Source organism: Eurosta solidaginis, chromosome 5, assembly GCF_040869045.1.
Source record: "Eurosta solidaginis isolate ZX-2024a chromosome 5, ASM4086904v1, whole genome shotgun sequence".
Classification (NCBI taxonomy): domain Eukaryota; kingdom Metazoa; phylum Arthropoda; class Insecta; order Diptera; family Tephritidae; genus Eurosta; species Eurosta solidaginis.
Genome location: NC_090323.1, coordinates 161,610,372 through 161,754,550, shown reverse-complemented (window position 1 = coordinate 161,754,550; position 144,179 = coordinate 161,610,372).

The window sequence follows — 144,179 nt, the reverse complement described above, 5'->3', positions numbered from 1 at the left end:
CTGTTGCCCATAGCAAGGCACTTGTCCGACTCCGTCCAGTCATCCCTGCTGGGTATGTTTATCTTAAAGTTTGTTTCCGCAACTGTTGTGGTCGCACAGCGATCCGTGCTAGGAGGGAGAAAACTGTATTTGTTTAGTATACTTGAGTGTCCTGTGGTCCTGTTGTTCCAGCACGACAACTCCCTTAGACGCAGGGCTGACGTTGCCGCTGCTCGATGACCAGCCAGATCCAGTGGAAAGATTTCAACAATGACCTGAAGAGGTTCGCTAGGCGTTGTTCTTAGAGCCCCGCTTATGCTTATCATGCTGGATCTGTGGACTTTACCCAACAAGTTTAGGTTTGACGCCTTGCTCAAGGCTGGCCACCATACGACTACCCCATACAGCAGTATGGGTCTGATAATCGCGGTATAAATCCATCTGCATATGTTGGGGGTGAGTCCCCATTTTTTGCCAATGGCTCTTTTACACGTATATAATGCAATGTACGCTTTCTTTTGTCGCTGGATAACGTTGTCCTTCCAGTTCAGCTTTTTGTCTAAAACTACGCCTAAAAATTTGGCTTTATCTGCCAGGCTTAGGCGCACCCCATTTAGTTCAGGTAGGTTCAACGATGGTATTTTGTATCGTTTGGTATATAAGACAAGCTCTACTTTATCGGAGTTGACGCTGAGCCCACATCGGGAAGCCCACAAGGAAACCTCTCGCAATGCTACCTGCATCAAGTCGCACAAAGTTTGAGGAAACTTGCCTCTGTAGATAATCGCTAGGTCATCAGCATATGCCACGACCTTCCCGCTCCCCCAACTAGTATCTCTTAATAGCGAGTTTACCGTTAGGTTCCATAGTAAGGGGGAAAGGACACCACCCTGGGGCGTGCCCCTTGCGACAAATCGTGTTACCTCAACCTTCCCCAGTGAGGAGAGCACTTTCCTTCCCCTGAGCAGTTGATCAATTAGTCCCACTAGGGGTCTATTTACGTCCAGATCAGTTAAAGCAATGTTAACGGCGTCTGGACTTATGTTGTTGAATGCTCCTTCAATGTCTAGGAAGGCCACAAGACAATAATCCTTTTCGAACAAGGATGTTTCTATAGTAGAGACTAGGCTGTGTAGCGCAGTCTCCGTAGATTTACCTTTGGTGTACGCGTGTTGATAGTCCGAAATGAGATTCCTATCAATGCTTGTAGTGAGAAAATCGCTAACTATTCTCTCTAGGGTCTTGAGTACGAAGGATGAAAGACTGATAGGTCTATAGTCCTTCGGCTCGTAATGAGAGGCTTTGCCTGCTTTAGGAATGAATATGACCGTGGCGCTCCTCCATGCACACGGAATATAGTTCATAGCCAAACAAGTGATATATCTGGAAATCTAATAGCTGTTTGCGTCTTAGAAAGCACGCACCGTAGCCTGGATGTGTCCACGACACTTTCGACTCCAGTGCAGAAGTTTCTCCATGAAGTTCTCTTCGCTTGTCTCAGGACTTTTTTGTAGGTTCTTAGTTTGTCCTTGTATTCTAGCCATTGTGACCCGTTATCAAAGAATTTGGCTTTGTTAAACTGTTCTCTACAGGATTTACGAAGTAGGTCCAGATCATGGGACCACCAGTGAGGTTTACGCTTACCGCGCGGTTTTGGCAATGGACAGGCCTGTTCTAAGGCTTTTGAGAAAGCCGATGTGAAGGTTTCTACCAGACCCTCTAGCTCCATCGTTGATGAGAGGCTTTGTGGGGGCAGTTCTGGTAGTTCTCTTGCTAACAGCTCATTATGTAGTTCCCAGTTTGTATTACGTGGGTTACGTCTCGCAATGGGCTGATCGACGAAGAACTCTAACATTACTTCAATATAGCGGTGGTCTGAAAAGGAATGTTCCTCAAGAACACGCCATTTTTTAACCCACCCATAAGCGCTTTCGCTACAAATAGTGAGGTCAATAACCTCTCTACGGTTTTTAGTAATAAAAGTTGGTTCATTACCTACATTGCAAACTACAAGGTTAGTTGTTAAAAGGTACTCAAAAAGTGACTCACCCCGAGTGTTTATGTCGGAACTACCCCACTGCACGTGGTGGGCGTTTGCGTCTGTCCCAATTAACAGATGGCCTTTGCTTGAGTCGGCCACCAGATCCTTTACCGTCTTTTGCGGAGGAGGTTCCTCTGCATCGTACGGCATATAAACGGAGGCTAGCGTTAATTGGGTGCCTCCGCTTGACAAACTGGCCGCTGTGACGTCACCATTGCTATAATTAGGCAAGAGAAAGATATTTAGCTCAGACTTTACTAAAATGCATGTTCTCACTTTACCTTCATCTGCAGCTCGGATGAGCTTAAACCCAGTGGCCCCCAATCCGCAAATCCTTGAGTTGTTCACCCAGGGTTCTTGGATAAGGACCACTTCGACGTCGCCTTTAGAAAGGCGACTGATGAGAGCAGCCGAGGCTGCCTTACTTTTGTGCAGGTTTATCTGGAGCAACCTCAGCATGAGCTTGCTCAGACTCCCCTGCCTACATCACCGTGATGTTGGGATCCTCTCCGTCGCTATCCAGCAGAGCATCCTCCATCGACAAATTGCCCAGAGCCCCTGCGCAATTTGACGTGGCGGAAACCAGGCTTTCGGCGTCGGAGATTTCCGCTTCCACTTCAGGTGCCTCAATGTCCGTGTCCAAAGAGGCACTCGAAAGGGATGCGCGCTGTGCGTCCCCACGGTATACGTGAATTACGACCTCCCCGAGGCCGTAAAACACTCTTCCTTTGCTCCGTCTAAGGGGCTCGAGAGCTTCCTTATTCAGGGCTAACACGACCTGTCTCCTAGGTCCGACAGCGTCCTCGACTTGGATAACACTCCAGTCCTGCGTTGGGAGAGCCGGGTTCATGTTGCAGCGTCCTGAGAATTCTCTCAGGTTCTGCTGGAACCGCTGGAAACCATGCCCTGGCCCTTGGCCGAGCCGGAATGTCCTTCCAGTCAACGACCTCGATAATCGCCCCGGGATAGACTTGTCCCAGCATTGCGGCTGCTGCCTTGTACAGCGCAACAGACCTTGCGTCCTCGCAAGCGAGTACCTTGATTTGGCCCTGGTACCATCCTGCATCAGAGCCTCGCGGCGGACTACCCGGAGACTCCATAAGCACGTCGAGAACGGCGTTGCCGATTTCATTCCGGACGTACGGCCACTGGTCTTTAGGGATTGCACCACGGTCATTCCCTCGGTCCAGGATTCCTATAAGGATCCGGCCCTTGGCTACCTCGGCAAAGCTGGGTTTGGCTACCGCGGGGTGATTCTGGTGCCTTTTCGGCGGTGGTTTGATATCCTCATCGGACCTTTGACGTTTATATGGGGTTGCGCTTGTTGGCAGAGAACCCCGAAAATTCGGCAGTAGAGCTCGCGCCCTTTCCACCGAATTCCTGGCGTTCTCTGACAGCGTTTCCAGCGGAACACCCTCATACCTTGACAGGACTTTTGCAGCCCTTCTTTTGTTCCTGTGGAACGATCCCTTGTGGGAATCTTCTTGAGAAGGGGTCCGACCCGTAGTTGCCCTCGCGGTCGTACCCCCGGATGATGTCTTCATTATGGCTCCTTTCTCCTTTGGCTCAGTGTGACCAGATCGTGGGACCCCTGTCACAGCCGTGGGGAGAACAGTCGCCATACCGGCGTCAGACGGGCGCCCAGCATCAGCAGGCGCGTCAGTGTTCGCCGTTGCCAGCGCAACTACCTTCGCCGCCATACTGGTGCTTGCCCCCGTCCGATCACCTAAGACTGTGTTGACTGAGGTTGCCCTCTTGTCGTCCATGGGGAGCCGAACCCGTCGTTTCCAACGCAGTCGCTCCCCCGGTTAAAGTAGCTGTTGCGGCCCCGTTTTCCCTTGGCTCGGAGTGGCCAGGTCCAGAGACCCCTGCCACAGCCGTGGGAAAAAAGGTTGCCGTTCCGGCGCTTGGTCGGTGTCCGACAACAGCAGGCGCGTCAGGGTTCGCCGTTACCAGCGCAACTCCCTTCGCCGCCATACTATTGCCGCCCCCCCACCAAGTCGCTCTTCACTTTAGCGTTGGTAGCATTGGTAGCCCTCCCTCGTTCACTAGGGCGTATGGATGCCAATGCTGTTGTCCTTCTCCCTGTGGAGGAGAACGGATTATCATTTGCTTGTTTTTTTTATTTTTGTTGTTCATCTTGTTCGTACGACCCCTTGCTAGACGAGGCCAGCTTAGGGTCACCTTATTGAAAGGGGGAAAAGTGTCGTCCGCCGCGGCAGAGCCCCTTACCGCGGTAAGACCATTTTTACTATCTGAGGCGGCCCGGTGTCAGAGAGGCTCCGTACAAATACAGCCAGATTAACCTCCCGGCTGCAAACCATCCAATGGGCACGGTGCCGCATAACACCCTGGATTGGGAGGGGACAGATCTTGGTCATCGCTCATCCCAGGACTAGGCCACCGCAGCCATGGAGATCCATGTGAACCTGCATCCTACTGGGTGGCATAGTCCCGTGGTCAGCGACTAAGCCCTCGCATCGCGGCAAGATGTCTGCCCTTCGCGAGGGAACGCAAGTGTAAGTCAACGGAAAATCTTTTAATCTGGGGCCACCGTGACATACATCAATGAAGCCGTGAGAAGGCATCTGGAACGACGAAAGATTCCACCGTTATCCAATCGTCGCAACGTGCAACTCGCCGACCAATCATGCATTGCGAGCACCCACTCCTTCCCGTTCAAGGTCAAATACAATGGTAAAACAGCCAGTACGTTGGTGTCTGTTATCCCTAATTTGGCCGAGAGTGTTATCCTGGGTATGGACTTTTTGGCAAAGTGCAACGTTACCGTCTCACTGGATGGAAAGCCCCTTACCACAGCCGGTACAACGAAGGCAAACGCACCCGTAACCCTGCATTACATAAGAGAAGCGGAACACCTCAACGAAGAGCGAAAGAGAGAACATCTAGAGCTCATAGAAACACATCAAAAAGCACCCAAACACCTAAAAGGGCCAAACACTGCCGCAGAACACAGACACAACACAACACTAAAATAACGTAATTACCCGGCCATCCTCCTCAGCGATAATGACAAGCAATTCGTCACTAACGCGCAGGCAACGATCCTGAGGGATCGTGACATCACCCACCGATTTACCGTAGCGTATGCCTCCCACAAAAATCCTACCGAACGGGTTATCAAAACAAGGGTGGCACAACGTACGAAACAAGACCATCGGAACTGGCACCAAGAACTACCAGAATCAACACACACATCAACCGCCAAAATACATTTTAACCGCAACGTCGTCGGACCGAGAGAAGCACGAACAAAAGATGCCATGCGCGAAGAACCGCCTCCATTCGACGCAGTACCGTGGCCGCTAAATAAGCCACGAATACTGGACGTTAAGACATTCCGGGGCCCGCCATTAATAGCCGGCCATCTAAACGCCATCGTATGCGACAAAGCAACCACTGGTAACACTATACCGTATGCACCAACCCGAGAGCCACACGATACTACTAATGGAAACCACGCCCCAGACTTCTTCGCCCGGACTATGGCTAAATCGCAAAGGGGTGTAACACGGCGCGTAGGGTGGACGAAGATCACGCCATAATCAAGCTGAAAGAACACCCCAAGATGGTACGATTCGCTGGCTGAGGACAAGCAAGATCCGACCTAGTTTGATAAGTTTTCTATACATGAAATGTAAATACCTTAATTTTGAATTTCCTCGAGAACCTGGAAGTAGCGTCAAGGGACGAGGGAACAGCCGTAGGGGCGGATATGTTGGAAGTCGACAAACAGCTGAATGATGCTGGGAGTCTTGCAAATAAGCATACAATTCTACGATAAGGAGAGGTTAAAGTTAAACGGACCTCCACAACCTGAAATAAGCGAGAAAAATCTATAGCGTGAGCGCAGTGGCGGAGAGTTTGGAGAGGAACAAACAGCTCAATGGCGCTGCGAGTCTTACAGATAAACCATCAACATAGCCGATCGAACTCCCCCTAACCCTTGAGGAGGGTCATATTTATATATAGGATATAGGAGCCATGACTCTCATCTGAAGAAAAGGTTTCTGGACTCAGCGCGCGCAGGTTCAGCGTTTATTACGCAAAGACGGAAAGCAGGGTTAGAATCAAGGTAAGAAAATAACTGTACTCATGTATGCTCTCTAGCTTCAGCACTGGAGACCTAGTGATGGTCGCAATAGAGGGGGAACAGAACCGTACTTATCCTAGCCTTCTGGATATATTTGATGGAGATGTCTCTCCTTGCACACACCGGTGTCATCCCAAAACGTCGACTCGTAGGTGCTTGCACACTCCCCCTACATTGGGGTGGAGCCTCCTCGCGGTGACACCTGGTAACGCTTCGGCGGCGAATGCGAGCGGCGACCCGTTTCTGCTCCCTTAAACCAGATTTCCCTTCTTCTCCCATCTCCCATCCGCACTCCGTTTCCCCTGGGCCAAGTTTTCCTATAAACAGGTGCTATTTTTTTGACGAAGAGTCACACCCTGAATAAGGTGCCCAACCTTTGCTAACAAATATGGCGGATCTAGAGAGGACAACTCGACAAAACCCGTAATTCCGAGTGTCATCCGAACCGTGCTCATGGGATGAATGGCACTACGATAGTGTGTCTTATAATGGTCGCCTCCAGATACCTGACGCCCTCTGGTTGTAATTAGTCTTGCTGGGATATTGGGGGCTATGTCCCAGCTGACCTACCTTCCCCCATACTCGTGGGTATTTTTATGGATAAAAAAAATATAAAAAAAAACCAAAATGGAGCTGAACAGCTCCCAATAGATCAGGTCGAATGCGACCTTTCGGTGCAAGCCGAATCAACTGTCACCACAGACTTGCCGGGGCCGAATACTCCCCAGCATGACGTGGAGATGGCAGATGTGAGGACCTTGGAGGATGCAAATCGGGTAGAGTCACAATCCACAGTCTCGCCGGAGGATGAAGAGAGGCTCTTTGCCTCTCCGGCGAAAAGCGATCAGCCTGGCCGGAATGCAGAGCGAGATCGGCTAAGTGGTGCCGCTCGAAAACGTCTCAAGCGATTATTGGCCAGGGGGATTAGCTACAATGAAGCCAGTGGACTTGCCAAAGAACCCTTGGGATCGGTCCGTGGTGAGCGGTCAGCCAAGAGAGGCCGCTCAAATAGCTCGACTCCACCAGAGAGAGATCCCAAAAAGATGTCGCTGCCCACAGCTGGCAATACAAAAATATTGGCAAAACCTGTGGAAGGCTGTGCATCAAATAACGAGGCAACCATGCCTCCCCATCGTGGTGCAACAGCCAAGCAGTCGGCAACTTTCAGGGATGTCCTCAATGGGGTAAGGCTGGGCATTTTACCTCCCGAACTGAAGGCCATACAGAAAAAGATGGTGCTATTAAGCCCACCTTCAGCGGTTGCACACCCCGCCCAGGCTGGCTTTCTATCACCTGTATGGATGCAATCACCGCGGAGTGGCTAAGGGCTCCAAAGCTCACTCCATGGCAAGGTGCCAAGCTAAGGGTGGTATCTGATGCGGATATACCACGTCGCATCATTCTCGTGGGATACTTTAAAGAAGAGGAATGCCCGTCCAACGACGACATCTTGAGATTAGCTGAGGCCCAAAATGTCGGCTTGAGTACCAGGAACTAGAGAATCCTCAAACGGATTCGAAAGTCTACGGTGGCGGAAGTTACTATAGCCGTCGATCCGTTGTCTGCGGAGCTATTAAAGCAATGCAACTACTTGATTTTCTGTGGTTTTAACACGGTCAAGTTAAGGCCCAAAAACAAGCCATCCCTGCCCCTGGTAATACGGTTGACGATGACAAATCGTGCTGTTCCAAGAACCAGAATCTATCTAGTAGGCATTTACCTACTGAACAGCAGGATTTGCCGAGTCAATCGGACACCCTCCAAATACCTTCTCAAGAAGAGCCCAGGCCTTCTTGGTCTAGTGTTGGCCCACAGAGGCCAAACGGGGCAGCGACAGTCCGCCAGCCTGTCCCCCAAAACCCGGCAACAAGGCAACCACCTCGTGGGAGCCCCAATGTCAGGAAAGGGAACAAAAAAGGACGAGGACGAACGGCTGAAGAAGCCGTAACGTCGCTTAACAATAGGGCAAGGAAGGTGGCTACACGTGGCCGCAAAGACCATAAATAGTGTCTCCCCTCCCTATCAAAGCCCAAAAGCAAAGACATCAGAAATGCCTTCAGGTGAATCTTCACCTTACCAAGGCAGCCTCAGCCGTCCTAATTAAAAAATTTGCAGAAGAAGGTCTGGGAATAGCCTTCATCCAGGAGCCCTGGCCTCAACACGGTGCCGTAAAAGGCCTGAACAGTTCTGATGGTAAGTTAATTTATGCCACCAGTTCTCGCCCAAGAGCGGCCATGCTTTTAAGCAACAAACTAATGTTTCTTCCACTTTTACAGTTTATGACGGCTTATCTCGTTTGGGCTAAAATTCCAACCCCAAGATGCGAACAAGAGGCAATCTTGGCCTCTGCCTACTTTCCGGGGGAGGAAGAAACGGCCCCAACAACCGAAACAAGAGCCCTCATCAAATACTGTCAGCAGAGTGGCACACCATGGATCCTCTGCTGTGACGCAAATTCCCATCATACAACATGGGGTAGAACGAACATCAACAACAGGGGTGAGTACCTCCTTGAGTTTATCAGTAGTAATAATATAAGCATTATCAATCGGGGAAATGTACCCACCTTTGTAAATGCTATTAGAGGGGAAGTTTTAGAACTTACTCTGTGCAGCCATAATATGGCCAGCACCGTCACTAACTGGCATGTTTCAGGAGAGGAATCAATGTCGGACCACAAACACATTGCGTTCGACATTGGTCACTTTCCGGAACACATGCCAGCTTTTACAAATTCCAGGAAAACGAACTGGGAGCTTTTCCATTTTATTATTGAGGAAGCTGGTAACAGCTTACAGCGACCTATAACCACACCCCAGCGGGTTAGGGGATCAGAATATACCCGCGGTAGGTATGCCTGTCGTAAGAGGCGACTAAAATACCAGATTCAAGGGGCTGTGTAGCGCAACCCTTCAGGTTGCCAGCGCAATATATAGCTTCTCCAAACCCAATTGTCAACCTCACCTATCTGCGGCGAATCCTGTTTCACTAACAGACGAGGCTCTGGCGACCCCAAGCTCCTCATGGAACTTGATGGTAGGGAGGGAGGGAATGGCCTGAAGGTTTAATGTGGCCTCATAAATCGTTCCCGAGATGGTCGGGCTAGCACCTTAATGGTGCTATGGTACCGGAGCGTACCGGATTTGTATCCGGCAAAGGACCATCACATCGATAACACTCCCCAAAGCCTTCGGGTAGCAACCTTATCGCTACAACAACAACAACCTATAACCACCGTGCAGGAGCTTGAGAAGGAAGCTGAACAGCTCCACTCAGACATTAAAACAGCTTTCAATGAGAGTTGCCCCCAAGGAAAGATACGTACACAACGTGATGTGCCTTGGTGGAACAAAAATCTTGGGCCGCTAAGATGCCAGGCTAGGAAGCTGTTCAATAAAGCGAGAGCTACGGGCGACTGGGATTCATACAAAGTCGCTCTAACATCTTACAATAAAGAACTTAGGAAATCTAAAAGGGCTACCTGTAGAGAACACTGTGAAAAGATTAATGATCTTCCAGCAGCGGTTCGACTACAAAAAGCCCTTTATAGAGATCACAGATATGTAATTGGCACGTTGAAAAAAACAGATGGGAGCTACACCATGCCGCCGGAAGACGAGCAAACTATTACTCGAAACACACTTTCCTGACTGCACAGCAGGGTATCAATCACCACTTACAATGGCAGATTTGCCAACCATCAGTGGTAACGAAAAAAGCCTAGCAACAAAGCTCACCACTGTGAAACGAGTGCAGTGGGCTCTGTCTAATTTCAGCGCATTCAAGTCACCAGGACCGGATGGGGTCTACCCTTGTCTGTTGCAGCAAGGGATAAAGCATATAGCCCCAGTCTTTCCACTTTATATATGGCATCACTACTGCTCGGCCATATACCAAACAGGTGGGCAGAGGTTAAGGTAGTATTCTTACCAAAGCCAGGAAAACCCGAGCAACTACCCTCGTCGTATCGACCAATAAGCCTGAGCTCGTTTCTCCTAAAAGGTATGGAGAAAATCTTAGATCAGCATATCAGGGAGGTCAATCTAAATAAACTCCCTCTGTGTAGGAATCAGTTCGCCTGCCAGTCAGGGAAATCCACGGAGACGGCTATTCATAGTCTCACGGTAAAAATAGAAAAAGCTCTAGGGTCAAAAAATATAGCCTTCTACGCTTTTATTAATATATCAGGGGCTTTCGATAACACAACACATCAAGCTATCGAACAGGCTATGATTGACAAGGACATAAGCCCTTTAATAATACGATGGGTGCTGTCTATGTTAAAGAGTAGAAAAATCCATTTTGAACTGGGAGGAACAACTGAATCAATTGCGGGCCACAAGAGGCTGCCCACAAGGAGGTGTGCTCTCCCCTCTCCTGTGGACCCTGGTCATTGATGACCTCCTTCAGTTAATGAAAACCAAGGGATTTGATAAACAAGGATATGCAGATGACCTAGTTATTTGCATCACAGGGATGCAAGAAGATAAAATATCAGATCGCATGCAACAAGCCCTTTGCATCATAGAGACGTGCTGCGATACCAAAGGATTGTCTATAAATCCTAACAAAACTGTTATAGTGCCTTTCACCCGGAGAAGGAAAGTATCCATCAAAGAACCATCCCTGGGTGGTACAAAAATACAATTCTCAATGGAGGCTAAATATCTAGGGGTCACACTGGATAGAACCCTTTTTTTTTTTTGCGGGGAGGCTGAAAAATGCCTTATGCACCATACTTGCTGCCGTCGCAGCCACCGTGTGTCCGTAGACTAAAAAACAGCCCCGTTCTGGAACCGTCGCCCACCTCCGCACCACTTTCGCATTACTTCAGGGTGGCGTTCCATATTTCTCATTTTTTAAGAGCCTACTGTTGTCCCTGCGTCCAGGTTTCCTCTCAGAGTCCATTTAATCGCCACTGTTTCGCATGCGCATTTCTCTGCGCTCCTTCTCAGCATCAATCAGGCGTGTCATTACTATAAATGCCATTTTGCTCACTGCAGTCCAGCACTCTTTCCTGTGGCACATATGTGATACTAAATTTCTCGTGGTAGGTTCCTCCCCAAAGACTACATGCAAGGTGAGTCTTTCTTCGTGGAAACGGGGGCAGTGGAACATGACGTGTTCTGCGTTTTCTAACTCCGTGGTACACATTGGGCAATGAGGATCTTCCTCTATCCTACGCTTCCATAAATACTCTTTGAAACCGCCATGTCCACTCATTATCTGCGTGAGATGGTAGTTCATTTCGCCGTGCTTCCGCTCATTCCATTGAGCTACGTTCCAAACTAGTGTGAAAGTCCAACGCCCTTTACTCGAGGCCTCCCACCGTTCTTGCCACTTAGCTATTGTTTGTGTCCTTGCTCTTTTCTTGTCTTCTTCGGATGGTCGCTCGATATTAGTGTTATACAAATCGGTCATTTCGCTTGCCAGTAAGTCCACTGAGATTTTCCGGGTTAGAACCAGGATCGCGTCGTCGGACACAATATGGATAGAATCCTCACGTGAAATGCTCATTTGGATGCTATCCTAAACAAAGCAACAAGAGCTTTCTTCGCCTGTACTCGTCTCTACGGCAAAACATGGGGGATTTGTCCAAAAATGGTAAATTGGACATTTAGTACGGTCGTAAGGCCAATAGTCAACTATGCTTCTCTAGTTTGGTGGCAGAAGGCCACGCAAAGAAAGGCAACGGCTAAACTAAGCAAACCACATCGATTAGTTTGCGTTGGCATAACGGGTGCGATGAGAACCGCCCCTGCTGACGGACTTAGTGCTTTAGTGGGAATACCTCCCTTCCCTATTCTGATATAGAAAGAGGCCACACTAGGTGCACTAAGACTTCCAAATATTTCTGAGTTGAAGGAAGGAAATATGATAGGGCATATGAAAGTAATAAGAAAATTCATAGGAAATCCCTCATTACAATTGCGTGACGTAATGTCCCCTAAGCTCACAATCTCACGCAACATTGAAGTGTCCATTGTGGACAGGACCCAATGGGAAATAGGGACTCCTTATAACGACCCTGACTCAGAGGTCTGGTACACGGATGGATTGAAATTCGATGACGGAAGAACGGGAGCTGGCATCTATGTGCCAAACTTCAAAAAATCGATACCAATGGGATGTTACCCCACTATATTTCAGGCAGAAATTTATGCAATAGAGGTCTGTGGTAGAGAATGTCTGCGGAGAGGCTCAACATCGAAGAGCATGTACATTATGTCGGACAGCCAGGCGACACTGCGTGCCTTGCAATCCTACACAGTTACATCTAAGCTAGTGGATGAATGCACTGAAATCTTAATGCCCTTGGAGCCAAAAACAAGGTTTTGTTGGGATGGGTTCCCGGACATCAGGGACATGAAGGTAATGAACATGCAGATTACCTAGCAAAGCAGGGTGCTACATCAGCATTCTATGGTCCAGAGCCCTTTTGTGGACTCAAAAAAGCACACACCAGGGAAACTATAAGTAACTGGGAAACTAAACAATTCAGACGTCACTGGATTGATTGCCCAGGGCAAAGGCAGGCCAAACTGGTCATACTTCCGGGAACGAAAGCAAGCAGGGAGGACCTAAGAACTCTTACTGGGTACTACACGGGACACTGCGCTCTACGATATCATCTAAGTAAATTAAATCTATTTGATACACAAATTTGTCGATCTGTGAGCTGGAGATGAAACGCCGGTTCACATTCTCTGCAAATGCGTCGCTCTAGCTAGGCAGAGGCTATCCCATCTAGGTGGTGGGACTCTTAATCCCTATGTGATATGGAGTAAAAAGCCTGAATAGGTACTTAGATACATCAAGAGCCTCCAGATACAAAATTAAGCTGAAAGGTCTTGCACAATAGATCTGCACAAAGGTCGCAGTGCTTCCAGACCTATCCATAATAATAATAATAATCCTAGCATCCCGCTATACAGCCCACAACGTAGATGCCCCACCAGAGGAGTTCAAAGGGCTTGTTGATCAAGAAGGTGCAGAGGACATCATCAAATCGTATGGGGTGGGAACGACATCAATGAAAAAGTCGAGTACCTGTTTTTGTTATATACTACAGAGTACAGGGGTAGCGTTCCTACATTTGTTGAGCCAACATCACATTGAGCTCTCATATATATATTTGGCTTTTAACAGAGGGTCTTTGATAGACCATTCTTCTCAGACCATGCATATATTAGCTTCAGCATTCCGCTAAAGAGGGTATCCAAGGGAAAACCCTTTAGTGGCCTCAGGACAACAGACTGGTACTAATTCAATAAATATGTGGCAGAAAGACTTGGGCATCTTAAAGAGGTAACCACTGGCTTATCCAAGGGAAATACAATCCAGGGACTGATAAAAAAGGAGGACGTGGAATGGTTACACAGTAGTGAGGAGGCGCTACTCAGCACAGGAGATGATGTGCAAGAGTTGCGTAACAACACATACACTCAAAGTACTGAGCGATCAGGAGCAGGGTCGGTGAAAAATACGAAAATTGAGTGGGTGATAAAAACGTTCGCCAAGTTCAAATAGCCGGGTTTAGATGGAATATTCCTGCTATGTTACCGCCACAGGACGATTTTAGAATGGTTTAGGATAATCTTGAAAGGTTTCATAAAACCGAATCACGCCCTGCAATCTTAGGGAACGGTTCGCGTGGTCTTCATTCTAAAAACGGAAGTAACCAGTCATCTGTACCCGAAAGACTACCGGCCTATTAGTTTGACATATTTTCTGCTCAAAACCTATGAGAGATTAATAGATGTGTACATAAGTCAAACATGAGTGAAGCATCATTCTCTGGACTACAACATGCTTATACCAAAGGCAAGTCAGTCAATACTGCATTGCATAGGGTTGTCATGAATATAGGGAAAGCCCTGGAGCCCCAGGAATATGGACTATGTCGGGGCTTTCAACAATATATGGAAACGAGCAATCATGGGCGATCTCAACTAGATTGAAGTACATCCGGCCTTAACTAATTGGAGTGGTGCCTTGTTAAGCTGCTGATAGATCACGTCGCAATGGGGTCTGTGCGAGGCCAAAAAATCTGTAAACAGAGGAACGCCGCAGAGTGGGGTATTATCACCAATGCTGTGGATGTTGGTCACCAACCCAAAATCAGCTCAATGATAGATCAGGATCTCCGGGATGTACATACCTGGGCGTCTGGAGTCGGGTAAACCGCCAACGTGCAAAAACCGATCTGGAATTATTTAGTAGGAAGTATAAGGTTGCTAATTGGACTAAGCCCAAGCTTGGAGGGATGACCTTACAAGAAAAATATAACGCAAGATATCTAAGAATTATACTAAAAAGTAATCGTGGAAAGTCCGTGCTCAAGAGAGAGCGAAGAAACCCACCATACCACTGTATGTATACAAGAGGATGCTAAGATCCACGTAGCCCCCACGTCCCATGACCCAAAGCTCTCATTGAGTATTTACGACATTTGTCAAGCCAGTACTTTACTATTGGGTTCTAGGACAACCACATAAAAAGTACGTATATCAAAAACACTGAGGGGCTATGCAGATTGTCAACGCTAAGCATAACAAAAGCACTAAAAACTACCCCGACAGCAGCATTGCATGCCATTCTGCACATCCCGCCTGCAGACCTAATGGCAAAAAAGATAGTGTTAGCAACTGCTACAAGTCTTAAGGCCTTGGGGAAGTTAGACTGACAAAGTTGCTTATACATTTATCTAAAGAGAGAAGACTTAAGGCTCACGATGGGCATATTAACTAGACTTTTACTGCCTTCTGGCGTCGTAAACCTATAAGTTTGGCCTCGTCAGTAAGAGCAGATGTAGGAAGTGCGAGTTGCAGGAAAAAGCGTTCTGTTTTCATATCCTGCGCTCAGGTCAAGGCTCCAGTTGCTAGGAGCGGCAGAGCTGCCAGATCACGCGTAAGCTATTAAACGAGATCCTATAGAACGGAGTTATTCTATAACATAAGTCCTGGCACTTAGTTGGGGTTTTTAATTTTTGGTAGTCAAGCAAATTCTGATAACACTATGGCAACATTCAGTCTAGATCTTTATTGACTGGCCAGTTGAACTTATATTAAGTCAAACAAGCTCTTATTTGGTAAGAAAAGAAAGCAATTATTCCGCACTATTACGATTAATAAGCATATAGAATAAGTATGTACTCAAATGGTGAATAAAGGAATAACAACAAAAAGGCAACACTTAGTCAATTGCAAAGCTGGCAGCGGGGCGCTCATATGGCTGATCGGATAAAGGCATCTATCTGCCTTTACACTAACCATCGCCGTTTGTAAACTTTCTAATTTTTCACTAATATCAATATATTGTACATATGCTAAGTGTATTCATAATTTAGTCCCCATGAGTGATATATGATTCCATATTTACATCTCATATATGCGTTTACAACTTTACACATACATATACATATATGGATATTTGTTGGTATGACAACAAATTAACTTTACAAGTTCAAGAAATTTGTTACGAATCAATATTAAAAAAAAATTATAATAAATAATTTACCAACATAACAAAAAAAAATGTAATTTAAACGTAACCACAAAATGCCAGAGCACCAAATTACAAGCATAATGAATAATTGTCAACAACTTAACAGCAGAAGTAGCAGCAACAACATAAAAACATCGATAAGCTGGCGATAAGCAGCTACCATCAGAAAGAAGCCAAGAAGCCATTTCAATGAATAAAAATGCCATTTAAAACAAAAAATTCAACAAGCACTCATTTTAATAAAAAATCCATTTAGAAAAGCCGCCACGAAAATGAGGAAAAATTAATTTTAAATTTTTAGACAATAGCCAAATGACAAATAAATATTTCAACGCTTCTTTTGTGTGTAAAAGAAAATTTGAATACCTGACCAACCTGAAAGATTTAACGCAACGCATGCGCAGGCGCACTGATCAACTGATCTAAGCTGATCAGTGTGGAGACGTGTTGTGAGGATGTAAGGAGGATGGTTTAAACCTGTTGAGGCATTTGCATAGATCTAATATCACTCTTTGTGTAATTTAATGCTGTGTAAGGTATTCACATATGCGAGTTGACAATTAATCAAGATTTCTGATGTCTCTATTATGCGTGCGCAGGCAGCCCATAGACGCCGTCGCCACTGTACAGCAAGCAGCCTTGGCGCGAAACAGCCTTTTTCATAAGAAGGGCGCTAGCAAATGCTATGATACATACATATGGCACTGCCGTGATTTTTAAAGAAATTTATTGTAGTTGGGTATTTAGAAATTCGTAATAACTTATAATTAATTTTCATGAATGTGTGCTTGGATCGCAACCGTTATAAATTTTATAGTTCAGTAAGAAAGTGACGAAAACTTAATTAACTTTACTTTTCACCCAACGTTAGGTTAGGCTGAACTGGTCGGTCAATAAAGACCTCACATGGACTGAATGTGTCCATAATGATACGACCAAACGGAGGAACCCCAACCAGGTACTCGTCGTTATGTTATAGAATAAATCTGTTCTCTTGGCAAATACTAGCAGTTTTCTAGGACCCAGCTTCATTGCTGCCTCGAGATCTGGCAATTCTGCCGCCTCTAATAGCTGGAGCTTTGACCTGGCGACCACAAGACACGAACACAGAACGTAACCGTTTCTTCATGTTGCTCAGACTGACAAGGTCGAACTTATAAGCATCGTCGGACACCGTCCGATAAGCACATGGTATTTATATAGCAGTAATACGGTAAGCTGCTAGTATATATTTTCAGCCATTTTAGATCCGTGCATACTGATGCTTGGATAATAGCAGTCGGGTAGCTTCGCCCGGGCCGCCGATGTTGGGCATTATTCGCGTTAGGGCGTAGGTAAGTGTAAGCGTAAGTGTAGTCACTACACTGTAGCTTAATGTGGGAACATATTGTTGTTGTTGTAACGATAAGAACCTTGGGGGGTCCTTTCCGGATGCCGATCCGGTACATCGCTGTTGATGGTCCTTTGCCGGATGCAGATCCGGTGCATTCCGGTAACAAGCACCATAAAGGTACTAGCCCGACCATCTCGTGATCGATTTGGTATGACCACACGCAACCTTCTAGGCCATCCCGCACTCCCACCTCCTAGATCCATCAAGATTTCGGGGTCGCCAAAGCTTCGGCTGTTAATGAAACAGGATTCGCCACGGGTAGTGAGGTTGATAATTGGATTGGAGAAGCTATATATTGCGCTGGTAACCCCTTGAGAAGGTTGCGTTACACAACCCCTTGAATCAATTTGGTATTTTAATCGCCTCTTACGAGAGGCATACCTACCGCCGGTAGATTCTAAGCCCCCTAACCCGCTGGAACGAATGTGGGAATAGTGTACGAGGTATAGTTGATATGAGCAAATAGCAGCCAGCAAATCACGGCAATGCAAGGCAACGAAAAGGAGGTAAAGATGTGGCAAGGAAAGGAAAATTAAAAATCAAAACACAAAAACAAAAGTTCCAGGGTTAAAAAAATAGCTCCTCAAGCAGAGGGGCCAGTACAAGATTCCTATTCGGGAAAGGACCGCACATATCGACAACGCTCCCTAAACCTTCGGAGTGTGTCTCTCCGGTTCCAATAACAACAGGCCCGTTTCCATCTTAGTGGTTACATTTCGGGCCACCGAAATCCCCTTTCATGGGTTTTACAACCGCTCAAAATAACTACGTTTTCTGCTGCTACTTGGAGGAGTCTTCGGGAAATTTGTCTTCGAGAATACCATGACAAAACGATGACTGTGGACATCGCGACCGTCAGAGCTTTTACAAAGTGAATTTTTTCCGATATTCTCATGGAGGCTATTGCGGGTCGCTTAATATTTCACATTGCTGATGGGCATTTATCAGTCTGATTATCGCGCTCTTTAACTCTCCGTAGAGTCTCTCATGGTAGACGATGCACAGAACTCAAAAGTTAGCAAATCTTATCACTTCTGACTGATGTGATTTGGTAAGACTGCAACGGTTTCAGTGTGTGGCACCTAAACGCGGGTACTGGCGAGCTCGTTCATAGCGTTTCTTCGTCTTTTCCGCAGATCAAGTCTCCAAGTGATATGAGAATTGTAATCATCGTAAGAAAGAAGCTGAGACTGTGCGAAAATTATTGAGATAATTTTTTTTTGGAGCGTTCCACATATGCGAAGGCATCCGGATCCGTTGCCATTATCGTGGAGTTATCTGTGTATGAATCTAAAGAAAGTCCTTCAAATTTAACAAGAGTGGAACTGGACTGGAATAAGTAATCATGTTACCATCTTTCGCACATGAATCGCATGTAATCATTTTAAATGTATGTTTTCCCGGGAGACTCAAAAAAACTCAGCTCCTCAGTCTCGAGCTGAGTTTGGTACCTGCTTGAAGCCAAAATATATGAAGGAGTCTAGCTACAAGAAATTGCTTTAAGGATAAAAGCTTGGGACATGGAACTGCCGAATTAAGCAAAGTTGTGCTGGACAAACAACCCTTGGCCGCGTAAAATTAGAGCCAGCTTTAATTCCCTCAGCTTCCTCTGCTCAGGTTTTGTAATTAAATTTATTCCGTAAAACTTAAGCTCCAGCTTTCGAATCATAAAATGAAGAAAACAAGTTTGTCATATGAATAAAAAGGTGGCCCAAATCCGTCTAGATTACAACAGATTGCTTAGGTAGAGACGACTACCTGTTCACTAAGCACATTGCACGCAATGTGAGTTAAAAAAATGTTCCCACAAAGATGAGCATGGCACAAGATAAAAAGAATCGCTTTAGTTTTTTCTTTTGCCTTTTTGTTGGTTGTAAGAGAAATTGTGACCACAAAAAGACCGATGAAACCACTTGTTACAGCCACCGTAAAAAAGAATGTTGAAAGTCCTCAAGACGTTGAAAACAGAAACAAAAAAATGTCAACAGCTTAAGCTTACGACACTGACTCAGAAGCCGTTTCATGTGAAATGAGGTTAGATAGGCGTTATCGGTAAATCGGCATCGATATCGGATGCTGGACATAAATTAATATGTAAGCGGTTAGACCCTGGGAAAGTAGCGTTTTAGCTAGATGTATTGAAATGGCTCAATAAACGTACTCTTTTGTATTTGTAAAGCAAATGTGGGAGGCTCAAGTGTGATTATTTCTAATTATTCTTAGTGATGCGTACAATCTGATCGTGTAAGGTACCGGGTCTTATGAACAATGGTTCTAATGAAGCTGCGCTCGTTAGGAAAAGACAAAAACGGGTCCAACTGAACTGACACCATCCCCAGTAAACACGAAAGCATTGTCCTTGATAAAATAAGTACCATCCAATCCTGCGACAATATATTCGGATTATGGTGCTCCAAAAAGAACCAGTGTATCCTCCGGATTCACCACACATAAGATGACTGCCTCCCTTTTCGGTGTCGTGGCTGTCTGCGCTCTATAACCGACTCAATCCGTGCGCTTTTGTTTTTTCTGTGAATTTTTGAAACCACTCCCTTTATCCTTCTCAAATCATATAAACCCATTGGAGGATGGCAGATCTCTAAATTGCTTCGCTACGTCATTAAAATCACTCGAGATCAGCCGGACTTACAGCGTTTGAGTCCTTTGGCCTCTAGGACTCCGAGAAAGCAGGTGTCTTGAAGTTACCCCTGTTCGGATTTTGGCTGAGGACCTTTTAACTCTATCCGGTACAGTGAAAGGGCTCTTTTACTCCCTCTTCGGCGCTTCCCCTTTGCTAGCCTTCTCTGTTCCGACACCGCTTGAGCTTCCTCTGCGAACTTGTTGGCTTTCCGCTTCCTTCGATCTCCACAGCCGAGTTATAACTTGTAGCGAAATCTGGTTCTTTGTCAACGACCTTACGGCTGGCTCCTTTTTTTTCAAAAGAGCATAGGAGTCAGCAAAAAAGCGTCACCTACTCGGGCATTTTTGTAATTCATCTAAGCCCAATTTACCCTCCACATAGAATTAGCTGGAGAGACAGCTGTCACACAATCACGAGAAAAAGTGGGCCAGAGAATTTAACCTGGATTGAGCTATGAACGAAGCGGCTGCATGATGAGATCAACTTCTACATGACGCAACTCTGTAACTGGACACCGAAAATTACATAAATTTCTTCACAGAATATGCAACATTGGAATCTTCGACGTGTTTAATAGCTCTCTGTGCTTAACAGCGAAGGAAGTTGAAGAGGATATGCCTATATAGCGAGTCAACTTTATCAATAATGTGAGAGCATCCGCAGGATTCGTTTGAAGGCTTGGGTTGAATTGAGGCAGACTAGAATTTGGTGTAGTTCTCATTTCCTTTACTAATAAATATGGCTTTGTGTGCTTCCGCATGATTGGTAAAAAGTTTAGTTGAATACCCTCTTCTTTTATATCAGATAGGACCCTATTGGACCAGCTTTTCATTCGAGTTTTCACACCGGGTGTGATGGTAGCATGCTTCGGTTCCCACACTGAAAGTCCTGGGTTTACGCCCCAGGCACAGCAACATCAAAATTTTGAAAACAAGCTTTTTTCAATTAGAAGAAAGTTTTTCTAAGCGGGGTCGCCCCTCATCCATGAAAAGCTTCTCAGTGAAAACTCATCTGCCTTTCAGATGCCGTTCGCAGTCGGCATAAAACATGTAGGTCCCGTCCCGAAAATTTGTAGGTAAAATTAAAAAGGAACACGGTGCTCGGCCTAAAAACTAGAAAAGCGTGATGGTCATAATGTCAATATCGTTGACATTGTATTCATTTGAAATTTGACGCTGTGACCATTTCATATGGTCATAACTTCAATTGACGTTGTGGCCATTGGAAGTGGTCATAAGATCAATTGACGTTATAGCCTTTGATCTTTTACAGGCTTCAAAAGCGGAAGAATTTTATTTATATTAAACTGAATCAAAAACCCGGTCCGCTTGGAACCATTCACAGCACATACGTTTCTTAATATCCCCATCATAATAGATTATATCACACCATATTCACCAAATAACATTAACAAATCGCATTAATTCGCTGCGGCACGATGCTTCCTTGATAATTCGTTGACAAATTTAGCCAGAGCAAGAGAAAAAAACCGAAAATTCATCAATGCACACCTTTGCGCCAGAACCACCCCATCAATTTGCTTATTTGTCCATTTCGTTTGACGATGGCAAATGATGACAAAATAATTACCGGATTAAAGACACGTGTCGTTTTGTGTATGTATGTGGCACCAACGCCTCAACGATAAAACAACAATAACAATATAAACAAAAGTAAAAACATACATATTTATAATACAATACAGCACTAACCATATTTCTCATATGGAGTAACGACTTTGTGGCCTGAGGCTTCTTGACATCGCACGCCAATGCCACCAACACAGCTTGCCATTAGCGTCGGTCTTTCATCCGGAAGGAAACATCGCGTGTGTCACTGCATCCATTGTTTACAATCGGTGAGATGTTAGTAATGTCGATGCGATTAAAGCTGGCTGAGCTGCGTCTACGCGTGCGCTTTGTGTACTTACAACAGTTTCTGATCAAATGATGAACTTTTCTTCCATCGCAGCTTTTCCTCACACTCCAACTATCGTTATGATGTGTTGCGGTGATGTGATTGTGGTAGTGCAATGCGATTGATTTAACAGTCAACAACAACAGCTTTGTATCCTTTTGTATTTTTTATCTCAGAAGTCGAGCACACTTTTCGCACACTGCTTTACGCTGCACCGAGTACTACTCGAATCAATCAGATGCGGTTTTATCTTCATCATTAAAAGTCAATCAAATGTTATTAATATATTAACAATAGACAGTTGTAGTGCTCGTGAGCCGCCTCAAGGCTTTTTAGCAAATATGCCATCATCATTGTTCTGATTCAATAGTGTCTATCCATTTTTGTTAGTGTGGGAATTAGTTGTTGGCTTTTTCTATGTATTTCTTGTGTGATCTGAGTGATTAGTTCGCCCATTAGATTCAATAGTGTCTATCAATTTTTGTTAGTGTGGGAATTAGTTGTTGGCTTTTTCTATGTATTTCTTGTGTGATCTGAGTGATTAGTTCGCCCGCAGACAGTTAAAATTTTAGGTTGAATTTCAGCCTTAAAAGCTTTAAGGTTAGGCTGACTATCCTCTGACGAACAATGGCGAATATTTAGCATAACTGAAGCATATAATATCAGTGGTATAAGTACGAAAGATCTCCGTCACCCTCTTTATAGCAGTGAAGAAAGCAGCAGAAATTCTGGAGGAAGCGTTCTTAAGCTGCAGTGGCGTCAATATATATATTGATAGTCAGGCTGCGATTAAGGCAATAATCTCACATCGTACTTCAACAATAAGTGCTCTGGAACGCAAGGAAGCATTGGAAAAACTTCGCTCAGGCCGGACAATACATCTGTACTGGGTTTGCGGTCATAAAGGGAAGAAGGTAACGAAAAGGCCAATGAGTTGGCAAAGGAGGGTGCAACACACGCTGAGTCGAAGATAGACGATAGATATGAGATAGGAGAAATCAAAAGGAGACAGGAGTTGCATATGATCCATCAAGCAGGGAAGGCGTGGACAAAAGCGCGGGCTGCAAAGTTTCTAATATTATGTGTAAAGCCTACGATATTAGATTCACAAAGTGGCTCATATCTCTGAAGAGAGAAGACTTAAGCCTCACTATGGGCACACTGACTGGATACTGCCTTCTGGCGTTACATGCTTATAAGTTAGACCTCGTCAGTAACAGCAAGTGTAGGAAGTGTGAGCTGCAGGACGAAATGGTTGAGCACGTTCTGTGTTCATATTCTGCACTCCCTATATCAAGGCTCCATCTATTAGGGGCGGCAGAGTTGCCAAAACTTGAGACAACAATTAAGCTGGATCCTAGAAAACTTCTAGAGTTTATCTATAACATATGTCCTGGCACCTGATTGGGATTCCTCCATTTGGTCGTCAAACAAATTCTGGGAACACTATGGACACATTCAGTCTATGTGAGGTTTTTATTGAGTCCGCTGGCCAGTTCAACCTAACCTAACCGTCACCCTGTCACATTGCAACTACTGCTTCAATATACGCATATGTAGAGCTGTATTCACCTGTTGTGTATCCTTGTTTAGTAACAACCAACCAAAGGTGAATAATTCAACGTACAGCGCAGTCAGTATTCAAAAGAAGAGCTTCCCTACTGGATAGAGCGGCAAACTCAGGAAGATAAGGGAGAAAAAGTACGTAACTTACGCAATGAGCACTTCCAAACTAAGTTATGGAAATGAAGCAATGAGCCGCTTGAGATCTACAAGAAAACTATCTAAGGTCAAGTATTGGCATAACTTCCTCTCTTCGACCGAAAATAGACAAGCTTCTTCAAAACTATACAAGAATAGGTTCAACGAATATCATAACGATCACTTCATGTGATATCTATTTGGACTTATAAAAAATCCTAACGAACACTTATTTCCCTGAGTGCGATAGCCCTTCAGCTAACTGGATTCTGCGAAGCCCACGGCTTCCTTCTGATAGTCTTTTGCACTATAGTTTCTCTCCCTAATAATCACCAGGCTCTGACAGTGTCCTCAGATGATGCCGCATAAACTAAGTGAGCTTACAATTATCCGGTTGGGAACAGTGTGTAGAGCAAATGCCACCCCTACCTGAATACTTCAAACCTGGGGAAGGGTAAAGGTCATTTTCATAACTAGAGTGGAAAGGAGATCTCATACTAAATATCCATAAGGAACTCTTATGTTCAAGCATACGACGTCGAAACTGTACAAAGGTCATTCCTAAGTGGAACCCAGGTTTACAACGTTCGTATTATATAAACGATAGATATATCCTTATACTACTAAAAGTATACTGTGGTAGCCTTTCAGGGCATTAAAGAAGCTTTAAATAACACAGAAATCGGCGCGATTACTAAGGCCCTTAGCAGAGGTTGCATTAACATCCATTCTTCCCACTAGACGCAACCAATGTGAGAAAATAGGTTAACATTAGCTAGCATAGGTTCGGTAACAACAATCCTCCTCTCAAGGAGGAGTCTCCCTACGATTCTGGGGGGTTTTGTCCTGCATGACTTTCTAATAGTAAGTAAAATATCAGGGGGTGTGTCGGTGTCTACATGCATGGGCGGTCAAAAGCGGACTAGATATAAACACAAACAAGACTGGTACTGCTTACTAACAAATACATAATATCCTCAACTCACTCTTAATGGTATTAGCTCTCCCCCGCCATGAGAGATAAGGATGTGAGCTTCGAGATAGATAGCCAGCCTAACTGTAAAATGAACATTGAACTTTAGTTGACAAAGACCTACATAGCTAACTACTTTTGTAAAAGATAATGAAAGCATAAACTTAAACAGAAACTAAAGTATGGAACAGGGGTAAGAAGGCTTGCCTTGCGATAGAAGATTAAAACGCTGAATAAAGAAATGCGTGCAGCTTTCGCAGGCGTCGTATCCAACTGGAGGCACTGAGCGTAATCCACAACCAGTTACCTTAGAACCTTCATATATGTGAAACTGCAGCCATTTCGGTGAATAGGGGAACGTTTCAATCTTCACTGATGGACTGTGGATTTGGAGCCTAGGTTTTTCCTTATTAGCTTAAAATCTCTCTTTCTGTATGTCTTCCTGACTGGACTAAGATCTTCCAAGACATGGCACTTCGTACAGAGTACGTATATAAATTTACTCAGACACCCAAGCAGCCCTCATAGTACTCATTTCATCGTCAAAACCCTCCGTAACTGCAAGAAGAAGCAACAGTTAAGGCAACAACAAGTAAGTTTATCATTTATCATCAACTCGCAACATACTGACAGATCCACGGGGGAGAGTCTGGTAAGAAAACCAACTAGATCCCCTCGATTCCTGAAACAATGAGGGCTTTATCGATGGACTCAGGCAAGGCATTTTTAAATTCCTTTCGATATATTGAAAAGCACCGAGATCAAATTCTTTATTGGTTCTTATTTCTTAAAAATTGAGGACCGTTTTCAATTCTATAAATCCTGGCCCGTATATATCGATAGAGCACGCGTTTCAACATTTTTCGGGGAAAAGAAGAGATATTGATGGGTATGAAGTCCTTCCATGACTCGAGAGAGTTACTATCGCCCTTTGGAATTACGCTGTTCCTAGAATCCCAGTTTTTTAAGACAATTAGTATAAATAATGGGAAACCAACAGCAGAATATAATCGAAGAACTTTGAAATTGTACAGAAATAATGACATTTGCAAATTACAAGCGCAAGTATACAACAGTTTCTATATTTTCTCAACCTTACTTTGATAGTATTTCAGAAATGTTAATTTAAAGAAATTGTTGTTTTTAAATGACTTACTCATGTATCATGGACTTACTTGGATAATTTTAAACTTCCTTAGAACGAGTAAAGGTTGAATTGTTGCTGTCAAAAATATATATTTCAATCACAAGGACGTTGCACTATAACTAAACATAAACTTATCTAGACCATTACGTACATACAGACTCCACGCCGATTACCTTTTTAAGAGTCAACCGAATACCCTAATCGTAAACATTGTATATTCAAGCTGTCAGCTCAACTGGTCTGCTTAGACCCCAATAACATGAAATAGTTAACCATTTTTCGAACACAATCCAACAGCGCCGGCAACAATCTGTTGTAATTCACGCTAAATACCGCACAGATAAGAAGAGAGGGAATACCTATTTCACTGGAAGTGTCTACCAACTGTCAATAGCTGAGTACGCGGGCATGGTCATAGCTACATATCGTGGACATAACTGAACTCCAATGGTATTAAATTACACACAACGCTGATAATCGAAATGGACACATAGCGATTACAGTTTACGATTTATAAGTAAATCTAAAAAAACAATTACAACAAAAATAGGACCATAAAATATTTACTTCTTAGTTGCGTAGATGCACTGAAAAGCGTGGACGCGATCTAAGTACCTGCCCTTCAACCTGTGTGCTGTATACATGTACTTATGTATGAGACATATCTCAGTTTAAGACTCTTGAATGCCACCACACGACCTTTTATAAAGATCAAAACAGGATAAATATGATAAAATTAAAAAAAATTGTTAACCTTAAATAAGTAAATTATGAAATCGCAGACAAGTTGAAGATGCCACCACATCATTTCATTTTGAAAATGATCATATTTGTAGATAAGCTATCTTATCGCAGCGGGTGCACATGAACTTGTCATTGGTTGTGCGCATGCGCGCAAGTCACTTATACATCAGCGTTGTTGATGGCTGCATGCCAAACGGAGAAAAGGTGCTTGATAAGGAGTAGCAGCCCAAAGGGTATTCATTTTTATATATCCAGCGTGCATTTACAAGTCCTCCTCAAGGTTTCCTTCATTCGTGTGTGTTTGTGTTTCCATCTGGCCTATTTGCGTGCCTTCAATGACTTTTAACATCTGTATTAGAGGTGTGGATGCCATAAAGATGTCAAACCATACAGGAGAAGATCACTTGAGAAATATAATCTTAAAGAGGACAAGTAAGGAAGGCTAAGTTCGGGTGTAACCGAACATTACATACTCAGCTGAGAGCTTTGGAGACAAAATAAGGGAAAATCACCATTTAGCAAAATGAACCTAGGGTAACCCTGGAATATGTTTGTATGACATGGGTTTCAAATGGAAGGCATTATAGAGTATTTTAAAAGGGAGTGGACCATAGTTCTATAGGTGGACGCCATTTCGGAATATCGCCATAAAGGGGGATCAGGGGTGACTCTAGAATGTGTGTTGTACGATACTGGTATGAAATGAAATGTGTGAATGAGTATTTTAAAAGAGAAGGGCCTTAGCTCTATAGGTGGACGCCTTTTCTAGATATCGCCATAAAGGTGGACCAGGGTTGACTCTAGAATGTCTTTGTACGATATAGGTATAAAATTAAAGATATTAATGAGGGTTTTAAAATGGAGTGGCCCTTAGTTGTATATGTGAAGGCATTTTCGAGATATCGACCAAAATGTGGACCAGGGTGACCCAGAACATCATCTGTCGGGTACCGCTAATTTATCTATATATATGTAATATCACGAACATATCAGAACTTTATCATTTTCTTTTACTTAATATGGTAGGTGTCACACCCATTTTACAAAGTTTTTTCTAAAGTTATATCTTGCGTCAATAAACCAATCCAGTTACAATGTTTCATCACTTTTTTCATATTTGGTATGGAATTATGGCATTTTTTTTCATTTTTCGTAATTTTCGATGTCGAAAAAGTGGGCGTGGTCATAGTGTGATTTCGGCCATTTTTTATACCAAGATAAATTGAGTTCAGATAAGTAGGTAAACTAAGTTTAGTACAGATATATCGATTTTTGCCAATTTATCGTGTTAACAGCCGCGCGGAAGGACAGAAGGTTGGTTGTGTATAAAAACGGGGCGTGGCTTCATACCGGTTTGGCCCATTTTCACAGAAAACAGTTATCGTCATTGAATCTATGCCTCTACCAAATTTCACAAGGATTGGTAAATTTTTCTTCGACTTATGGCATTAAAAGTATCCTAGACAAATTAAATGAAAAAGGGCGGAGCCACGCCCATTTTGAAATTTTCTTTTATTTTTGCATTTTTTTGCACCATATGATTAATGGAGTTGAACGCTGACTTAATTAACTTATATACTGTAAAAATATTAAATTTTTTGTTAAAATTTGACTTTAAAAAAAAAATTTTTAAAGTGGGCATGTTCGTTATCCGTTTTTGCTAATTTTTATTTAGCGCACATATAGTAATAGGAGTAACGTGCCTGCCAAATTTCAGCATGATATCTTCAACGACTGCCAAATTACAGATTGCAAACTTTTAAATTACCTTCTTTTAAATGTGGGAGGTGCCACGCCCGTTGTCCAAAATTTTACTAATTTTCTATTTTGCGTCATAAGGTGAACGCACCGACCAAGTTTCATCGCTTTATCCGTCTTTGGTTATGAAGTATCGCACTTTTTCGGTTTTTCGAAATTTTCGATATCGAAAAATTGGGCGTGGTTGTAGTCAAATTTCGTTCATTTTAAATAGCGATCTAAGATGAGTGCCCAGGAACCTACATACCAAATTTCATCAAGATACCTCAAAATTTACTCAAGTTATCGTGTTTATGGACGGACGGACGGACGGACGGACATGGCTAAATTAATTTCTTTTTTCGCCCAGATCATTTTGATATATCTATCTCGATTAGTTTATGCCGTTACGGATTACGGTTATGCGAACAAAGTTAATATACTCTGTGAGCTCTGCTCAGCTGAGTATAAAAAAAATCTAAAATATGAAAAAAGAAGAAATGATGTACACATGACATGTATATAGCGATAATTTTTACTGTTGTGAAGCTAAAAACAAAAGCAAACAAAAAAGTTATATAAAAAAGAGGCAAGTCAAGTAAAAATGTTTTCTTACCGCAATTTATCACACTGGCTAAATGGCTTCTCGCTGCTGCTAGCCACTTAAGTCAAGTTAACCTAAAACTGAATGTTTAGCTGATTTCATTTAGGCATCATATTAAGATAAAAGATGGCAGATAATATAGTTAAAGCCATCTTTAAGCGTACCTTTTTTGTCTTTAATGGGCTGGAGACCAGATGTGAATTGTCTTGATGGTTGCTTGGAGACTTTTATCGTGGAGAAACATGGACAATTTGAAGTACCAGTAATACAACTCACAGTTTCATCGAGAAAACGGCAGTGCAGAGTTTAAGCTAAAAATCGTAATCGGTCTCAGGGATTCCAACCCATCGCAATGTAAGATGCTGCGAGTTTTTTGCTAGCGCAAATCTAGCTTTGCATTTTCTGGTGAATTGTTCACGACTAGAGAACCAGGTAATGTCAAATACTCTGGGATTCCAGGAATTGGATTAGCCTCATAAGACATGATCTCATCTTCCAAATGTGATCATAAATTTTAAAGATCGTACGATTTACGTATGCACACTCCGTGTGAGTCATATCCTCGCTGAGCACCGAAATTAGGCCAGGTATAACTTTTGTAGCCTTTATCCCCATTTCCTTTAGAGCAATCCGCTTCGTTTGAAACTTCCAGCCATCTTCTCGTAGAGCGAAGTGGTTTTACATATAATCGGAGTATGTAGTCTGACGGTGTGAACTGTTAACCTAAAGGGTCAGCAAAAAATTTTGTTTTATTGTGGTGGTAGGGCTAGCTGGGCATAGATTGATTTAGACAAAAAAAATAAATGTAAGGCGCGATAACCTCCGAAGAGATCTAAGCTTCTCTTCCAATTTGCGTCGTGCTCCTCTTGATTTTCCCTACAAATTGGCCGGACGGGACCTACATGTTTTATGCCGACTCCGAACGGCATCTGCAAGGCAGATGAGTTTTCACTGAGAGCTTTTCATGGCAGAAATACACTCGGAGCGCTTGCCAGTCACTGCCGAGGGGCAACCCCGCTTAGAAAAATGTTCTTCTAATTGCAAAACGTTATTTCTAAAATTTTGATGTTGCTTTGCCCGGGAGTTGAACCCAGGGCATACGGTGTGATAGGCGGAGCACGCTACCATCACACCACGGTGCCCGCCGATTGATTTAGACAAGGTTCGTATATTTCAGCATTGGTGTAACAAGGCCAATATTAGGTTAAAACAACTTCCATTTTCACCATTTCGACTTAGTGGGCAATGAATATACCAACCAACTGACCTTTTCTGCCTTTTATTACTTACTTACTTAATTGGCGCTTAACCGTCTAAACGGTGCCTTTTATTAGCAAAGTTAAGCATTTAAGTGCAGCCCTTAGGGGTGGCAGAGTTTCCAGACCTCGAAAAGTTCTAGTATTTGACAACAAACGGAGTTATTTTATAATAAAAGTCCTGATACCTAACTGTGAGTTTTCCGTTTGGTAGCAAAAAATATTCTGGTACCGACCAATTAAACCTAATCTGAGCAATTGGGTCATATATATACACTTACAACCTGAATAGTTCCTTCAATTTCGACTCTAGGATAAAGACAAACACTTGAAATACCTTCCGAGGATGCGTATACATCCCTATGAGATAACTACGCCTGATCCTTGGACAATCTGGGCAGTTGAGTAGGAAGTATAAAGATGATAGATAAATAGCTGAGCTGGTGCAGAATGCTGCACTACATGGCATCCCATTGCGCAATGTCCGTTAAGATATGATCTGTCCAGGCCGCCTGCCTACTTTTGCTGGACCCTTGACATCAAAAACTGTTTAGAAGAATATCGGCACCTGAAAAGGTGTGTGTATGTTCAGCTGGTCCGAGGCCACATTGGCATCTACCTCCGGTGCGCATGCATGCTTAAATATAAGACGCACTGAATTGTATTCCACGCACCATTTTCTTGGTGGATTGATGCCTCCCGCTTGGAAGACTCGAGTGTCTTCGGATTCTTAGGGATACGCTTATTGTAGAAGGTTCAATGTGGTCATATATAAAATCGCTTCCTTGATGGTCGGGTTTATACCTTAGTTGTGCTTCTTACCAGAACGTATTGGGTCCATGTCTGGCAAAGGACCAACAACATCGATAACATTCCCTAAAAGTCTCGAAGAGTGTCTTTATCGCTACAACATGTTCCTTCTTTGCTTGTTCAGCGGCTACTAAACGAAAGAGGATAGTAAGATTTGTAAAGTGAGCTCTAATGATTATTTGACTAGCTGACGACCTCGGCTCTACAAAACAATAAGCAAATATTCATCGTATGGCTAGGGATCATAGGCATATCCAATGGCAAAAATTTGCTTTTGGGAAATTCGAAAAATAAGTTGTTCGGATGCTACACATGTTTACCCAACTGGTAATGTTGAATGAAGTTAAATGGTCAACGAATAAAGGCATGTCAGGCGACTTAATTGAACATAATACAGAGTGGACAAAAAAATCTAAAAATTAGGACATATAGTATGGGTGCGGTACCTTAGTAGCTGTTTCTCAATCGCTACTGTTATGACCGCTGTTGTTCTATGGTTTCCATACGTTCTTGCTTCCACTTTCGTCTATAACGATTGTGTACCACATTATTCATCTTCTTATGTATCGCCGCCGGCAGGTGTTTCTTGTGCTAGTTGCGAGCGTAAGAATCAAAGAATGAGTGAACCTTATGAAAGGAGTTTTGTTATAACTGGAGGGACAAATTTCAATTAAAAACAGTGTTCAGTGAAAATTTTGTCAGCTCTGTTAAAGCCTATGCAACATTTGTGAGCAACACTGTCGAAAGATGTGCTTTGAGTCCTATAGAAAAAAACATATTAAAATTAATGGCAACAGTCTATAAGTAAGCTTAAATTAATTTAATGTTTGTGCTTGAGAAATCTATAAATATTTACTACTTTTGGTACAATAATAGAATTCACGTGTTAGGTAAGACATTAAATGATATATAAAAAAATAATAAAAAATAAGCAACATATAAAATCAATATAGCATTGGTAATAAAAGCTAAAAGAATATATTTTAAATGCAATAAAAATAAAAATATTTTAATTACATAATAAAACTACAATGTTGCATACATAAAAATAATATAAGCAATAAAAAAAATGTCTCCATCAACTTCACCGAATCAATCGAATTTTAAGTGTTCAAGCATAAACGGTAAAAGCGCCCTCTTACGAGATAAAAACTTGAGAAAAAACCGTGCTTATCCATAAAACGTTTATTTACAACGCCATAATGTCAACTGTTTTGAACACATTTCTGACGAAAACGGGCGCTTTTAAATTTCTATAAACACATAAAAAACCGTATTTAAAAAAAGCCACAACATAAAAGCGATGCTAAATAAAACAAAATGCTTATAAAATCTAATATAGCTAGGGATCGTTACAGTTATGAGTTTTGTAATAAAAATCGTTTTTAATATATATGTTTGAGTTTTTTATTTCGCTAGGAAAATAACAGTTATTTTTCGAAACTTTTATTCCCCTCATAATATAAGTGACTAGCAGACCCGGCAGACGTTGTTCTGCCCTAAATTTGGTTTATCCGCACACATTTTAATAAACTTTTTCCGCCTAACTCTGCCCTCGCCCCTCTACACTTTTTCCTAATCTTTGTATTCACTCCTCCCACCGTATTTTTCGCTTCATCTATCTCCATCTTCGTCTCATTCTATCTCTTTCTCAGTCTCCTTCTCTCTTTTCTCTTCTCTCAAGTTTTTCTCATTCTTCTTCATATCTTATTGCCAGTCCCAGAGGGTGGTATGTAGTTTTTTCCAGTCCCATTCCGAGTCTCAGTCCCAGTCCCACTGCGAGTCTCAGTCTCAGTCTCAGTCCCAGTCCTAGTCCTAATCCCAGTCCCAGTCGGTCTCTGGTCTACTTCCCGGAAAAAAGCATCGTAAATACTAATATAGACAAATTTATATACCAAATTTCAGGCAAATCGAATATGACGAATGTAAATAGGTATGTGGGTATTATTAATTCATGCCTTTATTTCTGCTTCGCATACATATTTATCAGTTTTGCCAGGTTGATGCGACTAAATCGAATATCACATTGGAAATTACTTTAAAGCACTCATCAACAGCTTTCATTTGATATCCATACCCTATAAACACATATAGGGGTACCTGGGTCCACGTTTTGGCATATATCTCGAGACCCTACTCACCCAGGGGTATGAAAATTACCCTCTACTAAAGCACTCATCACCAGCTTTCATTTGTTATCCATATTCTATAACCACATTCCATGGGTACCCCGGTCCACGTTTTGGCCAATATCTCGAGACCCTAGTCACCCAGGGGTATGAAAATTACCCTCTACTAAATCATTCATCAATAGCTTTCATTTGATATCCATATCCTATAAACACATTCTAGGAGTACCCGGTTCCACGTTTTGGCCTATATATTGACACCCTGTGCGTCGATCCTGAATTTTCTTTGCTATAAACCTCACGGAACCCGAGACCTTTCCAACGAATGCAAAACCGTGGAAATCTGTTTGTGCGTTCTGGAGTTATAGCGTCAGGAAGGAAAACCTGACTTATTTTTATATTTAGAATATTTCTTCAGTTTTTCATTTCATTTGGAAGAAAGCAGTTATTTTTTGAGTGTTTAATTTCTCTCAGAAAAACCCGTTATTTCCTGAGTTTCTAATTTCACTCACAAAAAAAAAAGTTAATTTCCGCGACTATTATTTCCATCGGAATATTTTTCTTGTGTTTTTTATTTCGCTGCAATAGCATAAAGGGAGCCATAAAACTGCCCCACAGAAGCATTGCATATTCTCTCTACAGATGACGCTTGCAGACCTAACAGCCAAAAACAGCCAAAAACATTGAAACATAGCAACTTCAACAACGCTTAAGGCTTCGGGACAGCTTGAGTACAAGTACTGTTCTGGAATGCAAAGAAGCATTAGAAAAACTTCGCTTAAGCAGGACCATACATCTTTACTTGTTTCGCGGTCATAAAGGGTTAGAAGGTAAGGAAAGGCCGATGAGTTAGCAAAGGAGGGTGAAACATTCGCTGAATCGACGATGGACGTTTGTTTATAAATTTAACTTTATAATATTATACTTTATTACTTTTAAAAATGTATTCACGTTATTTAACTTTCAAATTTTGAATTTTGTTATTTTAAAAATTTTCGTTCAGTTAAAAATGCTTTTAATGTTAAAACCAACATTTGAGCTTGGGATACTATCATCTCTAAGCCGATACTAAGCAGTCACTTGTATGTACATAAATAAATCAATCATTATGTCTACACATATGTGCATACAAGCAGCGGAGAGATATGCACAAATACATGCATATATCTGAGATACTCACAAAATATGCAATCATCATTACTCACATATACACGCGCATAGGGTTATTCGAGAGGCTATAACGCGACGCGTATAGCTGGTAACCAAGTAGAAAATTCTAGCAGAAGAAACGACTAGAAGTATGCGAACGAGACAGCAGAGAGTATAAAAGCAGCGAAAGCTGAGTAGGCAGTAATCAGTTTGATTTAAGCACGCTATTAGGTGTGAAGTCAAGTGTTATTGTACTTTCAAAGTAGTTTAATAAAGACCATTTTGCATTATTGAACATTGGAGTTATTTATTCAATAGTTTAGTGATACGAAAGTTAGTGGAAAGTGTAAAATAAGCGGAATTTCCATAAATTCGTTGCAATATTTACATATATATTTATTTCAATATTAACCACGTTACTTTGGTGTATGTATTTGAAGATTTTAATTTTGTTCACTACCTCTTTAAATACTAATTCTTGATCAGTAAAAAAAGTTAATTTGCACAATGTATATAAATTGTGAACTCTCCCTTCAATTCAATATAGTATTTATTACATACTCGCCGGACCCGTGCACATCTTGCGCAACAAAATACAAAAGTCTCATATCAAATACCAACAGAAATCAGCAGTTCTATCAATCAATCATCTATCAATAAAAACTTACATGCGCTTGCGCTGCCATCTGGCGATTGTTAGCAACTGCCGGTAATGCAGTGTTAGTTCTATTCAAATTGTTAAATTGAGCTTTTTAAAAAAAAAATAAAATATTTTCTACATTAACCATAATTTTTGATCTACAGGGAGGAATCAAAAGGAGACAGGAGTTCCATATGATCCAGCAAGCAGGAAAGGCATGCACAAAAGCGGCGGACTGCAAAATTTCTAAGATCATGTGCAAAGCCTCCGATATTAGACTCACAAAGTGGTTCATATTTCTGAAGAGAGATACTTAAGTCTTACGATGGACATACTCACTGGTCAGTAACAGCACGTGTAAGAAGTGCGAGCTGCAGGAAGAAACATTCTGTGTTCGTGTCCTGTGCACGGCACGTCATAGCTCCAGCTATAAGGGGTGGCAAAGTTGAAAAACAAAAGTAATATTTCGATTTTATTTATTACGCTTGGAAAATAACAATTATTTTTTTTTTTTTTTTTTTTTTTTTGTATTTAATTAGCTAGACATGCCCATATTGCTTTATACCAATGTTTTTGTTATTGATATTAGAGAAAATTGCAAAGTTCACAAACGGCGATGGTTACTAGGACATGTATTTCACTTCTTCATCAGCTGGCTTCTCGGGAACTGAGTATTGAACTCGAAATCTCCAACATTTATACTTCATACTGGTGTAAGGCAGGCAGATGCCTTTAACCACTCAGCCGTATCAATACACCGCTGCTCGCTTTACAATTGGTCTCTAAGTATTGCCTTTTTGTTGCTATTCCTTTATTCACCATTTAGGTACATACTAACTCTATATGCTTTTTAATCCAAATTGTGTGGAATATTTTTAGGCGGTTTTTAGGATTTTTTTCTTCCGAAAATAGTGGTGATTGTTTTAGTTTTTTATTTCGCTCGAAGAGTAAACTTTTTTTTTTAATTTTTTTAATAGGCTTGGAAAATAACAGTTATTTTTCGAGGTTTTTTATTTTACTCAGAAAATATTTATTATCACTTAAGATTTTATTTCACTCCGGAAATAACAATGATTTTTCAATCTTTTTTTTTTTTTTTTTGTTTAACAGTTATTTCCCAAGCGACATAGAAAGCTCAAAAAATAAATACTATTTTCGACTTTTATATTAAAACTCAACCCATTTATCGATATTCCATTCAAAGGGGACCGGATTGGTGTACGTCCTATGCAGGTAGATCCAGAATGATCTTTTTTGTTTAAATATTGATTAATAACAGTTATTGGCAATCCCTGTTTGTAATCAAAGAAGAGGAAAAAAACGCATAGAAGAATATGATACACCACAAAAATGCCTGAGATGCTGTAAGCGACCTGAAACGATCAACCCGACTCACCGATGATCTCGATATTTTGATACTGAAATTCCCACGTTGCATTGCAGCGAAAGGTCAAAACGCCTTAATTTATTCAAAGAAATCAAAGACATACAAAAATACGCTACAAGTTTACTATTTATGTGTTGAACGATTTTTATAAGAAATTGAAATAGGAGATTCTTAATCCATGTATGTATGTATATGACAAGGGAGAATCTCGTCGAACTGCTGATCGCATTTATCAGCTTTTATGGTATATTTGTATACGTTTTTCAAAGCAAATCAAATCTAATATGTTACTAAAATTACATTCTTTCACTTTTTTATGTTTTAGTTTCGATTTTTTTTTTCTTTCTTAGGGCTTAAAATTTATGGCCGCATATTGAATTCGTTCAACCAGAGAGGAGGTAGAAAAAATGTTGTAAAATACAGTGGAAAATTCATGCATGTTTAAGCGACATTTAATAGCCATTCGAAATGATTTCCATTGCTTCAGAGAACAATTGGTTGGCGGCAATGTGATACCTGCTTGAAAATGAACGTAGCTAAAGTTTAGGTGCATGTAGAATTATTAGAGATTGTGGCGCATAGCGGGATTTTTTTATTATAGCCTCGTTTGGGAACACATAAATTTACAATTAATTGTTTCAAAACTGATCGATTGTAGCTCTAGAATAATTTACTGCAATAGGTACAATGCTTATTACTTCATTTTAGCAAATAATTCCGACACTGCAAATATAATCAAGCAATAATGTTAATCTTACACACTGGCGAATGTAGGAATCGAGCCTGGGGGTGCCTGTGCCCTTCAAAAAAAATATTAAAATCAATTAATATTATATTAATCACACTTGGACGCAGGATAATACCGAGAAGATAAGATTCAATTTTCGGGCTGTCGTTTCTCCATTTCTCCTGCGAATTGAAAGAACAGCATATTTTCTGCGACTCCGAATGGCATATGTGGCGGCATATGGATTAAGCTGAGAAGTTTTTCATTGCAGAAATATACTCAAAAGGCGTGCTAGACCGAAGGGTGACCACGTTTTAGCACCAATGTAGGCCGTCATACTATCTTTACACCACAGCGGCAAAGAAAGGTTTCCTATTCTATAAAGTCAATGTTTACAAAAAATTTTCATAGGATAAACTGCCTTGTTTATTTGAGCCGACCCATATCAGCATATCTTTATATATATTGTAGCAGACTCAGCAGACGTTGATCTGCCCTAAATTTGGTCTATCTGCATGAGAAGTTGTATCTCTTACATCTCCTGTCTCTCTATCCTTTTTCTCTTCCTTTTATTCGTTCCTCCTTCTCTCGCTTTCTCTCGTATATTTTCCCACTTCGCCCTTTTTCACCCTACCTTTCTGTCTCGATCTATCCCTCCAGCTCCCTCTTCTTAGCACTACCCCGCTTCTGCTTCCTCTATTTCTATCGCTCTATCTTCGTCTAGCTATATCTCTTTCTCTGTCTCTTCTATCCCCGTTTTTCCTTTCTGACGTTTCTTCCATTCAAATGTATAGCAATCAGCTTCCTAAACATAAGTATGCGAAATATTGATGTAGGGAAACACAAAAAATCGCATCATAAAATAGAGCATCACATGGATCCGCCCCTAGTCTAACACCCAGAATTATAGTGCCCAAGGTCCCTCATAATCTAGCATTTTCTTTCCAATTGTCTACTCAGTCCAAAGTAGCACTTGTAATATACTTATTCTCAGTTTTTATTCTAAGCTGACATTGTTTTCATTGTTAATGCAGAGAAGGCAAAGTTACGGTGGGTTTGTCAAGGTCAATTATATCAATATCATCAGCATATGTCAGCAATTATACACTCTTATAATAGAGGGCCGCTATGTCCTTCCCAATCCTTACGGAGCTGCAGGTGTTCTCAACGTGATTTTGCAGGGAACGTTAATTTAGACATAGCAGCATCTTATCGTGAGTCATCGTGATGATCTGGTCAATGACCAGGTCTAAAGCCGCACTGATAAAGTCCAATCAGCTCCTTGACTTTCTTTGAATAGTTCGGCGAGAGTTCCGTCATTACCCGGCGTCTTGTTATTCTTTAACCCGAATATTGTCATTCTCACTTGGTCATAGCGGGGTTCCGAAACGTGTTTTCGTCATCGGTGATTATGGAAGAAACCACACTCAGAGCACAAAATGAAACCTGGATGCAGGGACAAAAGAAGATTCTTTTAATTTTTTTGATTTTTGGATCACCCTTGCCAAATTTAGTCTGTAGACAAGATGGTATTCGCGTTGTGCCACCTTCAGTACCATGATTCGTGCCACAAAAGAAGGCTATTAAAACAAGTGAGGAAGGCTAAGTTCGTGTGCTGCTAAATTACAGCTTGCAAAACTTTTAGATTACCTTCTTTTAAAAGTGGGCGGTGCCACGCCCTTTGTCAAAAATTTTACTAATTCTCTATTTTGCGTCATAAGGTTAACCCACCTACCAAGTTTCATCGCTTTATCCGTCTTTGGTAATGAATTATCGGACTTTTTCGGTTTTTCGATATCGAAAAAGTGGGCGTGGTTATAGTATGATTTCGTGCATTTTAAATAGCGATCTGAGATGAGTGCCCAGGAATATACATACCAAATTTCATTAAGATACCTCAAAATTTACTCAAGTTATCGTGTTAACGGACAGACGGACGAACGGACGGACATCGCTAAATGAATTTCTTTTATCGCCCAGATCGTTTTGATATATAGAAGTCTATATCTATCTCGATTAGTGTATGCCGTTACGGGGTACCGTTATGCGAACAAAATTAATATACTCTGTGAGCTCTGAGTATAAAAATGAGAAATCCAGAACACCACAATATGAAGGTTTCAAAACGTAAACATATTTTTCTTCATGGACAGCTGCAATTATGGTGCGTTAGGTATTTTTTCATTCCAGCCGCAATTGAAATAGACGATATATTTACAAAGCACATCGGGTTTATCCCAAATTCAGGATTTGCATCTCTAATCAAAAAGCCAAACTTAGCGCTAATATTTTTTATATCAAACCATGAAAGTATGTTCGCATTACGCATTCAAACACTTGACTATCGTTATGGAGGTACCGCTGCTTGCCACTGCATTGCGTTGTTATTGCATCGCGGGTACTTAAAATTGGTGCCAAAGTTTTTATTAGCATGTCGTTGCCATTGTATTGCTTCATTGTTGCTGCTGTTATGTAGATATTTACAGTTCGAATAGCTCTTTCAAATATTTAGTGGTAAAAGCTGTAAAACTTGTTGAAATGCTCATAAAATCATAGAGTTCATGAATCTGAAGAAGATGAAGCTTACGATGATGCCACTGCTGTGATAACAAGCTGTGAGTCTCAGCAACACCTTTACTCCAAGGAAAGTCATACAAATTTTTAGTGTGCCTATGTAATAGGTGCACTAAGATCGGAGAGTGATTGTAGGGGACTCATATTTAAAAGTTGCAAACAGCCGGTGAATTTGGTATAAGCAACAGGGTGACAAATATATATCTCTAGGCCTCTATATTATTTGTCTCGTTTTCGGCCATTAGTATTTAGAATAACTAAAAATTTTGGTTGAGCTCAAGGCCGGGTTTTCTTAAATAATACACTTGGATGTGTATTTTGCTTTGGTTTTTATTTTTCAATATTTCGACTTCAATCTGACCTCTACGACAAAAGTAAACCTCTCTAACTACTCCACAAGCGAGCCGACAACATAAAAAAAACTCAAACACGGCAACATTGCAGCGTTAACCAACTCATCAAATGCATTTCTTGCTGTTGCAACTATTGCATTTTAATTGTTGGGGAGTGGAGCTTTTAAAGCATTGTTGTTGCAAAGTAATGAACCCAAGGATAAATATGGCAACAGCCACTGAAGGCAACACCCTCAATCACCAGTGCAGAAGACAAGATACAAAAACAAATATCTCATAATTGCAACCGCGTTTGCATGGTGCCAAAGTAACAGCAACAGCATCTGTAATTTTAGCAACACCCACTTTTATTTATGTATGTAACTTTAGCTACTTCACTTTTTTGTGTTTTTATCTTTTATTGGTTTTGGCATCTCCTAAATTTATTGTTGAAAAGCGTGAGCTTTGTTTTGCCGATGTTATGTGTTGGCTTTCATTGTTGTTGCTGTTATACCAACCTTTTGATTTTTTTTTTAGTGTTGCTCACTATTTGCTACTGCAATATTCAGCGCCACGTAAAATTGTGGTTGCCGTTTATTTTGTTGCTGTTTCTTTTATTGCTTGTTTCTTTTGTTGTCGTGTAGATGTTTTCTGTTGCGGTTGTTATGTAGAATTTGTGATGCATGCAAACTTCACGCTTGTCATCGATAAGCAACAGTAGTTCGAACGAAGGTTCTGGGCTCAAGTCCCGGGCAAAACAACATTAAAAATTTAGAAAAAATATTTTCTAAGCAGTGGTTAGCAAACACACCGGGTGTACTGCCGCCATGAAAAGCTTCTCAGTGAGAATTGATCTGACTTGCAACTACCGCTCAAAGTCGGTGCGGGTAGATGCCATCCTGCTAATTTATAGAATAAAATCAACAAGGAGCATGACGCAAATTGTACGAGAATCTCGGTCTAAATCTTCTCGGAGGTAAATCGAAGTTTGCGTGAACAGCCCGCTTCCCCTTGTGCAACAAAAAGCCTTCCATTTCGATTACTCTATTCCTATCTGTGACTTTGGTAACAAACGTTGTCAGGGCCTGGTAGTAAATGCCTTAGCCGTACCTACGAGGTCAGGCCAATAAATTTGGTTTTCTACCACTAGTGTATACATTGGCACAAATTCACCCTCGTTATTTCACCCTTCACATCTTTTGCCACCTCTCAGTTAATGACTGAAAATTCACCACCCCCATTCCGAATATTCACCACTACCTAACTCTAGCGATCATCCATGGCGCCATCCAACTAATTTTCCATCAACCGATTCACCGCTTTACCAATCGGTTTTGACACCGTCATTCCTTCACTGACTCTCCGAATCACCGTTTTACAACTCCACCGGTAATTTCGTGTATCCGTCAACCGATTCACCGACAGCCATTATATCGGTTGAATTTGGAATTGGAAATCTGTTCAGTGGTTTACTGTTTACTTCGTTTTATATAACGATTATAAGTCCAAAAAAAGTGAGGCCTTTACTAGACTCTTGATTCGCTAAGAGCTACCTTAGCTTTTGGCAAAACCCACCTCACATATTACACATTTTATAGAAAGTACCGCTGCCAGTTGACAACCTCGCGAATGCAGGAAGTTTGATGGATGGGGTAAGGCAAGAAAGTAATCAACCCTTGGCTAGAAAAACAAAAGAGAAATACGTAGACTCCAACTCGTTAAGAGAAAGGGATTGGATAAGAAAGAAAACTAGAAAAAAGTATGCAAGGCAACTTTAACGCCAGGGTAAGCGGGGAAAGAGCCATTACTCCATCAGCCGGAATATTCAGCTTTCACGAGCGACCTCGTGCATAAAACTATACACCAAGCTACCTGGCTGTTTCTTTGGCAAAGAACGAAACCAGATTGTATAGTCTATATAGTTATAGCGAATGTTGCAACGTGTGGGAAAATCAGGATTGTGGCTACAGGACCAGCCGTCGTTCTTTAGTTATAGAGGGATCACTTCCCCTCATTTCCAGATAGCAACGAAGATGGCGACTCCAAGCAACAATCTTTGTAGATAGAATACAAGTTATACCAACCGATTATGGCTTAGTTACAGCGGCGATTTCCCGAATGAAAAACAATTAATTACTATGGTTAGAGTTGCGAATACTATTTATCAATGTGAATTCCGTAAATAGCCGCTTTTATCTAGCATGTTCCCGTCTTCCTTTGCGGACCCTTTGAACGCTTTTAAGCTGATTCAGGCGTAGGTGGTTCTTTTATGGTCGCATCCCTTGATTTATTAATTTAAATACATATAGCTTAGGCTTAAGCACTGTTGGTACAATTTTGGCTGCCAACTGTCTCGCTCTACATCCTGTTAGCGCCAGTTGGGAGGTAGGTATTAAACCTCCAGTTCGGAACTGTAGGTTTGCGCGACTGTCTCCCAGTTTCTCTGCAGAGAGCGTAAGCAATATCATTACTCTTGGTAACAAGTGCTACTGAATTCGGGCAATTGAAAACTAATGGCAAAAGGCTGTTTTGAATTGATTTAATTATGTGCATACAGTAACGAACATGAAAATAGGCAACGAGTAAAAACCCAAAGGGGTCGCTACCTATTTCATGTTATAGGAATAAAAGAGAAGGATCTGGCTCCAAAAATACCGGTATTGAAGGGCAGAGGAGATCGGATACCTCCTTCTAAATAAAATCACCAGCATTTGAAAGCTGAGGTAGGAGACCTACACTGAGCTGAGCGGGATAGGTGAAGGAAGATCAAGTCTCTTTGTGCTCCAAATTTACCTCAAACTGACGTAACCTGTTAAACAACGGCTGAAATCGCCCAGACAATAAGATTTCCATTGATAATGATACTGATTCGCATCCGCAGTTACCGAGTGTAGTAAAGAAGCAGATGTCTGAAGACGTGGCTGCATTCTTAATTACTTAATTGGCGCTTAACCGTTAAAACGGTTATGTCTGTCCAACAAGGGCCGCCCTCTTCCTCTGCTTCCATAGGCGAGTTCCGATAGGCGAGTTCCGATAGAAACACTCTCTTAGCCGGAGCTTCGTCTTTCATTCGCATAACATGGCTTAGCCAACGTAGCCGCTGCGTTCTTATTCACTGGACTATGCTGATGTCTCCGTAAAGTTCGTACAGCTCACCATTAAATTTTCTTCGGTACTCGCCATCGCCAACGCGTAGAGGTCCATAGCTATTTCGTAGAACTTTTCTCTCGCATTGTCTTAGCAAGTTTTCTACGTTTCTGTAAAGCCTCATTCTCGCATGTTGCCATATTTCGAATATGAGCAGAGACAACTTGAAGACCATCATTATAAGGGCCATAAATGCAGCCAGATGCTACTTACATATGTATATGCGATGGATTCGGGCACATGAATACGGACGGCCTAAGTCATCTTAATAATTTTGTGAACTTGTGGAGCGACTTATCGTATTCTGCTGAACATTCATTTATTCCGCAGCAATTCAATGCCGGAGTTCATTGTTCAAAGAAGCCGCTACAATTGCACTATTACTTCTTCCTTTATTTAGCTTCATTTAGGGCCTTTTCTAATACAACATTGTTATTGGTTGACTGCTGTGTTTTTGTAACTGTCATATTTGCAGCCTTTCTCGTAAACAACGTGACATTAGTAGCGCAACCAAACAAAAGCTTTTGTTTTTTCGCACATTTTTTCCCCTTCCTATTATTTTTTCTGATTTTATACTCAGCGTGCTTTGCACGCAAAGTATATTAACTTTGATTGGATAACGGTTGGTTGTACAGGTATAAAGGAATCGAGATAGATATAGACTTCCATATATCAAAATCATCAGTATCGAAAAAAAAATTGATTGAGCCATGTCCGTCCGTCTGTCCGTTAAGACGATAAGCATTTCAGATCGCTATTTAAAATGAACGATATCGGACTATAACCACGCCCACTTTTTCGATATCGAAAATTTCGAAAAACCGAAAAAATGCGATAATTCATTAGCAAAGACGGATAAAGCGATGAAACTTGGTAGGTGGGTTGACTTTATGACGCAGAATGGAAAATTAGTAAAATTTTGGCCAATGGGCGTGGCACCGCCCACTTTTAAAATAAGGTCATTTAAAAGTTTTGCAAGTTGTAATTTGGCAGTCGTTGAAGATATCATGATGAAATTTGGCAGGAACATTGCTCCTATTACTATATGTATGCTTAATAAAAATTAGCAAAATCGCAGAACGATCACGCCCACTTAAAAAAAAATTTTTTTTAAAGTCAAATTTTAACAAAAAATTTAATATCTTTACAGTATATAAGTAAATTTTGTCAACATTCAACTCCAGTAATGATGTGGTGCAACAAAATACAAAAATAAAAGTAAATTTTATAATAGGCGTGGCTCGACCTTTTTCATTTAATTTGTCTAGAATACTTTTAATGCCATAAGTCAAAAAAAATTGGCCAATCCTTGTGAAATTTGGTAGGGTCATAGATTCTAGGACGATAACTGTTTTCTGTGAAAATGGGTGAAATCGGTTGAAGCCACGCCTAGGTTTTATACATAGTCGACCGTCTGTCCTTTCGCTCGGCCGTTAACATGATAACTTGAGCAAAAATCGATATATCTTTACTAAACTCAGTTCACGTACTTATCTGAACTCACTTTGTATTGGTATAAAAAATGGCCAAAATCCGACTATGACCACGGCCACTTTTTCGATATCGAAAATTACGAAAAATGAAAAAAATGCCATAATTCTATGCATTGGCAATTGGATTGGTTTATTGACACAAAATATAACTTTAGAAAAGACTTTGTAAAATTCCCTTTTTAAACCCTCATTAATACCTTTAATTTGATACCCATATCGTACAAACAAATTCTGTAGTCAACCCTGGTCCATCTTTATGGCGTTATCTCGAAAAGGCGTCCACCTGTAGAACTAAGGCCCACTCCCTTTTAAATAATTATTAACACCTTTCCTTCCATACCCATATCGTACAAACACATTCTGGAGTCACCCCTGGTCCACCTTTATAGCGATATCTTGAAAAGGCGCCCACCTGTAGAACTAAGGCCCACTCTCTTTTAAAATACTCATTAACACCTTTCATTTGATACCCACATCGTACAAACACATTCTAGAGTCACCCCTGGTCCACCTTTATGGTGATATCTCGAAAAGTCGTCCACCTATAGAACTAAGGCCCACTCCCTTATAAAATACTCTTTAATACCTTCCATTTCATACCCAAACACATTCCATGGTTACCCTAGGTTCATTTTCCTACATAGCGATTTTCCCTTATTTTGTCTCCAAAGCTCTCAGCTGAGTATTTAATGTTCGGTTACACCCGAACTTAGCCTTCCTTACTTGTTGTTTTTTGCAAATAAATGCAATTCCATTTGCACTACCGTTTGTTGCAACATAACTCAATATGCTCTTACGTTTTGTAATGGCAGCACGCAGTTCATGCATGGCGAGCAACAAATCGACCATGCCCAATTGCAGTTATTCGTAGGTACATCATATGAAATGCCAACGTACTCACATACGGCAAAACACATGTAACAAATAAAGTTGTACGTACGTACAATAATTAAAGATTCTAATCACGTAATATTTTTTATTTAACACTTTTCGTGAGTGTTGGCCATCAATAATGGGTCACACCATTCACGTAGACAGCGCACGATGCGGAATTTTGACAGCAACAACGCCAATTCTTCAACTCACCTGTAATTATGATGGTACTTAGGCAATTACAGTTAAATATATACATAATAATGAGCTTATTTATTTTTATGCATTTTTTATATATTTTTTTAAATTAAACCAAAACTCCGTTGTGAAATTCAGTAATAAAAGATACTGGAGATACAACAAGTTCTAGCACTGCATTCATTCGAAGCCATGGTCAGGAACTTTGTATTGTATATTTCGTCAAATCAAGGCTGGCAGACATCAATGGGCTATAAATGTACTGAGTTTAGAATGCCGAACTTATCCTCATTCAGTGATTTGATGATAATTTAACATGCTACAAACACATAACTGTATATCTAAATGAAAGAAGTTCAGCGGGGAATCACTCTTCCCAACAAATGGTTCTTGGGAATGAGCAGGCAACTGAAAATTAAAATCCCAATGGACAAAAATCACACTCTATGAGTCCAGCAATATATACGCCCTGACGTATGGCTCGGAGTCATGGACGGTGTCGAGCGAGGATCCTTAGAGTACTCGAATGAAAATTTCATGAAGGATTTATGGTCACTTTCCTTGCTCCAGGAAAAAAAACTCCAATTAGGTACCAGGACCTATGTTATAAAATAACTCCACCGTCTTGGCGAATTCTAAAAGTTTTCTAATACCTTAATTGCTGCCTAAAGATCCAGCAACCCTGCCTACCCTAGCAGCTGAAGTCTTGACGACGCGAAAGCAGGACACGAACACAGAACGTGCTCTACCGTTTCTGCCTGCAGCACGCACCTCCTACATATGACGAGGGCCAATTAGAAGCATTTGAAGCCAGAAGTCTAGTTAGTATTCTACCATGAGAATTAAGTATTCGCTCTTTGAAGGTATGAGCAAGTACAATATGTGATTAGTGCTTTTATTCACGCCTTTCTTTCTTGCTAGATCAGATGCAACTTATATTTCCTTTAGATTCCTCCCAAGGAATTAGGACGTCTACCGTCGATTCATCGAGTGCTGCACCCTCCTTTGCCAACTCATCGGCCTTTTCATTACCTTCTGTCACTTTATGATCTGGAACCCGGTATCTAATGATGTATGATCCTGCCCGAGCAAAAAGCTTCCACAATGAAAGAAATTGTGCTAGTAAAATCAACAAATCGGTTCTGTTGTTCTTGACTTAACGGAGATTCGGTGAAATTGATCGAATTATGGTTAATTCGACCGAGTTCTTTGTCAAGCGAACAAATTAGTTTAGTCATTTCAACAGAAGAAAAATTGTCGCTCATTCTGTAAAATTGACAGATTCCTAATCAATCTAACTGATTTTTTTGTTAACACAACTGATCTCACTGGTCATTTCAACAGCGATGAACAGTCAATACATGAGCAAATTTCAAAGAGAATTTTACGCTCACCGCGCTCTCTACTTTGTACTTATGTATGCTGTGTACTATATGAGTGCACATATTTACGTATGTATATGGCGGCCGCCTTGGTGTGATGGTAGCGTGCTCCGCCTACCACAACGAAGACCCTGGGTTCACACCCCGGGCAAAGCAACATACAAATTTTAGAAATAAGGTTTTTCAATTAGATGAAAATTTTCCTAATCGGAGTCGCCCCTCGGAATCGCCCCTTCTGCCATGAAAAGATCTCAGCGAAAACTCATCTGCCTTGCAAATGCTGCAACATAGGTACTTTCGTACAAAGCTGTCGCAACAATTTTTTTTGTTCATTTGACTACTAAAACGGTCAATTACGAATCAACGATTTGTGCGCAGTTGATTCAACATCTTGTTGCGCTGGATAAAACAGAAATTTCGATTGAATTGACTAGTATTTCGGTTGATTTTACCAGTCTTTTTCTTTGAGTGCAATAATGATGAAGTCCCATGTGAGATTTTTAGCCCACTATCAATATATTTACTGCCGCGAATGGAGATTAAGTACGCTTTTTCATGTTTTTTCTTCGCTTGAAACACACCACAGTCATCTGACAGTTTGTAGGATCTACTTATCCCCCACATGCCTAATCCAAATCGAGACTGAGCCCCTTTACATAAAGAAATATACTTTTGTTAACATGTAAACCGGGAAGATTTGAAGAAGACTAAAAGGAAAGACGCGTTGACGGCTCCTCGTCAGCAAAAAACTTGAATGAAAAGCAGCAGCTTCTTTAATTGGCATTATATGACGTTACCTTATACATTTCTGAACATCTCGCAGGGTCCTCCCCTGACTAAGCTGGTAGAGTTGCTCGACATAATTCCGTACAACCGTATACGTCTTGCGTGGAAGCGAAATTTGGACATAGTGATACATAAACAGCTCCTTTAAGTGCTAAAGCCCTTTGCATTCATGCCTCTATTTTTTTCTTCCTGAAAAGAAGTCTCTATTTTCTCTTCAATACACTCGTAACGTTGCATTCGTTTCCAATATAGTCAGCACTCTTTCTGTCGGTTGAGCCCGACATTCTTCATTATACCAGATATTTCTTGTAGTGGATGATAACCAATGATTTTTTCGGCAACGGCGCGATGTGATACAGGGATTTTGCTTCTGCTTTTCATTTATTACATCGGGTTTACTTGTGGTCTGAAAGCAAAGGTGCGAAATCGTTGAAAGTCTCTGTTTTTTTGCTCTACATTTTAGCCTATCAGAGGCGGGCGAGGGTGTGGGTTAGAAATATTAGGACTTCTAATGATGTCGTCCACCTACCGCAACATGGTCGATCTGCTTTCAGCACAGCCAAGAAGCTGGATGGAACTATTTTGCAGAATCTCTGTTTTCGACAAGATCACAATTATCAGGCCGGTCACATACTAAGTGTGCGGCACCGCCCTCTACGTAACGCTCATAGTATTACGAACTATCTGCGGTCTTCCTGTCAAAGTGGCTTAAATATTTTTTTTAATCATCTGTTGTTGCAAGTGAAGAATTATTTATCTATACCATGACTTAATTTCAACTTAGAACATGTTCGCGGACTAAAAAGTTAAAAAATTTTACGCTGTCCTCTTCTTTCTGAACATTTTGTACAAAAATGTCCTTATTTTAGATATTTTCGAGTCCAGGTTAATTTCAACATAGATATTATGATATAAGGATTTGTCACTGCATTTCAGACACAGAGGTGCCCATAAGAGTTTCGCAGAGCGTTGGAAATCAATTCGACCTTCACTTACGCTCCGTGTCGAGTGCATCCACCGAGATTCATTAAAGCAACTAATCAGTTTCCGCTTATACTTCAAGGGTAGATATACCGATCGTAAAAGACGATCATAATACCAAATAGCAAATTGACGACATCGTACCAATCCTGGGGTAACGTTTACTTGAAAGGGAGGATGGTGGATACTGTGTACCGCCAGCGAGACCCTAGCATGGTCTATAAAAACTGTACAGCGGGGTGTAGGATTAGCGAGTTGTAATATGATGCAATGTATCGTATGATGCTTGTTTTCAGGTTTGAACTCCTACCTTTAGGATTCGGATGAATCGCTGGGGTTGTGGTTTCATGTCGTATTTTTGATTCCTTAGGTTTGCCCTTAATACGACGAATTCACTTTCGTGGAAGTTGACAATAAGGCATACTTAATTAAGCTATATATGCATTCGCTTCTTCGTTGGAGTCGGCAATAAAGTATTCTCTTCGGAGAAATGCAGTCTTCTTCGATGGCAGGTTAGCATATAATTTACTCGTGGTTTTGCAGTCAACTACTACCACAAGTTTCTGGTTTATGCATAAGTATTTCAAAACTCTTAAGCGGGAGGTCAAAGAAACGGTTGATCACATCCCAAAATTGTGAATGTTGAGAATTTAAAGGCAGTATAAAAACAAATAAGGAAGGCTAAGTTCTGGTGTAACCGAACATTACATACTCAGCTGAGAGCTATGGAGACGAAATAAGGGAAAATCACCTTGTAGGAAAATGAACCTAGGGTAACCTTGGAATGTGTTTGTATAAATTTGTATCAAATGGAAGGTACTAAAGAGTATTTTAAGAGGGAGTGGGCCATAGTTGTATAGGTGGACGCCATTTAGGGATATCGCCATAAAGGTGGACCAGGGTTGACTCTGTAATTTGTTTTTACGATATGGGTATCAAATTAAATATATTAATGAGGGTTTTAAATGGAGTGGCCCTTAGTTGTATATGTAAAGGCGTTTTTGAGATATCGACCAAAATGTGGACCAGGCTGACCCAGAACATCATCTGTCGGGTACTGCTAATTTATTTATATATGTCATACCACTAACAGTATTCCTGCCAATATTCCAAGGGCTTTTGATTTCGCCCTGCAGAACTTTTTCATTTTCTTCTACTTAATATGGTAGGTGTCACACCCATTTTACAAAGATTTTTTCTAAAGTTATATTTTGCGTCAACAAAGCAATCCAATTACTATGTTTCATCCCTTTTTCGCATTTGGTATAGAATTATGGCATTTTTTTTTCATTTTTCGTAATTTTCGATATCGAAAAAGTGGTCGTGGTCATAGTCGGATTTTGGCCATTTTTTATACCAATACAAAGTGAGTTCAGATAAGTACGTGAACTGAGTTTAGTAAAGATATATCGATTTTTGCTCAAGTTATCGTGTTAGCGGCCGAGCGGAAGGACAGACGGTCGACTGTGTATAAAAACTGGGCGTGGCTTCAACCTATTTCGCCCTTTTTCACAGAAAACAGTTATCGTCCTAGAGTCTAAGCCTCTACCAAATTTCACAAGGATTGGTTAATTTTTGTTCGACTTATGGCATTAAAAGTATTCTAGACAAATTAAATGAAAAAGGGCGGAGCCACGCCCATTTTGAAATTTTCTTTTATTTTTGTATTTTGTTGCACCACATCATTACTGGAGTTGAATGTTGACATAATTTACTTATATACTGTAAAGATATTAAATTTTTTGTTAAAATTTGACTTTAAAAAAAAATTTTTTTTAAGTGGGCGTGATCGTTCTGCGATTTTGCTAATTTTTATTAAGCATACATATAGTAATAGGAGCAATGTTCCTGCCAAACTTCATCATGATATCTTCAACGACTGCCAAATTACAGCTTGCAACATTTTTAAACTACCTTCTCTTAAAAGTGGGCGGGGCCACGCCCATTACCGAAAATTTTACTAAATTTTCGATTCTGCGTCATAAGTTCAACTCACCTACCAAGCTTCATCGCTTTATCCGTCTTTGGTAATGAATTATCGCACTTTTTGGTTTTTCGAAATTTTCGATATCGAAAAAGTGGGCGTGATTATAGTCCGATATCTTTCATTTTAAATAGCGATCTGAGATGAGTGCCCAGGTACCCACGTACCAAATTTCATCAAGATAGCTCAAAATTTACTCAAGTTATCGTGTTAACGGACGGACGGACATGGCTCAATCGAATTTTTTTTTCGATACTGATGATTTTGATATATGGAAGTCTATATCTATCTCGATTCCTTTATACCTGTACAACCAACCGTTATCCAATCAAAGTTAATATACTCTGTGAGCTCTGCTCAACTGAGTATAAAAATTGGTTGAATAATTAAAGCTGAACTGGAAAAAAAAGTTGATATATCTGTTAGTATCAAAGTAGCATAAATAGTCTATCGTTGTGGATAATTATTGATAATTGTAAGAGTGGTTTAGTGCCCACCCTTCTTTTTGAAATTTTTTGAAACTTCGTTAGACTAAGACAACCACACCATCATCTGATACTTGAGTGAATGTGATTAGTACTTGTGATAAATGAAGATGTATCTATGTATCTAATCCTGTTTAAATGTTATCAATAGTTATTGAGTATTTCTATCAGAAGTGTTGGCCAGGTTTTATTCATATCCCTAAATTTTTATCCAGGAAATTCCTGGTGCTCAGAAAGGGTTGTTCATATCCCCCAATTGTGGAATTATATCATGTATCTTATGAGCCCAAACATCAAAACATGTTACAGCGATGTACTTGTGCATAGAATACAATCGGAATGGAGTTGCCTCACAACCGGATGCCGTTGTCATTAAAATGGCAGGAGCTTGATAGGCGCCATATCAAACCAAGGTAGGAACTTGTAATTGAACGTGTGATTACAAGCTAATTTAGTACTAAGGATTCCGCTAAGTGTGTTGCGGTAAGCAACATGGAGCCGATAGTTGGGCCATTGGTCATGCAATTAGATCTGTGCCTGACACCGTGGGGTTGAGTCTTCCACTGACAGGTACTCACGTTAAGCACCTAGCGTAATTGTACTTCAATCATTGAACATCTCATGCGCAAGACCTAAGCTGAAATTTTCTTTCACAATGTCCCTGTTAGAACATAATACGTCAAAAATGCTTAATTTGTATTCGAAGCCTTTACTGACGTTATGGACCTCTTGTATGGATATATGTAGATCTATTCTCAGTTCATTTTTCTGATACCTGTAGGTGATACTTTTGTTCTCTCGTTTATATTTTTATTTATCTGTCGTCTGCATTATGCACATTTTATTTGCATTTTCTTTTGTTTCCTGCCGCCAACTATTTGTTATTCGCCACTTCGGTAGCTTTTGTACATAACGGAGAAATTTAGCGGAAGCTCTACTCTTTATTTTGCCTCATATACCGTTAACAGTTTGGCTTACTTCAGAAAATGTCTAGAGTATATTTGTTTATACCAACATGTTGAATAATTCAAAAAGTCATTCGAAGAAATATGCATTCATAACTAAATAAATATGTACGCAGACATAAACTCAAATAACAAAATTAGCATAGGTACTTAGCTGCTTTACGGTAATTTTTCTTAGATCTAAGGATTATGTTAAAAATTCACTTATGCAGTTTGTTGTTTGTTACACATTTTCAAACGTTTGCTCTATAACCGTTAATTAGTTGAAGCTTTTCATTTATGTATGTATGTATGTATGCAGCATAGTAAATTAGCAATGGCTAATAGAAATGATCTGTTAACTTAGGGCGTACAGGGATGAAATTACAAAAGAAAGATTAAAACTTTCACGTTTCAACGTAAGCACCTCTTTTTAACACGCTTATATTAGCTTCACGTATGTATGCTTGTTTCTAACTCTCTAGGCTAGGCGGGAAAAGAAGAGTAGATCTATCTAGCGGCAATTATTGAAGACCCGCGGCAGTGGTTAAATAACTTGCTACAAAGCTAGCGGAGACACGAAACTCTGTGCTACGGTGCTATCAACATCAAATATCTAAGTGGATTGTAGATACAAAAACGGCACAATTTTTGCGTGTTTTTTAGTTTTTTAAACTACATTTATATTATTGAATAGATATTTTCTCTACCGCAAACGTCTATTGCATGGATTTCTGCCTGAAATATGGTGGCGTAGCATCCCATTGGTATCGATCTCTTAAAGTTCGGCCCATAGATGCCAGCTCCCGTTATTCCGTCATCGAATTTCGATCCATCCGTGAACAAGACCTCTGAGTCAGGGTCATTATAAGGATTCCCTCTTTCCCAGTGGGTTCTGTCTACAATGGACACTTCAAAATTCCGTGAGATTCTGAGCTTAGGGGGCATTACGTCACACAGTTGTAATGTTATTGCGATAGCTATGTATGACAAAGACAAACAGATCTCTAGGCATTTTTTAGACAACAATATATATCGAGAACGTAAGCATTTGGTGAAGTTTGAAACTTCTATCTGGTAAAAAGGGGCAAAAACTACGAAAAACTTCTGATTCAAACAACCGATTGTATGAGATATATGCTTTATAAACGACCGATCTCTATGATTTTTTTTGCACAAGAATCCGTGCTATATACTGTAACGAACTTACTTGCAATTCCTCTTATTTGCAACCTTCTGCTAAGTTCGAATCACTGAACTTTTGAATAAATAACTCCACTCTTCAATAATGCAAAATGACCTTTATTAAAGTACTTCACAATAACACTTATACTTCGCTTACTGATAGCTTACTTAACTCAAACTGATTCTCGCGCCTCTACTGTTGGTGCTTTTATACTCTGTGAATTCCTCGTTGCATCTTCTAGGCGCTTCCAGAATTTACTTAGTTACTGCCACATAATTATAACTAGAGATGCAGGTGTATAGCTTCTCATATGCGCGTGTATTTGTGAGCGACACTTCCCCAATTACAATTGCATACTTTTGGGAGCATCTCAGATAGGATATCTGCATGTGTTTGTGCGTCTTTTCTCCGCTGCGTGTACGTACATATGTGTAGGCATAATGATTGATCTACTGATGTGCATACAAGGCACTGCTTAGCATCGGCTTAGAGATGAGAGTATCCCTTAGTGTTGCTAATATTCGTGACAATACGAAAGCATCTGGTGAAATTTGAAGTTTATATATTATAAATGAAGAAGATGTGACAAAAGATTTATTTTCTGAATTTCTGCTTCGGTCGGCGCGGATCTTTGGTGTGGTAGGCGGAGTACGCTGCCGCAACACCACGCCAACAGGAACACAAATGTTTAAAAAAACTAAAACCACGCAAATATGGTGCCGTTTTAGTATCTACAATCCACTTAGATATTTGATGTTGATAGCACCGTAGCACAGAGGTTCGTGTATCCGCTATTAAGCACAACTCGTTTTGTAGCGAGTTATTTACCACTGCAGCCAGGGATCAATGATTGCCGCTAGATGTGTCTAACTCTCCTTTGCGCGTCTAGCCTAGAGAGTTACAAACAAGCATACATACAAGTGAAGCTAATATAAGCGTGTGAAAAAAGTAAAACTGCTTTTAGTCGCAATCATCACGACCACCATTGACAAAATTGTGATCCCTCTTCTCTGTCGCAAAATGAAATCTAAAGCGTTTGTTGGATACGTTTCTGTCATTCACTTTGAAATGCACCAAAATCGACATAAACATTTTAAATTTTATATGCTATTTTATGCGAATCTGCAGTCAAGCAATTCGTAAACCTGATGTCGCATACATACATGCAAACATATGAAATTAATAAGCCTTCATGGCTAAATATTACAGTTTGTTTGTATTGAATCTATTTGGTCATTTACCGCGCGATCAACTTACAAATAAACACAAGAGGCGATAGCAAACACCCACCCAAACGTTATATTCAACATTGACAATAATAATGCATATCACCGACTGATAACAAACAACAACAATCAACAAACTATATAATTTCGCATATACTTATGTTCGTTTGCATTTAATGTGAGTGCAATTTCGAAGTTCCGCCTTCCAAACCATTCCAGCTTTGATATATGGATTGTATTAGCATATTCAATATATCGTTCATAATATCCGTTCGGTAAATATAGATGCAAAATAAGTATCTGATAAGTAATCAAGTAATGATATGCAAAGCAGAACACTTCAAAATTTGCGGATACTCATGGACGAATGTAAAGAGTACTCCATAGGAAGCACTGTGTACTCCAAGTCGCATAGCACTTCGTAAAGCAAAAAAGGCGTAAGTACTATGTACTTCGATAGGTCTCATATAGCCGCAATAGAGAAGGAAGACTAAAATGACAGAAGAAGCGAAACACGTGTTCATCGACGGCTCAAAAGTAAAGGAAGGAGCAGGGTCTACGGTTTACTGCTGAGTCGGAAATGAACAGTTCCTACAAGCTTCCATATTACTGTGGCGTTTTTCGGGCGTAAGTAGTAGCCGTGACTAAATCAGTTCAAACACTGGAAGAAAATAGGTTAATGCATTAATCTCTCATAGCACAACATCTTAAAGTTTGTTAGAGTGCAAGCAATCCCTGCATAGAATCAGGATAGGAATAAATATACATCTATATTATGGGAATTAATGGCAAAGGAAAATCGGATGAACTAGCCAAACACGGCGCATAGAAGCTTATTCCATGGACGTCTCCTACAGATTGGGCTAGATTGAAAAGGGCCGAAAGTTGCACATGTTCGACCAAGCAGGAAAAGCGTGGAACCAAGCTCGGTGCTGCGCATTGTCCAAGATCATGTGCAGGTCTTACAACCTTAGACAAATAAAGTTTCTTCTGTCATTGAATAGAGGAGACTGAAGGTTCGCCATCGGTATTCTGACTGGGTGCTGCCCACTACTAGTGGCCTGCGCTCGTCCAAACAGAACTCAGCGAACCATTTACTTTCTCTGATGGACTTAGATGGATAAGAAAGATACATCTTCCCACCCTCTGTCACGCTGTTGAAAACCCTTTCGCATAGAAATCTGAGTCGTCTGGACATTGGCAGGGAAAGCGATGAACATACTCCTTTTTCTTCTCATCCTGACAGCTTTTATAGAAAGAGCTTGTTGGTATGCGACACCGTCGGTGCATCGGTGCAATGGTACAATGACTTGTGATGGCACATTTCATCAGAAACCGACAAGTCGTGGATAAAAAATCAATAACACGCCGATAACAAATTGGTAACACAATGTGAAATCGATAAATTTTCGATATCAAATTGATCACTATTCAATAGACAATCGATAACTGGTAAAACTCAGCCAAAAAATCTATAACTTTTCGATAGGTTAGGTTGAACTCGCCGGTCAATAAAAATAGCGCTTAGACTGAATCTGTCCATAGAATTACCAGAATTTCTTTGACGACCTACCGATGATCCCCAATCAGGTGCTCCTCTTGGCAAATATTAAACGTTTTCTGGAACCTAGCTTAATTGCTACCTCGAGATCTGGCAACTCTGCCGCCCCTAAAAGCTGGAGCCTTGACCTCTTGGGCGCAGGACACGAACACAGAACGTGCTCAACCGTTTCTTCTGCAGCTCGCAATTCCTATATCTGCCGTTACTTACGAGGTCTAAATTATGGGCACGTGACGCCAGAAAGCCTTGTCAAGTAAATATTCACTCTTCAGAGATATGAGCCCCTTTTTGAGTCTAATGTCGTAGGATTTGCACACAATCTTAGAAATTTCGCAGACCCGCAATTTTGTCCAATCGTTTTGTGCTTGATGGATCATATGCAATTCATGTCTCCATTTGATTTCTCCCAAACGGATTTCTCTTCTTCGTTTAAGCGAATGCTGCAGCCCCTTTTTCGATAACAAATCGATAAATTTTTCATAATATATTGATAGCAAAGAAACGTAACAGCTTTAAACATTCCAAATAAAGTTGAAAAAATGTATGACCTTCTTTTCCAGCAGCCAAGATTTGTTTAACATCAGCATGCCATCTATTCTCTCGCTAGAGCTGCTGCCTTGGCTAATACCAGCCAGTAGTAGACAAGCTGAAGCCAAATCGATTACATTGTGGAAATCTCATTTGTCCTGGCTTCAACGGATCGTGATAGCGAACTCTCTGTCTATTCATCTTATTAGAGTTGACACAAGTTCGACGATGTAATCGTCCCCGTTCACTATTCTGAACGTTGTAATTATCATCTCTTTGTCACAGGCGGGCAAATTGGAACATGATAAGACACTGTGGACCTCCAGGTTATTCAGTTTTCAGCCCTGAGCAATACGTCAATGTTGTGCCAATGGTAATTTGGGAAACAGGTGACAGGGAGTATGTATGGACCATATTGCACCTTTTATTGTAAAGAGATGTAATGCAAAATTTAAATTTTTGTGTAAATCGCAAACAAAGTTTTATTTTTTGCTTTATTATAGAAATAGGAATCAAACTCAGTTATGCTGGTCATTTTTGGTTCATGGAGTACCCTATATATGTGAGCATAAACTCAATGTCTGACTATTTTCGTGGATCATAATATTTGGAAAAATTTAAGTGTTGCTATGCATCTACATAAACGTGCAATATATACAGCTCAGCCCTACCAGCACCCGTTCCAATGTAAAGGAGACTCAAACAGTTTTTCCATAAAAGATGCTCTAAAAAGGGGTCAAAAGTTTCAGTAGTCACATGATGACTAGCCTAGCTGCATTTTTTGCAGGGACTGAACATACTCTGACATGTAAACTGAGCTCTTAATACGCGAACCATGCAATTGTTGGTAAACTTAACTGACTAACCGACTATCTGACCACTGTCACTGCCACTATCCGCTTTTTGTCAATTTGGTCCAGCCAAGCACCGCTTTGCTTGTCACCACGATTTTGGACATTTGTTGAGAATACTTTAAAGTCAATGTGCGTGTGTATGTATAAATATGAAATTACGTGGGCGTTCAAATTGCCAGCAAACTCATTAATTCAAACGATACTACACAATAATATTGAAAGCAGAGCAACAACAACACCAATAAAACAAATGACAATAACAACAAACCGGCAAACCGAAATTGTATCGCTTTGTCGTCACAAATAGTGTTTACCAGAAATTTACATACATACATACATACATACACTAAGTATTATAGTTGTATTGAATTTTGTTGTTATTATTGTCTGCTAATGTTTATTGTGAATGGGCGTGAAAATATCGTAAATCCATTGTTGACTGGCTCGTAGAGCTTGGATGGAGCACGCACATCCTTTGATCATTTTCGTCCACTCAATGCAAGCCCAATGAATAGCATGACATCTAACATTGCATATAATCAGTAAATATGTACTATATATGTATGTATGTATGAAGGTGTACATATGTATATATATGGAAAGCTGATAGCCATTGATATTTAAACTATTGACACTTTAAACTTTATTGCAAAATATTTCGTTTGTCACGGTTGATTTAAATTATTTTTAAGCCAAGTAGATCACGTTTCTGTGGTTGTTTTCTACAACTTATCATTAGCCGATTCACGGGGAGGGACCCTCTTTGCGATTAAATAGTTTTTATTTGATGTGCATGCAACTTTGATCACAGCATGAGGTAATCCAGAGAGTAAATATAAGGAAAGTCTAAGCGTAAGCGTAGTCCTTGAAATTGGGTTATGGTGGCTTTATGGGGAAATATAGAATTTAAGCGTAAGTGTAATAAATAATGTGGAAACAATATACTTGGTAGAGCTGATATTAGTAAAATGGCAAGGTAAAGCAATGATGCATCGTAATGCTAACATAAACGTTAACCAAAAAACCCTCGTTTCCGTTGAAACTATTCATCGTCTTAAACTTTTACTTAGTAATCAAAGCCTAAGCCGAAAGCGAATAGGGACGGTATGATATCAAGTTTTTATGGACGTATCAACACCTTGTTATCGATAAGTTATCTGTTTTTAATCTACAGGTTATGGGCGTGGTATATATTTCTTATCGATGATCGGTTTGTTTTAGGAGTATTATCGACCAGGTATCGTCTCACTAATTTGATTTGCAGGAGGTGTACCCATTTGTTATCGGCGTCCAATCGATTTTGTATCCAAAAGAGCTATCGAAAAACTATGAATTTATTACTAAAAAGCTAGCAATATATTATCGACAAGTTCTCGATTTGATATAAAGAGATTCTCTATTATATCTATTTTTTTTCGAAATGCTATCGATAAAACATATATCGATTTGATATTCAAGATTTATCGATATCCTATCTGAGATTTACCAACTAGTTATCGTAGTGTTATCGATTTTTATTGACGACTCATCATCCAAATATAAACTGATTTATGTATATAGCAGCAGAAGAAGAAAGCTGAAGGTATCGAGAGAGGTGATGATAGAAAAAGACATGATCTCTCATGGTACTTCCAAATAGCACAACTCACTAAGAAGGAATGAGTAAAATTAAAATGTAGACGAGCTAAATGGAGTCAAAAGTAAGGAAAATTGTATGGTTACTTTCCTACTTATGGAAGGTGCTCCTACCTCTTATTCAAATGTAATTTTACTATGCCTGTATCCTGCGAACAAGTGCTAGGAAAAAATTAGCGAATTTTTTTTCTGATTATATGAACGCCAGAACGGGTCCTATTCGAAAACTTGTTTTCTTACATTTACTCTCTATCCCACTTTTCTTTCATTTCTCCTTCTATTCCTGTCCTATCATTTATACCTTTATAACCGTTACTTACTTTCTCAATCAACTTCACACTTCTATTGCCAATCCAAATTTAACTCCCACCCCCACTCCAACTTACACTACAACTCTCACTCCAACTCCCTCTCAGATCCGACTCTTAAATTTTGCTCTCTTTCACTATACTCTCATTCCCACACTCACTTCTACTTCCATTCCAACTCCTACACCATTTACTGCCACTCTTTCTAGCTCTCCTATCCATATATCCTTATATATAATTTCTTTATACCCAATAATGGATACCTGCTTCAAATAACTGCGAAATAAAATGTTTCCTAATATCAATAGTTTGAGCCGAACGGACATAGATTTTTGGCTAAATAAAATTAATATTACCTGCTGGCACCGGCCCCGTCCATTCTCCAAAAACGTTTTCCAGTGGACCAAGGTGAGAGTACAACCCCTCGTTGTCTGTTTCCCTCCCTTAAATTCAAGATCCTCTTCACCTCCTTCTGCTCCTATTCCCTCGCATCCCCTTCTTCCCTTCCAATTTATCTCGCTAATATTTAGGAAACTGGAAAATACTGGTTATAAAGGGAGATATAGTGAATTTTCTCCTTCAAAGAGAGTTTCCCAAACCATATTTCTAATGCTGTATTCTAGTATACTTATAAAAGGCCCAATCCTTTTTAAAATACTTGCCGTTTCCTTTTTTGTCCCTTTAACATTTTTTTATTGCTTCCCTCCACCTCCTATGAAACCACGCCTTATGTTATTTTTGTTGTTGTAGCGATAAAGACACTCCCCGAGGGTTTTGAGGAGTGTTATCGATGCTGATCGATCTTTCCTGGATAGTGATACGGAACATTCCGGTAACAAGAACCATTAAGGTACAAGTCCGACCATCTCGGGAACGATTTAGTATGAAAAGGTTACCGCATCCCTTAATTGAAGGAATACAAGTCTACAGAAGTGTTTTAAATGAAACTGATTGAAACTCGCCGCCTTATCTTCCCCTCCGGTCAATCTCCATCATATATAGAGTTACTATGCCAAAAATTTTAAATAATCTTGCAGTAGATGCCGATACTTGTCCAACTTTCTTTTTTCAGGGCTACTTCCGAACTGGTTCAAATCGGATGCACAGCCGGACAGTTGGCTGCCACACATGCACCAAAAGCGCTAGGTCTGAGCTATAAGTATTGAAATTAATTAATCATAGGCTGCAACTATGTCAGAATCAACTTCGGCTGAATTTGTGAAGAAAGTCTGCAAAGGCAGGCAGTTGCAATTTCGTGGGCAATCATAACGTTTAAGGTGCCAGTTAAAAGACCTGCGAGGGAACATAATTAGAACTAGTACCTTAAAGCCATAGATCTGCGCTAGTTCGGAGCTAGTGCAATTCACTGCAGGGATATTGCTGATCTCTATCGAATTCGAATATCTGAGATGTATGTATGTAGATTTGTACGTCGATTTTTCTTCGCCTTTTTCTTTTGTCAAACTAATTACCAATAAACTTGCAACTTTATATTTGTTTTAAGTACCTTCGGACGTTTAAGGTAGCTAAATAAATTTTTATTATTTATTTAAATTTGAAAACTACTAAAACGCAAATAGTAAGTGATCCAGCTGCCAGTCATCATTGGTTTTAATGCGGTTACGCCCACTGCTAAATCCACCGCTGTCAACAGTTTTATTAGATAAAATTACGGCAAAAAGCTTTGATGATATGACAACCGTAAAATCGTTTCTGATTAACGGGTCTTTATGTATTGGAGCGAAGTGCGACAAACATACAGAAATTGCGACCAATCCCTCGTATCACCAAATTTGAAATCTTCAAATACTTCACATTTACTTCACACCAATTCAAAAAGTACCGTTCCAGAATGCATAGGAAACTTCGACTTCGGTATTTACGAAAGCTTTTATCGATAAATAGTAGAGCAATTTATGATTTGTTCCTTTGCCTTTGGATCTGTGACCTAAAAACACTTTCCAATTAAACAAAGTAAGAAGCCTGTGAATAAAACTCTTTTTTCTGATGACAACCATGGCAAATATTTAACGGAATATGATTTCAAAGACCATAATCTAAGGCCATGAACCTGTAATATCCGAACTTTATAAGAGAATGTACCGATGTACGGTTGGTTGACGTCCTCGTCAAGGAAAGGCCGACATCACCGCCATATAGGAAACACAATAGACGGGGCAGACCAGAAGGACGATAGGGCCTTGCGCCATCTACAATAACGGCCATATGCACAAGTATTCATATCGTAGGCAAGGTGTTGATTTCACTGTGCGAAGTTTTCGATAAATCGTGAATATGTGGTAATGCACCAAAAGGTGATGCGAACAAAAAGGATACGGACTCTTTGTATGAAAAACTAGAAAAGACATACAATGACTGCACCCGGCAAGATAGTACAATCATGCTTGACGACATTTACACCCCCCTTAGGATGTGATCTTTGATTCTACAATCAGTAAATTAAGCAATGATGTAATATTTCCCAACCACTTAATGCTTATTAACACCCAGCTCCTGCGTAAAAAGATACACCAAGCTACTTGACTATTTCCTGATCGAAGAAACAGAGACCAAATCGATCACGTCGTGGTCGACGGTAGGGTCTTGGATGTGTTCACTCTAAGGGATCCAAATATTAACTGAGACCAATACAAGATACGTACACGCTTCTGTGCAGCAAAGGAAGTGCGCACAGTGACACAAGGCGAGTATGCCGTCTGAAAGCTTGTCACGAAACAGGCAGCTGATGATTAATCCACTGGGCTGTCACAGCTGCTCACTGAAAGCAATTTTCGACATGACGATGTGGCCGAGCCGTGGGACTATATTCCTATCTGTTTAAGTGCTCTCAATAGATTAGATACAAAGGCAAAACAAAAGTGGGCCTTGAGGACAACATGAAGTAGTTGAGATCATCCAAGAAGGAGAAGTTGTATTTGCGTGGAAAAAGAAATGTGAAGCCGTGTCTAACTATGTTGCACATCCAAATGTCGAAGAATTTCATTTGTCCTTGAACATCTTATTAATTCATAATAAATACCAGAAGTCAGAGCCTTCTATATCTATTTGTCCGCCGTCGCCAAAACTTGCATATCATACGAAAAGAAGTTGTTGCCGATAGCTTGAAAAAATTTCGCATTAAATAAATTTGTTGGCGATACAACGAATGGCAGCGTGAAAATGTGGCACAGACAAGCAACAGCTGTTTGGAAGAGAGTACATATATATGTATGTAATGTAAAAGTAACAATAAATAGACAGCTGAACCATTTAACACTGAAAAGTAACACCCTGTGTAATAAAAAAAACACTCAACGAGCTAAAACTGGTATTTGAGTTGTATGCGAGAATGCTCCGCCTCCTTATTTGAGTGAAATCAAGCAAAGAGTCAAATAAACACATATGCAAAAAAGGTATTTCTGTAGTGGTGTAACAGAGTATTTTGCGTAAAATAACTCATGAGTGCCATTTTTTGGGGGAGGCAACTTATGCGCAGGCGCGTGGCACACAGCCAAATAGAGTGGATTACAAAGTTATTCGTATAAAAAGTGCGGAATGAAAAATGTTTTCTGCGAAGATAAAAATGGCCAATGCCGCTAAAAAAAAAAAACAAATATTGAAATAAAATCATTAAAAAAATTTTTTAAGTTAAACGGTTTTATTGAAAACAATACTTACATGAAATAATAATAATACGAAAAGCTAGAAAATAATTAGGTAGGTCCTAGGTACTAGTCATCACACTCCTCATCAGTCTAGGGCGTTGATCAGAGAATTAAATAAAAGTGTTGGGTGCGTGAAATTTCTAAAAATGTGAGGCGTAGCATAACCTGATTAAGGTTCAGTTGGTTTTACTTATGACTGTCAATAGAAATATGACGCGTCCAACGCTTTTATTTAATTGTCTGATCAACGCCCTAGATTGATAAGGAGTACCTGGGACCTACCTAATTATTTTCTAGCTTTTCGTATTATTATTATTTCATGTAAGTATTGTTTTCAACAAAACCGTTTAACTTAAAATTTTTTTTTTAATTATTTTATTTTCAAGTTTTTAGTATTTATTTAATTGCCTATTATTTCTCATTCTATTTAGTTCATTTAGTGACTCACTATTACAAGGACTCTTTCCTGACAATTTGTTACAACCTAAGTCCTCAATACATAATCCTTCCAAAGACTTTACTCGACTCTGCGCCACGTATGCTTGTCCCACCTCCAACTCCAAAATATTTTGATGTCCTTCTACTAGACTGTATGCAATATTTGTTCCAAATATGAGCCAAATCGGACCACAAATACGAATTTTGCGAATATCTCGATCCATGCGCCACCAAGCGGCGATTTTTTTCACAGGTCGATTTCTATTCTTGCGTGTATTATGTGTTCCAAATATGAGCCAAATCGGACCACAAATACGAATTTTGCGAATATCTCGATCCATGCGCCACCTAGCGGCGTTTTTTTTTCACAAGTCGATTTCTATTCTTGCATGTATTATGTGTCCCAAATATGAGCCAAATCGGACCACAAATGCGAATTTTGCAAATATCTCGATCCTTGCGCCGCCTGGCGCCGATTTTTATTCTCATTATTGCATTGTTATCGGGTTCGAACTATATTCCAAGTTTCAAGCTTGTAGCTTATTGGGAGGTTCCTTAAATTTTAATTACAAGATTCGTTCACAACGGCCGTGCGGCCTGTCAACTCAAGCTAAATAAAACCGTTTAAAAAGATGGACCTATTAGCGGAATACAATTTAACGGTAACATAGGAGTGATTTTGAGAATTTTTATGCTCAGAACTTCTTAACACATAACTTTTGAAATTTAAAGCATTTTATATATGTAAATAACGTCGTTATTTTGCTGAAAGTCAGCATGGTACAAATATTTTTTTCAAGCGCACGTATAGTTTAGTAGGTCTAATTTCTTTAGTTTGAAATTAAAGGTTAGTCCTGTTAAAATGTGTCCTTGAACCATGTATACAGAATACTGATAATCTCTAGCGCGATTTAAAATTGATGCTCCAGATGATAGTAAAATTATAAATTAAATACAAGGTGCGATATACTCCCGAAGAGGTTAAGGTCGAGCTTTTCTACCAATTTGCGTCATGCTCCTTTCGATTTTTCCTACAAATCGGCGGCATGGGACGTATGTACATATTTTACGCCGACTCCGATCGACATCTGCAAGGAAGATGAGAAGCTTTTTATGGCAGAAATACACTCGGAGTTTTTGCCAAATCACAGCCGTGGCGCGACCTCGTACCACGTGAGTAACAAGTACTCGTGAAGTCTAATATGTGAACATATGGGGGTACAACTACAAAACTAATGGTTTTGAATTAACAAGAGTAAGTATAAGTTTCGCCTTGAATTTCGATGTGGTTCTAGCTACGCACCTACGGTTTCAATTATAATTTAATTTTTTTATTTTAGTCCGATTTTAATTTGGGATTTGATCTACGTCTGGCTAGGGTTCCGGCTTCGGTTCGAGCTCAGGCTTCTGATTCGGTTACGGCTTCGATTTCAGGTTCATTCCTTCATTCAACTCTGTTTGTCATACTTAGCCCCACTTTTTATTCGGGTCGGGCCTATTGCCTTTTCAATTTCGTTTCTAATTCGGGTTTCAGTATGTTTACGGTTACGGTTTCAAATCCATTTTAATTCCTTGTCTCGACTTCGGTTTTATTCCTTTATGCATTTTGTCTGTTTATGGTTACGGTTTCAGTTCCAATTGCATTCCTGGCCTCGATTTCAGTTGTATACCTTTATTCATTCATTCCAACTTGCATTCGATCCGTGTGCTATTTCAGTTTCATTTTCATATTTCATTTTCTGTTTCGGTTTCACTCTGGATTCGTTCAATTCTGGTTTAAATCATTAGTTGCACAACACATATTCGGTCCGGGCACAGTTTTGTTGCCGTTCCGCTTTCAATTTAGTTGTGATTTCCGCATTCGATTCCAATTTCATTCTTTCATTTATTTATTCAATTTTGATTAAAACTCCCGTCTTGATCGGAGTTCGAAAACGGATTCGATCTGAATGCTGTTTTGGAACCATTTTTGGTTTCGGTTCAGTCGGGTTTCGGTTACGCTTTCAATTACAGTTTGATTCCCGGGTTCGACCCTGGTTTCAGATTCGGATGCGGTTCCATTTTCAGTTCTGGATTCGTTCGCGGTCTGACTTACATATTTGTTTATTTATTTTATATTAAGTTTACAGTACAAAGCATCTTACAGATTGATAAAAGCTTACAATGTATAATTATCAAATAAGAAAATATATCACTGAATGTTTCGGTTAAGGTTAGGTTCTGGTTTGGGTTCTGGTTTGCTGTTCCGACTTGCTATCCGGTTTCGGTACGCTTTCTGTTCCGTAGCGGTCGAGTTCCTGTTTTAGTATCGGTTACGGATCGGGTTTCACCCTTTTTCTTTCTGGTTTCGGTTTCAAGTTCAGCTGTAAATTGTTACCTTTCTTCTCCTTTTCCTTACTCTCCCCATATTTGTTCGCTTTTCTTTCCTTCCATTTCATTTCTTTTCCTGTCTTGTTTTACAATTTTTCATTTTACTCCTCTTTTGTCTTCTCTTCTCTTCTTTCCTTTTATTTCCTTTCCCTAGGTCCATCATCCAACCCAATTGTCGATCTCACTTACCCATGGCGATTCCGGTTTATTTAGAAGGCGAGGCCTGGGGACCCCAAGCTCCTCACGGAAGCAGAGGGTAAAATTATTTAGAACGTGACCAGATCAAATCGTTCGCGCGATGTTTGGGCTAGTACCTTAATTTTCGGAACGCACGTTACGAATATCCGGAAAAAGTCATCAACATGGGGAGCATACAAGAAAAAGAATATCTCAAATCTATGGCTCTTCCGTAGTTTACACAACTTTTCTAAATATGGAAATTACAAAGATCCCAGCTGTGCTTTACTATAAGTTCGAAGGCAATTATTTGAACCAAGTCCACTTTCTGAAAAATACCACTTACTCTGTGGCAAGAAAATTTTGTTTGTACTGTGAAAAAAAGAAAAAATTCTCAGCAAAATTCATAAGTGGTATCCGTAAACCCAGCTAAGAATCGACCAGTAAAGGTTTTAAGCTTTTTTTAGCACAAAAACATTTTCGTAAAATAAAAAATGGATCCAATGTTGCACTTTCCACTCTCCTCAGCCACGACCTCAATAAGCACATCCTTTTTCTCTTTCACAAAATCTGCACCTACCTCTCCTACACTGCTACTCCACCATCTTTCCATCTCTCCTCTGTATATTTTTTGCTCACTATTCATCACTTGTCTCATTGATGCTGTGATGTACATATGTATGTACATACATATGTACTTTTATGCACAGCAACATGATTCCGGTAACTGCATTCCGTTTATGTCAAATATTTATGCAAGTCAAGCGGCGAGCGTTATGAAAAGTCAAACAGTCTCAACGCAATTGCAATGATTTTGATACTTAAACATTTTCGAAATTGTAGTGCACATAGCATGTCAGATGCCACAAACACCAAATGCCACAAGCCACACTTGCCACTCGCTAGAACATGCACCTACATACATATGTATATGTGAATGTGTGTGTGCTCTGAAAATCGTACGTATGTGTAGGTATGCGCCTATGCCTATGCATGTGGTTTGCAGACAAAATTCTCTGTTTCGTCAGATAAGCATTTGAAATGACTTTGTACCACAAGGACACAAAAGGATATCATTGATATGTTGGGGGTGTGTACTTGTGTGCGTTTGTGTGTGTATCTGCATACGTTTTGGAAGGTTTTCCTAAATTTAAGTAGCTTGATGAAGATTAGATTTCAGAGGAGCTCATTATATTAAGCCAATGTGTTATTTATGAAAGTATGTGAGTTTGTGTGCTCGCCGACATGCAATGATAAACTCCATATACATATATAAATATATATTTAATCTTATTTTACTTCGAAAGCCTTTGGTGAGTGACTTTTTTCGTTACGCTCTCGCGTTTTAAATAGTGGAACGATCTTTCTAAAAACCTTTCTTGAAATGTGACTACCAAACCAAAGCACTATTGAGTTCCACAGCTATAAGTATCTTTCACTTAGATGTCTTAACTTGTTTCAGAGATGTGCTCTACGAATATGGAACCCAGATATGTAAGCCGAAAATATTTTCCCACAACATACTTTACAAACAAATCGTTTACTTGAGTATCCCAACCAAACTCGGACCTACATGTGCTGACAAAATTGGAATCAATCGAAAGACTCCAATATGAAATTCAGTAAAGTATAGAAAACATTTTACTTCGGTATATCACACATAGTTTGAGAATTTCGAACCATATGTAGAGCTAGGTGGATCCAATATCAGGGTCAAACAATATACACATAAAATCTTTTCAATATTTTTGAGACTGTGGACATAAGTCGCCCCTTACGACATGCATGTCATACCGGCACCCATCTGTTGGTAACCACTTAACCCGCTGAGAGCGTGTATGGAAAAGCCTTTAGAAGGCTTTATTAATTACTGCCAACAATGGATAGGAACATATCAGGTTCCCAAAAATTATTTTCCTGTACAGCAAGGAAATCGTGGCAATCCTCATTTTCGTTTTTCGCTTGATGGAGTCGCATGAGCGATATCGTTAAAGTAACTGTACAAGTATGCTACTTACTTATTAAGGATACTACGTCATCAATAGCCCATGACCGCTTCAGCTGCTTCCTCTTCTTCTTGTAGCGCTTCGAGGGAGCTGCCTATTTTAGGGAATATAAGAAGCCAGTTTAAATCTTGAACATACTTATTTCGCTCGCCGATGAACCCTAAAAGAATTCAAAACGCCTTTGAGTTTCGATAGCTGAAGGCAGCTTTTGGATATCTACCTTCATCACCACATTAGAAAGGCTGTTAGAAAAATCACCGAAGTCTTGAAGAAAACAGAAAGAGGACAATGTTCTCTTTATATGGACACGACTTTTCGTAGCTCCCTTTCACTTTCCTTCCAATAGCTTTCCTTCTCTCTATCTATTTCTCTTCCTCTACCTCTGGCGCTTATGTTGAGCCTTAATTGTATTCTCCTTTTTCTCCCTTTATTCATCTCCCCTAACTATCCTTCTCTCTCCTTCCCCTCACTACCCATTATGCTATTTAAACCTTCCCCCAAAAACGCCTCCATCCAAGCCATACACAAGATTCTTCCAAATAAGTGTGTCGCAATTAACTTGCTAAAAATTGCATCCTTTAGAATGAGAATGGTACTACACTGCCTCAGATAGTTTTGAAGTTTATTGGGGACGACACAGACTACGTAATAGACTAGCTTTCGTTTTAGGTTCATTTACCTTTCCTCCTAACAATTCTGGACCTTATAAATTTTTTGATTCTGAAAAATGTTGCTAAACTGTATTTAAAGTTTTTTGACTAATCAGCGAAGGAAGCTCTTGTAAGGAGAGATTTATTTACTGGGTTGACGAAACCCTCCCATTTGCTTCCTTCAGATTTTGCACAGAACTGCTGTGGCTATACTCGACCGTATCCCCCTCTTGAAGTTCGTCAGACATCTCATTGCGCGATATATCCAGTGTCCAGGCACCGATACCAGACTAAGGGAAGTTTGCTCAGTGATCTCGTGAGGAGATGTGCGGCACTTTGCGGTACAAATTTGGTTATAGCCCTGAACAACCTTTCTCAGGTGCTCAACGGCCTCGTAAATAGCAGCCACCTCCGCCTGAAAGACGCTGCGATGATCGGGTAGGCTAAAGGATAGATTCCACCCTAGTTGATGTGCAAAGACACAGCTACCCACCTTACTATCCAGTTTGGAGTCGTCAGCATATATCTGCACAGCCTATCGCTCATGTCCGGTGGCTCCTTCAACCAATAATCCCTATCGGGGATAACTTCATATGCAAATTCGAAACACCTCAGAGAGTCAAATCATACTTCAACATAACTCTCTCGACAGTGACCAACTTCGACTGCACTATTGTACCCTTTTTGGTAGAACATGGACAAATAAGCAGCATTCACGTTAGACCTTAAATAAAGTTAGTACGTATCTGTAAAACCGTCCATATCTGAAAACGCATAGTACAGTAAAGCTATATGAATTACCATGAATTACAAAAAAGCCCCTTTTCATACAAATCCCATAGAGCTTATTCTTTATGAATTATTTTTAACAAAATTAGGATTCAAAAATAGTATACCCACAAATACATACATATGCTTATTTGCGTGCATACACACACAAATTTTTATATGAGATCAGCAAAATATGCAAAACGGCAATCGACGGAAAAAAAATTTTACACAAAACCAAAGAACAGCAACGAAGCAAACTCTAGTCAAACTCATTTGAATACATAAAAGCAGCTAACAGGATATAACTGTGAAGCACCAATAATCCTTTTAATAAATATGATACCACAAAAAGATAAGCGCCATAAGGATGGCGAAAAGTTATTTAAAAAAAGAAGTGCAAAAGGGGAGGCAAATTGAGTTAGCTTTGCATACGAAATATGTAGCAATGGCGGGGTCGAAAAATATATATATATATATATACCGGCGAAGCGATTGCTAACTTGGATTGTACAATAATGCGACTTGCACAAAAGTTTGGTTATTTTTTTTTGTAAACACAATGTTTCTTTAGTTGACTTTAATAAAAATTCGGCCACCGTGATGTGATGGTAGCGTGCTCCGCCTACCACACGAAGATCCTGGGTTAACGCCCCGGGCAAAGCAACATCAAAAATGTTATAATTTTTTCAATTAGAAGAAAATTTTTCTAAGCGGTGTCGCCCCTTGACAGGCAATCCGAGTGTATTTTTGCCATGAAAAGCTTCTCAGTGAAAACTCATCTGCCGTTCTGAGTCGGCATAAAACAAATAGGTCCCGTCCCGCCAATTTGAAAGAAAAACTCAAAAGAGCACACGACGCAAATTTGGAGAGAAGCTCGGCCTAAAATCTCTTCGTAGGTTATCGCGCCTTAAATTTATTTATTTTTATTTATGTAGTAGAATCTACTGCCTGAGTTTATGCAATATAATATTATTCTTCTCTCCAGTACCACGTACCCCAATGCTATAAACCACGCAGCCGCCGCACAGCTCCCTGGAGTTCGCGTACATTTGAATTTTATGCAAATTTAATTCACAGAATATACAATAAAATTTTATTTTTTACACAAACTGTAAATTCAAATTCAAAATTTCATAACAGTTTTTTTTTTGTACTCGCAAAACAATACTTTAACATTTTTTTTACATATTTATGTATACCGAGTCCCAAAATAATATTTGATTCACTTTGGCCTACTTACAGAACGGCACGTTATCTTTTTAACTCAGAGTTAACATAATAAGGGGGCTTAGACTCCAACATTTGGAAACTTTATTTTTTTAATAACTCTGAGCTGAAAAAATAACTTGCCGTTCTGCAAGTGGTCCTTAATTTTTGATAAGTATTTATTTTACACTGAGTGAAAATTTTGTTTTTCACCATACAAGTTTTATCTCTCAGATCTTTTAAGAATATTTATTTTTTTTTCTCACTAAATAACTGTTATTTACTGAAAGAAATAAAAAACCTTCTATATAAGTCTTCCGACTGTTGTAATTATTTGCGTGTTTCATCCCAGCAGCTTTCAAAAGGTCGAAATTTGTCCCACAGTGTTATCGGAAACTCGGCCTGGTTGTAGCACACTCAGAAAAAAAATCGTTCTAAAACGAATAAAGCAAGTTCAAAATTAAGAACATTCGTTGACAAAAGTCTGTTAAGTTCGCCTTTTCTTAAAGGCCGCGGCACAATGACATTTTTCATATAGATGCGTTTAACATAAGCTTATGCATTCACATAACATCGCCACAAACAACCAAGATGTTGCGTTAGTAAATATGAAGGAACTTCAGACTATGCAATTGAAGTTTATTACGCCCTGCCCATTCACATACAAAATTTCGCGAAGCACTGTTATAAACATTCTCCCTATACAACAAAAATACTTTCTAAAATATTTTGCGTCGTATTCATTTGTTATATTGCAGTTTTTAATTGCGAAAAATTATAAAAAGTTTACCAACCAGTGGGAAAAATAATTTCACTTGCAAAGTGTGCCAACACCCTTAGCCAAAGCAAATATGAAATTCTTCTTCTTATGCTTTGCTTGTAACAAAATTTGGGAGATGGCTACTTTTCAATATCAGATGGTGCCAGTGTCGCTCATTCTACCGTTCTCCGTAAAAATACGATCAATCTACTCATAATGCTTAAGCTTGTGTTAAACTCATCTATATGAAAAAGTGCTTAAGTGACGGAGCTATAACACGTGACCGATGGGCTTGTTTTAAGAACAGATTTTCCAAGCACATCGTTCGTATTTTATGACCAGTTTGGTATTGATGTTTGAATCTTCTGTGCTCATTTCAAGCACTATTTGTGCCTTATTTAAGATTTTTTGTTCTCACGCTTCGAAAACGATTTGTGGTCGATTGTTGGTGGGAGTGCTTGATCATTGGTGAGAGTGGGAAAGTAATTTTTTAACAGGTACTCATATATTTATTTTTTTTATTAATAATAATTTTTTTGTCATTAACATATATGTAATACTCCTATATTGCTAATAGGAAATGCTCGCGATGTGCTTTGAATTCGTAATCAAAACAAGACAGCTTATAAAATTTTTGTGATTGTAGGAGCATAAGTGTGACAAGAAAAAATTTAAATTTAGGTACATTCGATTATTGAATGCAAAAACAAAAACGTTTAAACAGCAATATATCAGCACTCTGATGTTTGGGAATGTACCTAGCCTTTTTATATGGTCATTAATAAAAAATATGAATAAAAAAAAAAATATTACTGAAATCCAAAAATTTAAGAAAAACGCATCGGTAATATGAATTTTTTTTTCATATATTCTCTTCATATATTCTCTTCGAAAGTAAAAAAATAGAAGATAAAAAAATTGTTTTAAAATATTTCAGAGCTTGACGGTGATCGAACTCGCGCCACGCGATCGCCTCCGCTACATCATAACCGCTGGACCACTCCGACTTCTTCATATCTTGTGCCAAGTATTGCATTTAATATTGTAGTCCACACGAATGGTACCGTTTATTTTTTCTTTAACTTAAATTAAGAGCATTGGACTTCATTTAAGAACATTGGTTTCATTAATAGAACATTTGTTCATATTTTACGATCAGCCGTTCTCTTTTCAAGAAAATGGTGTCAGTTCAAACACAAATTTGTTGTTTTAAGAACTCATTCGTTTTTCAAGACCAAAAAAGTAAGAACATGAAAGGCTTGAATTGAGTCCGGTGGTACTGGATTTTAGAAGGGCGTTTTTCTCAGAGTACACATTCGATGTAGCACTCGGTACGTTCAATTGAGTTCACCCAGAGGTACTATAAGACCTTACCAATTAATTGAAAGTTATTCGGGAGCTCTGATATATACACATACATATATACAAGTATTTATAAACACCCACATATAGATGTAACATTCCTATCGCCACTTGTCGAGTCATATTCTTGGTCATACATAGATATATTAATTTTGTCCTTTCACGCCTCGCACTCTCATCTACATATTTGCGTGGGTTCTATTTGCACTGTGGCAACACTGGCTGTTGAAATATTTGTATTTATGTAAACGCACATACTTTTCAACCTACATATTTACATATATAGCTGTTTGTGTTCAAGTAAATTTTAAATTGTTTATCAAAAAAAAAAAAAAAATATGCATATAATTTTGTGCTAAAAACTTTTACAAGTTGCCATTCAGGGTGGAATTGCGTAAACTAAATTAAATGCTGGTTGGGAAAACGCTCGCTTCGGCTACACACACAAACACACCAAAGGTTTTACTCCTGCATATTTTATGTAATATTTTCATATGAAAATGCAATTGAATTTGTTTAAATATAAATTTATGCACGTATGAGTTTTATTTATTTAATGGCATATGAAATATGCCAATATATGTACATAAGAGTACGGCTCACACATGCAAGCATATTTGTTTAATATACATATGCACATATTGTTACACACACTTGCAGTCCAGGAAGGACCACTTGCCTTGAGCTTATATCGTTCGAATTCAATACGTGTAGAATCTGATTTTTCGTTACAGATACAGATCGCTCAGTACAACCACTTGCCAGCTTAAAAATACCCACCTGCTTCCGAAGAATCGCCAGCTCTTTGTTCCATATTGACGACTATGGTTTGCTCCTAGACTAACGCGTGTGTTACGATTGGGTTCGATTACCCCAACCATTCTACTACTCCATCCCTTTTACTACTGTAGAACCTTCTACTAAAGCAACTTTCTTCCCCAATTTCTACGTCTATTTAGGGGTCGTTTCAGTATTATTTCGGTGAGTCTCTCGGGATCATTTCGGAATGATTTTCCTGACCCTTTCATGGTCCTCCCGGGATCATTTGGGGGTAATTAAGGGAAACATTTTAGAATATTTTGGTGTCCTGTCGGGGCAACTTGAGGAACGTTACGATAATTTCGGGATGATTTTGGAGACTCTCTTGCTACCCTTCCGGGGTGATTTGAAGGTAATTTCGTGATAATTGTGGGAAATCTCCCGCGCTCCCCCCTAGTCTATTTGCGAGCCATTTCGGAACAATTTTGGGTACTATTTCGGGATCCTCACTAGATAACTTTGAGTAATTTCGGGATGATTTTACGGACTCTCTGGCGGTCCTCCCGCGGTCATTTTGGAGTCATTTCGGTATGATTTGGGGACTCTTTCTAGGTCCTTACGATGTTATTTTAGGTTAATTTCAGGATGATTTTGGGAGAACTGTTGGGGTCCTGCCGGGGTCATTTAAAAGTGATTTCAGGATAATTATGATTTCGGGATCCTCCCTAAGTAATTTGGGAGCAACTAATTTGGACGTTTCGGAACGATTTTGGGAACCAGCTCAGGGTCCTTCATGGTTCTTCTGAGCGTCATTTTGAGATCGTTTTTTGGGGTTAATTTCAGGATGATTTTGGGAGAACTGTTGGGGTCCTGCCGGGGTCATTTAAAAGTGATTTCAGGATAATTATGATTACGGGATCCTCCCTAAGTAATTTGGGAGCAACTAATTCGGACGTTTCGGAACGATTTTGGGAACCAGCTCAGGGTCCTTCATGGTTCTTCTGAGCGTCATTTTGAGATCGTTTTTTGGGGATAATTTCAGGATGGGCTTGGGGAATCCTTAGCGTCCCCGCATGGTCATTCGGAGATCGTTGTTGGGGATAATTTCAGGATGGGTTTGAGAATCCTTCGGCGCTCCCCGCGGTGTCATTCGGAGATCATTTTTTGGGGTAATTTCAGGATGATTTTGTAGAATCGCTCGGGGTCTACTGGGGGTAATTTGATGTTGATTTTGGCATTATCTTGGAGCTATTTCAGGGTAATTTCGGGATCAATTCGAGATAATTTGGAGGACATTTCGAGATGATTTTGGGGATTATTTAGGATAGAGAACACTACTATATTCCGGAGAGAATCGGTTCGAAACCAGTCCACCACTTCACTGGTTTAAAATATAAAAACAGTTCTGCATACCTATTTTTATGAAGCCCTGTTTTATCTAAATTCTAAGCCCAATCTGGTTTGATTATATATCGACGGCTGAGTGGTTTCACTCTATCTCGGCTACCAGCTGGAAAGCGTGCTTATCTGTGAATATTTTTCCAAAACATCCTATTTCAGAATTTGCTGCAAAAACATTCCATCTCAGAATTCGGTTGTAGAACCGCCTATCTCAGAATTGGTTTCATAAAATGCTCCAGTTGTAAAAATATTTTGAATCTAATCCTAGATAGCTCGTTTTTGAAACAAACTGTGAAATAGGGTGACTTTCTATTCAGTAGTCTAAGCGGGGTCACCCCTCGGCAGTGATTTTGTAAACACTCCGAGTGTATTTCTGCCATGAACAGTTTTTCAGTGAAAACTTATCTGCTTTGCAGATGACATTCCGAATTGGCGCAAAAACATGCAGGTCCCGTCCCACAAATTTGTAGGAATAATTAAAAGGACCACGATGCATATTGGAGGAGAGGCTCGGGGCTCAGCAGCCAATCGGCCAAAATCGGTTGCTTAACGTAGTTTAAGACATTCAAAAGCAATAACTCGTACGCTTTGGCACCAAAGGTATGAAGAGTGAGGTAGGACATCCAATTTCGAAATTATATTAGCTTACACTGATTGACAATATAATTATAGCCGGGGACTTCAACTGTAATATACTTAATGACGTAAGATTTCCACTACTTGTGGGAAATCTAGGCCTTTTCCTTGTCAATTACACCGCACCAACGAACTTTACGCGTACTTCGAGCACCCTATTAGATATCTTTCTTGTAAGCGGTAAATCGAAAGTACTATTATATGACCAACTACTTTCTCCCAACTTCTCCAAACACGATTTAATTTTTATAGCGTATGATTTTCATTTTGTTTCTGATACCTCAAGTTTTTCATATCGCGATTTCAATCGTATAGACGGTAAACTCTGTGCAGGTGTTAATGCTGTAAATTGGAGCTCAATACATAGTATGACTTCTGCCGATGATCAGATAAGTTTTATTCAAAAGAACATAAGTACCCTCTTTGACCAATTTGTTCCGCTTGTAACAAGGTCAGCTGAGACCAAGAGGCATCCATGGTTTAACAATTTTATAAAGCAGCTAATAGGAAAACGCAACAAAGCTTATCTGAGTTGGAAACAAAATCGATCAGATAGGGCTTATAATGGTTACAAGAAACTGAGAAGAGACGTGACTAAAACAATCAAGAGGCAAAAAAGAAAATATTATGAATATCAGTTCAGTACAGCCATTGGCTCACAGAAGACGTGGAAGCAGATCCGCGAAATTGGCATTGGCATTGGGAAAAAAACTACACATATTTCCGAATCGGTTAATGTAGATGAGTTAAACGCAACCTTTGCAAATTCCCCACCTTCTCTGCATAATATCAACTATAATCGTTATAGTTCTGGTCCAAGTATTACCATACCCGGTTTTGCCTTTAAATGCGTCGATGAATGCGATGTGGTCGAGTCCATTCTCTCAATCAAGTCAAGCGCCGTTGGCCTTGATGGTGTCCATCCTAAGCTCGTAAAATGCATCCTGCCAAAAATTCTTTCATATATCGTTTACGCTTTCAACTCCATTTTTACTACATCAGTTTATCCTAAATGCTGGAAAAAAGCTAAAATTATTCCTGTCCAGAAACCAAATGGTGACTTTCGACCTATTGCTATTCTGCCTTTTCTTTCTAAGGTTTTCGAACGCGTGATGCATCGACAGATAAATATTTTTGTCCATAACAACTCCCTGATAAGCCCACATCAGTCGGGATTCAGAACAAGCAGGAGCTGTATCACAACGCTATTAAGCGTTTCAGATGACATTAGAAGAAATATGGATATGGACCAAGTAACGTTTCTCACACTTTTGGACCACTCGAAGGCATTTGACTCAGTTGACCATACTTTACTATGCTTAAAACTTAAAACGCTTTTCAACTTCTCAGCTCCAGCCTTGGAGCTAGTAAATACGTATCTTCTTGAGAGATATCAAGCAGTAAGCGTCGGTAGCTCCATGTCAAACTTTCTAAGTGTAGCCAAGGGAGTCCCCCAAGGATCTATACTTGGACCCTTGTTATTCGTTCTATATATAAATGACCTGCCGGAAATTCTTAAATATAGTAAAGTGCACGTTTATGCAGATGACGTTCAAGTATATTTAGGCGGGCCCTCAGCCTCCATTAATAACTGCGTACGAAATTTAAATTCCGATCTATGTCTCATAAATAAATGGGCTAGTGATAACGGGCTAGTCTTAAACCCAAGTAAGTCTAAATGCATCGCTATTTATAAAAAAACTATTAACATAGATCAGTGCCCCAAAATAACACTTAACAATGCTCCGATAAACTTTGTCGACACGGCAAAAAATCTTGGTGTCATTTTTAACAGAACATTAACTTGGAATAATCATATCCTTCCTACAATAGGCAAAGTATATGGCAGGTTACGAACACTATGGACCACACAGCACTTCACACCAATTAAAATCAGATTGCTTCTGGCAAAGTCTTACTTGATACCATCATTGCTGTATGGCTGCGAAGTTTTTGCCTATTGTGACAGTGAGTGTATTAAAAAACTTAATGTAATTTACAATAACATAGCCCGCTATATTTATGGTATACGTCCTTATGAACATATTTCCGAATATGCTCTTAAGATATACAATATAACATTCGACAATCTGCTTAAATTTAGATGCATTTCACTCCTTCATAGAATAGTGTTGTTTAAGGAGCCTGCCTATCTATACGAAAGACTTCAGCTAGCACGGTCCGTGCGATCATCTCAACTACTGCACACAAGATTTGGCTCACGAATTTCTGAGCGTCAATTTTTTGTTATAACAGTACGTCTCTGGAATGTTTTGCCTTTGGAGATCAGAAGCATTTCTAACATAATGCACTTCAAAAGGGAACTATTGAGTCATCTTGCTTAGCATGTTGAAATACTTTTCTCTCCTTTCAAATCTTAAATCTTATATTTTTCTCTCTACAATTTTTACATAAACACATTTAATATTATGTTACTTTAACACCAAACACTGTAAATAAAACTTATGGTTGTTGTGTTTGGAATTTATAAAATAAAATAAAATAAATAAATAAATAAATAAATTGACTTCTGAACCCTTCCAAATAAAAAGTCATGCGGTTTCTCACATTCTCACACGATAATAAAATTATTATTTTTTGCTAAAGTGTATCTCAAATCTTTGCTGTGTGGGAAATGGGCAACAGAAAAAGGGGCCACTAGTAAATTAAATTAGAACCTTTAGTGGATCTAAGTTTTTCTTATGTCATCTCAAATTTACCGCATCCACACAACTGGCATCCCATATAATTTGATCCAGCTAATACGCACAGCTCAGCGGGAGGACAATGAACGCGAGCACACACTCCAGGCGTTATTTCACGTTTCACCTCCCAGCTGAAATTTTATACCCAGCTGTACTTGTACACAGGGTATTATAACTTTGATTGGATAGCGGTTGGTTGTACATGTATAAAGGAATCGAGATAGATATAGACTTCTATATATTAAAATCATCAGTATTGAAAAAAAATTTGATTGACCCATGTCCGTCCGTCCGTCCGTCTGTCCGTTAACACGATAACTTGAGTAAATATTGAGATATCTTCATCAAATTTGGTTCACAAGCTTATCTACACCCAGAATAGATAGGTATTAAAAATGAGCGAAATCGGATGATAACCATGCCCACTTTTTATATACATATATAACATTTTGGAAAACACAAAAAACTTGATTATTTAGTAAATAATACACCTAGAATATTGATATTTGACTTGTGGACTGATATTGAGACTCTTGATAAAAATATGAAAAAAAATGTTTTAAATGGGCGTGGCACCGCCCAATTGTGATAAAATTAATTTTACAAATATTATTAATCATAAATCAAAAATCGTTAAACCTATCGTGACGAAATTCGGCAGAGACGTTTCCTTCAATATAAGGAATGCTTTGAAGAAAAATGAACGAAATCGGTTAAGGGCCCACTTTTATATAAAAGATTTTTAAAAGGGTCGTGGACGAATAAAATAAGCTATATCTTTGCAAAAAAAGGCTTTATATCAATGTTATTTCATTTCCCAAGTGGATTTATAACAATAAATAGGAAAAACTTCAAATTTAAAAAAATGGGCACCGCCCCTTTTACGGCTAAGCAATTTTCTATGTTTCGGGAGCCATAACTCGAAGAAGGATTAAATCAGAATATAACCATATGTACATGTATTATTGCGCAGCCCTGTAACACTATTAAGCACTCAAAACATACAACAAAAGCATTTCAAGTGTACAACTGGGTATGTAATGTTCGGTTTCACCCGAACTTAGACTTCCTTACTTGCTTTTGATGATGATTCCTTTGCCAATTTTCGTGAATTTGTTAAAGCTACTCGAGCTCATAGCATCTCCACAACACATCAAACCAAATCATCTTGCTGATGCAAAATCTATGGCAAAGCGTCTACTGAATATGTAGCGGTTTTACACGACTCTACAGAAGTTGAACACGCTTCCATTGTTGACTTATAGACCGAGCGTTCATACAAATGTTTGTTTGTGTGATTAAAGGTTTAAATATGAATGTGATTGTGAGTATATATACCCCTCCCCGTTTTCCTTTGTGCTTTATTTAGCTTTAGGTCCGTTTCCTTATTGCGTGTATGATTTTGTATATAAATAAATAAAATGTATATATTTTCCAAACCCTATAATTATGAATTTACAGCACGTGCCGCGATTAGGCGGCGGATGTTCGGATGAAGGTCCGTCCGTTCAAGCTTAACAAAGCAACGCTTTCATAGAATTGCTAATTTACTTAGGAGTCAAAGCATTTGTCGAATAGCAAACTCGACTCAACATAAATTCCATTTACAAATTTTGTTTACAAACGTCGGTTTATTTGCAGCTACTTAGTACGTAAGTTTCGGGTCTTGGTAGATAGGTTACCTTTTGTATATATGAATTCGAGCCTGTGAAGGATTCCGTTTTTCTGCAAACCAACACTAACAGCGTAAACAAACTCAGCCCGGAAACCTAACGGAGAAAGGTGAAAATTACATGAGAAAAATAGAGGAGAAGGTACGAGGTAGGATATAGGAAAAATAAGCAAATTGGAAAAGAGAGAGAAGGAAGTAGAAGGAGGGCAAGAAGAATTGGAAGAGAAAGGGAGAGAGGTAGGCGGAAAGAAATTTTCTGCAAAGAAAAACAATGGAGGGGAGGATGGAGTCCAAGCAGCAGAGTCCTGTGGGGAGGAAAAGGCCGAAATAATTACGAAGAGAAAGAGTTCTGGAGAAGATTAGAAGGATAAAAGGGATATAAAGAAAAAGCCATCATAAAATAAAGTAAAGAATTATTATCACAGTTATGGTCAGGGACACCGTTTCAGCTTTTGTTCTCTGACGACTACTTTACTGACGTCTTTTTTTAATCACTAATCGCTAAGCTGCTGGCCGTCAGGAGAGACATACAAGTTATGCCATTATTAAATAACATTTTCTACGTTCGTAATGAAAGTCAAAGTATCTGAACGGTATTTAACGAATGAACAATTTCTATACAAAAATAGATAGTGGGAAAAGCACCATTGCACATCGCTGCGCATCCTGCAGGAGTTGCATGCCTCAGCACTTTTTTGCACGAATAACAAACGAAACTACGCATGCCTAATTTATGTTAATTTCTATAGAGCAATAACCTACCTAAAGGTAGACATCACCAAAGTGTGACAACTTTATACAGCGACACTTGGAAACTGAAAAAAATACCACCATATGAAGAGAGATCCCAAGTGGAGCCCAATAGGATCATATTGAGGTTGGGGCAAAGGATCTTATAATGAGATTCCAGGCAATCCTACATGTAGCCCCTTAAGATAAGATCCGGTCTAACGATTCAACCTTACTACGATATGAAGGGAGGTCAATATATGACATGTCGTTCAGGAGGACTATTTTCACGTTGCCATGGCTCTCATCTCGACGGAAGCTTTCTTGGCACAGCGCGCGTGGACTAGGCGTTTACTACTTGAACTCAGAAGTCTGCAGTGATGGCATGTTGGGCTATATATTCGGTAGGCATGTGATTTGCTTCATATCACATTTGGCTCTGAACATGACTTATCAAGTTATGACGGGGGTCCTTTTTATGCCATAGTTCTCATATCATGCTTATATCAACTTCATCATCTCCCGTAGGAGGCTGGAGACGACTAAGTGATGATTAATGAGAATCACTGCCGAGGGGCGACAACGCTTAGAAAACCTTTTTTTAATAGAAAAACTTTTTTCTAAGTTTTTGATGTTGCTGGATCTCGAACCCAGGATCTCTGGTGTGGTATGCGGAGCACGCTACCACCACACAACGGCGGTGTATACAACAAAGCCTGCTCTCTACAGAGGATCAATGCAAAGCCGCCTTGATGAAGCAAAGAACTGTTGGTTCTTAAGAAGTAGGCGAGTGATATTTTTCAGCTGGCAAAAGTCGTGGTGCGATAGGAGTTGATCTTTTCACAAAGTCAAATAAAAAATTTGCAGTGCAGTGCCTTATGAAAAAAACTGGTATGTAGACATCGAATGCTCAAGCGAAATTGTGGTATTAAGGAAAACTATTTTAATGGGGGAAATAGTTCCGGGATTGAAAAAATGGATAACAAGTAATGGAAATGTAGAAGTGAGAATATACTTAAGACGATATGAAGGAGCTGAATGATAGTATTTATGTTCCGATATCGGTTCGACTAGTCTCAGGGTTGGTGACTAATACGAAAATTCGGTGTGCGGTTAACTCGTTTTCCACCTTGTGAAAAAATAATATTTGGCGACATTTATCTAAGAACTCCGTTCCCAGCTTCTGTTCCAAATTTCGTCGTGCTTTTTTTAATTTTTCATAGAAATCTGCTGGCAGATCATTCCAAAATACACTGCGGTTGTTTACCAAACCACTACCTAGGGGATATTCCGTTTAGAAAAACCTTTATGTATTCGAACTTGAACCCGGTACCTTGATCGTGAGGATAAATTTCCACAACAGAGGTGATAGTACACAGTTTTGCAACATGCCCCTGTACGAACGTACTGTATTTACCTCTGCTGTGGAAATTGATCATCAATGTAGAGGTAGTTGAACGAGGGACACGTCAAACTCAGAACGCACGCAAATTACATGCCAGTAAGTGTAAATGGAAAATGACTGAACTCCCTGATAAATCGGGCGCCCTGGAAAAACATGTTAGGTTGGGCCGTAATGTGGAGAGTACGGATCTGGATCGGTTCGCTAAGAGATGTACGGTCCCTAGGTAAAAAATCACGCCAAGTTGTCGATAGTAATCAATTTTAGGCCGCAGGTTCTTCGTCCATCTGCATAACGTGGCCTATCCAGCGAAGCATTTGCACTTAGTAAATAAACCAAATACATATATCCCAGAAACTTTCATATGCAACCACAAAATGTAGACATCCTGCCGATAAAACATCGCCATTGACAAGCGACCACACGTACAACCCGAGAGCAAAGTATGTCTGTGAATATTTACTAAAGTTTTGAGTAGAGTATTGTAAGTTTCAACAGCGCGACCGCAACTTTTGGCGAGTGTATGCATAAATATGTGTTTACATATGTAGGTAATCGGGTATGTTAACTTCTGTATGCCAACAGTGAATAACTTTCCCTCTATTGACGGTGGTTTTAGCTTTTTAGCCACTTTGGTTTTGGCTATGACGTTGACTTTTGGTGGTTTCATGGTTGTACCGTTACTCTGTAGGGACAATGCTGTTTGTGTGTATGTATAAACTTTCGCTTCGGCTGAGATTGTTTCAAAAAGATTAATTGACTTGCGGCCACACGCACCAGACCAAAAGTCGAAATTCGCAGTACCATTCTAATGTATTCACACACACTTGCGTACACATGACCTTTGAATTTGCTATGGTTAAACTTTATCAAACGCAACATGGCCAAATGACTGTAAATCTATGTACATATGTATGTATGCTGTTGGGTAGGCGTTAAGTTATTTGAAAGCTTTGTGCCACCTTTTCTATGCAAGTTTGTACTTTCTGTAGCTGCTACCTGAAATTCGTGATGGTTTTTGATGTTTTGAAATATATGGAAGTAGAGTTTTTCGATACTTGAATTGAAGTGCGGCTATGTTGGCATAAATTTATGATTGCGAAAAGATCAAATGTATTTGGTTTCACTTATCAACTCTCGAACTTTTGTTCAGCCATTACAAGGAGACTTACGCCTCGATAACATCTGGGTCAAGATTATTGGTTGAGGCGCACTGCATGGTTTACCATGCCAAGTGAAACTCCAATCATAAAAGAGAGACAGTTCCTTGGGAACTCCGGAAGTTTTACTCAGCGCTTTGGTCCAAAAGTTGTCAGGGGAATCTTGACAGTCACAAGAGATAATGTCAACCAATGTAATGTTTCAAGACTTAGCATTTTGACTAAATTATAAAAAATTAACAAAATAAATACAAGGCGCGATAAATTTCCAAAAAATTTAAAGCTGAGCTTCTCTTCCAATTAGCGGTGTGCTCCTTTTAGTTTTACCTACAAATTGGCGGGACCTACAAAGCCGGTTTCGAACGGCATCTGCAAGGTACACGAGTTTTCAGCAAGAGACTGTACCACATAGCAAAGTTTTTTTCCTCATGTTTAATTTTCATCGTGTTCCGAGTGTGTTCCAATTCTCAAGACTCTAGCTCTCCGGAAAGTTACTCAAAAATAGCTTTCAAGATTCTTCATTTTCGTATTGGTTTGAAATTTAGGCTCAAATGTGTACTACTGAGCAGAAGCTATAGAAAACTTTCATCGTCGATTTTATAAAAAATACTTCGCAGTAACGTGCTACACGTGTTGTGGTTCTAAGACCACAAAAACTAAGCAGATTCGTCCATACAGATATCGAGTTGGCTTATCGTAACCCGATTCACACTTGGTAAAAAAGGGGGAAAAGTAACTTTAGATGACGCAAGGATAGCTATATTTTGAAGATTCGTACGGAATAGAGTAATTTTGTCATACATTTTTAAGACTTACAAAAGCTTCTATCAGGTTTTTTATCGGCTTGTTATCGACTGATTTCAAATGTGTCATCGACGTTTTATTGAAGTTTTATCGGTATCTGCTTCCTAGCAAACTGATGAGTACTCGTTAAGAAATCGATTATTTTTCGACAACAAATTGATAACTTTTTGATAACAAAGCTTTTTAAAAACAAATCGATAATTTTTTGATAAGAAATTAGTCAGTTTTCAAATTTCTATAAAAATGTATAAATTTGTAATAATAAATCGATATATTTTTGTTAATAATCGGTTTCAATAAGAAACCCAAAACTCGTCGTTAAAAATATGACAACTCTTCAGCAAACTTTGTAATCGAATGCAAATTTATAATACTACGCTAACTAATCGATAATTCGTTTATACCTCTTCGATAACGCTCCTATTAAAACCCGTCAATAACAAACCGATAGCTCATCGATAAAAAAATGTTAACTCTTTGGAAACAATTTTAAACATGCCGTATGATTTCGGTTCCGGTTCCGGCTTCGGTTTTGACTTTTGATCTTTTCCTTGTCTACCCTTGATTTGCGTTCGGATTTTGCCTACATTTAATCTACCACGTACATTGTTCCCACATTACGCTACAGTGCAGTGATTACACTTACGCATACATTCGTTATTCTCACATCTATCATACCACTTCTAAAGCCCACGCTTACGCAGTTACTTTACGCTGAAGGTTACTCTACGCTTACATTAATAAGTTCGCCATACCGTGATTAAAGATGTTAACAAATGAATAATGGTTAAACACCACTTTTATAAAAAGGAGCAAAAAGCGGGAGAATTACATAAAACCAATCTAGATTGGAAATTTCGAAGTCACAAGTTTACTAGTTGCGTTCAACCTTTGTAATTTTGTTTCTCATACATTTTTACTCGAAAACTGTTACAACTTCAAAATCAAAAATTATCAAGACGAAGCCTTTTTAAGGGCACATTTTCCGGTACTTTTTGATCCCATCATAAAAGTAGTGTTTAAATTTTTTGTTTTTCAAATAATATATCCAAATACTTTCACTCACTGCCCTGCAGTCAAAAGCCAAAGTACTCAGCAAACATTCTAGTTCATTGGCTAGAATTTGTGGGGCTATTCATACTAGAGGTTTACGCTGATCACTTTATCGGCGGCGCAGGCGTACGCCAGTGTTCTTACTTTAAAAAGCTTGATTTTTCTATTTAAAAAAATAATATTTAGGAAAGGTTTTGTTTGTATGTATTTAAGGAAATCAACGTGTTGGCCATTTCGGAAAGATCCGGGGTTTTTGCCTCAAGATCTCGCAGACCGTTCAACAATTTTCAGGAGTAGTTCCTTGCGGAGGGATTGTCCCTCGTTCACTTACTCCAGAGAGGCTTCGAACCTAACCCCGGTCTTTGGAATTGGTATGCTGCGTCTGTTGAAAAGAAATAGAGACACATAAAATAGCCACACTTTTGTCTGCATATCTTGTGCAAAGCGTAGTTTCACCTAGGGTTAGCTCCTAATAATCATCGCGAACACAATTTCTTTAAATCATTCGTGGCTCCTTGACGGTCACGCACAAAGGCGACTTACGGTTGCTATTAATGGTCTATTAATACTCATAACTCTCGTAGCACAGGGCGCCGCCTCCAGTGTTTTCGGCTGTTTTTAAGAGCTACAATTTTCGATGTAGCAATCCCTACAACCATTCGCTACCACGCCTCCTGACCCTCACACCATATGCCAGTACAGAAGCTATAGGACTGCGACATCGAACTCATACCTTCCACGACTTCACTTTCCTAGAAGCTCTAGGTGTAGCCCCGAAGACTTTCCAACGGATGCTTTTGTCTCGCTATGCTGCCGAGCTACACCAGAGAAACGTCATGAAATGTTAGGGAGTGACTATTCGGCCAAGGATGCCGCCTTCGAAATCAAAAGCAATCTAAGTGGAAGTCATTGCGCAATGGGTGAAAATCGTATAGTCCTCGGCGCATCTGCATGATTCAAATTTTCCAAGGACCCTGGATACACTTTTTATAATGTAGACCAAAGTTTGCAGACGTTTGTGTTCACAACATTGATTTCAATAGTTTTCCTTAAATCAAAACGATATTTTAGAATGAGAGTCGACCGATTTTAAGTTGAAAATGTTTACTGCTGTTTTCCGGCCTTATGATATAAGAGCTCATTATGGATGACCGCGTAGCTTCAGTTTTCAGACTAGTTCGAATGTCCACTACGTTAGGGTAGTAGCACACACGGTCATTAGTTCGACTGTCTTCGGAAAGCTTTTGCTTCACCACTTTGAGTGTTCTTGCGAAGGACAAAGCCTCACCTGGTAAATATATGTGCCTACGTATTCACATTTGTAAAAGGAGCCGTAACGTGTAGTTGATATTTAAACTTGGTTGATAGGCTATAATCAATGTAATTCACTCCAAAGGACTAGTTTTGGATAGGACCGCAAACTTTAGGAAATGTCAAACCGGGAGGCTTGGGTGTTGAAGGATGAAGTGTGAAAATCAAAATTAACATATCAGACGCTATTGTATAGTATCGAAAATAAGCAACAGATGTTTGAATGTAAGCCCAAGCGATTTTTCAAAACCTTCTCATATGTACATACATATATCAACTTAAGTATGAGGTGAGAATCATTTCAATGGACTGTTTATGCCTCTAGAACCTTCTAAAGGATTTTGCATCACTGATTTCGATTATTCTTCCAGCTAATCGCAATATAATATTTAAAAAAAAAGCGGCACCTTTTTTGGGTATTTTGGTTTTTTTTACAACTTGAGAACAATTTAAAAACAATTTGAAACGCCTTGGGTCATTTTATTTGAATTCATTGTTCAATATTAATTTTTTGAAAAGAATATGCAAAGTGAGCATATAAATTTATTATATAACCTTTCTTTTAGTGTTTTGTTTTAATAACTTGGTGAATTGGGTGATGCAAAGTCCGTGTTAAGCTGACATCGAAAACGCCTGTTTTTTTTAAATAACTTTTAAACATTTAGAACGAGTTAAATTACGCAATTAGTTTCTTATAACTGACAGTTATGCACATCCGTTGATAGCACTTTCGACCATATCCGACCAATTATCGACATGAACAATAAATGGCCTAAACAGTCTTAAACGAGTAGAAAATATAGTAACTCGCCGGACGCCGCCGCCGCCGATATTTTTGACTTTCGGCGGCGGCTTGCGAAAAAGACCCTAATCGGCGGCGGCGGCGGCGTTTATCGGCGGCGTATATCTCTAATTCATACTAGTTAGTATTTTATTTCGATTTTGTCTGTGGAAATCGTTGAAATGCGCTAATGCTTTCTGCCGGCAGTTGGCAATACATACTTCAGTTAACAAGGTTAGGTACCTACCACTTCACCATTACTTCTGTAGATTAAAAAAGACATTAAAAGGGCCAAGCCTTTTAAATTGATAGGCCCAGATGGAATAGCTATGCCGATGCTAAAATATCTTGGGCATAAGGGCATCAGATACCTAGCGCATGTTTTCTACTTTTCATTTAAGCTTTTGTCATTTCAGAATAATAAAGAATGACAAGAATACCCCCAATAACAAAGCTCGAAAACTCAGCTCACGATGATAAGTCGTATCTACCGATGTCATCCGTCTAAATACAAATATTCTGTTCGCCAGCCATCAGCGTGGCTTCCGTAAAATACATGTGATTACCTCAACGTTAAACGCCATTAACACCCAGATATATTGCGGATTGAGCCAACCAAAACTCTATCATGGGACGGTGCTCGTGGCACTTGACCTGTTAAAAGCTTTTGACACCGTCAAACACTGTACACTACTCCAAGAGGAATTAGGAAACATCACCGTGAGCACTATGCACCTACGGCAACTTCCAATTCAGCCGGTTGATCCAGATTAACACGAGGAGGTCCTAGTCCTAATAGACAATAAGTCGGGAAGTAGCATCGCGAGGTCGCGCCCGGAGAACACTGTTATCAATATACGCTGGCCTAAACTAACTAGTATGTCAATTGGTATAATACTGATGTGTTAATAACTATGTAGTACGCCATCTGGTATAATTCTGGCGAGAGGCTGCCTAGTGTATTATTGGTATGACCCTGATGCATATACTGACTAGTATGCATCTGGTACGATTCTGGTGCATATAATGACTAGTTTGTCAACAGGTATGATGGTGATGCAGAGACTGGAAATTGAACATCGCCGTGTTAAAAATGCAAGTTGCTAATATGGAATAAAGGCAGAACTATAACTAGTTGAGATTTTTGGTAAACCAGTATTCTTCTAGTATACAATTAGTTGGCGTGCAGGGTGCAAATGGCAGAGTTAAGACCAAATGGCAATTTTTCTTTTTGCATTCTGCGTCTGAAAACTTTGTTAAGTTTTGATGAATGTTCGCATGTGCCGTGGCATATAAAAATAAATATATTACTGCAATAAGTTTCTTTAATTTTATTTTTATACTCAGTTGAGCAGAGCTCACAGAGTATATTAACTTTGATTGGATAACGGTTGGTTGTACAGGTATAAAGGAATCGAGATAGATATAGACTTCCATATATCAAAATCATCAGTATCGAAAAAAAATTCGATTGAGCCATGTCCGTCCGTCCGTCCCTCCGTCTGTCCGTTAACACGATAACTAGAGTAAATTTTGAGGTATCTTGATGAAATTTGGTATGTAGGTTCCTGGGCACTCATCTCAGGTCGCTATTTAAAATGAACGATATCGGACAAATAACCACGCCCACTTTTTCGATATCGAAAATTTCGAAAAATCGAAAAAGTGCGATAATTCCTTACCAAATACGGATAAAGCGATGAAACTTGGTAGGTGAGTTGAACTTATGACGCAGAATAGAAAACTAGTAAAATTTTGGACAATGGACGTGGCACCGCCCACCTTTAAAAGAAGGTAATTTAGAAGTTTTGCAAGCTGTAATTTGGCAGTCGATGAAGATATCATGATGAAATTTGGCAGGAACGTTACACTTATTACTATATGCCTGTTTAATAAAAATTAGCAAAATCGACCACGCCCACTTTTAAAAAAAATTTTTTTTTTTTAATTCAAATTTTAAAAGAAAAGTTAATATCTTTACAGTATATAAGTAAATTATGTCAACATTCAACTCCAGTAATGATATGGTGCAACAAAATACAAAAATAAAAGAAAATTTCAAAATGGGCGTGGCTCCGCCATTTTTCATTTAATTTGTCTAGGATACTTTTAATGCCATAAGTCGAACAAAAATTTACCAATCCTTGTGAAATTTGGTAGAGGCTTAGATTCTAGGACGGTAACTGTTTTCTGTGAAAAAGGGCGAAATCGGTTGAAGCCACGCCCAGTTTTTATACACAGTCGACCGTCTGTCCTTCCGCTCGGCCGTTAACACGATAAAAATCGATCTTTACTAAACTCAGTTGACGTACTTATCTGAACTTACTTTATATTGGTGTAAAAAATGGCCGAAATCCGACTATGACCACGCCCACTTTTTCGATATCGAAAATTACGAAAAATGAAAAAATGCCATAATTATATACCAAATACGAAAAAAGGGATGAAACATGGTAATTGTATTGGTCTATTGACGCAAAATATAACTTTAGAAAAAAACTTGGTAAAATGGGTGTGACACCTACCATATTAAGTAGAAGAAAATGAAAAAGTTTTGCAGGGCGAAATCAAAAGCCCTTGGAATCTTAGAAGGAATACTGTTCGTGGTATTACATATATAAATAAATTAGCGGTACTCGACAGATGATGTTCTGGATCACCATGGTCCACATTTTGGTCAATATCTCGAAAACGCCTTCACATATACAACTAAGGGCCACTCCCTTTTAAAACCCTCATTAATACCTTTAATTGGATATCCATATCGTACAAACAAATTCTAGAGTCACCCCTGGTCCACGTTTATGGCGATATCTCGAAAATGCGTCCACATATAGAACTAAGGCCCACTCCTTTTTAAAATACTCATTAGCACCTTTCATTTGATACCCATATCGTACAAACTAATTCTAGAGTCACCCCTGGTCCACGTTTATGGCGATATCTCGAAAAGGCATCCACCTATAGAACTAAGGCCCACGCCCTTATAAAATAATCATTAACACCTTTCATTTGATACCCATATAGTACAAACAAATTCTAGAGTCGCCCCTGGTCCACCTTTATGGCGATATTTCGAAAAGGCGTCCACCTTAAGAACTAAGGCCCACGCCCTTTTAAAATACTCATTAACACCTTTCATTTGATACCCATATCGTACAAACTAATTCTAGAGTCACCCCTGGTCCACGTTTATGGCGATATCTCGAAAAGGCATCCACCTATAGAACTAAGGCCCACGCCCTTTTAAAATACTCATTAACACCTTTCATTTCATACCCATATAGTACAAACAAATTCTAGAGTCACCCCTGGTCCACGTTTATGGCGATATTTCGAAAAGGCGTCTACATATAGAACTAAGGCCCACTCCTTTTTAAAATACTCATTAACACCTTTCATTTGATACCCATATCACACAAACAAATTCTAGAGTCGCCCCTGGTCCACCTTTATGGCGATATTTCGAAAAGGCGTCCACCTTAAGAACTAAGGCCCACGCCCTTTTAAAATACTCATTAGCACCTTTCATTTGATACCCATATCGTACAAAAAAATTCTAGAGTCACCCCTGGTCCACGTTTATGGTGATATCTGGAAAAGGCGTCCACATATAGAACTAAGGCCCACTCCTTTTTAAAATACTCATTAACATCTTTCATTTGATACCCATATCGTACAAAGAAATTCTAGAGTCGCCCCTGGTCCACTTTTATAACGATATTCCGAAAAGGCGTCCACCTATAGAACTATGGTCCACTTCCTCTTAAAATACTCTTTAATACCTTCCATTTGATACACATGTCATACAAACACATTCCAGGGTTACCCTAGGTTCTTTTTACAACATGGTGATTTTCCCTTACTTTGTTTCCACAGCTCTCAACTGATTATGTTATGTTCGGTTACACCCGAACTTAGCCTTCCTTACTTGTTTTATTGTGATGTTGGTTTTGCCATTGAAATAGTATTTGCTTCTCCTTTTTAATGTTTTTATTTTTTTTTCACGCATTCTGTTTTCTGCTGTCGTTGCTTTCCACTTGACCAAGTGATTGATAGACCGCAATTTTTCTTATCAAAATATATAAAATTTATAAAGCTGTAAAAAAAGAAACAATATATTGTATAGCGCAAAGACCGAAATGACCAAAGCAAATCGAAAATTGTGGTTAAGCAAAATGTTCAAACAAAGCAATAATGTAAAAGACAAATAGTGTTGGAGTAGGAGGAGTGTTATATAACATTAAAAAGGTATATTTGAATAAGTTAAATAGGTAGGAAATATATGAGAACCAAAAAAAGGTGTGTATGAGCCGACGCCTTTTGTACCACATGCGGTCAATTGATCAACCATTGAATGTGGAAAAATATTGGAACAAATAAATTTAAAGGCCGAATGGGGAATTCAAAAGTAAGACCCCGAAAACTCGCTTCTAATTTTTTTGTGTATTTTTAGAAAGTAGTTATAAAGCATGATTCAATAACTTGAGGTTTGTTCTCCAATGATGACGGAGCTTCGTCACGCCCAAATTTAAAAATCTTAACGGGTTGCCTTTACAAGGAAAACGGGGAATAGATCAATCCCTTTCAGCGAAAATTGTTGTATAAAAGTACCTTTAGTAGTATATTAGTAGTGATAATAAATTTCTATATGCCAGCAGGTTTTGGGGGAATTAATTTATTTTCTATTAAATATTTCGTGAATTGATAAAGAATTGTGTTATTTTATGTCATTCTTTCAGAATTTGTTTGAAGAATGCCCTACCTCAGAATTTTATTCAAAAATACGCTACCTCAAAATTTGTTTGAAAAACTCCCTATCTGAGCATAAGTTCAATGCATTTTTACATAAAAGAGAGTTAATGAAAAGCATTCTGAGATAAGGTGTTCTTCAACCTTATTCTGATATAGGGCGTTTTTATGACAAATCCTGAAATGGGAAGTATTTGAGAAATATTAGGACGATTTCGAACTGGGAGCCAACATGGGCTGATACTCTACTCAGCAGCCGCAATGAACTGACAAAACATACAAGAAAATGGCTTATTGTCTTAGATCTTTATATTCCGACCTTGACTTTGAGAGGAGAGTTAAGCTTTTGTGTGGTCCTGCCGAAAGCTCTTTTCCGTTTAAATATTCGTGGAAATTTTTCGAAAAACTCCCTCTAATTTTTGTTTTTGTAATTGTAACCGCAAAAATGCTTACCGAATATTCAGGGCAGTGTTAGGAACGTGGGCAGCTATTTTCTGCGGGAACGATGTTTTAAAACCCCCGGACCTTAAGATTTGTGATACTAATGCCCCAAATTGGACGTAGTACAGATACATACTGTGACCAAAAGTAAAGAACCTAAGAGCTAAATTTGGTTGTTTAAGCAAACATATTGATAATACCACTTCCAGTGTGCACCACAGTGTGAAGACGACGGTCATGCAAATTCCAGTGCTGAAGCCCAAGTAAGCTAGAGTACAGTTACGGTACGATATTTGGACAAATGACAATATTTAAGGCCGTTGCATGGTCGGTCTGGGCAACCTATGTGGATTGAGAAAATCCTTTACCTAACTCCAATGCCAGAAGTGGGTATGCATCACGAGAGGCATGTGTATTTGGGCAACGACAGCAATGGAGATGAGCTCGAGCTAACCCGTTTCGTAACTCCCGTATCGAATTAGAAACAAAGCGAAAGAGGGTGTTGGCAGACGGAAAGACATCTCGTCGTGAAACGGAAATATGTCCTGTGAGATAAGTTCCAAGAAGATTCAGCGCATAAATTGAAAACGAGCAGAATGGAGAAACAATTTCTTTTTTTCGCTACTCGGATATGTAATAAAAACATTTATATACTGAGCTCAAAAGTATTTTCGCGTTTTACTATGAGCTCGGTGTTTCCCGGATATTCGGTCTGACCGACCACTGCAGTGTTTTTCAAGTGGAGGTCACCGCTGTAAAGGATGGGGTATATGTGTTGTCCGCCGCTCTTACTGTTACAGAATTTAACATCTTCCCAAGTAGGCAGGCGGCTATCAAAGCATTAAGCTATGCAATTGTTAGGTCGTGTACTGTTTGAGATTATTTGACCTCACTTGTAGGGGCACGTAGCTACTTTTTGATACAAATTATCTGGGTGCCAAGATATAAAGATATCCCTGCAACTGCCAGGCTGATCTCTTGGCCTAAGCAGGCGGTAACAAACAACGTTCCGCCAGTGGAAGTTTTGGGATTCCGCTGGTCACTTGCTCTCTGCTTCTGAACAAGTGAGCCTCGAGTCAGCTAAGAAGATGAGATGTTAAGTTTATCGAAGACGACGAGGTGGGATCATACAGTCACTTTATGCTCATGCTCAGCTGTCACGCCTTTGCGTAGACGAGGCGTAAATATCTTGATTGGGAGTATTCCACTCTTTGGAGAATATTTCCAAGAGCGATGTGTGCCTTTTTCATAGCATTACCATTGCGACTCCTATATATTCCACTCATGTTGTTTGCATCCATATAGTTCCAAGTTAATTCCCATTCAGTAGTTGCCCTAGTCGATATTTAGAAATTTCGATTCAATTTGGTTTCGTGCTCCTCGATCGGGAGACAGTCAAGTAGCTTGGTGTAAATTTTTGTGCCAGAGCTGGTACAGTATATAACAATTTTTGAGAGGTTGTTTATATATCATGGAGACGGAATTTATCAAATGTGAGAACACAGACCCCTTTCTCGCCCAGCCTGGTCATACATGATCTTTGTTTGGCAGTATGTGTTTTCTTATTTTTTAACACGCTTTTATTAGCTTGGCGTGTATCTATGTATGTAACGGAATCTCTGAGCTTAATTTTCACTGATTTCTAGAAGTCTGCTTAATTTGAGAATTTGCATACGTGTCAAGGACCGATGACAATACATTAATGTGGTGGTGTGGTGACATGAGGTCAACGGCCATAAGGTCAATTGGCCTTATTACCACTCTGAATGGCCATAAGTTTGATTGAAACTTTGCACACGTATCAAAGCTCGATGACAATTAATTAATGTGATGGTGGGGTGACATAAGGTTAACGGACATAAGGTCAATTGGCCTTATTACCACTTTGAATGGCCATAAGTTTGATTGAAACTTTGCACATGTATCAAGGCTCGATGACAATGCAATAATGTGATGGTGGGGTGACATAAGGTTAACGGACATAAGGTCAATTGAACTTATGACCATGCGAAAAAGGAATTCCTTTATTAATGATAGAAGTGGATGCATGGCACATCTACGAAAGATCATACTGGAGCCCTTTTTAACACGCTTTTATTAGCTTGGCCTGTATCTATCTATGTATCTATGTATCCATGTATGTATCTAACGGAATCTGGAGTGGAGCCGAGAGCCCCGGTAATGCAGAGCTCCGAACTCCGTTGCACCTTTTGAAGCATTTTTAGATAGGTACTTTTAGCTAGTGCAGGCCACCAGACCAAGGCACCATAAAGAAGAATCGGGCGCACAATGGCTGTGAAAATCCAGTAGGTTACCTTAGGGGAGAATCCCCAGGATGTGCCAATTACCCTCTTGCAGGTGAACAACTCTGCTGTTGCCTTTTTGGATCGCTCCACTATATGGTCACTCCATAATAGCTTCCTATCCAAACCTTCTGGACCAGGCTTGTCTTTCTTAACCTTAACTGCCACCGTAGCGAGCGCGGCCTCGATCCACTTCCACTATTGTTTCGGGATCCTGCCATCTTCGCTGCTATCGTCTATAATGCCAATGATCTGCCGACCCTTGGCAATTTCGGCGAAAGACCTCGTCCAGCCTCCTGCGTCTTGGCCCTTTTCGGTGCCGTGGGGTTGGATTCATCCATGGACCGCTGGCGTTTCGAGGTTTCATCACTCTCGACTAAAACTTTTAAAATTACTTGAACTAAAAAATTAAAAATAAATAATAGCTTAAAAAAACTAAAAAAAACAAGCTTTTATAGCTAAACCGAACTAAAAAATAGAAAATAATTTTCAATTAAAAAGAGTTTATATAACAGTAGTAGAAGGTCAAACAATCGTTTATAGTTAATCACCTCAAAATAAAATTATAATAACAATTAAGTTATTAACAGAATAATTTAATTCACAGTAAAAAGCGTGGGGTGCATTTGACTACATTTCACATCTTTCCTCTCAGATAGTTGCCAATAAAATGATTGCAACATTCAATATCAAGCACCCCACGCTTTTTACTGTGAATTAAATTATTCTGTTAATAACTTAATTGTTATTATAATTTTATTTTGAGGTGATTAACTATAAACGATTGTTTGACCTTCTACTACTGTTATATAAACTCTTTTTAATTGAAAATTATTTTCTATTTTTTAGTTCGTTTAGCTATAAAAGCGTGTTTTTTTTTTTAGTTTTTTTAAACTATTATTTATTATAGAACAGGCCCTTATCCACGTTAGTCTATATATGCCTTTGCCAAGCCCTGTCGAAGACCAGGTACCGATGTCTCCATAGACACTTCTTTGAGTGCGTTGCGGAGCTAGAATCGGCAAATGTAAACGACATTCTGCGCTACATTGGGCAAACACACTGGTTTAGCTTTATGGGTGTGAATATGAACCACATTCTACAGAAGGGAAACCAGAGCTCTTTCGTGGTATCCCAACGGGCCACAATGGCCTATGTGAGCGTCCGCTTGGGCAGCGGGGGCGGCCACTTTAACCTAACCTAACCTATCCACGTTGTTCACATCGTCCATTGGTACGTAGGCGTCAATAAAAAGCTCTTTATGCCTGCATCTTACCGATGTAGGCCCCTCTGTGCTTTTGCATGGACTTCGGCCAATATCTTTCTAGTCATTATCCGCTTAAGTCTGCATATGATCTACGTTTTTACTTATTATTATGTTTTGTTGATCATTCGCCATTCGTCTTTGTTTGTTTTGTTTAGTTTTTTTTTTGTTTGCTTGATTGCTTCGTGTAATTCTCACTTTGTAAACATTATTAAGAAATATTAATTTTCATTTATCATTTTGATTGAGCGATCAAATAAACGAGGCTGGTCTCGTATGCTACCCGCAACAATCACTCAACTCGGTCCAAACTCATTTCATGTTTTTTATGTATGTTTTGAGCCATTAAATAGCTGGCAGGCAGCCGTGAGTCGCTTTGATGTCCCGGATTTTATTTTAGAAATTATTGTACGCGCATTTTTGGCCTTTTGGCTATTTGAAATATTCTTTGTTTGATTCGGTTGATTTTGAGTGTTGATTTATGATGACCTCTATGATGCCTGCCGTTAATATTATGACAATGCACGCAGGCACTGAAAGAAATGGAGTAGGGAAAATTGGAGTATTGGAGTCACTTATGTCTGTTATTTGCGGGAAAGCTGCTCAGTGAAAACCCATCTGCCTTGCAGATGCTGTTTGAAGTTGGTGTTAGGTCCCTTTTCGCCAATTAAGTTAAAAGGAGCACGACCGAGAGACAGAAGCGCGGCTTAAAATGTCTTCGGAGGTAATCGCGCCTTGTATTTCGTTAGACGAGTTAAGGTAGCCTGGTTTCCAGCTTTTCGCATGCTGTCTTGCAATCTTACATTAATAAATCTGAAATCCTGCAGAAGATCCAGCGTAGTCATGGGGGCGGACAGTCGGACTAATTCATGAGGGTGCCAATATTAGTGCATCGAATTTTTATCTGACAGATGACAATAACAACAGCTATTAAGGGCAAAATCAATCACAAGACGAACATACTATCTGATACCCTATCTGCGCTTCTAGGGAGTACTTAAGGCCAAAATAGAGATGGACGGTTGGCGCAAGGGTGCTCAAATGGCGGAGGAGGCGATACATGTGTACACAGATGGTTCCAAAGCAGTGGAAGTAGTAGAGTCTGCGGTATACTGTGCGTTTTCCAAGAGTAAATATTAGCCGTAACCAATGCAGAAAAACACTGGAAGAGAATAGCTTAAGCTGCAAAAAGGTAACACTTTTATATTGACAGTCAAGCAGCAATTATGGCGAGATTATTGCCTTAGCATAGCATCTAAATGCATGTTAGAGAGTAAGTAGTCTCTGGAGAGAATCGGGAAAGGGAGAAGCATATATCTATATTGGGTCGCAGGGCATATGGGAATAGATGGGAAAGAAAAAGCGGACGAACTAGCTAAAAAGGGCGCATCCCTTGAAAATTGCTCCGTAGGCGTCCCAGTTAGACTGGTCGAAATTAAGCGAAGGCGCGAGGCGCACATGATGGACCAAGCGGGAAAAGCGTAGTTTCAAGCGCGGGGCGGTAAAGTGTCGAAGATTATGTGTAGGCCTTACAACCTTAGGCTAACAAAGTTGCTTCAATCATTAAAAAGAGAGGACTGTAAACTCATGACAGTTATTTTGACTGGACACTGCCTTCTGGCGTCACATGCCTTTAAATTAGGCTTGGTCAGTGATAACAGATGTAGGAAGTGCGGGTTGGAGGAGGAAACGATTGAGCACGTTCTGTGCTCGTGTCCTGCGCTTACCAGGCTAAGGCTTCAGCTATTAGGAGTGATACAGCTAGCAGATCTAAAAGCAGGAATCTTCTAGTATTTGCCAAGAGAACGGAATTATTTTATAAAATAGATCCTGGTTTTTGATACGGTTTTTCAGTTTGGTCTGGTAACACTGACTCATTCAGTCTATGTGAGGTCCGGCCAGTTCAATCTAACCTAACATAAGGACAAAAACCAAATCGTTTGTGCGACAGTCGGGCGATTATCTCAAGACTCTATTTTTTGAGAGTACCAGATTTTGATATGTCATATGAATTTAATCCGACTACAGTCCAGAAACCCTTCGGGTAGTAGTTATACGTTTCAAGCTATGCACATGGACAAGACTTGTTGGTTAAAAGCTGATGGGACCAAAGGGGTAAACCAACTGCCTGGCAAGTTGCCAATCAGAAAGAGAAAAAAAAATATAGAGGTATTATGCCTTTAATGTAGAGGAGAGGGGATTAAGTAGGTTACAACTCTACGGGAGTTAATGTAAAAGCTGCGGCTTTTTCGCAGGAGCCAAAGAAAATTAACGCTGTACCTCCGACTTTAACCGTACTCATAGATTGGCAAAGTTCCCTGCGACGGAAGCAGTTTTTACTTGCGCCTTAGCAAGAGAAGTCCTAAGACCAGTAATTTAACACGTAATGGATGGAATATTTCTGGTCACGAGAATTCGTTACTTTTTTCGCAAAGCTGGAAAGTTGATATTTCCAATCATCGAGCGAAAGAAAACTGGTCTCTATCTAATTTAGTATCCTGTAAGACTGATCACAACATGAAGTCTCCACCGAAAAAAGTTTAGAAGGGCGGTGAATATAGAAAGGCGTATTACGTGGGGATAGAATAGCAAATTGTTTCGATATCAATGCGGCTACTGCCTACAATACCAAATAAGGGCTTCCGAAAGCACAAATGAGTAACCGCTGTACCATTAAAAGTCCAGGTGGCTTTTGTGGCTTAGAGTACTAGCGTGGTAGGGCGTGTCTGTCGTAAGGGGCGACTGAAATCTATAGACCTGAGTGTTCGATGGGTCAAATAATTCGACTCCTATACAGTCGGGGTATTAGTAATAGAAAGTGCTAATATCATAACATACGGACTCATATCCATTCCTACATCCGAAAAACTCCCCTAAGCCTTTGGAAAGTATTCTGCGGATACAAAAACAACAACCTCTATACCAGTCGACTTTGTATTGAATCTAGCACCTGCTTATGCAAGCCATCGTCTAGAATTTATTTTCTTAAGTAGTGGTCGTCAAAATCATTATTTAAAATGAACGCCACACTGTGGTTGCTTAGCCATTAGGTCGATAGGGCCAATAGCGATAGCGTATAGACTCTAAACAGTACATTGTTAAGCCGAACTTTTATATTATCAGCTCAGTGTATTGCGCAATACTATTTAAAGCTTAATAATGCCGGCAGATGGATCAGCCTTTCTGAGATAAAGTGTCAAGAAAGGTGGAAGGCCATAGTCCCATAAAGCTATCATAAACGCGCTACAGTTGCTTGTGATTTAAACACCTTGAGCACATATTAAAGCCTGGGAATATTTTTGATTATTTTTTTTTCGACTCACACTCGTAGTTATTCAATTTACGTATAGCTTAAACTTTTTTCACTTCAGACGACGTTTGTAATAGTCAACCAGGGCCGCAGAGAGCCTAGCCGGGCCCCTGCGACAGTTCGCGTTTACGGGCCCCCCTAAAATATTAATTCAATCCAGTAAAAAAATAACATAACATACATAAATTTTTCAATTCACATTGTGAGTTTTATTTCATATAAAATAAGATTTACTGGAGCACTGACATAAATGAAATGTTAGATTTCATTGTTTGATTTGTTTACACTAACTTTTTCTAAATATGTACATTTTAAGAGCTTGAATCAGCCAAGGAGGTTTTCCTTCCGTGCTTTTTGGTCTGCGAATATGGAAATTACCGATTCAAAACTAATGCTGCGAGCAAGGCTGGACTTCAACGCCAAGGTTTCAAGGCTTGTCAAGCTATTTTGGCTTATAGTAGAACGTAAAAAATTTTTCACGCGAGACAATAGACTAAAAAAATGCTCCTCGTCAGCCACACTGACTGGAAGTGTGCAAAATGTTCTTAATGCTATGCAGATGTTCGGAAATAATACTTCCATCTTCAAGCCATGAAATTTGTTCAGAAGTTGAAATGGTGGCAGCGAATCATAACCCAAATTTGCTAAGTGGACAACTTTGAGATAAATGATTTCATCTATTAGATCCGTAGAAATATCGATACCATCGTGCAGAATGCCGCTGCCTTTTCTCTGAGCTATTCTTCCGTCAAATCCTGATACTTCCACAAAAAACTAAATTTAATCGCAATGTCATTTACGGCTTCGAAACGTCTTGTCATGTTACCAATCAAGCAGTCCAAAAGAAAGTAAAAAACTTGCTGTTTGAATTGAGTTTTGGAAGCACACTCAGGTGATTCGCCAGGTAATTCATCGAAATGGCGCTTTCTTATCTTCCTTCTTTTCTCTGCGAAGGTATTCACAACTCCTATACTCCCTGCTAGAACCTTACATTCTTGAAGTATTATCGACCATTTATCCTTGAACTTCTTCAACTCATCAATCAGGCTACGTATATTTTCTGTTTCCACGTCCAGTGTGGCATATCTAGCTTACAGTACCAGATTTCGATGGTTGATTACCGTCAACACTTTGAGCCAAATGGAGGCTAATAAGATACACTCAAATTTCCCCATATATGCTTCAATACCTTTCAAATCCCTTACTGTTTCTGAACTCAGATTCAAAAGTTTTATTTCATCAATAGCTTTCTTGGGGAATGTGAATTGCGAAAGGTTTCACACTATCTACACGAGCACACCATCGTGTTTGTGACATGCTGTGCAAAGAGCAATTAGTTTTTTCCTTGAGAATTTCCCATATCTGAGGGCTTGCGCTAAAGATATTATACAATTTCTACATAATACCGAAAAATGTGATGACTTCCGCACAACATTCAGCAGCTTGCACTCCACATAAATTTAAACTATGACAAGCACAAGGTGCAAATATTGCCAGGGAGTTATCTCTCAGGATATGACTCTGCGCTCCTTTGTAATGACGCTCGTATTACTGCCATTATCATACCCTTGCCCACGGCAGTCATCCAGTGAAATATTGTGCTTTTTTAGAGTGCTGCGAATCAGCTCAGCGATAGCTTCTCCTGTTTTTGCGTTACAATCGACAAACTCTAAGGAGCGTTCTTGGATTTTCCATTTTCCGGAGTCCTGTCTAATAAAATATAACGCAATATAAAAACAGTCGGCTCAATATGCGCCGAATCAGGGGGTGCATCCACTATTACTGTGTAATACTTGGCGGAATTTCTCTCGCTTTCTATCTTTCTAATTACTTGACTTGCACAGAAAATGGCGACCATTTTTGACAGATAGCGCTTATAAAATTGTGTCAAAAACGTTTATCTAACTTAAAATCACATATTATTTCGACTATGACTATGCCCCATAGTATTTGATCGGATGCTTATGATTTTAGTTAAATGATTTTCAAATTTAAATCAATTTTTTGTAGCAACAAAATATGTATGTATGTATCTATGATATCCTAGTTAGAGCACTGTCAATACTGCTTTGCCTTGCCGGGCCCCCAAAAACCTTCCGGGCCCCAGGGAAATTGCCCTGGCTGCCTCCCCATCTCCGCGGCCCTGTAGTCAACTTATATCGAACGGGTTCGCTCATAAATACCACCATCATTAACACATACATATACATGATAATTTCTTCTTCTTTTATTATTTTTATACTTTGCTCAATTCTCAGCTGTGAAATTGAAAAGCTGGACCATTGCAGTTCATGCTGGCTTTCCAATTGTGAGCAATAAATTGGTACAAAGCTGACGAGAAAGGCATACCCGCGCACTTGATTGCCCTCCCTAAGGACGGTATATAAAAGGGCGTATAATTTAATTATACAATCAAACAAGCGTTAAAAATGCACTCATACCCATACCCAGCCGCCGCTAGATGTAACTAACCTTTTTGCGACGAAACGCTGACTGTGGGTGGCAACGCGACAATTGCAAGGTTGTGAATTTCGAAGAGAGTTGAAATTGGAAGCTGATGTGGCAGGGGTGGTTAGTATTACATATTTAATATACCCAGCTGCCGATACTTTGAAAGCTGCATATTGTACTAATACTAAGATGTACTTTTTTGTTGATGATGTGGCAGCGCCCTGCCCTGCTGTGTGGCCCAATTAAACAAGCCTCATGTGACCACACACCATGGGACCGCCGTTAGGCATTACGTCGCGGAGGAAATGGCGGCTTCATCCCCACAGTTTCGCAAGCGCATTTCTCTAAGAACCCTTTCAGCATGCATCATTCGTGCAGAAATGCCATTTTGCTCACAGCAGTCCAACAATGTGTCTGAACATTTGGGAAACTAAATTTTCCATGGATGGTTCTTCCACAAAAACTGTGCACATCGCCGAGAAAACGAGGGCAATGAAACATTCTTGGATCTTTGTTTTCTAGTTAGGTAGGACAATGGCAACAAAAATGATCTTCTCCCAAAATGCGCTAATGTTAATACTCCTTGAAACCCACTAGCCTACTCAATATCTGAGTTAGATGGTAGTTTGGTTCGCCGTGCTCATACTATTATACTCCTAACTTAAATAAGAACTTAAACACTTTTTTCTCCCCTGCCCTGAAGTGCTCCTTGAAAGTTAGTTTTGAGCCAATGTTCACTCCTAGATATTTCAGAACGGTTTTGATTTTATTTTAATTTCATCCACAGTTCGCTTTAATCTTACCAATACTACTACTGTCTTATTTCTAGCCATCTTCAGCCCCATTATTATTATAATAAGGACTCTATGCACTGCGGCCCTTATACGTGTCTATTGTATTTGACCTTTCAGCCTATTATGTAGAGGCTTCAATGTATTTAAGTATCACTTGAGGCTTTTTGTTCCAGAAGGGATTTGGTTCAGCCCCATATTCACCAGCCACTCCTTTAATCCTTCCTACGGTTTCATAATATAATCCCTAGAGCAGATTCAGTTTCTTGGCAACTGCTACGATAACAATATCATCTGCATAGTCGACAATTTGCATGCCGTCGGGAAGGTCGCTTTGTAGCACACCGTCATGCATTCCATAGCGTTGCTCCCAGAACAGACCCCTGGGGGACGCCACAGGTGATATTTTCCCTTCTTGGTCCCTCATCCATATCAAATAAGAGTACTCGGTCGCCAAAATCGCTACCCATAAATCTGCGCAGGTGAGCAGGTGTGCGAAAGTTTCGTAGCGCTGACATCATCTTTCAGCTCACAGTGTTAAAAGTATTTCAAATAACCAAATCAGTGCTCAGAGCTTCCTTTGAATTTGACCTCCGGTTATAGCTTCACGGGTGATATTGACAACGTTACGTATCGCATCTATCATGGATATTCGAAATAAGAGATTTTTGTTGGAAGGAAGCCCTTGAGGAGAGATCTCTTTGCGAAACAGGGTCTCTGATTCAGATGTCTAGCGCTCGGATGGATCGAAGTTTGATGACGGAAAAAAGGAGCCAGTGCGAAACTGCTTCACCTTTTTTCAGGTAAAAATCCATGTAAAAGAAGTTTGCGGTAGAGAATGTCTACGAAGAGACTTATTCTCGATAAGTATTCTCATTATGTCAGACAGCCAGGAAGAATTGAGTACCTTGCAGTGGTACAGTCGTTTCTTCTAAGCTGACGGACGAACACATATGAGTCCTAAGTGATCCGGGAGCCAACCAAAAAAAAGGTATTGTTAGGCTGGGTTCACGGGCATCAGGGATATTAAAGTAATGAGCACAGTTCGGAAAATACTGAGTTTACGCTCAGGTTAAAGACAGGCCGAATTGGTTATACTCGCAGCAACGAGAGTATCAGCCAAACTCATTAATCAAAGCAGAGAGTACCCACTAACACTCACTTCGTACTGTACGGGACACTTTAGTCTACGATATCAACTGAGTAAATTAAAAATATACGATACACAAACCTGTCACTTTTGTGAGCTGGACGATGAAGCGCTGTTTCACATTCTCTGCAAAGGCACTGCTTTGGCAAAACAGAGATACTCCCATCTTGGTGGCGTGACTCTTAATCCTTTTATGATATGGATTAAAAATTCTAAAACCCTCCAAACACAGTAAAAGGCTGAAAGATCAAGCACAATAGATCTAAATAAGGGTCGAAGTGCAACGTGGTCTAATAACAATAGTAATAGAGGAACACATTCAGCATACAAAGTGGACTTGAACTAAACAATTCCGCTCATTTGTAAGCTCGTCCCTCATATGGCTTTTATCCAACCGTTTCTCTAATCTAAAAAATCGCATATGGGTATATGCCTATACTCTGTATGAGCACTGACTTTTCCTAGTTCCATTGTCGTTGCTCACTGTGTTTTTATACTCAGTTGAGCAGAGCTCACAGAGTATATTAACTTTGATTGGATAACGGTTGGTTGTACAGGTATAAAGGAATCGCGATAGATATAGACTTCCATATATCAAAATCATCAGTATCGAAAATAAATTCGATTGATCCATGTGCGTCCGTCCGTCTGTCCGTTAACACGATAACTTGAGTAAATTTTGAGGTATCTTGATGAAATTTGGTATGTAGTTTCCTGGGCACTCATCTCAGATCGCAATTTAAAATGAACAATATCAGACACTAACCACGCCCACTTTTTCGATATCGAAAATTTCGAAAAATCGAAAAAGTGCGATAATACATTACCACATACGCATTAAGCGATAAAACTTGGTAAGTTAGTTGAACTTATGACGTAGAATAGAAAAATAGTAAAATTTTGGACAATGGGCGTGGCACCGCCCACTTTTAAAAGAAGGTAATTTAGAAGTTTTGCAAGCTATTATTTGGCAGCCGTTGAAGATGAAATTTGGCAGGAACGTTACTCTTATTACTATATGTCTGCTTACTAAAAATTAGCAAAATCGGAGAACGACCACGCCCACTTTTGAAAAAAAATTTTTTTTAATTCAAATTTTAAAAGAAAAGTTAATATCTTTACAGTATATAAGTAAATTATGCCAACATTCAACTCCAGTAATGATATGGTGCAACAAAATACAAAAATAAAAGAAAATTTCAAAATGGGCGTGGCTCCGCCCTTTTTCATTTAATTTGTCTAGGATACTTTTAATGCCATAAGTCGAACAAAAATTTACCAATCCTTGTGAAATTTGGTAGAGGCTTAGATTCTAGGACGATAACTGTTTTCTGTGAAAAAGGGCGAAATCGGATTAAGCCGCGCCCAGTTTTTATACACAGTCGACCGTCTGTGCTTCCGCTCGGCCTTTAACACGATAACTTGAGCAAAAATCGATATATCTTTACTAAACTCAGTTCACGTACTTATCTGAACTCACTTTGTATTGGTGTAAAAAATGGCCGAAATCCGACTATGACCACGCCCACTTTTTCGATATCGAAAATTACGAAAAATGAAAAAAAATGCCATAATTATATACCAAATACGAAAAAAGGGATGAAACATGGTAATTGTATTGGTCTGTTGACGCAAAATATAAATTTAGAAAAAAACTTGGTAAAATGGGTGTGACACCTACCATATTAAGTAGAAGAAAATGAAAAAGTTTTGCAGGGCGAAATCAAAAGCCCTTGGAATCTTGGAAAGAATACTGTTCGTGGTATTACATATATAAATAAATTAGCGGTACCCGACAGATGAAGTTCTGGATCACCCTGGTCCACATTTTGGTTGATATCTCGAAAACGCCTTCACATATACAACTAAGGCCCACGCCCTTTTAAAATACTCACTAACACCTTTCATTTGATACCCATATTGTACAAACGCATTCTAGAGTCACCCCTGGTCCACGTTTATGGCGATATCCCGAAAAGGCGTCCACCTATAGAACTAAGGCCCACTCCCTTTTGAAATACTCATTAACACCTTTCATTTGATACCCATATCGTACAAACAAATTCTAGAGTCAACCCTGATCCACCTTTATGGCGATATCCCTAAATGGCGTCCACCTATAGAACTAAGGCCCACTCCCTTTTAAAATACTCATTAACACCTTTCATTTGATACCCATATCGTACAAACAAATTCTAAAGTCAACCCTGATCCACCTTTATGGCGATATCCCTAAATGGCGTCCACCTATAGAACTAAGGCCCACTCCCTTTTAAAATACTCATTAACACCTTTCATTTGATACCCATATCGTAAAAAAAAAATTCTAGAGTCACCCCTGGTCCACCTTTATGGCGATATCTCGAAAAGGCGTCCACCTATAGAACTAAGGCCCACGCCCTTTTAAAATACTCATTAACACCTTTCATTTGATACCCATATTATACAAACGCATTCTAGAGTCACCCCTGGTCCACGTTTATGGCGATATCCCTAAATGGCGTCCACCTATAGAACTATGGCCCACGCCCTTTTAAAATACTCATTAACACCTTTACACATGTCATACAAACACATTCCATTCCATTACCCTCGGTTCATTTTCCTACATGGTTATTTTCCCTTATGTTGCCACCATAGCTCTCAACTGAGTATGTAATGTTCGGTTACACCCGAACTTAACCTTCCTTACTTGTTTTTTTTTTTTTTTTTTTTTTCACAATGGTTACGGAAATAATAGTGGCAACATGAAACACCCCATTAGGGAAACTGTTTTTGCAACTTTCGTTTGTCAGCATTTGACATTTGTAAGCTTTATTGTGTTATTGTTGTTGGCATAATTTTTTGGAATGTTGCACGTTTATTCATAACAATTCACAACTTAATATGCAACACAATACCTTTATATAATAATAATCAGATTAAAAATACTTACACAAGTCAGTGATCATATGGATAATATATGCATGTGAGTAGTAGATATATATACAGTGTTGTTGTTATAATAAAGGCTGAACCTGTGGAAGCTGCGGTTTTGTGGCAGAGCGACTGTGTAGTGGTGGCGGTGGCACCCTCAACTACGCCGGAAATATGTTGCAATTTGTTGGGGTGGTAATAGTTTTATAAAGGGTTTTTTCTTGTTGTTGCTTTTTTCCTTTTTTTTTACTTTTCAGCAACAAAAAGTGAAGTAGAGCAAAGTAAAATAAAATTAAATAAAATAAACGTAGATAAATAAAATAGTGGCATGCCACACCGCAAATGCAAGCGTACAAATTAAAATTCGGTTTTTGCGGTCGCGACATAACACCCACTCATACACATAAATGAAACAGCAGTTTTACCAGTACAAACAACATAAATATATTTGAGGCGTCGGGTTTTTTTCTATGCAGCATCTGTTCATGCCACATTCACATATACAGTGCTGTGTCGTAACATAGAGGCACCACTTCGAGTTTGATGCTAAAATTCAGATTTTTCATTTTAAATACGGAAAACCACAATTCAAAATAATAATTTCAAGTTGATATTCGAAATATCGAAGTTTAAGTTCAGAAAAGGACAATTTGAACTCAGAAAATGTCAATTCACATTCCGAAGGTTTAAAAGCGAATTTCAAAGAATTACAAGTCAGGTGTAGATATTCATTTTAAACTCAGAAGATAATCAAGCTATAAAAATTCAAATTCTGAAAACTAGAATTATTATTCGAAAATTTGCTAGAAAAATTTCAGAATTTTGCTACTTATGTTTAGAATTTTCTTTACAATTTCAGATATTTAATTACAATTACATTAGAAAATTACGATTATAATTAAAAATTTACATTCGTAATATTTCTAGCGCAGAAAATTACAGTTCAAATTCAGGAACAATCAAAGCCCCGACACATAAGCACTTTTTCATATAGATGACTTTAACACAAGCTTATGCATTATGAGTAGATTGCACGTATTTTTATGGAGAACGGTAGAATGAGCGACAATGGCGCCATAAGATATTGAAATTAGCCAACTCCCAAACTCTGTTACAAGCAAAGCATAAAAAGAAGAATTTGACATTTATTTTGGCCACTGGTTGGTAAATTTTCTAACATTTTTCGCAAGTAAAAACTGCAGTATAACAAAAGAATACGACACAAATATGTTAGCAAGTATCTTTGTTGTATAGGGAGAATTGTTTAACAGTGCTTGGCGAAATTTTTTATATGAATGGGCAAGGCGAAATAAACTTCAATTGCCAAGTCTGAAGTTCCTTCATATTTACAAACGCAACATGTTGGTTGATTGTGGCGGTGTTATTGGAATGCATAAGCTTATGTTAAACGCATCTTTATGAAAAATGTCATTGTGCCGCGGCCTTCAAACTTTGAAAGGTTACAATTAAGGCCCGAGCGCATTCGACTTTAACGTTGTTTTGGCGCTGGCGTTATTTTTAAGGAACGCACGTTGAACGTTTTCGTGCCACAATGAGCTCAAAAGGAAAACTCAAATTCTGATCTTTTATCATTAAAAAAATGTAAATAACAAATTTTTTAGTTCAAGAAACAATTTTTATATATTAAATAAAATTAATTGAAAACAAAATGAATTTGATAAAAATTGGAAAACTGCAAAGAAACGAATTGGCAATGCCAGCTTAACGTAAGTTTTTGAATTTATTTTGCATTACTTTGACGTCACCGTTGCATCGCCTGTGGATTAGGAACAAAGCGACAAAGACGCGTGTGTTCAAAATCAGCCTTTGACGCAACGGAAGCGCCAAAAGGACGTAAATGTCGAATGTGTTTGGGTGTTTAATGTTTTGAAAGTTGAAACTGAAATTCAGAACATTTAAATTGGAATTCAGAATTTTAATTTCAAATTCAAAAATTACGATTCAAGTTAAAAATTTCAACCTCACATTCGAAAAGTTGCAACACAAGTTCAGAACATTATAAGTGAGTTCAGGATTTTGTGCAAATGGTATATCATTGCATTGCAAACTTGTGTAGCATATTTTCACATCACACTAACAAAATGCATGGCTACGCATTTGCTACGTCATGGCAAATATGCAACATCAAAAACCGTAGATTATTTTTTCAATTTGAATAGCAAATAGCAAATCAGCAACTGTTAAAACAAAAAAAATATATATATATATGAAAAGAATAAATTGACAACGAAAAAGCTTGTTCACGATCCGTAGCTTTAATTTACTATAGCAACGTTTCCAACATCAAATACACAAATTTCTGAACTCCCTTAATAATTCCAATTCAGAAAAAAGCAATACTCGAAAAATTAAAATTAAAATTCAGAAAAATTTAAGTTCAAACTCGGAAAAGTAGATTTGAAATTCCCAATTTTCATTTCAAATGCAGAAATATACAATTCGAGATAAGAATTTTCATTTCAAATTCAAGATGAAAAAAACATCAACCTCATATTCCAAAAGTTAAGACACAAATTTCAAAAATTTAAAATCAGAAAATTAATGTTAATATTCGAAAAGTTGCTTTTAAAATTTCGAAAATTTCAACTCATGTTTAGATTTTTTTTTCAAATTCAGAAAATTACAATCAAAATTCAGAATTTTTTTATCAAATCACGAAAAACACATACCGCGGTGTAAATTAATTCTTCAAATAAAGATTCATTTACCGTTCACAAATTTAGAATTCCGAAAATTTCACTGCACGCTCAGAAAGTTGTATGATACAGTTGACTTTCCTTTCGAAAAGTCAATAAAACAAAAAATCAGCATTCAGCACTTTAAAGAATTAGAAGTTGCCTTCACAACACTAACAGTTGCCAAAAAACGCTATGATTTTGGTTGAGCTTCGACTCACTAAAAGTTAATGGGAATGGAGGGAAGAGAAATAGAGGATTTACCCAATCCACAGAGAAAATGAAACAACTTGAAAGCTATCTACACTCTGAAAGATTTTTTGTAGGCCGCAAACATCTTCTTTATAGATCTGAGATCTGCACTGGCCGTCCTTCCCTCCATTTCCCCCTTGACCCTTCGTTCGTTTTTCATAGATATCACGATAGGTAAGGCTCCATTCTCTTCTCTTAATCCGCTCTTCATATGTAGTACAAAGCCTGAAGAAGTGCTTAGATACATTAAAAGCCTTCACATACACTAGTAGGCTGCATGGTCAAGCACAAAGGTCGCAGTGCATCCGGACCTAATAATAATAATAATACTTCCTGCATCGGAGCAAGCGAAACCAGTCCAACAAACTTTTCTTTTGGATTTGCGTGAGCAGCTTGCTTTATTTTAACATTCCGTATTCCATTCATGAAGCTCCCCCTTTCTAGGTCCATATTGGGTCTTTGGCTTGGTTTCCAATACGAAATTTGTTAAAAATATATCACATACGACGAATAGGAGAACTTTTGAATTCCAAAATTTTTTCAAATTGATATGAAATTGAAGATATGAAATTCAATGTTTCCATTTTGTTGCACAGCATTGTACTCCATCCTTATTCAACACATATCTACATTTGTAACACTTGCATTAGCCTTTGATGCACAACGCGTAGTTGGTAATTTAGTTTGACATGTTTTCCAACATTTCAATTGATTGCTTTGTTATTTTCCTCTGTCATTGCAACAAAAAATGAAAAAAAAAATGTACCTAACTTTTTTCTTTCATTATTTTATTACGTACATAAGTGCACTTTATTGTTGGTTACCATACCAATGCACAGCTGAGTGTACATGTACCGCTCTACATCTGTATGTATGTTTGTGCGAATCTAGATGTAAAAATCTATTGGTTTGCGGTCAGTGACTTTGCTCTCATTTCTTGCTTTCTATATTTTGATTTGTTGAAATTCGAGTGCACTCACTTAACGCAATCAAATATAAAAACAACTTGCAATCATCGAGTCATAAATATGTATGTGGTTTCGTGAAGGTGCCAACGCTGTTTTTAACGGATGTAGCATTATGATTGTGACATATTTTCAGAAATCTAGGGTGTATCGATGTTTGTGTGCACTTAGTAATAATACACCCATGCGACAACCCAGTTTCAGACAATGATCTCAAAAGTTACTCCTGTTTAACTTCCTAACGGTTGAGTGCAGGGTTGTATTTGCGCTTTATGGTTTTAGCAATAGAAGATATAATCTAATAAAAATAATTACGGATATTCAACTCTTTGCTATCGAATTTAATAATCTATATTTTTTGATAGTTTTAAATTGTTTCTCATATATTTTATCCACCCATACAGACACATTTTTGTTGCTATGCCGGTGTCTATACATCCACTTATTTTTATCGCTGCAGCTAGCAACATTTGCAGCCAAATGAAAAAAAAAATGATTTACTGATTTATCGATAAGCCACAGAGATATAACTAAAAAATCTGTTCAATTATTATCTTGTAAGCGAAATCTGAGTATATACGTACGCTGCTCAGTTAATGTGACCGCAATCGGATACCCAGTCAGTTAATGGAAATGAACGAAATGAGGAAAACTAAATCGAAGGATATATGAGACAATGAACTGTTCTTGTATTAACGATAAACACACTCCCCGAAGATTTAGGGAGTATTATCTATGGTGATGGTCCTTTGCCGGATATAGATCCAGTACGTTTCGGTACCAAAGCAACATTAAGGTACTAGTCCGATTAATATGACCACATTAAACCATCCCTAACTACCTAGCTCCACGAGGAACGTGGGGTCGCCAAAGCCTCGCCTGCTAAAAACTGCTCCCGAAGGTTTTAGGGAGTTGTATCTATGGTGATGGCCCTTTGCCGAATATAGATCCGGTACATTTCGGTACCAAAGTAACATTAAGATACTATCCCGATTAATATGACCACATTAAACCTCCTGCGCCATACCTCACTATCTAGCTCCACGAGGAACGAGGGGTCGCCAGAGCCTCGCCTGCTAAAAACTGTTCGAATGCAATTATGGCGTTTTCGTGCGGCGCTCGAATACCGTATATAGGGTTCAAGGGGTTGTATTCCGCAACCATTTGAAGAGGATTCCAACGCAATTTATAAGTTCTTCAATATACCACGCGACCCCAAATTCCTCATGGAAATAGGAGGTTGGATGACCTAGAGGGTTCAGCATCTTCATCGAAATTTTTGTAAATTTTTTGGGATCTTATCGATGACTTCCCGACAAATAATCGATAACATTTCGATAATAAAAAGATAAAATACCGATAGAAAACCATTAATTCTTCGATCAAAATCAGATAACCTTTGTTAACAGATAACCTTTGTTCATAACCCTTCGGCGACAAATTGGTAAACTTGTTTATACCTTGTCGGTAACGCACCTATAACAAACCGATGACTCAGCGATAACAAACCTTTGACACTTCGATTTTGGCTTCGCTTTTGACTTTCCTTTCCTCTCCCTCCCTTTCTTTCTCCTCTTATTTACTATCATTTCCTGGAAAGAAAAAATTTCAAGGGTATACTTCAAGCTTTCGAAACGGTAGCCGAAGAAGGCTGATATTCCACTCAGTTGTCGTTTTACCAATATGCGTAATTAGTTGGCGGTCATCTAGCGGGGATCATTTCGGAATCCAAACACTATACCAGAGTCCAACCAAAAGGCCAACGTCTGAACGTACTCGAAAACATGGAAATCTACAAACAGAACGGTACAATAATAAATGAACAGACAAACACAATTTACACACAACAACAAATAAACACAAAACAATAAACGCACCAAAGCAACAAACCCACGAAGAAGGTCAAACGACTAGAATTACTGACTTTTACCTGCCTCAGTCAGTTAAACAAATCGATAAGTAAAAACCACCCTCGGTTCTGAATGAACACGCAAGATACACAAACATCCATTTTGACAATACCTACTCATGTACATACCTACGAACTATAAATACAAGACAAACGACAACAACAGATCAGAACGGAAATCGACACCGATGATGGCACAACGCCGAAACCGGTTTGTCTCGAAAACAAATTTGACAAGGGATGACGGAAAATCTTTCCAATATACATCATTTCGGTATACTTTCGGCATTACTTCGGGATCATATCAGGACTATTTTTTCTTAAGTTTGAACCTTTTCCAAATTCGCTTCAAGAGTTTTTCAAGTTCACTTGTGTTCAGGATCAATTCAACTCTCTTTCGAGATTGCTGCGGAACAATTTTAGAACTCTTTTCGGGATCTTTTCTCATATTTTTGTACGAGATTGTTTCTAAGGCATTCCTGTGTTGTTTTCGGAATCGCTTCGTGTCTATTTAGAGACACTTTTCGTCAACGGTTGGGGCTCTTTGCATCAAACTATGCTTGTATAGTTCACTTCTAAACTATGAGCCCAAAAATTGCCGAATAAAAGACAAATCGATTTCGCTCAAAAAGTAATCCAATTTCAAGTTTAACCTTTTCATTAATGAAGTCATTATCGAAAGCAATGATAGTTGACAACAAATTGATATTTAATAACAACTTTGGTAGCAAATTATTTGAAAGTACTGAGCAACTGTTACTGATATAACTGTTACTTACTTTTTTTATAATCACACACATACATGTATAATATGTCCCATATAGATGCGTATGAATTTTATCAAATACAGTTAATTAACCCCTTAAAGTAATAACACTTGCCCTGTTACACTTCACACATTTCGCACAACGCATTAATTACTACCTTTAAAATAATAAATAAAATAAAGAAATTACCTAAATTAAATACAACTTTACTTTCGCATACATACCTACGTATGTATGTGTGTAAACAAGAGAGTAAAAAAAGGTGTAATTAAAAATCGTCACTTGGTCAGCAAACTGCACCCAAGAGTTAATGACTTGAACTGGAAATGTGTATGGAACATCTGTTGAGCTGGTGGACTAAATTGGGCAAATGTCTTCGGTAGTCAATTTATTCATAGGGGTGTATAAATATATTAATTTGTTTGTTATTAAAATATATCATAGTATAGACATGGTACTATCTTAAGGCGTTTTTTTCTGGAAAATATGTTACCTTCGTGTTACACTCTTAAATTCTCACTTTTTAACCAGGTCACCTGCTGCTCTGCAAATGGGTGAATTTGTAGTAATGTAGTTATCCAGTTACGTATTCATTAAAACATTTTTTGTGAAAGAAGCACATAAACTTACAAGAGAGCTGTGAAGAAACAACTTACTTAATTGGCGCTTAACCGTATAAACGGTTATGGCCGTCCAACAAGTCCAACTGCCAACTGGTGCCAATTGGTCACACCAAGGGAGTTTAAATCGTCTTTCCAGCGGGCTGGGGGCCGCCCTCTTCCTCTGCTTCCATAGGCGGGTTCCGATATAAACACTTTCTTAGTCGGAGCGTCATCTTTCATTCGCATAACATGGCCTAGCCAAGTCTGCGTAAAGCTCGTAGAGTTCATCATTAAATCTCCTTTGGTACTCACCATCGCCAACGCGTAGAGGTCCATAAATCTTTCGAAGAACTTTTCTCTCGAAGACTCCCAGATCCGCTTAATCTGATGTTGTCAAGGTCCATGCTTCTGCACCGTATTGCAGGACGGGTACGAAAAGTGACTTCTAGAGTATGGTTTTCTTTTGCCGAGAGAGGAAACAACAGGTTGGTATTATTTTGAGAAAAGAACACGTCATTAGTTTATTATTTGGTTAGGTTGAACTGACCGGTCCATGAGGACCTCCCATAGACATAGACTAGCGTTACCATATCGAACCAACCTCACATATATAGGTACAACATAGGCCAGAATAAATTACTACGGGCTATCAAGTTAATCGAGCTTCTCGAATCGGCCGGACCGGATGTGGCACAGCGGTCGTATTGCAATCAGTTGTCAACAAATTGATAACCCATCTACTTATCATATTTTGAAAATGTCTGAAACATGGCTATGTGTCGGAACGCTGGTAAGAATTGTTTTCGTTTTTATAAGATTCAAACTTATCCGGTCAGATCCCCAAGGGTACAGGCGAATAAGCCTTACTTCCTTAATCCTCAAAACACTTGAGTAGCTGATTGGCTGGCACTAAGGCACAACGCTAACTACAACCGCTGAAGACGTATAGCGGAAGGGCAAGTAGTATGAAAGTGCGCTTTACAAGTGCTTAGCGTCATTTGAACTATCAAAGAGTACAACCAGGCGGTCTTGCTCGCTATTGACGGTGCCTTCAATAATGTTGAAAAACAACTGGATGGCAGCAGGGCACTTGTACGGCACAGAACCCAATTCTCTATACTTGCATTAGCCACAGCACACTCAGAGAAAAAATCGTTCTAAAACGAATGAAACACGTTCAAAATTAAGAATATTCGTTGACAAAAGTCTGTTAAGTACGTTTTTTCTAAACTCGTAACCGAAGGGCTTGTTTTAAAAACGGTTTTTGCAAGCACACCGTTCGTATTTTATGACCAGTTTGGTATTGATGTGTGAACTTTCTGTGCTCATTTCAAGTACTATTTCGGCTTGATTTAAGATTTTGCGTTCTCACGCTTCGAGAACAATTTGTGGTCGATTTAACATATTTCGGTCTCAATTCTAGAACGGTTTGTGCTTAATCTTTGGGAGAAGGGAAAGGTAATATTTTCAAGTAGGAGTGGGGAAGGTAATATTTTCAAGTAGTACCCATTCATTTTTTTTATTAATAAATAATTTGTAAATTATTATTAAAATTCCAAAAGGTTTGAAAAAACGCATAATATGCATTTTTTCATGTATTTCTCCTATCGAGAAATTTTTCTTATTTGATGATGTAATTTGAATATATATTTAAAACATTTCATAACAAGGTTGAGAATTACCTGTGCATATGTCAATGGAACTGAACGAAAAATAAGAGTTAAAAAAATAGAAAATAAATATTTTTTTAAAAAACTTCAGAGTTTGACGGCGATCGAACTCGCGCCATACGATCGCAACCGCAACATCACAGCCGCTGGACCACTCCGACTTCTTCATAGCTTGTGCCAAATGTTGTATTTAACAGTGTATTGCACACGAATTGTACCGTTTCTTTTTTCTTAAACTTAGTTTAAGAACATTGTTCTCATTAATAGAACATTTGTTCATATTTTAAGGCCAGCCGTTCTCTTTTCAAGAAAACGGTTGTCAGTTCAAGAACAAGGTTGTGGTTTTGAGAACAGGTCGTTCGTTTTTCAAGAACAAAAAAGTAAGAACATGAAAAGCTTGAATTGATTCCGGTGGTACTGGATTTCAGAACGGCATTTTGCTCTGAATGCACAGTCATAACAGACGGCTCAAAATTTGAAACGGGGATACGGGAAAAATTACTGCCCTTGTTAGCAGTCTGGCCGCCTTAAAGACATTAAAATTTTAAATGATCAAATAAATTATCGTACGTAGATTTCGAGCTTAGTTGGCATTCATAGGAATGTCTCCTTTGCTGGATAGACATGCACCGTAGTATTGGAGGCAATGAAAAAGTTAGAAAAGGTTTCAAAAGGATAAACACGACGCTGGCATCTACGTACGATTACCACTACGTTATCGACTTAAGAAAATCTAACAACAAACTGTTAGGGTAACGAACTTGATGCAGACCAAACGGAATGATTGTGAGACACCTTGGCATAAGAACGAGCATAGTTTTCAAACTAGATGATGCTTCGTTGAGGGTAGGCGTGGTCATCATCATAGAGCACTGTGCTTTGTACCAAGGTCTTCAAGGATGGGTTTTACCAACAAGCTTCCTCTGTATTAGATCTCAAGTTAAGGAGGAAAATGGTAAGTGTAATCCCATTCAATTTAACCCCCCAGAGACAGATGATCTCCGTGTTTCGATTTGAGATTGGAATCGGTCACATTGAAGAAAATACGGCAGTAGTCGTATGTATACTCCTACCAAAGTCCACGCTGCCGCAACCTAAGGACACCATGAGATGCGGTTTCTTGATAAATATATTGATCGATAAGAAAATGCAATTTGAGAGAACAACAGGTAGATCGCTGAACTTCTGGAAGCTCAGAGAATTTACAATAACATTTGAAAGTGGTTGTAAATCCTGCAAGCTACCAGATGTTCAAGGAAATGGAGCACACTTGATTTAATGAGGCTAGATTAGATAAGACTGAGCTAGCCGTTCCGTGTGTATGTCTAACAGAAAGACTTTGTTCATATTCTGAAAAACATTAGGGGGACTCATGTAACCTTATAAATGCCTTATAAAGTCTGTGAACATATAAATTTATCTAGTGCGTAAACGAGCTGTCAAATTTTGTATGAACAAGAAAGGAAGGTTAAGTTCGGGTGTAACCCAACATTACATACTCAGTTGAGAGCTATGGTGACAACATAAGGGAAAATAACCATGTAGGAAAATGAACCGAGGGAAACCCTGGAATGTATTTGTATGGCATGTGTATCAAATGAAAGGCATTAAAGAGTATTTTATAAGGGAGTGGGCCATAGTTCTATAGGCGGACGTCATTTTAGGATATAGCCATAAAGGTGGATCAGGCTTGACTCTAGAATTTGTTTGTACGATATGGGTATCAAACGAAAGGTGTTAATGAGTATTTTAAAAGGGAGTGATCCTTAGTTCCATAGGTGGACGTCGTTTCGAGATATCTCCATAAAGGTGGACCAGGGGTGACCCTAGAATTTGTTTGTACAATATGGATATCAAAAGAAAGGTGTTAATGAGTATTTTAAAAGGGAGTGATCCTTAGTTCCATAGGTGGACGCCGTTTCGCCATAAAGGTGGACCAGGGGTGACCCTAGAATTTGTATGTACGATATGGGTATCAAATTAAAGGTATTAATGGGGGTTTTAGAAGGGAGTGGTGGTAGTTGTATAGGTGGTCGCCTTTTCGAGATATCGCCATAAAGGTGGACCAGGGGTGACTCTACAATAGGTTTGTACAATATGGGTATCAAACGAAAGGTGTTAATGAGCATTTTAAAAGGGAGTGGGCCTTAGTTCTATAGGTGGACGCCGTTTCGAAATATCGCCATAAAGGTGGACCAGGGGTGACTCTAGAATGTGTTTGTACGATATGGGTATCAAATGAAAGATATTAATGAGGGTTTTAAAATGGAGTGGTGGTAGTTCTATAGGTGGTCGCCTTTTCGAGATATCGCCATAAAGGTGGACCAGGGGTGACTCTAGACTTAGTTTGTACGATATTGGTATAAAATTAAAGGTATTAATGAGAGTTTAAAAAGGGAGTGGTGGTAGTTGTATATGTGAAGTCGTTTTCCAGATATCGACCAAAATGTGGACCAGGGTGACCCAGAACATCATCTGTTGAATACCGCTAATTTATTTATATATGTAATACTTGCCAAGATTTCAAGGGTGTTTTATTTCGCCCTGCAGAACTTTTCATTTTCTTCTACTTAATATGGTAGGTGTCACAACCATTTTTCAAAGTTTTTTCCAAAGTTATATTTCGCGTCAACAAACCAATCCAATTACCATGTTTCATCCCTTTTTTCGTATTTGGTATAGAATTATGGCATTTTTTTCATTTTTCGTAATTTTCGATATCGAAAAAGTGGGCGTGGTCATAGTAGGATTTCGTTCATTTTTTATACCAAGGTAAAGTGAGTTCAGATAAGTACGTGAACTAAGTTCAGTAAAGAAATGTCGATTTTTGCTCAAGTTATCGTCTTAACGGCCATGCGGAAGGACAGACGGACGACTGTGTATAAAAACTGGGCGTGGCTTCAACCGATTTCGCCCATTTTCACAGAAACCAGTTAGCGTCATAAAATCTATGCCCCTACCAAATTTCAAAAGGATTGGGGAATTTTTGTTCGACTTATGGCATTAAAAGTATCCTAGACAAATTAAATGAAAAAGGGCGGAGCCACGCCCATTTTGAAATTTTCTTTATTTTTTGTATTTTGTTGCACCATATCATTACTAGAGTTGAATGTTGACATAATTTACTTCTATACTGTAAATATATTAAATTTTTTGTTAAAATTTTACTTTTAAAAAAAAAAATTTTTTAAAAGTGGGCGTTCTCCGTTTTTGCTACTTTTTATTGGGCGTACATATAGTAATAGGAGTAACGCTCCAGCCAAATTTCATCATGATATCTTCAACGACTGCCAAATTACAGCTTGCAAAAGTTTTAAATTACCTTCTTTTAAAAGTGGGCGGTGCCACGCACATTGTCCAAAATTTTCCTAATTTTCTATTCTTCGTCATAAGTTCAACTCATCTACCAAGTTTCATCGCTTTATCTGTCTTTGGTAATGAATTATTGCACTTTTCGGTTTTTCGAAATTTTCGATATCGAAAAAGTGGGCGTGGTTATAGTCCGATATCGTTCATTTTAAATAGCGATCTGAGATGAGCGCCCAGGAACCTACATACCAAATTTCGTCAAGATATCTCAAAATTTATTCAAGTTATCGTGTTAACGGACAGACGGACGGACGGACATGGCTCAATCAAATTTTTTTTCGATCCTGATGATTTTGATATATGGAAGTCTATATCTATCTCGATTCCTTTATACCTGTACAACCAACCGTTATCCAATCAAAGTTAATATACTCTGTGAGCTCTGCTCAACTGAGTATAAAAATCATTTACACAATTTGTATAAATTTACGCGCACATTTCATTGTGTAAACGCGGTAAACTCAAAGGAATGCAACTTTGCAGACATTACAGCAGGCATTTTCATTAGAAATCTCCAACATCAGAAAGTAAAGACGTTTTAGTTTTGATTTTTCATTTATTGGCATTTTTTAATTTGTATAACAATCAAAAAATTTTTGTTTGGCAATAATACAGCTGATAAACAATCAAGTTTATCAAGAATATTACTAGGTGCGTTCATATAACAGTGTGTGTAAATGGATATAATTTTACACCTTATAAGTTTATATGCTTTCATGAGTCCCCCTATTATTAAGAACCAGCATCTATATCATGAAATAACTCTGACCTCTTCGCATACACTAGAAGTTTTCCAAGACCTATTTCCCGATTCTACGTCGGAAAATTATGCCTCATCTTAAAGCCAAAGGCTTGACCGGAATATCACAACACATACTTCCTGCGTTTGCTGTCACTAATCCGGCCTAATTTAAAACCTACCACCATGAGTTCAAATCTCTATATTTGGCAAGAACCTAATAGAAATAATGAAGAAAATAAACAACCGCTGTGATAGCTGAGTGCTTATAGCAGCGGCGTCCAACTGTTGCCGATGAATGAATTTAGCAATTCCCGAAATGCATCTATACAACGAGCTTTGGCAGTTGTCTAAATTTTTGCTTTCTTCTATTCTAATTTAAAAATTTTTCAATTAAGAAAAAATATATCATAACAATAATAATGACAAATAATTATTGTTAGGCCTTGAGCTCGATTCAAACTCGCGAGCTTATATTTTTTAAGATAAAACTAATTTGGGCGAAGTGCTCGCATTCGAAGAAGATGCGGTGTACATCGTCCAAATTTTTGCAGTACAGAACATTCGAGTTTTCAGCCGTACTCATTCTGAGGAGATATTTGCGTAAGTAACCGTGTGCGGCCACCGTGGTGTGATGGTAGCGCGCTCCGCCTACCACACCGGATGCCCTGGGTTCAAACGCCGGGCAAAGCAACATCAAAATTTTTAGAAATAAGGTTTTTCAGTTAGAAGAAAATTCTTCTAAGCGGGGTCGCCCCTCGGCAGTGTTTGGCAAGCGCTCCGGGTGTATTTCTGCCATGAAAAGCTCTCAGTGAAAACTCATCTGCCTTGCAGATGCCGTTCGGAGTCGGCATAAAATCATGTAGGTCCCATCCGGCCAATTTGTAGGGAAAATCAGAGGAGCACGACGCAAATTGGAAGAGAAGCTCGGCCTTAGATCTCTTCGGAGGTTATCGCGCCTTACATTTATTATAATTTTTTTTTTTACCGTGTGCGGTTAAAAATTGCGTTAGTTAAAAGTCGACCTCAACCATGGGTACAGGAACCAGTTTGCTGGTCTTCTTTTCCGCCTTGCTGTTATATACATATCGGTTAAGTTCCCGCAATGACCAGGACAGCTTCTGCTGAAGCTATTTGCCCAGATTTCTGCACCGCCTTACTGTTACTATCTTACTTACTTACTTACCTTTGATAGTTTGACAGTTTGTTATCATTGTTAAAATTTATATGCAAATTTCAAAAAAGTTTTAAGTAGTAAGACGTTAAGATAATGCGCCTGGAGCCTTTCTGGTACAAATTGCTGATCTCTCCCGCCTTTGAGAAGAGGAAAATGCTAGCCGTTTTGTAAAATTGCATTGCATGCCTGATACTGAATAGAATAGGAAGAGTAAAACCAGATGAAAACTATTTTTCAAAAAACTCTTATTCGGCATTAAAAGTTTGTACACTTGACTAACTTTGCTCACTTTAAAATTTATACCAACATAAAACTTGTTCACTACTACTTTGCTCAAATTTTATTATAAGCAAATCTTGTTGTAAATTTCTTCAAAGTCTCAAAGCAGAGCCGAGCATAGCACAAACTTTGCATCTTATCCATTACACTATAGAGAGTAAGATTTGCAAAAAACGACACACAAACTCGAGCAAAGCCCATTGGACCAAGGTTTAAATACACACTTACATACTACATGTGTGAGTATGTTTGTACGTGTAAATATGCACAACTTTTGCCATCCATCCTTCCTAGAGTACTCAATGCGATTTGAAATCAGCACAAAGATGATTATGCATATTTCCTGAGCTCCACCCATTTGCACACTGCAGTGATTTCAAAAAGATACTTTTTCAAAGTTAACTGTAAATAAAAAATATAAAACAAAAAACAGAAAATAAACCAAACAAATCATAAATTAAATAAAAAATCTGCACACAAAGAAAAACGAAGTATGACCTGAAACAAGTAAGGATGTTTAAGTTCGGATGTAACCGAACATTATATACTCAGCGTGAATTTCAATTGTACAGTTCATTTCAGATAAATTACTTTTTTAATGCTACTGAGGCATATTTTAAACACAAACTATTTCCAAAGAAGTAAGGACGTCCAAGTTCGGGAGTAGCCCAAAAAAAAATGTCTCCCAATCTCTTCTTAAATTAAAATTTTCTAGTTGAAATATCATAGTTACAAAACTATTATTCGCTAATATATAGCCTATTGTTCTAGTCTACGATCTTCTCAAACATCTTTTATATAAAAGTGGGCGTGGTCCTTAACCCATCCAGTTCATTTTTAACAGAAATATTTCCTGCTATAAAGAAATTTATTTTATTACGTTATGTTAATTTTTCTTCGAGTTGTGGCTCATAGAGAATCGCTTAATCAAAAAGGGGGAAGTGCCACGCCCATTTTCAAAAATTTTAATATTTTCAACTTCCTCCATTTAGAAAGTAAAATACCATTTTTGCAAGTTATAGCTTATTATATTCGTCTATGATCCTTTCAAAAGTCTTTTATATAAATGTGGGCGTGGTCCTTAACCGATCTCGTTCATTTTTTCTAGAAATATTTCCTGCTATAAGGGAAATATGTGTACTCAATTTAATAACGATTCCTTAATTTTTTTTTCGAGTTATAGCTATCGAAACAAAGTAAGTTACTACGTCATAAAAAGGCGGTACCACGCCCATTTTAAAAAATTTTAATTTTTTTCTATCTCTTGTTACAATTCAAATTGGGAAAAGAAATATAACTGATATTAAGGTCTTTTTTGCGGCCGACGTGGTGTGATGATAGCGTGCTCCGCCTACCACTCCGAAGATCCTGCGTTCACGCCCCGGGCAAAGCAACATCAAAATATTAGAAAAAAGTTTTTTCAATTAGAAGAATATTTTCGCACTCCAAGTGTATTTCTTCCATGAAAAGCTTCTCAGCGAAAACTCAAAAAAAGTGGGCGTGGTCCTTAACCGATTTCGTTAATTTTTTTCGAAGCATTTCCTATAGTAAAGGCAACCACCCTGTCGAACTTTGTTATGATAGTTTTAACGGTTTTTGATTTATGATTAATAATATTTGTAAAATTGATTTTACCACAAGTGGGCGGTGCCACGCCTATTTTCAAAAATGTTTTAAATTTTTATCGAGAATCTCAATATTAGTCCATACATCAAATTTCAACATTATTGGTATATTATTTCTTGTTTTCCAAAATATCATATATATATATATATATATATATATATAAAGTGGGCATGGTTATCATCCGATTTCGGTCATTTTAAATAGCGATGAAAGATGAGTGTAAAGGAGACCATATACCAAATTTCAATCAGATATCTCAATTTTTAATCAAGTTATCGTGATCACAGACAGAAGGATGGACCGACGGACGAACGGACATGGTTAAATCAATTCCTTTTTTCATCCTGAACATTTTAATATATGGAAGTCTATATTTATCTCGATTCGTTAATGCCGTTACGATCAACTGTTACGTTTTCAGAGTTAATATACTCTGTATGCAAATCACGCTGAGTATAAAAAGGACAACACCGAGCAAAGAAATTCTTGTGCGACAGACTGAAAAACAAATCGGAACCTGAGCTGCTCAAAACTCTCTATGCCGCACTTTGTGAAAAAATGGAAATTTTATAAAACTTTTCCCTTGATTTTCTTTCAACTTTTTACCACTACTTTATTATACTTTTAAATTTAGTTTGCGACTTTTCTTCATTTTTTTTTCATATCCTCACTGCCTCACAGACGCCATCTTCTTAAACAGTAAAGCTAACTGAAGCAGAACGTAAGAAGAAGAACAGAAGATTTTTCTCAACGTTCTCAGCACGTCTAAGCATACAAAATATCCTTTTGCCAACATCATCGTTATGGCATCACAAAAGAAAAGTAGAACCAAAGAAAAAATGGCGCATTTCACGTCGCATTCCTACATTCACTCACCAAGAAGCTAAGCAAAAATGGCGGTAAAAACTTTAAAGGTTTTCGTTTTTGTTTTTGTTTTATACTTTACAGCCACCACAAGCTAAAAAGAACTATGGCAAAAGATGAAGAAGCTCTTGTGAAAAGTATTCATGAGAAAGTTTGAAAAAATTTACGGAGGAATAACAACAAGGCAAAAAATGTGTATGTATGTGTGAGAAACGCAAGTCCTTTGTGGAGCGCTTGGGGTTATAAATATGGCGCTGAGCAATCATACGCAAATATTTACATTTACACGTATTCATACATACATAAATACCCACATATACATAAACCTATCATGAACACGCGAGGTTGCCACTTCGGTAATTAGTTACCAAAACTGGTACTTTTTCTAACCCATTTAGGAGCAATGTTTTGTATACGTCATGGCAGATTATTATACATTTTCCTCCCTCATACAATTATTGTAGTTATTTAAAATATAGGCGAAGCTTTTATTTTTAACTGGAAGACCAGTCGGACATTTCCCCGCTAAATTGTAAACAAATTTAGACCAACCTCTTCTGTCTTGGCGCTTACTATGACGTCAGATAACCAAGCATGTACTTTCCGTTCCATTTTATCCATCAGAGAACTTATTGTTAGCAGACAATTTCCAATTAAGATTACTGAAGCTTTTTTGAATCTGCTGAATGCTTAACTGTATTGTATATGACCAAGTATTTCAAGTATTTTCAAGTATTTATTCATTTATTTGGGAATTATTAGTACAATAAGATCATCTTCCGGTCTTTTATAGTACAAATCATTATTACATGAACATTTTTTATAAACATTTAAGTAAACAGGAACAATAGAATTTAAATCTTAATATTAACAGCCTTCAAAGAAGAAGAAGCACATAACATGATTATATCAGCAAATATATATAAATAAACCACATGATTAAAATAAAGAACAAGATATATAAATACTCAATATTACAATATTGCAATAGGTGGCCAATTCAGGTCGATTATGATGAAAAAAAATTATAAATAATTCGTATGTAGTTTCTTTCGTTTTTACAGTTTCTTACAGTAACTGGAATAGATTTCCAAGTGCGTATGGTGTTAACAAAAAACAGACGAGTTGATGGAACAAAGTTGAAATTTGGAACAATAAGATTAGTTAAACGGTCAGATCTAGGGAACATAAGTTTTTCGTATAAGTAGGATGGTGTTTTTGTGGCAATTAATTTTACAAGAAAAATACAACTCCTAGCCTTCAAATAATTATGGATATCACAGCCCAGAAGCAATGACCTCCAACCAGAAACATGGTCAAACTTACTTAGACCGTATACAAAGCGTGTTATATGATTGAAGGCTGTAGGGTTATGTTATTTTAATTAATGATATTAATATTAGTTACATTTTTGTTCAACTTTATATAATTTCTACTTTGTAGAAATTGAATGAATTGTTCTTGTTAATTTTTATAATTCAATTTTGAAACTATTATAATCAAAAAATTGTCATTCTATAAAATTCTTAAAAATGAAAAGCCAAGTATACTTTCGGGCGTTGTACCATAAAATAATTTTTATAATAAAGTTTTAACGAAAATAAATAGTGGTATTTTTTATTTAAAATGAACTATAAAATTACAAATCGGTGTATCAATTTTAAGTGGTTGTAAACCCACAAAGGCTATATCAATTTTATCGGCAGAACAAGAGTCTAGTTTATTGTATATTAACTCTGAATAAGTGATTATCGGCAACAGTAGCTGAATGGTCAGTTTATTACGTATAACGGCTGGTGTTAACATTGACGATTTCCTTAAATTGCGTAGAGTACCGTATACCCTCCCTACCATAAAATTAATATGATCTGTGCATGTAAGGCTAGAATTTACCACAAAGCCAAGATTTTTTAATTTGTTAACTATTTTTATCAAATTCTTATCGATATATATGGCTGGGAGTTTACCAATTTCCATCTTCTTTCTAGAGATTGGCAAAACATAAGATTTACTAGCGTTGAGGCAAAGACCATTTTTACTAGCCCAGCGAGAAATAGTCAGTAAGTCAGCATTTAATTTAGAGCATAAGTCATTGGTCCTGCTAAAATTATCAGCCAAGTGCATTTGCGCATCGTCAGCACAGACATGCAAGATAACGTGGTTGCACTGTAGAAAAATGTCGCTAATAAACAAGCTGAATAATAGAGGTCCAAGGATAGAGCCCCATGGAACTCCCATGGTCAATGGTTTAGACTGAGGTAAAACGTAGCCCGTGTCCACTCGCTGATATCTTCCGGTCAGATAGCTACTCATAACTTTTACTGCATTTTCACCAAATCCAAAATATTTTCTTAGTTTGCTGCATAGTAAAATGTGATTAACGGATTCATAAGCTTTCGAGAAGTCTAAGAGGCAAAGCAATGTTAGCTCATTTTTATCAATGGCCAATCGTATATCATCTAAAACTTTTAACAACGCAGTTGAGCAACTGTGGTGGGCTCTAAATCCCGATTGATAGGGGGAAATTAGTTTCTTGTTTTGGACATGCAGGGTAATTTGTTCCGAGAGTAGACTTTCAAAAATCTTTGACAGCGCAGGTAAAATACTTATAGGACGAAAATTATTAACAAGAAAACACAGCGAGGTAGAGTGTTATTATCCTGAGCATTAATTGGTGTTTAACTGCTTTAATGATTTTGGCCGTTGCGTAACAAGTCACGCCGGCTATCGCTGTATCACGATATTTGACGTCAGTTGGGAGCACCAAGAGAGATCAAGTCTTCCTCCACCTGCTTCTCTTAAGGGAAAGGAGGTCCTCCCCTTCCGGTGTTTTCCAATTCGTGTATCGATACCTTCTTTTCCCGCGCTTTTATACGATTTAAATATTTATATCTACGCAAATATCATACAGCTCATCATTATACATCCTTCGATACTCGCCATCGGCTTCGCTGATAAGACCATAAATTGTCGAGAAAACTTTTCTCGAAAGGCCATTCCATCGTTTCGCGCCACCGTCCATGATTCCGCCCATACATACGGGCAGGTACGATGACAGACTTATAAAGCGTGGCTTTTTCGTCGACTTTGCTTTTCACAAGCCTTTTCAATTCAAAGTAGTACTTCTTTGCCATTGTTAATTCTCCGTTTGATTTCTAAGCTGGCATTATTTTCGCTGTTAATGCTGGTTTCACAGGTTCAATCCGTCAAGGTGCGAATGCGCCAGTTCTTTCTTGGATTACAGAAAGTACAACGTGTTATTCTCATTCACTGCAGGACAAAGGTTTTTTATACCTCTTTATCCAATACGTGGAAGGCAAAACTTGTTATGGCCAAATATGCATAGGTTAAAGAAATCGCACACCCAGCGGGTTAGAGGAATAGAATATATATAACCGCGACAGGTATGCCAGTCTTAAGAGGCGATAAAAATACCAAAATAATTCAAGTGGTTGTCAGCGCAACCCTTTCAACCTCACCTGCCCGTAGTGAATCTTGTTTCTTTAGCAGCTGAGGCTCTGGCTTCATAAGTTCCTCATGGATCAAGAGGGCGGGAGGGAGGTGTGGTCTAGAAGTTTCCATGTGGTGATACTAAATCGTATCATAGATGGTCGCTCCAGTACCTTAATAGTGCTTGTTACCGGAACGTATCGGATATATATACGGCAAAGAACCATTAACGTCGATGACAATCTCCACAACTTTCGGAGAGTGTCGTTATCGCTACAACAACTTACTTACTTACTTATTCGGCGCTTAACCGTTTAAACGGTTATGGCTGACCAACAAGGCGCGCCAGTCCCTCCTTTCTGCCAACCGGCGCCAATTGGTCACGCCAAGGGAGTTTAAATAGTTTTCCACTTGGTCCTTCCAACGGAGTGGGGGCCGCCCTCTACCTCTGCTTCCATAGGCGGGTTCCGATAGAAACACTTTCTTGGCCGGAGCGTCATCTTTCATTCGCATAACATGGTCTAGCCTGCACAGCCGCTGCGTTTTAATTCGCTGGACTATATTGATGTCTGCGTATATCTCGTACAGCTCATCGTTAAATCTTCTTCGGTAATCCCCCATTGCCAACGCGTAGAGGTCCATAAATTTTTCGAAGAACTTTTCTCTCGAACACTCCCTGAGCCGTTTCATCTGATATTGTTGTGGCTACAACAACAACAAATCGCACAATGTGGAGTCACCTTTTCTTAGGTCCCCTTTGGTTTGGAATGGCTCAGAGAGGTCTTTTCCAATTCTTATTGAGTTGGTGGTACATTTGACAAAGTCATTTTAGTTTTGCAGGAAACTTAAATTCAGACATATCAGCATACAAGCAACTCGTTTTCGCGCTATCAAAAGCTTCTTCAAGCTCCGTAAAAAGATGGAATGCAGTGAACACCTTGTCAATATATATTTCGCTCAATGGCATTCGCTCGTCCAACGATATTTTGCATAGTACTACCGCCACAACTGAGCACACTACGTACTTCATTTGCCGGCTCGTTATTATTATTGCTGCTGGAGTCTGCCCCGACCTTAAAACCTTCTCAGTCGAAGTTTTTTGGTAGAGTTTTCGGGCATTATTCAAACCTTCCATTACTCAGGCTGTTCTGCCTGACGTTTTCCTAAAAAGGAGTATATCTTTCTTCTTCGCGTTACGATAATTTTCCTATACATCGCGTGATACGGCGCACTTTTTGCGCTGTGCAGAAGGATATTTAGAACGAGCTTCTCTTCCAATTTTTGTCGTGCTTCTTAGTTTTTCGCTGAGAACCTTTTCATGGCATACAGTCGGGATATTTGCCAGACCACTTCCGAAGGACGACCCCATTTAGAAAAAGATGTTCTAATATTTTGATGTAAATTTTACCGGCTCTTGAACCAAGGCTCTTCGTCACGCCAGGCAAGCACACTGCTTCCACACCATGGTGGCCATTTACATATAGATTTTTGGTCCATAATTTTGTTAGTGATATTTTCGGTGAGTTTTTGGTTTCACGTGGCAACCGTGCCTATATTCATAACAATTTGTGGGGCGGTTTGTATAGCATATTTTAAGGCGTATTGGGGGCTCAAAATAGCAAACGGCAATTCATGCGTGCAAATATGCGAGTTTTATGTTATGTATATGAATGTGTGTGTGTATGCTTGCACTTATTGCATAGAACGTGTTGCCAAGTTTTCTTTTTTCTTTTCTGGCAGCCATGCTTATAAAAATATATGTCATTTCACCCCTTGCTTCATTGTTTACGTCTCTCCCCACGTCTTTAGTCGGAAAAGTCCATGGTTGCGCAGTCTTTGAGGAGTATTTTTGCAAAGCACAAAAAGAAAAAATCAAATAAACAGAAATCAAAGTTTCAAATAAGAAACTACAAACTATGAGATGTTATAAAAGAAGCGAAAATAAACACAGCGTCCTCTCGCCTCCCCCTACTCTATCAATTAATGTCAGTGTACGTTGAAATGAAGTACATATTAAGTTTTGAAATTAGCTTAAGTCAATTATAGTTATATTAACAAAATTTTCACTTGATGACATCGCACCCAAAGTGATATTTTGTATCCAGGAACTTTTATTCTTCAGAATAACCAAATATCTCTCAGGCTGCGATGGCCACTTCCTGGTTTTCGCATGGCTTAATAAAGTAATATCGGGGAATCCTTTTGCAGAAAAAAATAAACTCCCTTTAGTTTTCAATTAGTTTATCTTAAAACCAGGAGGGCCATCAATGACTTGGAATGCGTCTAAGTATGATGCCGAGGTTTTTCGCTGGCAAATGCCCAATGTATAATTTACTGTATAAATGCTACGGATGAAACGGTTGAAGATAGCTCAACAACGACAGAAACAACAACATGTACGAGGATAAAGTAATAAAAACATTTTCGGGTTCTGTTTCCCACTCAATCACCCAGAAAAGAGCTTAAGATAGCATCACATAGATAACATTAAGCCTAGAAAAGCCAAGGTCCTGACGAAACACGTGGAGGCAATTGAACCAGTTGCAAAAGACTGTCAAGGGCTTTGGTTTCACATGAACAACACCTGACGCGTAACAAGAATCTTCTCCGTCAAATGGAAGACAACTAGTATTATTCTAAAGAGCAAATGGTTTGCTCAACACCCGCCCTCTGTGCATGCTGGACTATGCAGAAAAATGGGCCGAGTCTACATTCTACGAGGGGACTGCAAGTGGCCAGCGGTGTTCCGAAGTCCTGGCAAATACCTTCGGTGCGTACTTACTTGCTCAGGCTTAAAGACACAATGCTCATACTAGGGCTGCCGCTATGCCTAGGCACCCACATAACCATTATCGCGGAGTTGTGGAATCCAGCATTTTAATAGCTGCTATACTGTTCCAGTATATATGAAACTCCCCTAACACATGACGCTCTGAATAGTATCCTTCACAAAAAGTGTTCTCATCCTGCTTGGATCTACAAATAATTTCACCAAATTTCTTCCACAAATGAGTTTATATCGTCGTCCATATATTGTCGTCCATTTCTTCCACAAACGGGTTTATATTGTCGTCCATAAGCCTTTAGCCAACCTTTCGAGCCTAGTTATATACATCATGGACAGCGGCAGCTTCTCCAACGACGTCCACTGGGCAGATATTTCACCTTTCATTAAAAAAGAAAGACGCCACTCATTGCAATGAGGACCACTAATCTTAGCTTTTTAAGGTTCTTAGGAAACTCTGGGTAGACATATCTGTCGCAAAAAATGACCTTAAGCTAGACCCAAAGGTTCGAAGGATAAAAAAAATTACTGTTAAGGCAGTAGGGCTAATGCCAAAAGATTCTGCGACCGGAGCCTACCGCATTCAATCCTGAACAAGACTAACCATATCCGTAATACTAATTCGAGGAGGCAATCCGAAGCGATCGCCAATGACGCCACGGCAACAGTACAAGGCGATAGAGATTTTCCTAACTAGCTCTGTTTTCTACATTAAGCTTCCAGGACAGCTCGTTATCAAGTATAATGCAAAGATGTTCGAACAGATGTCTTATAAATAGAATAACCACTGCTCCTCCTGCTAAGAATCGACGACCACTTCGATGTCTTGGAGTAATTCATTTACGACTACGATCCAGGAGTGAGGAGACGGCTGCATCTCAGCTATGCCACCACAGCTCGGGCACTTATCTTAAGAGAGTTAAGAGTCAAGAAGCATTCCCTAAGCCTCGCTGGAAACATGACAGAGCCTATGACGTTAAAATGAAAATTCATAGAAAATCCCATATTGCAACCAAGTTATGCAATGGCCCCTACGTTCAGAATCATGCGCAGCTTAGAGGTGTTCACTGTGGATACAAATTTTTGGAAAATAGGGTGTCCATAAACTGACCGTGACTCAGAGTTCTGGTTCACGGTTTAATCGAAATTTGATTACGGGAAAACGGGAGCTGGTAGCTATTGGATTCAACTTCAAGAAATACCAAAGGGATGCTACCCCACTATATTTTTTTGTTTTCATTTTTTTTTTTGTTTTTATCGGCCTATTTCAAGTAGAAATCCATCAAAAACGTTTGTGATAATTAATGTCTACAGGGAGGCTTATCCTCGAGTATTATTATCATTATGTCAGACAACCAAGCAGCCTTGAGTGCCTTGCAGTCCTAGACAATTACTTCTAAACATGTAGATGATTGCATTGGAGTCCTAATTGATCTGTGAGCTAACGCAAGACTTTGTTTGGATGTGTTTGCGACCATCAGGTACATGAAGGTAATGAACAGGCAGATTACCTAGTCAGGAAGGGTGCAACAGCAGCAGTCTCTGGTCCAGATCCCGCGTGTGGACTCTCAAAGACACACACTTCGAAACCAAAAGTAACTGGAAAACAAAGCAGTTGACTACCCAGGCAAAAACAGGCCAAATTGTTTATGCTCCCAGCAACGACAAAATCAGCCAAACTAATTAATCTAAGTAGAAAGGAACTACGAGCTCTTTCGGGATACTTTGCGAGACACTGTATTCTATTGTAACGAATTTTGGGCAATTCCACTTATTTGAAACCTTCTGCTAACGTTCGAAACGCTAGACTGTTGAATAAATCACCCCAATATTCTGTATTGCCAGATGGTATTTATTAGACTACTTTGGGAGTAGTACAATTATACTTTACAATTATACTTCACTTCGCAACTGATAGCGTTTTTAAATCAGACTGATTAGTCATTCCTCAGCTTGCACTGCTTTTATACTCTCTGTTGCCCCGTCAGCATATTTCTCCAAAAGTCTAGACGTTTCAGCTTCTAGAATTTCCTGCTTATTTACTAGCTATATACATGTATATTTGTTGTCTATGCGATTCCTATAGTCATGTGCGTGTGTATGTGTGAGTAACTACTTCGGCTGATGACTACATGTGTGTGTGTGTGAGATATCTCTTCGTCGCCTTCTACGTATGTGTATAAATGATGATTTATGTGTTAATATACACAAGTGTGGCTCGCTTTAATGTTTTAGTTCTTGCTTGATAATTTACTAACAGTCTAGTGATGTTAACATTCGTCAGACGATGTTATCACCTTCCTAAGTTGAATCTATCTAAAACACAAATATGTCGCTCTGGTGAGCTGGCGGATGTAGCGCCGGTTCACATTCAATTTATTTCAAGTCGTTCTGCCAAAGTAGAGACTCTCCCATCTAGGTGGCGTTATCCTTAATTCACAAGTGATATGGAGAAAAAAGCCTGAAGATGGCTAGGCCCATTTAATTCTTACTTGTAAATACCCATACCTGCTTATAGGACTCCCAATCTGAGAGTAGTTTACTCATTATGGGATTGTTGAAAATAAGTTTACTGGAAGCCATAGTCTTAAACTCTTCTGGCCAAACTTTCTCTTATAAGCATTGCTGTTTAGATGATTTATTTAATAACTTGTAAATTCGGACACCAACCTTGTAAAGTTCCCAGTCTGCGAGTAATCTAGTACACCCGTCCACCAAAGAGATCATGAACTTGTCGGAGCGAACTTTCTCTTTTAAGCATTGCTTTTTCTAGCAGTTTAGATGATTTAATCCTTTGAAGTGTTCTGATTTAATCCTTTTCAGTAGCTCTTCAAAGTACAAGTACTGACTTTGTCAAGAGACTAATTCCGTTCAAAGTCACACAGCTCTAGTCCCACACAACACATCTCAACGGTCTTAATGAATACCGCCGCTCTTTGAGATCGCGATACTTTACAACATATTTGCGAAGTCCCCTCACACATACGCACATACACACACATATCCCTACTTTAAAATACGCCAAAATATTCTTGAATGCCATACAAAACTCTTCGAGTATTTCCTGCTTAAAAATGTCGTAGCTGTGCAATGCATAAGTCCTGTAATTCCAAAAGACTGCAAAAGGTATAAATAGAGACTTCAAAAAATTTAAGCATATATACAGACATCATAAAGTAACAGTAACGTCAAGTATTCGAGCAAATAGAATTGTATAAAATCTGTATGCCGAGATATCTGTGTGACATATGTATAGCACATTCGGGTTGATGGTTGGATATCGCACAGGATGCCCAAGGACATGATGAGCACAGCGTGACATCGCCCCAATATGCTGATCACGTATATTTATTGTACCCATAATATGGGCGAACTTATAATACTCAAACTCGACGACTCAACGAATGTATTCGAATAAAATGACACAAAATCGCTGGGCTATGAGGAGTGTGAGAATGGACGACTAACAACGCTGATTTTGCTAAATTCAATCGAAGGGGACGGGCAGGCGGGCAAGTCAAGCAGACGAGTATGTACTTCAAACAATTGTACTACAAGTGTATTTTTTTCAAGTCTTCTTCCGACACAACTTTTCACAAGTTTTATATTTTTGTTGGCTATTTAATGCATTGCCATTAGGGCGGAGCGAGCGGAAAAACATTTGAAGCAGTGAACCAAAGGAAGGAATAAAGTAAGAACGTGTTCTCACGCGCCAATGAATTTTAAGCGGTGGTAAAAAAAGAACAAAAAATATTACTTTAGAATTGTAAAGCTGTTTTAAGAGAATATTTAAGTATGTAAAGGTATTTGCGAATGAAAACTCAAAATATTAGTAAAAATAAATGGTAATATGGTATGAAATAGAAAACGGATTTAAAATACTAAATACTACAAAAGAGAATTTCTTACCTCATCTGTCAATACCAACTAAACTACGATTCTGCATCACCCTTCAGTTTAGTCCAATGTTTACCCTGTAGAGAAAATCTTTGGTTTAAAACTGGTACCCTTCTAGTGCCTTTTGAACCCAGACTAGTTCGCCCTTTATATCTTTTATATGACAATTTAACATGGCGATGCTTCAGGCAGTGGAAATTGTCCCCATTGCCCCCCTTCCCCTTTTCTGTGCTTCCGAACTTGATAAAAAAATTCCACTTTAGAACTACTCTTTTTCCAACTGTATTTCAGAAAAGTACCGAATGTATTTCAGAAAAATTAATTATATTTCAGAAAAGCTCAAATAAATATCAGAAAAGTGTAAATGTGTTTAAGATAACCACAAATGTGTTTCAAATACATCAACTGTATTTCAGAAAACCTCAACGTTATTTCAGAGAAGCTCTAGTGGATTTCGGGAAAAGTCAACTGTGTTTCAGATTTTCCAAATCCATTCCACAAACCTCAAATGTATTTCAGAAAACCCCAAATTTATTTCAGAAGATTAAAAAGTATTCCAAAACTAGTCAAATGTGTTAAATAATAGCTAAAAAAAATCCTATTGCATTCCGACTGACATATCACGTTATCCCAAATCATCTAAGAAAAGTGGTTGAGTGCTGTACAGCATGAGCACAATAAGGTGTTGCAGGTAGTGTTTTTATACTCAGTTGAGCAGAGCTCACAGAGTATATTAAGTTTGATTGGATAACGGTTGGTTGTACAGGTATAAAGGAATCGAGATAGATATAGACTTCCATATATCAAAATCAGCAGGATCGAAAAAAAATTTGATTGAGCCATGTCCGTCCGTCCGTCCGTCCGTCCGTTAACACGATAACTTGAGTAAATTTTGAGGTATCTTGATGAAATTTGGTATGTAGGTTCCTGGGCACTCATCTCAGATCGCTATTTAAAATGAACGATATCGGACTATAACCACGCCCACTTTTTCGATATCGAAAATTTCGAAAAACCGAAAAAGTGCAATAATTCATTACCAAAGGCAGATAAAGCGATGAAATTTGGTAGGTGAGTTGAACTTATGACGCACTTTTAAAAGAAAGTAATTTAAAACTTTTGCAAGCTGTAATTTGGCAGTCGTTGAAGATATCATGATGAAATTTGGCAGGAACGTTACTCCTATTACTATATGTACGCTTAATAAAAATTAGCAAAATCGGAGAAGGACCACGCAAACTTTTAAAAAAAAATTTTTTAAAGTAAAATTTTAACAAAAAATTTAGTATTTTTACAGTATATAAGTAAATTATGTCAACATTCAACTCCAGTAATGATATGGTGTAACAAAATACAAAAATAAAAGAAAATTTCAAAATAGGCGCGGCTCCGCCCTTTTTCATTTAATTTGTCTAGATTACTTTTAATGCCATAAGTCGAACAAAAATTTACCAATCCTTTTGAAATTTGGTAGGGGCATAGATGACGTTAACCGTTTTCTGTGAAAATGGGCGAAATCGGTTGAAGCCACGCCCAGTTTTTATACACAGTCGTCTGTCTGTCCTTCCGCATGGCCGTTAACACGATAACTACAGCAAAAATCGACATATCTTTACTGAACTTAGTTCACGTACTTATCTGAACGCACTTTATCTTGGTATAAAAAATGAACGAAATCCGACTATGACCACGCCAGCTTTTTCGATATCGAAAATTACGAAAAATTGGAAAAATGCCATAATTCTATACCAAATACGAAAAAGGGATGAAGCATGGTAATTGGATTGGTTTATTGACGCGAAATATAACTTTAGAAAAACTTTATAAAATGGTTGTGACACCAACCATATTAAGTAGAAGAAAATGAAAAAGTTCTGCAGGGCGAAATAAAAAACCCTTGAAATCTTGGCAGGTATTACATATATAAATAAATTAGCGGTATCCAACAGATGATGTTCTGAGTGACCCTGGTCCAAATTTTGGTCGATGTCTGGAAAACGCCTTCACATATACAACTACCACCACTCCCTTTTAAAACTCTCATTAATACCTTTAATTTGATACCAATATCGTACAAACATATTCTAGAGTCACCCCTGGTCCACCTTTATGGCGATATTTCGAAACGGTGTCCACCTATAGAACTAAGCCCCACTCCCTTTTAAAATACTCATTAACACTTTTCGTTTGATACCCATATCGTACAAACAAAGTCTAGAGTCACCCCTGGTCCACCTTTATTGCGATACCTCGAAAAGGCGTCCACCTATAGAACTAAGGCCCGTTCCCTTTTAAAATACTCATTAACACCTTTCGTTTGATCTCCATATTGTACAAACGTATTCTAGAGTCACCCCTGGCCCACCTTTATGGCGATATCTCGAAAAGGCGACCACCTATAGAACGAAGGCCCACTCCCTTTTAAAAATACTCATTAACACCTTTCATTTGATACCCATATCGTACAAACAAAGTCTAGAGTCACCCCTGGTCCACCTTTATTGCGACACCTCGAAAAGGCGTCCACCTATAGTACTAAGGCCCGCTCCCTTTTAAAATACTCATTAACACCTTTCGTTTGATCTCCATATTGTACAAACGTATTCTAGAGTCACCCCTGGTCCACCTTTATGGCGACATCTCGAAAAGGCGACCACCTATACAACTACCACCACTCCCTTTTAAAACCCTCATTAATACCTTTAATTTGATACCCATATCGTACAAACATATTCTAGAGTCACCCCTGGTCCACCTTTATGGCGATATTTCGAAACGGTGTCATCCTATAGAACTAAGGCCCACTCCCTTTTAAAATACTCATTAACACTTTTCGTTTGATACCCATATTGTACAAACGCATTCTAAAGTCACCCCTGGTCCACCTTTATGGCGATATCTCGAAAAAGCGACCACCTATACAACTACCACCACTCCCTTTTAAAACCCTCATTAATACCTCTAATTTGATACCCATTTCGTAAAAACAAATTCTAGGGTCACTCCTGGTCCACCTTTATGGCGATATCTCGAAACGGCGTCCACTTATGGAACTCAGGATCACTCCCTTTTAAAATACTCATTAGCACCTTTTTTTTGATACCCATATTGTACAAACAAATTCTAGGGTCACCCCTGGTCCACCTTTATGGAGATATTTCGAAACGGCGTCCACCTATGGAACTAAGGATTACTCACTTTGAAAATACTCATTAACACCTTTCATTTGATACCCATATCGTACAAACAAATTCTAGAGTCAACTCTGGATCCACCTTTATGGCGATATCCCTAAATGGCGTCCACCTACAGAACTATGGTCCACTCCCTCATAAAATACTCTTTAATGCCTTTCATTTGATACACATTTCATACAAACACATTCCAGGATTTCCCTCGGTTCATTTTCCTAAATGATTATTTTCCCTTATGTTGTCACAATAGCTCTCAACTGAGTATGTAATGTTCGGTTACACCCGAACTTAACCTTCCTTACTTGTTTCTTTTCCGAATAACCTCTTCTTACAACAAACATGAGTTATCAACATGGTTTATTCTTATTAAGAAGTGTCATACGAGTATACGTCTTTAGGAATGATTTTATATTTATCATGAATATTAAATTGGATTGAGCATTTAGGAGTACTCACCCAGACCCAAAGGATATGCTGGTCTGTTATAAGAGACTTCCTATAACTCACCATGACACGGCGTGCGCTTTGTCGCATGCAATGACTTAGTAAATCTGTCAAAACGTTGCCTAACGTCGTCGCGCTCATTAAAAGTTGTTGAACCCTTTCTGCAGCTTTCTTATTTTTGAATGAGCCACAACGCATTTCCATCGGAAGTATATACACTTGATGTTCTTATATCACCGTTTTCTTAATGGAGGCAAGTGTTCCAGATGGGTAGCATCCCCTTAAATTTTAATAAAAACCATTTACAGAAATTTAAATTTTCAACGTGAATTTTCCTCTTAAAATACTGCTTTGTTTTCTGAAAAATATTTGAGATTTTCGGAAACACATTTCGGCTTTTCTGAAATACTTTTTCCATCTTCTGTAAAATATTTACGACTTTACTCATATAAATTTAATGTTTTCTAAAATATTGTAACGAATTTTATTTGCAAATCCTCTTATTTGCAATCCTCTGCTAAGTTCGAATCACTAAACTGTTGAATAAATAACTCCAATATTGAATAATGGAAAAATGACCTTTATTAAAGTACTTCAAAATAACACTTATACTTTGCAACTAGCTTGCTTAACAACCAAACTGATTGACAGCTCAAATGAAACTGATTTCAGCGCCCCTACATCTGCCGCCTTTTATACTCTCTGATTTCCGCATTCGCATCTTCTAGAATCTACTAGCATTGTCCATGAGCTCTCAAACTTCTCAGCTATAACTAAAATTGCACGATTTTATAGTTTCTCTCATACCCCATGCTTGTATGTGTGAGCGACACTTCCACAATTATAATAGCCTACATTTAGAAGCATCTCAAATAAGATGTCTGCATATGGTTGTGCCTTGCTTCTCAGCTGCGTATACCTACATATGTGTAGACATAATGATTGATTCGTTTATGTAGATACAAGTGACTGTCTGCTTTATTGTTGTTGTGACTTTATTTACTTAGCATCAGACTAGGGATGTGAGTATCACTTAGTGTCACTCATAGTCGCCACACTGCCCTCCACCTAAGTCTGATCGTCCCGATCAGACAAATCTCCCGATCTAAATGCTGCTAGAATCTCCAATTGAACCACTCTTCTACATCGAGGTTTCCCAATGGTTTGTATGCGGTAGATGGTGTCACTGATCTTCTTCGCAACTTTGTACGGGCCTTCCCAACTGCACGGAAATTTGGATGGAACACCTTTCCGTCGGTGGTGGTTGTATAGCAGTACCAAATCTCCCTCTCGGAAACCTTCTGAATTATTTTACTTGTCGTACCTGTGTTTCATCTTACTACTCATTATCCCGGATCGTTCTCTCGCACTCTGCTGCTGAGGCAATGAACTACTTCGTAAAGCTTGCGCTTGACGGATTTGTTTCGCATAATCAGCAACGTTCCCACGTTTCACAACAGTAGTGCGCTCTGGCTTGAAACTACCCTCGCATTTTTTCTGGGAAATTCGTTGCTTCGGTGTTGTGCGTCCATTAGGTTTTGTCAATGCCGGTCTTTTTCTCGCAGGTACTTTTAATTTCGCTTTATTTGGCCCATTCGATCCATCAACCTTTACCTTTGACTTTCGTGGCCTTTGTCGCTTTTTTTCTCCACCAGTACTCGATTACTGCTGAAACCTTTTTCCAAACTGAAGTTAAGTGGCACATCCTGGTTCTTATAACGCATAATCCTTTTCTGTATGTCGATCCTGATGTCACGGTCAACCAAGAAGTCCACTCCCAATATGATTTCATCAACGATCTTTGCCACAACGAATTTGTGTAGAATCGTGACCTTTCCAATCAAGACTTCACATATCAATTCTCCCTGGACTTGGTTATACTCGCCAGTGACCGTACGCAACCTTGCTCCAGGTAACGGTTTTACTCTCCTGTTGACCAAGTCAGATCGGATCAAGGAATGAGATGCGCCCGTATCTACAGTCAGTACACGTTCTTTACCATCCACATTCCCTCTGACGTTAAGACTACTCGATTTTCTACCAATTTGCGACACAGATATCACAGGGCATTCAATAGCTGAATCTAGCTCTCGATCTCTACCTCTTACTCGCTCTTGCTCATCTCCTCCGGCTTTGTGTTTACGGCCACCCACATTGTTGGAACTGTTAGGGTTGGTGTTACAATAACGCGCAATATGCCCTGGCTTCCCACAATTAAAGCATTTGACTGCATCATTATTCTTCTCCTGCCAGTCTGGCCTTCCCACATCCACGCGATGAGCTTTGTACGCTGGCTTACTCAAAAGTGAGGCTGTTTCCTGAGTCAGCCCATGCAATACCGTTTCAGCAAATTTTAGTTTTGGATTCGCATATGTAGCCCGCTTCGTTTCCACATCTCGTATGCCATTTATGAAACTCTGGATTTTTACCCTTTCAGTGTATTCCACGGGTGCGTCCGCATTTGCAAGATGAGCCAATCTTTCAATATCTGAAGCAAACTCCTGCAATGTCTCATTTGCTTTTTGGTAGCGGTTTTGCAACTCAATTTGGAATATCTGTTTTCTATGCTCGCTTCCATAACGTCGTTCTACAGCAGCCATCAATGCTTCATAATTGTTCCGCTCTCCTTCGGGAATCGTCTGTAAGATTTCCGGTGCTGGCCCCTTCAATGCCACGAATAGTGTAGCAACTTTATCTTCCGCATTCCAGTTGTTCACTGCTGCGGTCTTCCTAAACTGTAGCTTGAAGACCTGGAAAGGAACAGAACCGTCAAAAGATGGAGTTTTTACCTTTGGATTACTCGTTGAAACTGCTGGGCGATTTAGTTGCAACTGCTCGATACGTCCTCTCAAAGCATCCACCTCGGCCTCGATTTTTTCTTCAAACTGTAAAATTTTTGTATCTTGCGCCTCCAACTTCGAGGGAATACGTCCTTCTTGCTCTTCCAGTTGAGAAGAGATCTGCGATGATATCTGTGCTGAAATTTGCGCCGACATTTCGGATATTCGTGCCTCTTGTGCTTCAATCTTCGCTGTTATTTCAGATGACATTTCTGCAATACGTGTCTTCTGTGATTCCATCTTGGATGCCATATATGTCTTCTGTTCTTCTAACTGTGTTTCCATCTTAGATGTTATATCTGTCTTTTGCGATTCCAGTTGAGATGACATGTTGGTGGATATTTGTGATGACATTTCGGACATTTGTGCCGATATTGCAGCCAATATCATGTTCAAGTCTGTGTTCGCCATTGTCTGCGGTGTTTCATTTTTCTCCTCCAATTTTGTTGTCTCATCGCCATACTCAAAGAAGCACAAATTCAATTCGTAGCTATGGTGCTAGAATGTTTAATAAATTGCCCGACAATGTTAAAACATGTTCCAATTGTTTGCATTTCAAGAGGCAAGTTAAACGCCTCTTGTTACTAGATTATAACTTTAGCCTGTAAAATACAAATATATGTAATTTTTTCTTATATGTTTTTTATAAAAAAAAAAAAAAAAAAACAACACAATACATAAGTATGTTAAAATAATTCGGCGCCAGTATATTTAAGTTGGCACAACACACTTGTTAGTAAGTACTAAAATAATTTAAATGTAAACTAGTGTACTTAACGCAGTTGACAGCGTAGGAAGCAAATATGCATACATTTTAAGCTATCTTCTCATACAAAATGTATTTTTTTTCGAGAAAACATTGTATTATTTTTAAAATACGCCATCTTCCACGTCAATTCCTTCTAATTCCATTGCCTCTCGTAGTCGTGCCTGAAGTTCGAGTTTAATGCCGGTTGTATTCAATCCACGGTTCTCCAACTCCTTCTTCAGTTGCGGGATTTTCAATTCACTTAACTTTGCCATGTCCTTGTTGTCCTCTAGAATTTATTCAACAATTCCTCTTCTGACACCAATTGTAACGAATTTTACTTGCAAATCCTCTTATTTGCAATCCTCTGCTAAGTTCGAATCACTAAACTGTTGAATAAATAACTCCAATATTGAATAATGGAAAAATTACCTTTATTAAAGTACTTCACAATAACACTTATACTTTGCAACTAGCTTGCTTAACAACCAAACTGATTGACAGCTCAAATGAAACTGATTTCAGCGCCCCTACATCTGCCGCCTTTTATACTCTCTGATTTCCTCATTCGCATCTTCTAGAATCTACTAGCATTGTCCATGAGCTCTCAAACTTCTCAGCTATAACTAAAATTGCACGATTTTATAGCTTCTCTCATACCCCATGCTTGTATGTGTGAGCGACACTTCCACAATTATAATTGCCTACATTTAGGAGGATCTCAAATAAGATATCTGCATATGGTTGTGCCTTGCTTCTCAGCTGCGTGTACCTACATATGTGTAGACATAATGATTGATTCGTTTATGTAGATACAAGTGACTGTCTGCTTTATTGTTGTTGTGACTTTATTTACTTAGCATCAGACTAGGGATGTGAGTATCACTTAGTGTCACTCATAGTCGTCACAATATCTTTGTAAAATCTGAAATACAGTTGGCTTTTTCTGAAATATCTACATTTGACCTTTTCTGAAATAAAATAGAGATCTTCTGAAAATCAATTGCTTTTTCTGAAATACATTAGCATTTTTCTGATATGAAATTGAGCTTTTCCGAAATACAATTGTGTTTTTCTAAAAAAAAACAGTTGGAAAAGGTGTTGTGGTTTTTTTGGTAATTTTCCGATAGTTAGAAACTAGTGTAAAAATTTACAGTTGAGATCTATTTCTTTTGTTGGTACTATTTCCTTTTATTCCCTAATCACTGAATGACTTAGGCATGTTTAATACGAATTTACTCAAATACAAGTTGCTTAGCATTGTCTAAATGTACTCTGTTAAATTTATGGCGCAAAAATGCCCTTAGTGGTACTCCTTTTATGCCGATTTGATTCCCTATATGTTATTGACTTAAGGAAGGACTTAAGTGTAGGGAAAAAACGCATACTCATAGTACTTATTTGATACTTTGGGTCTAGTTCTGAACCAGAAATTTTTTCCACTAGTTACTGACTTCCCTACAGGGTAGTTTAAATACAACAAATGGGGATTTCGTACCTCATCTGATAATACCAACTAAACTACGAACCTTCGTCACCCTTCAGTTAAGTCCAGTGTTTAGTTTAAGTATGACATCCCGTTTAAATCGTTAGTTCCTCAACAAATCCTATTTATAATTCTCAACTAGTACACACTTCGCTATGTTTTCTACCTCCTCTTCGCCGTTAACTTTCATTTGTTCTCTGGTATTCTGTGCTCAATTTTTCTTTTGCGATAAATTGAATTATCGAGAGCACAATTTGATTCCGCTTGAATGTTTTTGTTTTACAGCGCCACAGCGGAAAACTTTTGTGGATCAGCACATATTTGCTAACAAGGACTATGCAACAAATCGATGGGAGTCGAGATTTAATGTAAATGAAATACAGTGGTACAAAGGTCATATGTTCAAATGGTATAAAACATTATTGTATTGTGTTGCAGGAGAACTAAATTCCATACAGAAGGTTCCTCAATGAATTTATTTGATTATATCCTATAGTAAGGTATAACTCAACCGCCATCTTCTTTTGGGCTCACCAAGACCACTTCTGTCTTATTTCATGATTATCTCCGAATCATTAATTTCGGAGCTATTTCAGGACAATTTCAAGACACTCCCGCCTTTGGAAAAATGGGCATATTTTCAAGTCCTTCTTGAGAGTTATCAAGCTGTGAGCCAAATTTCATCCAAATAAGCTCACCGGTTCTGGTGTGATTGAGTCAGAAAACCAACATCTGGTGATCCCGACATCGAAACATTCAGATATCTTATACATATAAACTTTCCCATTTATGATTTATGATTCATATAGATTTTGGCCGAAAGAATTTCGGAAAATTTGTCACTTTGCTGGTTACTGCCGGGATAATTTCGGGATCATTCCGGAATTATTTTCGGACTACTTCAACGCTGTTTACGAATCACTAAACGGCTTTCCCTGGTTTGTTTCGGGTCTTTCGGAATCATTTTTTTAATCATTTCGAGATAATTTTCAGGACTATTTCGGCAGGATTACTGGAATAAATACTGCACTGTTTAGGCCAATTCGAGGTTATTGATTGATTACATCAGCATTATTTCTGGACTAATCAAGAGAGGCTATTTTAAGATTACTTTAGGATTATTTAGGGATCGTTTCGGGGTGTGTTTAAGGATTTCTTCGGAGATATTCCAAGATATTTTAGACCATTTCAAACCATTTTGGGATTGGGAACCAGATTTTCTCGGGACTGTTTCGGATCAAGTTCTTTCTCGTTTTCGTACTTATATCTTCAAGATTGTTTTCGAGATTAAAAATAAATAAATGTAAGGCGCGATAACCTCCGAAGCGATTTTAAGCCGAGCATCTCTTCCAATTTCCATCATGCTCCTTTTTAATTTCTCCTACAAATTGGCGGGATGGAATCTACTTGTTTTATGCCGATTCTGAACGGCAATTGCAAGGCAGATGAGTTTTCACTGAGAGCTTTTCATGGCAGAAATACACTCGGAGTGCTTGCCAAACACTGCCTCGGGAATGTTTTCGAAGCCATTTTGGTGCTGTTAGGTAATTATATCGGAAGAAAATCTACGGGATATTTATGAACTCGCCGGATCATTTGAGGAGGGTTTTCGAAACTATTTCAAGACCATTTACCGATGATTTCGTTTTACAGGGAAGTATTAGGCCTAACCAATTTAAGAAAACCAGTATATCTGTATTTAATTAGCGAGACATGCTCATATTGCTTTATACAACTGTTTTTATTATAAGCTTTTATTTACTTTCACTTGGCTGTTGTCTGTGATCAAATCTTGCAAGTTAAATTTGATACACTTTCCGGTATCCGATTGAGCTGAAATTTTGCACACATGTATAACTCCGATGACAATGCAATACTAATTTGTCAGAATTTGATAAATTAATCGATAACATAGTTATAGGTAAATATTTGTGTTCACAATGGAACAAAAGCCTAAGTCCCTTGTTTAGAGGGAAAGTGAATAATCTACAGCGGCTCAAGAACGAGGTAACTTCGCTTTGTTTGTGTATACAACGAACGTAGAAGTTAGGCTGTTATCGTTCAATGTACCATACTTTTCTGCGCACTTGATTTTGTTTTACAGATTTAACCCACAGAGCAGAGATCTGCAATAAGTAGATGTAAACTGGA